Here is a 144,179-nt window from a genome sequence, read left to right on the forward strand (position 1 = left end):
ATGGGGTTGATGTCTTCCCAGGGAACCTGAAGGGCAGAATTAGAGCTTAACATGCTGTGCTCTATCATAGCCTAGGTAGGAATTAGTCCATTGATTATAGTGACAATATGATAGCGTTGTTTTTATGCTTCACTCTTCTCGTCACAATTTTAATACTATCATGCTGAGTCGTCCTGGTTATTGCAGTTCACGCTTTGCTATCTAGGATGCAGTTGTTTTATTAAATTCATTATTGAAACATATACTGCCTCTCTGTCATTTATATATGAGACTGCATTGTTAATGAGAGAAACAGATAAGGCCTGAGTGACCACGACTTCCCTGAGAAAGCCAAGTAGGTCATGCGCTTGGCTGCCCTGTCATCCCTATCCTTGGGTAGAGATGAGGCACTGCTAGTTAGCCGGAGCTAAACCCGGATTGGAGCGACAGGTGTCACCCGCAGTGGATTTGAATTAGGCCCTCATTACAACTCTGGCGGTCGGTGTTAAAGCGGTGGTAATACTGCCAACAGGCCGGCGGTAAGCAAAATGGAATCACGACCACGGCGGAAACCGCCAACATAGACAGCCACTTTAACACTCAGACCGCCACGACGGTAGAAACAAACAACGCGGCGGTAACCGCCAACAGACAGGCGGAAAACAATGTACTGCCCACTGTATTACAAGGCACCAATCCGCCAGCTTTTCCGGGGTGGTACATGCCATCAAAAGCATGGTGGAAACAGTCTGTGGAAGGGAAACCACTCACCTCTCGACACCCAACGAGGAACCAGGACGCCATGGAGCCCAAGTTACAGGTGTTACCAATGTTGGTTTACCTCCTCTTCTACCAGGAACATCAAAGACGGTGGCAACGACCACGGTGAGTACTGCACCTAGCACACAGGGGAGGGGGTGAGGAAAAAGAGAATGACACACACACACGCAACACCCCCATCCCCACCCTCACCCCAACACCATACACACAAATACAAGCATCAACATTACATTTACATCCCGTCACACCTTGGAAGAACGCAAGGAGCAAATGAAATGATTGTAACAAGTGTAATCATCAAAAATCCAGATAGAGAAACAGGTCTGTAAAGATCAAATATACAAACATGTACAGCAACTACACAAGTCCGGATAGTGTTCCATTCATTGTCCGTGGACCAGTGGTCCCAAAATGCATGGGCGAAGCCCACACATGATACCTGCCTCAAAACGTAGAGAAGACTGCAGGGGCATCAGCACGAAAATAAACAGGCACCTCAGGACGAAGGGGTGGGGACCTCAGCCGGATGAAGGGACAACGCCACTGCTCCACGAGGGGGCTCAATGCCCACAGATTGGTTCTGGGGAGTGCAAAGCCACAGTCTCACAAGTCTCTCAAGTGGGTGGTTTGCTCACTGATTGGTCCTGGGGAGTGCAAAGCCACAGTCTCACAAGTCTCTCAAGTGGGTAGGTTGCCCACTGATTGGTCCTGGGAAGTGCAAAACCACTGTCTCACAAGTCTCTCAAGTGGGTGGGTGGGTTGTCCACTGATTGGTCCTGGGGAGTGCAAAGCCACAGTCTCCCACGTCTCTCAAGTGGGTGGGTTGCCCACATGCTCTGGAGGGGGCATGGTGCCCAGAGTGCTTCATCCTGCAAAGGACTGGGGTAGTGGATCCTTTTCTCCTCTGGTTTTGGAGGGGCCTTTGTGCCCAGAGCGCTTCATCCTGCCAAGGATTGGGGTAGTGGATGCTGTTCTCCACTGGTTCTGGAGGGGGCATGGTGCCCAGAGTGCTTCATCCTGCCAAGGACTGTGGTTGTGGATGCTTTTCTCCACTGGTTCTGGAGGGGGCTTTGTGCCCAGAGTGCTTCATCCTGCCAATGACTACGGTAGTGAATGCTGCTCTCCACTGGTTCTGGAGGGGGCATGGTGCCCGGAGTGCTTCACCCTGCCAAGGACTGGGGTAGTGGACGCTTTTCTCCACTGGTTCTGGAGGGGGCTTTGTGCCCAGAGTGCTTCATCCTGCCAAGGACTAGGGTAGTGAATGCTTTTCTCCACTGGTTCTGGAGGGGGCTTTGTGCTCAGAGTGCTGCACATGGTGTTTGGCAGTTCCCATTCTCTCACCTGGGTGTGTGTGCCACGATATTTTCTGGGAACAGGTAGCATGATACTCCATGGAGTCAGAGACACACTCCACCCGGCGGCGACTTTGCCTGCCAACTGCTTGTATTAGCAGTGCTGGTTGTGGTGCCTCATGTAGTCTGTGCAGGGTCCAGGACGTCTCCTGCAGCCTCGGACGGCTGCCCACTGGGAATGATGTTCATGTCGGCTGTGGTGGCACTGTCTGTGCACGTCGCGTGGCAGGTGGCGGTGGTTGCGGCGGTGTGGTGGAGATGCTGCCGGTGGTGCATGCGTCAGCACCTGTGGAGGGAGACAGCAGGACGTCTCCTGCAGCCTCGGACGGCTGGACACTGGGGATGATGCTGGGGACTGTTGCAGAGGCAGCAGACGTGCAGGTGGCGGTGTAGGTGGCGGTGGTTGCGGCAGTGGCCATCGCCGTACAGGTTGCTGTTCTGTTTGGCAGAAGGGGTGACACCAGTCCCTCACCCGGAGGCTCCGTGCCCTGAGCTGACTTCCCTTTAGCCTTGTGTCCCTTTCCCACCTTGGAAGTCACTGCTGGGACCTTGGCACTGTCCTCTTTTGTCTTGGATGAGGCCTTGCTGGGTGGTTGGTGCGGCTTTTCCCTACGGCATGTGGGCCTGTTCTTCACATTGGCAGGTGGCGGAATAGGGTGATCATTGGCCTCACTAGGTGACACACTGGCAGCCCTGATGGGTGCCGCCCGCGATGTTACTGGACTTGCATGGACCACACTGCTCAATGATTTCTGAGGTGCTGGGCTTGGATCTGGACATCCTGGCCCTAGGGGAAGGACGGGGGGGAGGTGTAGGGAAGAGGTCAATGTTAGCCAGGAAAATATTTTTAGACACACTGGGACGGGAAGATGGAGGGGGTTTGGGAGTGGAGGAAGAGGTAGTGGTTGTAGGAGGTGTACGTCTTTCGGAATTTGGGTGAGGGTGTATGGGCTGGAGGCTGTTGTGAGGTGGATGGTTGTTGAGTGGGTGTGTGCCTGCATTTGAGTAGTTTGGGAGGAGGGCTGACAGACACACTGGGAGAGGACACAGGGGACGTGTGAATGGTAGTGGGGGTGGTGATTGCACGTGAGCGGTGTGTGGTGATGGGTGTGCTGGTGATGGAGGTAGTGGCTTAGGATGTAGTGCATGCAGGTGTGAGTGGGGACGAGACAGGGAGGGAGGAGGGGGACGTGGAGGAGGGGGACACAGTGGAGGCAGTGGATGTTGGCGTGTCTGCATGGGGATGGTGCTTGTGTGAGTGCCTGTGGGATGTGTGGTGCTTATGTGTGCCATGTCCACTCTTTTGTGTTAATCACCGTGCATGCTGTTCTGATGGTGTGCTTGGGATAGGCTGAGGTAGAGGGGATTGGGCCTGGGTAGTGGAAGTTGGAGGGGGGAGGCTGGACACAGGGACAATGGCTGCCATCAGTGCTGAGGCCAGAGCCTGAAATGCTCTCTTTTGGGCAGCCACGCCAGAATGAATGCCCTCCAGGTATGCATTTGTTTGCTACAAATGCATCTCAACACCATGGATGGCATTCAAAATGGTTGATTGCCCAACAGTGAGGGATCTCAGGAGGTCAATAGCCTCCTCACTGAGGGCAGCAGGGCTGACTGGGGCAGGGCCTGAGGTGCCTGGGGCGCAGGAGATGCCCACCCTCCTGGGTGAGCGGGCACGTGAACCACGCTGAGGGGCTGCTGGGAGGGCGGTGCTGGTAGGGGGGTGGCGGCTGTATCTGTTGATGCGGTTGGCACAGAGGTGCCCACCACCGCAAGGGAGCTTCCATCAGAGGAGGAGTCTCTGTCACTGGTGTCTCCTCCTGTCCCAGTCATGGAGCTCCCCTCACCCTCCGTCCCACTGGTGCCTTCAGACTCCATACATTCACACTCCTGGGCCATGTAGGTTGCAGCTCCCTCCTGCTCCGGTGCCAATGCTCCTCCGCCAGATGATGCTAATGCACACAAGGACAGGGTGATAAAACAAAAAGGGGAGGAAAGGCAGAAGAGACACATGGTCAATGCCTGCAACAACACCACAGTTGGCAGACACAATACACAGGGAGCAGCCCTATGCACTAGCTCATGCACTAACAGTTCAGGGGAAAATCACATGCCCATGGGGGACTGTGCCTAGACCCATTTGATGCACACCTGGAACCCACAGTAGCCTGACTAAGTGTAGAGGGCCACTACCACTTTTGGGGTTGGAGTGTCACTGAGCCTGCCAAACAATGGGTCTACCCTGGTACGTTTGCCCTGGCCTAGGGGAACCCACAGCCCACTTCCCCTACCCAGAAACCTCATAAAGCACGCAGAGTCAGCTGAATGAGACTGTATTCACCCCCTTGTGGCTGCTGTGATGCCCTCAAGCGCCCGTCCAACTCAGGATATGCCACCGCCGGGATCCGGTACATCAGGGGGGTAATGGTGCGACAGGCACCCCTTCCACGTTGGGAGGCCATCCCCAGCTGGGCCTCCGCCATCTTCTTGTGCCAGCGGCACAGGTCCTCCCATCTTTTGCGGCAGTAGGTGCTCCGTCTATGATAGACCCCCAGGGTCCGCACTTCCTTGGCGATGGCACGCCAAATACCCTTCTTCTGGTGGGTGCTGACCTAGAGGAAAAGTGAAGTAAGAATGGATTTTACTCCCCCGTCCGGTTCTTCTTACTCATTGGCCACAAACCTCCCAACCTGGCCCAGAAACGCATACACTGACCACCCTCACATGCTGGCCTCTGCCCCCGTATCTTCCATCCACGCCACTCCATACATTCATGTCCCATCCATCATGCTCACAGTGTCCTTACCTGTTTGTCTGGAGGACCATAGAGTAGCGTGTAGTGGGGGAGGACCCCAGCCACCAGGTTGTCCAACTCCTCCGCGGTGAAGGCAGGGGCCCTTTCCGCAGACACTGTAGCCATTGTCGCTTCCAAACTGAGGTCACACCAGCACTTGCAGTGTAGGTCCTCTCCTGTTGAAGGTCAGGTGTCATGTAAGTGAACAGATAGAAAACGGCTGTCACGTTCGCGGCGGTGCATACCATCACTGCCAGCGAACATTGTCATTGGCTCCTGGAACTCATAGGGCCCAATGATAACCAATACTGATTTGCGCTGTGTTCTTGGAATGCCTACCGCAACGCAGTACAACGCCAGTGCAGTTACCTCATTTCCCCTTGTCCCTCCTTACAGGTGAGGCAGCCGCCATTTCAGGGGGGCACATGGCAAGGCAACTAACTGCGTCACAGCACTTTTGGTCAGGAATACTGACATACAGCGCAAGACACTGATTCTAAACACCCTTGTGAAACCTATGTGGTGTATGGCCCTCTGCTCACCCTTCTCCTCCATAGGGCACATCCGCTGGGGCAGGTGAGGAGATGGCATCATCCTCTGGTATACAGACCCCTGGTGGACCTGTCAACAACGGAAGACAGACACATCATTATCACCTACAGACTTGATCGTGCCACAATCCATGAACTGTGTGCCCAGTTGGAGCCAGACCTGATGTCACCTATCCGCCATCCCACAGGAATCCACCCTCAAGTGCAGGTCCTGTCAGTACTCCATTTCCTGGCCAGTGGGTCCTTTCCAACAACAGTGGCCGTGGCATCAGGGATGTCACAGACAACGTTCTCTAATGTGTTGTCCAGAGTGTTGTCTGCCCTGCTGAAACACATGCACAGCTACACCGTTTTCTCTCAGGTTGAGGATTTGCCCACAGTGAAAGGTGACTTCTATGCCGTGGGACATATCCCCAACATCATTGGTACCATTAATGGTACACATGTGGCATTTGTCCCCCCACCCTGCAGGAATGAACAGGTGTGCATAAACCGCAAAAGCTACCATTCCATGCATGTGCAGGTGATGTGTTTGGCAGACCAGTACATCACCCACGTGAATGCCAAGTATCCTGGCTCAGTGCATGACGCTTACATTTTGAGGAATAGCAGCATCCCTTATGTGATGGTGTAACACCAGAGGCACCATGTGTGGCTAATAGGTGAGCCCAAGGTCCCAACACAGTTGACATAGGTGTCTGGGTATGGGAGAGTCCCTAAGGGTTGGTGTATGTCTAACAGTTGTCCCTCGATATTTGCAGGTGACTCTGGTTACCCCAACCTCTCATGGCTATTGACCCCAGTGAGGAATCCCAGGATAAGGGCAGAGGAACACTACAATGAGGCACATGGGCGAACTAGGAGGATAATTGAGCGGACTTTTGGCCTACTGAAGGCCAGGTTCCGGTGCCTCCCTCTGACAGGTGGCTCCCTATACTACTCACCGAAGAAGGTGTGCCAGATCATCGTGGCATGCTGTATGTTGCACAACCTGGCTTTGCAATGCCAGGTACCTTTTCTGCAGGAGGATGGGCCTGATGTTGGTCATGTGGCAGCTGTGGAGCCTGTGGACAGTGAAGAAGAGGAGGCAGAAGAAGAAGATATAGACAACCGAAACAACATCATCATGCAATACTTCCAGTGAGACACAGGTAAGAGACTGGCACTGCTCCTCTCATATCATACTACTATTGGACATTGCATGAATCTGCCTTTTTACCTCTGTGTATGGACCCTGACATGTCACTTTGGCTTTCCATTTCACAGATCTGGGTCCCACTTTCTGCCTTCAGCTAAGTTTACTGATGCCCAACAACTGTCGAACATTGGTATGTGAACATAAACATTGACATTGCTATTTTTCTGGGAGGTTGCAATTACACATTTGTGAAAGTACAGACTGACTCCAGATTGATTTGTGATTCAAGGGTGTTTATTTCTGTGCTAATAAGTGGAGGGGGCTATGCAATGGGCTGGGGTAATGGTGGAGGAATGTCATTGTAGAGTCCAGTCTCTTGATATCACAGGTGACTTGTCCGAGGGGGCATAGGTAGTGGAGTAATGGCAGTTCAAAGTTGTCAGGGTGATATAGTGGGACAAAAGGGTGACAATCAGGAGAGTCTTATTTCCTGGCAGGGGTCTTGGCAATGTGCTCTGTCTTGTTTCTGGATCTCAGGGACCCTTTGCGGGGTGGTTCTCCTTCTGCAGGGGGTGGGGTGCTGGTGGCCTGTTGGTCCTGTTGCGGGACCTCCTGTCCACTAGCGCCAGCGGAGGTGGAGGGCTGTTCATCGTTCAGGCTAGTGTCGGGGGCCCGTTGGTGTGCCACTGTGTCCCTCATGGTGTTGGCCATGTCTGCCAGCACCCCTGCAATGGTGACCAGGGTGGTGTTAATGGACTTCAAGTCCTCCCTGATCCCCAGGTACTGTTCCTCCTGCAGCCGCTGGCTCTCCTGAAACTTGGCCAGTACCGTGCCCATGGTCTCCTGGGAATGATGGTATGCTCCCATGATGTTGGAGAGTGCCTTGTGGGGAGTGGGTTCCCTGGGCCTGTCCTCCCCCTGTCGCACAGCAGTCCTCCCAATTTCCCTGTTATCCTGTGCCTCTGTCCCCTGAACCATGTGCCCACTGCCACTGACCCCAGGTCCCTGATTGTCTTGGGTTGGTGGGTTTGCCTGGGTTCCCTGTAGTGGTGGACACACTGCTGATTGACATGTTCTGGGGACAGAGGGATGGGCCCGCTGGGACCTGCTGTGCTGGTGTTTCTTGAGGGGGGAGGTTCAGTGGTGGTTTGTGACTGTGGCAGGGGAACCGACTATACAGAGGTCCCTGATGGGCCTGGCTGGACATCTTGGTCCAGGCGTGCAGAGCTGCTGTTGTCACTGTGGGCATCTTCTGTGGGGGGACTGGATATGTCTGGCACCTCCTTTCCAGTGACGTTGGGTATGGGTCCTGTTGGGATGTAAATGCATAGTTATTGTATCTGTGTGTGCCATCTTGTGCAATGGGTGAGTTACCCTCTACTCCTGTGCTTGCATTATTATCTTTGCCCTTGTGTGATTAGTGATTTTGGGGCCTGGGTGAGTATCTGTACTGGACATGCTTTGGTGATGGGTGTCCAAGCATTGGTGTGACATGCAGGCCTTGATTTTGGGCTGTGTGGATTGTGAGTGTGGGTTATCTGTGGGGTGTTGGGGTGATGGGTGTGAGGGTTGGGCTAGGAGTTTGTGATAGCATGCAGGTATGGGGGGGATATAGTAGTAAAGATATGACTTACCAGAGTCCAGTCCTCCTGCTACTCCTGTGAGACCCTCAGGATGCATGATTGCCAAGATTTGCACCTCCCATGTTGTTAGTTGTGGGGGAGGAGGTGGGGGCCCACCGCCAGTCCTCTGTAGTGCTACTTGGTGGCTGGATACCATGGAACGTACCTTCCCCCCGTAGGTCGTTCCACCTCTTCCTGATGTCATCCCGTGTTCTGCGGTGCTGTCCCACAACGTTGACCCTGTCGACAATTCTCCGCCATAACTCCATCATTCTTGCAATGGAGGTCTGCTTCACCTGTGATCAGAAAAGATGTGGCTCTACCCGGATGATTTCCTCCACCATGACCCTGAGATCCTCCTCAGAAAACCTGGGGTGTCTTTGAGGTGCCATAATGTGGTGTGGGTGATGTGTGAGGTGATGTTTGTTGCATTGTGTGATGTGTTGTGTTGGTGTGTGTTCTTTGAGGTGCGTGGATGTTGTATGAGTGATGGTGTTGTGTGCCTGTGGATGCTGGTGTTGTGTTTGCTATTCTCTCTCTCTGTGCGTCTTCAAGAAATATCATTGTAAGGGGTTGTGGATAATGTGGGTGTGTGTTTATAGTGGTGTGAGTGTGTGGGTGTGGTGTGTGTATGTGTATCAGGTGTGTGTATTTTGAATTGTCCAATGTAGTTGTGTTTTGTAAGTGTGTGTGTATTTTGAGCTCGGCGGTGTGTACCGCCAATGGATTACCATGGTTGAAAGACTGCTGCGTTGATTCGTGGGTTGTGATAGTGTGGGCGTATTCCTGTTGGCGTGACGGTGTAGGTTTTGGTATCGTCAGATTATGACTGACCTTTGGTGTGGCAGACTTGTGTGGGTGTCTGTATTGTGGCGGATTACGAGATGTGTGTCGTAATACCTGTAGCGGATTTCCGCCGTGGCCATGGTATCTTGACGGCCATCAGCACGGCGGTAAGCAGGATTTACCGCCAGGGTTGTACTGAGGTCCTTAGTCTCCCACACCGCTGGCGATTCTGCCACTCAAAATCCAGTAGTCTCATTAGAATAACGAGAGCCTACGCGACATGGGTCCAACGTTTGGTCAGGCTCTAGTTTTCGGGTTCTTCGGAGTATCTCTGTCTCATTATCTACAATGACACCTCAATACCGTATACGACGACGTCCGTGATACTGAGGATTTCCACCCCAGCTACGTAGGCTATCCTATCTGAAGCTGGAGGTTGTTCAAGCTTGAACTTTAAAAAGGAAAACCCTATTTGGTGTGCCTTCTCTGAACTTATAGTCTGTCTATAATTGTGAATCCACAGCAGATACAAATAGCAGTTAATATGAGACAACCTTTGACTGCACATTTATTAGCAAATGGCCTAACGGTCCAGGGGGGTCCAGTCACATTTGTGGTGGATGCCCATGCAGTTTATAGAACAGAACTGTTTTATTCTTGGGTCACATTTCCAGCAGTTGATGGGAACACAAATACATTTCATCATTATACACTTGCAAATGCACCTGCACAAAACAGAGCATACGCATATTTAGAAATACCATTATCTTAACAATAACATAATAATTGGCTTGATGGTGCCCTACCCCGCACAATTTTACCAGCAAGGTTAGGTCCTCTAAGTAACGATGGTCCTACCTGGCCTTTATTGGCCACCTATACACAACATCCTGCAGTTGCTAATTTAGCAGTAGCTGAGGTTCGTCACTAATTAACAGCGATATATAGATGATTAGTACAATTTGTAATGGAAACATTAAATACAAACCCAGCACGTGCTGCTCCACCACATTCCCATGCAGTAATGCCAGGTGTAAACCCTGCAACTGTACATTAAATTATGGGTATAGTACCCGCCAAACGAGAGGAAACTCCCTTTTGGTTAGCACAGAAAATAAATGCGCTGGAAGCAGTATTTCCCCATACGGGACCTCAGGATAAACATAGAATTCTAACTATGTGCTTGCCGTTTGGAATGGTCCCTACAGTAGATAACTGAAATACTTGGGGCACAGTACTTGCCGCGCTCTATATAACCACACACGGTAAACTGACACTTGCCAATTTACCAGAGGTGTTGAAACAAATTCAAGATGAATACGGGGCTGCCCCTGCCCTTGATTTAGGGATGCAATTGATGGCCAATTTTGCCACGGTATCCTCAAACATTTTAAGTAACCTTAAAGGGGAAGCGGTCGCACTGAAATTGCGCATGCCGCTCCGTGACGTTCCACAACAGGATCAAGAACGAGAGCTTCCTAAAATCATTGCAGAAACCTATTCTAGCATTGGTCGAGACAGTTTAGGGGACAGACCATCTAAACCACAATTTCAGGGCACATCTAATAAAGACGTTCCCAAGCAAGCTCCTGAGGGTAATAAGATACGCTGGGATAAAAAACAACAAACTCCTAAAAAGGAGAGGGGAGAATCTCCACGAATGGAGACCCCACAAAATAGATATAATCACAGAAATAGAGATAATATAAAAATACCTGCTAGATATCAATATACTGATACACGCCAATCTCGTTCCTTTCAGGACTCATCGGAAAAAAGAAATGAGAGAGGTGGGGGGTCAGAGTGAAGAACAGAGTAGTTGAAACCAAGACAGGAATCACAACGCTCATCGGAGGTTTCTGTAAAAAAGGAAGCGAAACCTGCCTGTGAGAAAACAGGGCTGATTGCAGAGGCCCCATAACTTTTTGCCCCCATTTTCCTCTTTTTGCTGGTGTTTTCCTGACTTTGATGGTGCCCTGGGTACTGCTAACCAGTCCCAGGGCCTGTGCTCTGTGTAAAATGGATATGCAAATTAGGCTAATTATAATTGGCTAAGTTAACCTACCTATAAGTCCCTAGTATATGGTAGGGCATGTAGGTTTAGGGACCACAGCATAGGTGGTGCACACCTAGGTGCACTGCTGAGGTGCCCAGTGTCATTTTAAAAGCAAGCCTGCCTTGCTGGCTGCTTTTAAATTAAAGTTATATGCAAATTCGACTTTGGAATTAAAGGTACTTCCAAAGTCTTAAACTACCTTATTTTTACATATAAGTCACCCCTAAGGTGTGCCCTATGTGCCCCTAGGGCTGGGTGCCATGTAACTATAAGCAGGGACTTTATAAAAATAGATTTATAAGCCCTGGTGAGGTAAAAACAGCCAAATTCGTTTTTCCCTCATTGAAGTAAATGGCCTTCATAGGCTAGAATGGGCAGACTTTATTTAAAATTTTAAAGTCTCCTTAAATGTTACATACCAAGAATTTGGTATCAAATTAATTGTTGTAATAAATCCCACAACTTCCAGTTGTTGGATTTAATATAACTTGTTCAGGTAAAAAGTTTAGACTTTACCTAAAAAGTTGCCAATTTCAGCTCTGCATTGTTTTTGCTGCTGTGCTCTGATTGGCCAGCCTGCAGCAGCTTCTGCCAGGCTGCCTTGATGAGGTGTGAAGTGGCCTGGCTTCACACAAAGGAATGTGCTTGGGGGAGAGAATCTCCCCTCAGCAGATGGTGAGGCAGGAAGGGGGAGGGCTGCCAAACTAGTCTTCAAAGGCAGAGAAGGACATTTGGAGCACCCAGCAACACCCCCACATCCTGCAACCCCAGACAATTAGGTGCCCCCTTGATTAGATTAGGAGAGGGCAGGAGAGGGGTGTGTTTATGATTTTTAGCCACACCAGTGGGTGGGCTCAGCCAGATGTAACCTCCAAAAATCAGATTCATCCATGTTGGATTTTTAGAGACTGTTGCCTTCTGGGATGGATTTTTGCCACACTTCCCAGGAAGTGGTCATCACAGGGGGACGACCCTGTCCCTGATTGGAGAACCAGGGCCCCCCTGCTTTTCACCCAGGAGCAAGGATAAAACTGGCAGACCTGCACCCACACCTCAGATCCCCACCAAATTTCAAGAAGAAAGAACTTAAGGAGAAGAAGGACTGCCCTGCTGGACCCCTGGCCTGCACCTGGAACCTGCACTCAGAAGGACTGCACCAGCTGCACACTTGGGCTTCACCACAAGAAGGACTTTGCCTGGCTTCAACTGGTTCAAGGAGGGACTCCCTGTTTGCTACAGGTGAAAAATTGCTAACCAGAGTCCCCTGCACCAACTCCTGAAGAAAGCGACCAGCTGACCACTGTCCAGTGGCCAAAAAGGAGTTTGCGCCAGGTGCATTCTGGGAGTTGAAGTCCGCACCCCCCAAGGACCATCACAGAACTTCTGGACCCTTGGGGTGAGCTGTGGACCCCAAAAGAACCTTAAAAGAACATCTGGGTGAAGCCCCAGAAGTTTGGAAAAGATTTGAGAATTTTTGGAAAAAAGCTCCAGAGAGGGACCGACCCGCCGCGGAAATTCTAGCCGGCTTGCCTCAACCACGACCCGGCCTGACTTCGTGGTTCGTCCCGGTAAAGAAAAACATCCAAAAAAGAGACTAAGTCCGAAGGTAAAAAGTTGACCGGGACCTCCCAGCCATCGTATCCGAGAAGGGCTCCATGGACGTCGGATCAAGATCCAGGTTTACCCCGGTCGAAGGATTTTCATCTCGAAAAAACGGCTAAGTCCGAAGGTAAAAGTCTCCACCGAGGAAACCCACATCGCGTATCCGGACAAGGGCTCCAGGAGGTCGGATTCAACTGGCAGGTTCGTCCCGGTGAAGAAAATCTTCAAAATAAAGATTAAGTCAGAAGGTAACTTTTTAACCGAGGCCTCCCGCGACCTGTAGCCGAGCAGGGCTCCATCGCGGTCGGCCTGAAAGTTTGACTTTTCCCCGGTCGAGGTGCAACCAGATGACCCGATTGGCGCTTTTTGTTTCTAAGCGCTAGAAAAGTAATAATTCTTTAAAAATTAATATCTCCGGTTCCCCTGAACCGATTTTAATCGTTTTTGTGTCATTTTAAAGATAAAAATATAAACTATTTTTATAAATTGGTTTTGGATCTGTGTTTTATTTAATTACTGTTTTGTGATATTTGAATGCTTTACACTTTGGTGGTCATTCCAACCCTGGCGGTCCATGACCGCCGGGTTGGAGGACCGCGGGAGCACCGCCGACAGGCCGGCGGTGCTCCAATGGGCATTCCGACCACGGCGGTAAAGCCGCGGTCGGACCGGCAACACTGGCGGGCTCCCGCCAGTGTACCGCCGCCCATTGGAATCCTCCAAGGTGGTGCAGCTAGCTGCGCCGCCGAGGGGATTCCGACCCCCCCTACCACCATCCAGTTCCCGGCGGTCCGCCCGCTGGGAACCGGATGGCGGTAGGGGGGGTCGCGGGGCCCCTGGGGGCCCCTGCAGTGCCCATGCCACTGGCATGGGCACTGCAGGGGCCCCCGTAAGAGGGCCCCTAAATGTATTTCACTGTCTGCTGCGCAGACAGTGAAATACGCGACGGGTGCAACTGCAACAGTCGCACAGCTTCCACTCCGCCGGCTCGATTCCGAGCCGGCTTCATCGTGGAAGCCTCTTTCCCGCTGGGCTGGCGGGCGGCCTGAAGGCGGCCGCCCGCCAGCCCAGCGGGAATGTCAGAATTACCGCCGCGGTCTTTCGACCGCGGAACGGTAACCTGACGGCGGGACTTTGGCGGGCGGCCTCCGCCGCCCGCCAAGGTCAGAATGAGGGCCTTTGTCTCCTAAGTTAAGCCTTGACGCTCGTTGCCAAGCTACCAAGAGTTGAGCTGGGATTAATTTACTGAGACCTAACTGTACCTAGGTGGAGGTTAGTGGCTTGTTGCTAGGTGTAGGTACCTACCTGCCCTACCAATAACCCATTTTCCAACATAATTGGAAGCAGCGACGGGATCCTGTACTTGTGTTCAATATCACGTTACAGTTTTAGGTAAAACAAATTAAAAATCCTTTAAATTGTCCTAGTGCAAAAATTGTTTTTAATTTTTAATTTGGATTAATTTCAATTATTGAATTTTTGTAATTTTTCTAAATTCTTGTTTCCAATTTTTGCAAAAAGTTTTTGTTGACACGAAACTAGGGAACCATGGAGCTTGATCTGGCTAGCCTACCCACACTGACAGTAGTCCAGCTTAGGGGGTTGTGTATTGAAAGAGGGTTGCCTGCAACCACTGATCTCAGGAAGCAAATCCTGATCACATCCCTGACAGCATGGGCTGAGGCCCAAGAGGTAGAGTCAGAAGAAGCTCCAGAGGAGGGAGAAAGAAGGGAGGATGCAAGCTCTAACCACTCAGGGGAGGGAAGGCATCTGAGCCTAAGTGAGGATGAGGAAGAACGGTCCTCAGTAAATACAGTCACTAGGGGCAGACCCAAAGCTAGTGGTGGGAAGGGGGTCCTTTCAGGAAGAGAGAACCCATCCATCAGAGAAAGAGAGCTGGAGGCCCAGCTAGCATACATAGCTTTGGAAGCAGAGAAGCTGGCCCTAGAAAAGAAAAAGTGGGCATACAAAGAGAAAAGAGATGGAGGCAGCGAAAAAGAAGCTGAGGTGTCCATGGGTGGGGGAGTTTGCCCCAGATTACCCAAGGGGGTGGTTCCTGCTTATGTAGAGGGGGATGACATAGATAAGTGGCTGGGGGCCTTTGAGAGGGCACTCCAAATGAGAAGGGTTAGGCCTCAATACTGGGGTTCCCTTTTGTGGGAGTTGGTCCCCAACTCAGGGAGGGATAGGCTTCTGACCTTAAGGGGGGAGGAGGCAGATTCATACCCTAGTATGAAGAGGTGCTTAGCCAGGAAGTTTGGTCTGACCCCAGAGCAATATAGAATGAAGTTCAGGGACACCCAGAAGGTCAGTACCCAGTCTTGGGTTGACTTTGTGGACATTTCACTAAAGGCACTAGAGGGCTGGATTATTGGTAACAAAGTAGATACTTATGAGGGGTTATACAATCTGATCATGAGAGAGCACATCTTGACCAATTGTACCCAAGAAAGGTTACGCCAGCATCTAGTGGACTCTAAGCAGACCAACCCTAGAGAGCTAGGGGAGGCAGCTGATGAGTGGTTGAGAACCAGGGTGGTTGTCAAATCCCAGGGGGGAGACTCCAAGAAGGGGGGGTCAGGTCCCCAAAAACCTAAGGAGGGAGGTGGTAAGCCCACCACCGAGACTCCCTCTGTACCCCAGAACCCTAAGAAGGAGGAGAGTAAATCCCACTCTGACCAGCAGAGACAGTTAGACCCAGGGTTAAAAAAGCTCTTGGACAGTAGGGCTTGCTTTGACTGTCAGCAGACAGGTCACTTCAGAGGAGATGCAGCCTGTCCAAAGAAGGTGGTTAGCACTGGGCTGTCCAGTGTAGCCATAGAGGAGGATTCCTCAGATGATGAAGTCCTCCTAGCATTGAGCTGGGAGACAGGACCAGATGGTAAGCTGGTGATCCCTGAGGGTGGGAGTAGGCACTTCCACCACATTCAAGCGAATGGGATCCCTACCACTGGCCTGAGAGACACCTGTGCCAGTCACACTATAGTGAGTGACCGGTTAGTGACCCCAGACATGTATGTCCCAGGAAAGACAAAGAAAGTCAGGATAGCCACAGGGGAGGTCACCTCCAAACCTGTAGCCATAGTGCCCCTAGAGAGGGAGGGTATCCTTGACTGGATTAGGGTGGTAGTCAGTGCTGACCTTCCCCTAGATTGTATCCTGGGCAATGACCTCCCAGAGGTGAGTCTGGTCACAGATGGGGTGGTCGCCCAGGGCGCCCCCCCAACCCAAAGTCCTGGGGAGTCAGTCCCTAAAGTTAGGAGACAGGGGTCCCCAAGAAAAGGAAAGAAGAAAAGGAAGGGTAGGCCACTCTTAAAGAGAGTTCCAGGGAGCCAAGGGCCCTCTGCCCCAGTAAGGGGGGAGCCCAGAGTTGGCACTGGTGAGGCCTCACCTGACCCCAAGGAAGTCCTGAGTAGTCAGGCAGCTGTCCAGATGCAAGGTGTTGCCCCTGCACTGACAGAAGGGAGAGTGGAAGGAGGGTGTCTGCCACAGGAGGTGGTAGCCCCCCACTCTAGACAGCAAGAGGGGTGCCAGGACCCCAAAGTTGCCCCTAAAGCAGCTCAGCCACCTGTCAGTGGAGAGCTTAGGGTGTGGTTCTGGGTACTGACAGCTGTCAGTAGCCTCTGCTGGGTGCTAGCCTTCCTGGCAGCAATGTACTTGGCCTGGGAGGCAGACCCCAGGGCCAATAGCAAAGTAGGCCCCCTGATCCTATTGGTCATGGTGGGGTTGCTCAAGTGTTGGGTGACCTCTTTGGGTAAGCTAGGTGTTGCCCTAGCAAAGTTTGGAGTAGGGGAGGTGGGCACCTCACTACCCAAGTTGGCAGAGAGAAAGGAGGAAGACCCCCCTAGAGGTAAGCTTCAGTTTGAGTTGGGTCCTTTTACTGTTGGGATGGCTTCACTACCCATAGGGAGTGACCCTGACAGGAGGATATAAGGCAGAGTAGGCCCTGCAAAGGGACAGCCAGTTTTCTTCACTGTCTTCCTCGCCTAACAAGCCAGGAAGACTCTCCCAGGGTTGGGCTGAGTCTCCTGGGCGTGTGGGCTGGGGGGGGGGTTGTGTGAGAAAACAGGGCTGATTGCAGAGGCCCCATAACTTTTTGCCCCCATTTTCCTCTTTTTGCTGGTGTTTTCCTGACTTTGATGGTGCCCTGGGTACTGCTAACCAGTCCCAGGGCCTGTGCTCTGTGTAAAATGGATATGCAAATTAGGCTAATTATAATTGGCTAAGTTAACCTACCTATAAGTCCCTAGTATATGGTAGGGCATGTAGGTTTAGGGACCACAGCATAGGTGGTGCACACCTAGGTGCACTGCTGAGGTGCCCAGTGTCATTTTAAAAGCAATCCTGCCTTGCTGGCTGCTATTAAATTAAAGTTATATGCAAATTCGACTTTGGAATTAAAGGTACTTCCAAAGTCTTAAACTACCTTATTTTTACATATAAGTCACCCCTAAGGTGTGCCCTATGTGCCCCTAGGGCTGGGTGCCATGTAACTATAAGCAGGGACTTTATAAAAATAGATTTATAAGCCCTGGTGAGGTAAAAACAGCCAAATTTGTTTTTCCCTCATTGAAGTAAATGGCCTTCATAGGCTAGAATGGGCAGACTTTATTTAAAATTTTAAAGTCTCCTTAAATGTTACATACCAAGAATTTGGTATCAAATTAATTGTTGTAATAAATCCCACAACTTCCAGTTGTTGGATTTAATATAACTTGTTCAGGTAAAAAGTTTAGACTTTACCTAAAAAGTTGCCAATTTCAGCTCTGCATTGTTTTTGCTGCTGTGCTCTGATTGGCCAGCCTGCAGCAGCTTCTGCCAGGCTACCTTGATGAGGTGTGAAGTGGCCTGGCTTCACACAAAGGAATGTGCTTGGGGGAGAGAATCTCCCCTCAGCAGATGGTGAGGCAGGAAGGGGGAGGGCTGCCAAACTGGTCTTCAAAGGCAGAGAAGGACATTTGGAGCACCCAGCAACACCCCCACATCCTGAAACCCCAGACAATTAGGTGCCCCCTTGATTAGATTAGGAGAGGGCAGGAGAGGGGTGTGTTTATGATTTTTAGCCACACCAGTGGGTGGGCTCAGCCAGATGTAACCTCCAAAAATCAGATTCATCCATGTTGGATTTTTAGAGACTGTTGCCTTCTGGGATGGATTTTTGCCACACTTCCCAGGAAGTGGTCATCACAGGGGGACGACCCTGTCCCTGATTGGAGAACCAGGGCCCCCCTGCTTTTCACCCAGGAGCAAGGATAAAACTGGCAGACCTGCACCCACACCTCAGATCCCCACCAAATGTCAAGAAGAAAGAACTTAAGGAGAAGAAGGACTGCCCTGCTGGACCCCTGGCCTGCACCTGGAACCTGCACTCAGAAGGACTGCACCAGCTGCACACTTGGGCTTTACCACAAGAAGGACTTTGCCTGGCTTCAACTGGTTCAAGGAGGGACTCCCTGTTTGCTACAGGTGAAAAATTGCTAACCAGAGTCCCCTGCACCAACTCCTGAAGAAAGCGACCAGCTGACCACTGTCCAGTGGCCAAAAAGGAGTTTGCACCAGGTGCATTCTGGGAGTTGAAGTCCGCACCCCCCAAGGACCATCACAGAACTTCTGGACCCTTGGGGTGAGCTGTGGACCCCAAAAGAACCTTAAAAGAACATCTGGGTGAAGCCCCAGAAGTTTGGAAAAGATTTGAGAATTTTTGGAAAAAAGCTCCAGAGAGGGACTGACCCGCCGCGGAAATTCTAGCCGGCTTGCCTCAACCGCGACCCGGCCTGACTTCGTGGTTCGTTCCGGTAAAGAAAAACATCCAAAAAAGAGACTAAGTCCGAAGGTAAAAAGTTGACCGGGACCTCCCAGCCATCGTATCCGAGAAGGGCTCCATGGACGTCGGATCAAGATCCAGGTTTACCCCGGTCGAAGGATTTTCATCTCGAAAAAACGACTAAGTCCGAAGGTAAAAGTCTCCACCGAGGAAACCCACATCGCGTATCTGGACAAGGGCTCCAGGAGGTCAGATTCAACTGGCAGGTTCGTCCCGGTGAAGAAAATCTTCAAAATAAAGACTAAGTCAGAAGGTAACTTTTTAACCGAGGCCTCCCGCGACCTATAGCCGAGCAGGGCTCCATCGCGGTCGGCCTGAAAGTTTGACTTTGCCCCGGTCGAGGTGCAACCAGATGACCCGATTGGCGCTTTTTGTTTCTAAGCGCTAGAAAAGTAATAATTCTTTAAAAATTCATATCTCCGGTTCCCCTGAACCGATTTTAATCGTTTTTTTTGTGTCATTTTAAAGATAAAAATATAAACTATTTTTATAAATTGGTTTTGGATTTTTAAACTGTTTCCTGTGTTTTATTTAATTACTGTTTTGTGATATTTGAATGCTTTACACTTTGTCTCCTAAGTTAAGCCTTGACGCTCGTTGCCAAGCTACCAAGGGTTGAGCTGGGATTAATTTACTGAGACCTAACTGTACCTAGGTGGAGGTTAGTGGCTTGTTGCTAGGTGTAGGTACCTACCTGCCCTACCATTAACCCATTTTCCAACACTGCCCAACAAAAACCCCAATTCAAAAAGAAAAAAGTGGCAGCAGTCACAGTCTGACATGCCACTCAGGAAGAGGGTCCTCTTGAAGAACAAGAAGTGGGCATTAGCACTGCTAGACAGCGCAGCAGAGGTCACAATAGTTTGCCAGAGTCTTCTAGAGCATCTGGACGTGAAAACAACTGATGACTTTCTACAAGTAGAAACTGCAGACATGCATGTCTCCACGCCTGATAGGGTGTATAAAGTAACGCTACAGTTAGAAGGAGACATTGAGTGCATAATAGACGCAATCTTTTTGGGATCGCGTGGTAAACATATATGATTGGCCACCTGAATTTGTCTGTACCTGCTCATATGGAGAAGACGTCATTAAGCCTTCCTTCTCGCCCCTTGTTCCAGAGGAACTCGCTGAATCCTATGCCAATGATTGGGCTTTGGCTCAGGCACCTGCGTTGTACCAAAATCACGTAGGATGGGATAAAGAATTCCCCTACCATGTAATTCCAATTAAAAATGAACTTCAAAACCTCAGAATCCAATAAAACATGGAGCAAAAGCACCTGTGAGAGAAATACTCACACAATTAGAGTACCAGGGAGTAATTGAACCCTATGTCTCCCCAATGAATAATACATTGTTCCCGGTACCTAATCCGGATCATTCATATAGAACAGTCTTAGACTACAGACACTTAAACAGTCATACACGCACATATGCCATACAAAACTCACATAGCACAGTACTAATGAACAATATAGTGCGTAAAAAATACAAAACAACACTGGATATTTCAAATGGTTTCTTCTGCCAGAATAATGCATCTGAGAGTAGAAACTTAACAAGTTTCAGTGCACTAGACTCCCATTAAAAATTCTGTTGTTTACCTCAGGGGTATAAGAACAGTCCAGGACTGTTAGCAGCTCGTGTGACAGCAATTTTGCACAAGATTGATCCTGAAGCATTGTCCTATGTAGGTGATATCTATCTCATGGATGATGAATTGCTAAAACATTTAAGATGGGTAGCCCGCATCGTTGTAGGATTTGCTGAATTTGGCTACAAATTCAATCTAAAAAAAACAAAAATCGTCTTCCTCATCTTCCTGTTTTTGGGATATGAGCTGTCAAGTGAAGGAAAGAGCCTAGCACCACAATTCTTAGAAAAATGCACACAGTTACAACTACCAAATACGATTAAAAAACTCCAATCTCTATTGGGTTTCCTAAATTTTGGCAGAACTTACATTCCAGACCATGCTACATGCATAAAACCTTTATATGATTTGATACATCCTGATTTTTCAAGTTAATTCTGGACAACTGAACATACAGGCATTCTTAGAGAATTGCAAACAGACATGCTTGCAGCACAACATTTAACACAAGAGACAACAAAACACATTTGGTCATCAGAGCAATAGCTGGTGCCATCGATTTCACCTATGTGACATTTAATGAAGGTCAGTCCTGATTGTATACAAATCACACTTATATTCAGCAGCTGAACAGTGCTTTGCTCCCACTGAGAAAATACTTACTGCTGTACAGATAGCTGTCATTAAAAAACGACCTCTGGCCCAAGGAAAACGCATTATTGTAATTTCTCCTATTTCAGCCCTGGAGGCTGTTACAAAAGCCAGTGTTCCAAGTGCAAAAGCAATACATCTACGCTGGTTACAATGGGCTACGTCTTTGACAGCCACTGATGTAAACTATATCTTTGACCCAAAATTATAAATTCAAGAATTTTTGCAGTATGAAATAGACTACCCAGTTCTAGAAAATACATTGCCTATCAAACAATATCATAGTCATATACACCGATGGCTCAGCACAACCTGCAATTGGCACAAAACACCAATATTCTGCTGCTTGTGCTTTCATAAACGGCTACAAGGAGGGCGATAAATTTTGTCCCTTACATACATTTACGCAAACCCTAAGGCATTGCACAGCACAGTTAGCAGAGCTAAAGGCTCTGGTGATGGCACTGGAACACACTGATCCTGCACAGCCTATGCTAATTGTTTCTGATTCATATTATTGTGTCCAGTCCTTCAATGAATATCTGCATTACTGGCGCCAGAATGGGTTCAGATATTCCAAAGGCAACATCATTAAACACAGACTTCTGTGGGGGAAAGTAGCAGATCTGAAAGAGACACTACCAAATGTCCATGTTGTATATACACTTGGACACCAGCACGTTGGGATACACATTGCTGGAAATACATTGGCTGATGAAGCCGCAAAGTCAGCAGTGGCTGTGGCTGCTGTAGCTGTAACACGTTTAAGTACGAAACAGGACGCAGACCCATGGGCTGCAGTGAAACCTATGGCTGATGGTATGCCCTATCCTAAAACATTTCCAGCTAAATATTCCTACCGAATGGGAGATCGCCTGAACGCTGAAGTTAGAATACCAGGTGTAGGTGTGAGAGATATTCCCAACAAAGACATAAGACCGGGGTTGATTAAAACAGCGCATGAGGGGGTGGCATCTGCCCATGCTGGTGTGGCGGCTACAATTTCGATCTTGCAAGCCCGTTATTGGTGGCCAGGCCTCTATAAAGAGACCAAGCAGTATGTCCTTTGCTGTGACATCTGCAAACAATTCAAAGTTTCTACTGCCAAACACCTGCTACAGACACCCCTCTTGATTTCAAACAAACCATTGCAATGTGTGTACTTGGACCATTGCGGTCCCCTAACACCGGATAGTACATACAAGTATATATTAGTCACTGTTGATTCATGCTCCAGATTTTATTGGTGTGGCCACAACGCTCGGCTGACGCTCGGACTGTTATTAAAGATTTGCGAGTCTTTATCGGTACATATGCGGTTGTGGCTTTCCACTTGGACCAGGGCCCTGCTTTTGTCTCAAGGGCATTCAGGGACGCCATGGCTTCATTGGGGGTCCAACTCCAGTACTTGTCTCCATTTCATCCCCAGGAAAATAGTGTCAGGAGCGATTAAACTGTGATTTAAAGCAATCCTTAACAGCCAGAGTCTTAGGTACGGGTCATAGATGGCTTAATCACCTGTATGGAGTCCAGAGGGCACTTAATAATCTGCCTAGAAGGTCCCTGGGGAGGTCGCACTTCATATGAGTGCCTGTTCGGAACCCAAATGTATGTTCCGGATCTTGATGGTCCTGGCGTGGAGGCAGCAGAAACACCTTTTGACAAAATGAAGGTGTCACTGTTTTACAGGAATTGCAACAGTTCTGTGATGATAACTCTTCTATCAGTGCTGCCTCCACAGGAATCAAGGATGTGCCTGTAACATCTATCGGCTGGATTCCCAGAGTTGGGGATCTTGCATGCAAAAAGGTCACTGTAAAAAAGGAATTTGGCCCTTCCTATCGAGCACCTGTCCCAGTATTGGGGATACACGGTTCCAGAACTGTAATTCTACCACCGTTGGCAGGTGCCAAAGAAAATCATTTTGTGTCCATTGACAATGTAAAACTACACCATGTGGCCGACCCTGCACAGCAGACCAAGAGGAACATCCAGTAGTTCCTGAATCCCTCTAACTACTGATCAAGAAGTCCCTCTACAAGTTGTTTATACCAACACTGACACCTCTCTGAGCTTGGGGAGGGTGGAAGATGATCTTGCATTGGTTCCCCTAACATCAAACAATACAGAAATAATTGACCGAGTTGACTCAACTCCAACACAAACAGATGGTGCTATCTATTGTGTGCCACCACGGGAAACACCAACTCAACCAATGACTACGACTCCAGCCTTTGCACGTACTGCTTCTGGATATTTTGCTGACTTCAATGATGACGTCTCAGACTCGTTCGCGTCTTTGACACCTGAATTGTCAAACGCATGTAAGCTAACGAACTGGCTTAAAAAAAAAAATCTTTTTCCATGGAACTTTCTATGGCTTTCTTTGACTATTTCAGTTCTCCTACTTTGGATTGGTTTTATTATCACCTTTTTCTTGTTAATACATGGTCATTTTCTTCCTGAAAAATCAACAGTTGAATTGATGGAGGAGGTCTTAAAACCACATTTTTCATAGCACAAAGTCCGAAGAGACTTATCATTTGTGAACATTTCCGCAGTACCAATTTCTGATGGGATTTTTTGGGACAAAGTAATATTTGATATATATGGTCCCACGGAAGTAATTCAAATACCATATGTGTTCAAACTATCTATGAATTATATTATAATACCAGGCATTGTTTCTGATGATTGGGATGTGAAAACTGTTGATTCGATAATGACTGAATTGCAGTATTATACTGTATTTGAACGCAAAGTTGTTTATCAATCTAAAGAGAATTATGGTGATATGTTTTGCTATAACTATTATGGGCACCATTTCATACGCAGAGCAAGCAGCCCCAATACTGTTTTTAATTATACTCAATGGGAATATTGTCCGACTCCACCACAAGGGAGTTCCAAAACATATTCTGAAAAGTTTACATATTTTTCTGGGCACAATGTGAAAAATGCTGAGTCTTATTATTTTAAAGTACCATCTACTAAAGATATACATATGCTATTGACGAATACTAAATGTATATATTTAGAATCCTTTGTTTCCCGGTTGTCTATCGAAGGCTATGAATATTGGCTGAAATCAATTGATCTGAAAAGTCTATGGGGAACTAGACATTGGCAAATTAGGGGAAGGAAGCTTTATTTAGAGCATGCCTTATACCTGTACAAATGATATTCCTAAATGAAACAGTACAACAAACAAGTTGTTTAGGCTTAGCTAAAATTAAGGAATTAAATATGCCCAGCATACCTGCCCCTGCAAAGTTTTATAAATGGCAAAAATATACAAATGCAACTCAAAATCAGCTCAATGAATGGGTCCATAATGGTACTTTTAATGTGTCACTGACACGTCCTGGCGGGTGGTTATTGTGGCCAGTAGACACCAATGGGTGTCATCAACGTTTTATCAACTCCTCTGGGGTTTTTAGAACTAGTATACTGGACCCTCGCTATATATCATCCGAACATGCGGGTATAGTTACGACATATAGGGGGTCATTCTTACTTTGGCGGGCGGCGGAGGCCGCCCGCCAAAGTAACCCCGTCAGAACACCGCACCGCGGTCGAAAGACCGCTGCAGTGATTCTGAGATTTGCCCTGGGCTGGCGGGCGGCCGCCAAAAGGCCGCCCGCCAGCCCAGGGCAAATCAACCTTCCCACGAGGACGCCGGCTCAGAATTGAGCCGGCGTAGTGGGAAGGTGCGACGGGTGCAGTGGCACCCGTCGCGTATTTCAGTGTCTGCATAGCAGACACTGAAATGCTTTGCGGGGCCCTCTTATGGGGGCCCCGCGGCACCCCCTACCGCCATCCTGTTCATGGCGGGTTTCCCGCCATGAACACGATGGCGGTAGGGGGTGTCTGAATCCCCATGGCGGCGGAGCGCGCTCCGCCGCCATGGAGGATTCAGAAGGGCAGCGGTAAACCGGCGGGTGACCGCCGGTTTACCCTTTCTGACCGCGGCTGAACCGCCGCGGTCAGAATGCCCTTCGGAGCACCGCCAGCCTCCCGTGGCCGGTGACCCTGGCGGTCACCGGCCGCCAGGGTCAGAATGAGGCCCATAGTGTAGGGAAACTATGCCAGCAATGGTTAAGAACTTCCTCACTAGATGCGGTTAGAGAACACCTCAGTCGCCTGTCTGATAACACTGACTTACAGGACTTCCTGTTAGGCCCCAGTAAACACCGTAGGAAGCGTTTCTTATATGAAGCATATAATTAAATTTGGAAGCTTTCCCAACAAGAAGCAGCTGCCCAGTCAGCTGCCCGGTTGAAGCAAATAGACAAGGAAAATCAAAAAAAGGCATTAGCTGTTGTGGATATTGGAATTAAAACCTTGTCCGACCGGATATACACTTTAAATAACATTGTTTCTTCTGCTATAGACATCGTACAGAAAGATATGTCTTCCTTATATCATGGACAAAGTCAGCTAAGGTCCATTATGCAGTTGGGTTGGACAGTTCAAACATTGAAGGCGGGTCGTGTTTCCTGGCAGCATGTCATTGCGAGGGAGATATTTTCCTCCTTTAATATAACGCAACAACAACAATTAGTGGCTAAGAAAGAAGCTACTTATGTCATGCTTAATATTGAGAAATTAGAAAAGTTGCCTTTTACTGTGGCTGAAATGCCATCTGCTGAGTGGCTAATACATGGGGTCATCAATCTGCCTATTTCTACACTTCAATTCACCTCGTTTAAAACACATTCCGGTAGGCAGATATGAAAGGCTGGGAGATAGTTAAATCCATGAGGTGTGGGACCTTCCCTTCTCGTACAAATGTTTCAGTGGCATGAAAGAAGTCTTTCTTAGCAGTAGTGAATGTGAGACTTCAGTCAGCCATTCGATGGTTTGTAAACAGCTGTCCTTGCATGGGGCGTGCAACGCTCCTGCAGTGAATTTAGGTTGTTATCTGAAAGGAGTTCCAGTCCCCTTGATTATACCTATGTTCCAGGTGCTTTCAAACGACAGCTACGTCCTCCTCTATGGTGAAGACTGCTGTGGTATGCTAGTCGGAATAGTTTACGTTGTTTTGGTCTCTAAGGTCGTTACATGCTGCGGGAACGTACTTTCCCCCCCCACTAAAATTAAAGAGGTACCTGATATTTGGCCTCACATTGCTACTTCAAATGTGAAGTTTGACAAGATGAGCAGGCTCAAGGCTTTATTGTTTCAAAAGCATGTGGGCCTTGCATCTGCACGAGAGACCAACGCACTTCAGGTGGCAAGGTCATCAGCAGAAACACAGTCCCTTCTAAATACAAACTTTCCGATGAATGGGATGATGTATATTCAATGCATCCAGTACAATTGGAATCGCACATTTGTTTAAAGCTGTTGGTTCTGGTTTCATTCACACCTTCTCCTCCATATTTGGTTTAATACTATCAGCAATCCACTCAATCTTCTCTAGTATTTTCGGGGGATTTCCGATAACTTTGGCTTTATCTTGCTGTTGCCATTTTTTATGCACAATGGCTGTCCCGCCGCGATGAGGAGGAATGAGGGCGCTCCCATCAGCGCAGCTGTGTCGTGAACGAATGATGCAGTATTTTGGGGCAACACACCTGGAGCAATTGGAGTTTGCATTGTGTGCAGCCCGTGCTTTGGTGCCTCTGGTGCTCGTTCGAACACGCACTGGACGTCTGTCTTACATCGCACAGTGCTTGCCTACATTGGATGCTGATTTGTTGATGTTCTCGCTGAGGGTGCATTACCGGACATGCGTGTTGCGGTTGCGTTTGCGTTTGCTATGAGAAGCTACTTATGAGTTGCCCTTCCCAGAGGATGTAGCTCACGACTCGTCACTGGGCACACCACGGAATGCCGCCTTGGCTGGCGCTAAGGCTACGGAACACAACTGCTCCTTGTCCTTCTTGACGATTACTTTCTGGCTTTATCATCGGCCGAAGTGGAACATCTCCTGTCCTCTATGGTCCCAGAATCGATTAGAACTTTTCAAAATTGACTTTGCCTTTTGAAATTTGGTTTTATGCCACATGCTTATGTTTCAAATTGTCCCTTTACATGCTCATGTGTCCCTTCGACTTGTCATCATTGACATTGTTTTTATATATATATGTCTTAGGTTGAGCTTTTTAATAACAATTTTATACTTTAGGCTTTGAACCACCTTCAACCAACAAGGGGAGGGTCTTGTGTAGCCATTTTAGTTATAGCTCCATGCATGTTATTCTAACACACAAGGCCGCTGTGCACCTTAACCTAGATATATTTTATTCGGCTTTATCTTATTATTGTTACATTAACCATTTTTACGGTCTTGTTTCATTTTTCATTTATCTAACTGTTTTTGCCTAGGCCAGCACTCTGTTCTCAAACAATACATTCTTGATCACTCTGTGCTTCTTCCAAGGCTACAGCATGGTACATTGCCGGTGAACGTGGTAGAAGTTTAGGGCCAGATGTATCAAGCGTTTTTGCATTCGCAAACGGTGCGAATGGCTGCTTGCGAATGCAAAAATGCCTTTCATTATGTATGAAAGGCATTTGCTATGCAATTTTAAGGCATCGGAACATCAGCTGTGTTATTATAAAAACACTTCCTTGTCCCTTACACATTAGAGGAAGATTCCAGCCAGTGAATCACGACTGTATGCTGATTGCTGAATGCTTCGCTACAGATGCTAATGCAGACCGCAGGCCTTTACTCAGGTATGGGGGTTGATGTCTTCCCTGGGGAACCTGAAGGGCAGAATTAGAGCTTAACATGCTGTGCTCTATCATAGCCTAGGTAGGAATTAGTCCATTGATTATAGTGACAATATGATAGCGTTGTTTTTATGCTTCACTCTTCTCGTCACAATTTTAATACTGTCATGCTGTGTCGTCCTGGTTATTGCAGTTCACGCTTTGCTATCTAAGATGCAGTTGTTTTATTAAATTCATTATTGAAACATATAGGCCCTCATTACAACATTGGCGGTAAATCCCACTTACCGCCGTGCAGAAGACCGCCAACAGACCACCGCAGCCGTGGAATTCCACCACAGCTATTACGACCCACAGCTCAGAATCCGCCAAAATCCAGACACCCACACAAGTCCGCCACACCAAAGGTCAGTGATGAACTGCCGATAACAAAACCTCCACCGTCACGCCAACAGGAATACACCCACACTATCACGACCCACGAATCCACATGGCGGTCTTTCAACTGCGGTATTCCATTGGCGGTACACACCGCCGCGCTCAAAATACACACACATTTACAAAACACTACCACATTGGACAATTCTAAATACACACACCTGATACACATACACACACCACTCCCACACACCCAATACAATATAAAACACACACCCACATCACCCACAAACCCTTACGACCAGAAATTTAGATGAAGGCCAGAGCGACAGCACAGCAAAGGCAACCCCACCATACAGAGTCACACAACACCATCACACATACACATCCACGCACAAAACACCACACACCTCTAAACATCACCCCACACATCACAACACACACCACCTCACACATCAACCACACCACCCCACGGCACCGCAAAGACACCCCAGGTTTTCTAAGGAGGAGCTCAGAGTCATGGTGGAGGAAATCATACGGGTAGAGCCACAGCTATTCAGATCACAGGTGCAGCACACCACCATAGCTAGGAAGATGGAGCTAAAGTGCAGAATCTTGGACAGGGTCAACGCAGTGGGACAGCACCCAAGAACACGGGATGACATCAGGAAGAGGTGGAACGACCTATGGGGGAAGGTGAGTTCCGTGGTCTCAAGACACCACATCGCGGTTCAGAGGACTGGCGGCGGACCCACACCTCCTCCCCCACAACTAACATCATGGGAGGAGCAGGTCTTGGCTATACTGCATCCTGAGGGCCTCGCAGGAGTAGCAGGAGGAATGGACTCTGGTAAGACAAATCTTAACTACCATATCCCCCACCCTACCTGCATGCTATCACATACCCCCAACCTCGCCCTCACACCCATCACTCCAACTCCTCACATAAGTCCCACTATCACAAACCACACATCCCAACACCAAGCCCTGCATGCAACAACAAAGCATGGACACCCATCACCAATGCATGGCCACTACACATACCCACACAGATCCCTAAACAATTAGCACACAAGGTCCTAGACAAGAATGAAAGCACTGGGGTACAGGGTCACCCACCCATTGCACACCATGGCACACACAGATGCATTAATCATGCCTTTACACCCCTGTAGGACCCCTACCCAACGTCACCGGACAGGAAGTTCCAGACATGTCCACTCCCCCCACAGAAGAGGCCCACAGTGATGACAGCAGCTCTGTCCAACTGGATCTAGATGGCCAGCCCGGCCCATCTGGGACCTCGGGACAGTCGGTTCCACTCACACTGGCACAAGCCACAACAGAGCCTCCCCCCTCTGGAAACACCAGCACAGCACCCACAAAGCGGGCCCATACCTCTGTCCCCAGGACACGTCAAGCAGCAGTGTGTCCACCACTGCATGGAACCCAGGCTAACCCACCACGCCAACAACAGCAGGGACCTGGGGGCAGTGGCAGTAGGCACACAGGTCAGGGGACAGAGGCCAAGGAACACAGGGGAACTGGGAGGGCTGCTGTGCAACAGGGGGAGGACAGGCCCAGGGAACCCACTCTCAACGAGGTCCTCTCCAACATCATGGGAGCCTACCACCATTCCCAGGAGACGATGACAACGGTACTGGCCAAGTTTCAGGAGACCCAGCTGCTGCAGGAGGAACAGTATTTGGGGTTCAGGGAGGAACTCAAATCCATCAATACAACCCTGGGCACCATTGTAGGGGTGCTGAAGGAACTCGTCAACACCAGGAGGGACACTGTGGCACCACAAGGGGCCCCTGACACTAGCCTGGACTATGAACTGCCCACCACCTCCGCCGGCGCTAGTGGATAGGAGGCACCGCCACAGGACCACGACACCAGCACCCCACCCCCTGCAGATGGAGAACCACCCCGCAAGCGGTCCCTGAGATCCAGGACAAAGACATAGAACAATGCCAAGAACCCCGCCAAGAAATGAGACCACCCTGAATGTCATCCTTTTGTCCCACTTTGTCACCCTGTCCATACATCAACTGCCCCAGCTCCACTTCCTATGCCTCTTTGGACAATGCACCTGTGAGACTAATAGACTGGACTCTGCCATGGACATTCCTCCACCATAACCCCAGACCATTTTACAATCCCCTCCACGATTTAGCACTTAAATAAACACCCTTAAATCACAAAACTATCTGGAGTCAGTCTGTGCTTTCGCAAATGTGTATTTGCATTAACTGAGGAAAGATGCAATATCCATTGTATTGTCAACATACCTATGTCACACAGCTCTAGTCCATGAGGAAACAAAACAGATGTCACACAGTGGGACCCACATCTGTGAAATCGAAAGGGAAAGTGACAACTCAGGGTCCATACACTGGGTGAAAGTGACAGACAGATGAGAGGTAGAACAAGTGTATCAGATGTAGCAGGCAGTGATGTCTTCTTACCTGTGTCTCACTGGAAGTATTGATGAATCGCTGTGTTTCTGTTGTCGATATCCTCTTCTTCTGCTTCCTCTTCTTCACTGTCCACAGGCTCCACACCTGCCCAAGACCTCCTTCAGGACCATCCTCCTGCCGAAAAGGCACCTGTCGTCGCAAAGCCAAGTTGTACAGCATACAGCAGGCCATGATGATCTAGCACACCTTCTTTGGTGAGTAGAATAGGGACCCACCTGTCATATGGAGGCACCTGAACCTGGCCTTCAGGAGTCCGAAGGTCCTCTCTATAACCCTCCTAGTTCACCCATTTTCCTCATTGTAGTGTTCCTCTGCTCTTGTCCTGGGATTTCTCACTGGGGTCAGTAGCCATGACAGGTTGGGATACCCAGAGTCACCTGCAAATGTCGAGGGACAGCTGTTAGATGCACACTAACCCTTAGGGACAACCCCAGACCCAGACACCTAGTCACACTGTATAGGGTCCATGTCCTCACCTAATAGCCACACACAGTGCCTCTGGAGTTGCCCCATCACATAAGGGATGCTGCTATTCCTCAGAATGTAAGCGTCATGCACTGAGCCAGGAAACTTGGCATTCACATGGGAGATGTACTGGTCGGTCAGACACACCATCCTCACATTCATTGAATGGTAACTCTTCCGGTTTCTGTACACCTGTTCACTCCTGCAGGGGGGACCAATGCCACATGTGTCCCATCAATGGCACCAATGATGTTGGGGATTTGTCCCAGGGCATAGAAGTCACCTTCCACTGTAGGCAAATCCTCCATCTGAGGGAGATGTAGCTGCTCATGTGTTTCAGCAGGGCAGACAACACTCTGGGCAACACGTTGGAGAACATAGGCTGGGACATCCCTGATGCTATGGCCACTGTCGTCTGAAAAGACCCACTTGCCAGGAAATGGAATACTGACAGGACCTGCACTAGAGGGGGGATACCTGTGGGATGGCAGATAGCTGACATCAGGTCCGGCTCCAACTGGGCACACAGTTCATGGATTGTGGCACGGTCCCGTCTGCAGGTGAGAATTACATGTTGCTCTTCTATTGTCGACAGGTCCACCAGCGGTCTGTACACCGGAGGATGCCGCCATCTCCTCACCTGCCCCAGCGGACGTGCTCTATGGAGGAGAACAGCGAGCAGAGGGTCAGCCAACACTAAGGTACGAAAACACAACTTTTTTGCATACAGTTTTCAATCCGCTATTGGCCTGTCTTAGTGTGTATGCAAGGCCTAGATATGTGTGACGCATTTAAAAATAATGCCATGTGGCCCCCTGAAATGGCGGCGGCCTGACCTGTAAAGTGGGACAAGCGGATATGAGGTAACTGCGCTGGCGTAGTACACCGTCGTGGTAGGCGGTCGAAGACCACGGCGCAATCCTGCATTGGTTAACATTGGACCCTATGGATACCAGGAGACAATGACGATTTATGCTGGCGGTGACGGTGCGCACCGCCGCGGACGTGACCGCCATTTTCTATCTGTTCACTCACTTGATATCTGATCTTCGACAGGAGAGGACCTACACTGCAAGTGCTGCTGTGACCTTAGTCTGGAAGAGACAAGGCTCATGTGTCTGGGGAAAGGGCCCCTTCCTTCACCACGGAGGAGTTGGATAAACTAGTGGATGGGGTCCTCCCCCGTACACGCTACTCTACGGTCCTCCAGACAAACAGGTAAGTACACTGTGAGCATGCTGTATGGGCAATGCCTGTGTGGAGTGGTGTGGATGGAAGATAGAGGGGGGAGAATGAGGAGTGCATGAAATGACAGTGAGTGCATGTGCGTCATGGCAAGGGTAGGAATGCGGGCCATTGACTGTGACGGTCAGGATGGTTATATCTTCTTCTGTTCCCCTGTACTATTCCTGTAGGTCAGCGCCCACCAGAAGAAGGATATTTGGCTTGCCATCGCCAAGGAAGTCCGGACCCTGGGGGTCCACCACAGACGAAGCACCCACTGCCGTAAAAGATGGGAGGACATTCTCCGCTGGAGCAAGAAGACGGCGGAGGCCCAGCTGGGGATGGCCTCCCAACGTGGGAGGGGTGGCCGTCGCACCATGACCCCCCTGATGTTCCGGATCCTGGCGGTGGCGTATCTGGAGTTGGATGGGTGCTTGAGAGCATCACAGCAGCCACAAGGGGGTGAGTACACTCTCATTCAGCGGAATCAGCACGCATTGGAGGTGTCTGGGTGGGGGAGGTAGGCTGTGGGTTCCCCTAGGCCAGGGCGAGTTTAGTAGGCAAGGTCCCTTCGTAAGGCAGGCCATGTGGCAGCCCACCCCATCAGTGTTCAAATACACCTAGTCAGGCTTGTGTGACTTCTATGTGTGCAGCAATCGGGCATAGGCCTTGTACCCCATGTCCCTGTGATTAATTAGGGAACTCAGTGCACGGCGTAGTGCAGAGGGTTTCTGTGTCTGTAGTGTCCACCAACGGTAGCGGTATTGCATGCACTGAACATGTCTTTCTTCTGTCTTCCCCCCTTTTTGTGGTCTCCCTGTTCTTGTGTGCAATAGCATCATCCGGTGGAGGAGCAGTGGCACCAGAGCAGGAGGGAGCTGCATCCCACATGGCCCTGGAGGGCGAGACAACGGAGTATGAAAGCACCAGTGGGACGGAGGGTGAGGGGAGCTCCACAGCGGGGACAGGAGCTGAGACCAGTGACATCGACTCCTCCTCTGATGGGAGCTCCCTTGCAGTGGCGGGCCCCTCTGTGCCCCGCATCTACAGGTACAGCCGCCACCCCCCCTACCAGAACCGCCCTGCCTGCAGCCCCTCAGCGTGTGCCCCGTCGCCGCTCACCCACGAGGGTGGGCATCTCCTTCGTCCCAGGCACCTCAGCCCTGCTGCCCACAGTGAGGAGGCCATTGACCTCCTCAGATCCCTCACTGTTGGGCAGTCTACGATTCTGAATACCATCGATGGTGTAGAGAGGCAGTTGCAACAGACGAATGCATACCTGGAGGGCATTCATTCTGGTCAGGCAGCCCAACAGCGAGCTTTTCAGACTCTGGCCTCAGCACTGATGGCAGCCATTGTCCCTGTGTCCAGCCTCCCCCCTCCAACTACCTCCACCCAGACCCAAACCCCTGTACCTCAGCCTATCCCAAGCACACCATCAGACCAGCATGCACACACCTCAACACACAAGGGAAGCTCTTGCAAACATAAGCAACACACATCCCACAGGCAGACACAAGCATCATACCCATGCAGACATACCAACTGGCCCTCCTCCTCATCTCCCTCCTTCCTCCCAGTCATGTCTCCACTTACACCTGCATGCACTACATCTTCAGCCACTACGTCCATCACCAGCACACCCATCACCACACACCACTCACGTGCACTCACCACTACCATTCACACATCACCTGTGTACCCTCCCAGTGTGTTTGTGAGCCCACCTACCAAGGTACACAAACGCAGTCACACACCCACCCAACAGCCATCCACCTCACGACAGCCTCCAGCCCATGCACCTTCACCCAAAGTCAGCAAACGTACACCTCCTACAACCACTACCTCTTCCTCCACTCCCAAACCCCCTCCATCTACCTGTCCCAGTGTGTCTAAAAAACTTTTCCTGTCCAACCTTGACCTCTTCCCCTCGCCTCCCCCACCCCTCCAGTCCCCTAGGGCCCACCTTTCCAGGTCCCAACCCAGCTCCTCAGCCACCACATCATCGGGAACAGTGGTGCCAGCAGTAACCGGCTTCTGGAGTGCGCCAAGCAGCAGGGCAGCCAGTGTGCCAAGGACACAGACCACGGACAGTCCCCCACCTCAGAAGCATAAGAAGTTGGCCACTGCCCGGAGGGAGAAGGGCAAAACACCTGCCACCAAGGGCTCGCCCAGGACTACAGTTGGGAGTGGGAAGACAGCTGCGCCACCATCCAAGGTGGGGAAGGGGCACAGAAAGAAAGGGAAGTCGCCGCCAACCTGCACGGCAGACAAGACTGCCACCAGCACCGCTTCCCAGGACACCGCCGCCACCAGCACTGCTGCCAAGGACAACGCTGCCAAGGACACTGCCGCCACCTGCAACGCTGCCAAGGACACCGCCGCCACCAGCACCGCTTCCCAGGACACCGCCACCACCAGCACCGTTGCCAAGGACACCACCGCCACCAGTACCGATGCCAAGGACACCGCCGCCACCAGCACCGCTTCCCAGGACACCGCCGCCACAAGCACCACTGCCAAGGACACCGCCGCCACCAACACGGCTTCCCAGGACACCGCCGCCACCAGCACCGCTTCACAGGACACCGCCACCACCAGCACTGCTTCCCAGGACACCGCTGCCACCAACACCGCTGCCAAGGACACTGCCGCAATGAAGTACTCTCGGCACCAAGCCCCCTCCAGAACCAGTGGAGATTCACATCCACTACCTCTGTCCTTGGCAGGATGAAGCACTGTGGGCACCAAGCCCCCTCCATAACCAGTGGAGACTGTTATCCACTTGAGAGACTGTGGCTTGCACTCCCCAAAAATAAAGCAGTGGGCAAACCACCCACTGGAGAGACTTGTGAGACTGTGGCTTTGCACTCCCCAGGATAAAGCAGTGGGCAAACCACCCACTGTAGAGACTTGAGAGACTCTGTTTTTGCACTCCCCAGGATAAAGCAGTGGGCAAACCACCCACTGGAGAGACTTGAGAAACTGTGGCATTGCACTCCCCAAGATAAAGCAGTAGGCAAACCACCCACTGGAAAGACTTGAGAGACTGTGGCATTGCACTCCCCAGGATGAAGCAGTGGGCATGGAGCCCCCTCGTGGATCTGGCGTCGTGCACTCATCCGGCTGAGGTGCCCCCCCTTCCCTTCCCCCTGAGGTGCCTGTTGTATTTCTATCTGATGCCTCTGCAGTGTGCTCTCTGTTTTGATCCGGTATCTTGTGTGGCCTTCGTCCATGCGTTTTGGGCCCAGTGGTCCACGGACTATGTATGTGCAGTACATGGACTTGAATTCTTGGTGTATATATTTGTTAATAGTGTATATATATATTTTTGAGTACTGGATTTTAATTGATTACAATTGTTACAATCATTTCCTTTTGCCTTTGCATTCTTACAGGGGGGTTTGGGGGTGTAACTGTAATATCAACATGTATTTGTATGTGTGTTGTAGTGGGTGAGGGTGGGGGTGTTGCGTGTTGCGTGTGTGTGTCACTCTTTTTTCCCTCCCCCTCCCCTGTGTCGTAGGTGCAGTACTCACCGTGGTCTTCGCCGCCGGCGTTCGTGCTCCTGGTAGAGGAGCAGGAAGACAAAGGCAGGTAGAATATGGAGTTCTGGCTCCATGGCGTCCTGTTCCTCATAGGGTGTGTAGAGGTGTGCGTTTTCCTTTCCAAGTCCTGTTTCCGCAGTATTTTTGTTTGCGGTGAATCCGCCCTGGAAAAGGTGGCGGATTGGCCTGTTGTAATAGTGTGGGCGGTACATTGTCTTCCGATTGGCTGTTGGCGGTTACAGCCATGGTCGTGATTCAATTTTTTTACCGCCGGCCTGTTGGCGGTTTTACCGCCGCTTTAATACCGACTGCCAGGGTTGTAATGGCCCCCATTCTTCCTCTCTTTGTCATTTATATATGAGACCACATTGTTAATGAGAGAAACGGATGAGACCTGAGTGACCACGACTTACCTGAGAAGCCAAGTATGTCATGCGCTCGGCTGCCCAGTCATCCCTATCCTTGGGTAGAGATGAGGCACTGCTAGTTAGCCGGAGCAATACCCGGATTGGAGCGACAGGTGTCACCTGCAGTGGATTAGATTTAGGGGGTCATTCGACCCTGGCGGTTGACAGAGAAGTGGCGGTAAAAAAAATTGAATTATGACCATGGCGGTTACCGCAATGGTCATCCGCCACTTCTCCGATCAGACCGCCATGGCGGAGACGACCGCTGGGCTGGAGACTTGGGTCTCCAGCCCGGCGGCCGTCACAAGACCGCCGGCGGTATCATGACCCGGCTTACCGCCATGGATTTCATGGGGTTTGGAACCGCCATGAAATCCATGGCCTTAAGCAATAGGGGTCTCTGCCGCTCCCCACCCCCTCCCCGAGTCCGTCCCCAAAACCCCCACCACCCAAAGGTTGCAGGACCCCCCCTCCCCACCCCTACCCCTGACATCACAACACAGACACACACCCGACACGCATGCAGACACCACCAACACACATTCCCACACACACACGAACAAACATGCCAACAGACACACACACAGTCATACACGCACACCCTCATTCAGACATACACACACACATCCATACAGACAGACACGCACACATTTCCATTCACACTACAACCACGCATGCATACACGCACTCACACACCCCCTCTACATACTCACACGCACACCCCCATGCACCCACACATCACACAACACCCTCCCACCCCCCTCCACTAACGGCCGATCAACTTACCTTGTCCGTTGATCTTCCGGGAGGGGACGGGATCCATGGGGGCTGCTCTGCCGCCAGCACACTGTCAACAGAATACCGCCACGCCGAATCACAGAACGTGATTCGGTGGGCGGTGTTCTGGTGACGTGGCGGTGGAGGTGGAGCAACCTTCACTTCCCCGCCGCCAGCCAGTATGGCTGCTGGCGGCTCTCCGTCTGGAAAAGGACAGAGGGCTGCCAGCTGTCATAATACACTGAGCGGAAAACCACCACCACCACTGGCGGTCTTCAGCACGGCGGTACCTCGTCGGTCTTGTGAAAAGACCGCTGAGGTCGAAATGACCCCCTTAGTCTCCCACACTGCGGGCGATTCTTCCGCTCAAAATCCAGTAGTCTCATTAGAATAATGAGAGCCTACGTGACACCAGAGTCTGATCTGCAACCATCACCGCCAGTGGTCACAGACAACAGGTGGGATCAGAGAGAAGGCAAACAGTTGTAGAGGACACATACCACACAGTTTGCTCATACCTGCATCTCAGCCAAAATAATGTTGAATCAGCTCCGCCCTGGAATCAGCTGCATCCTCATAATCCTCCTCTTCATCACTCCCTTGTCCCCTTCATCAGCCATTGGTACAGCTACCCCGTCCTCTGCATCCTGCAATGGAATGTGACGCCTCAGGGCCAGATTGTGCAGCATGCAGCAGGCCACAATGATCTGGCACACCTTATGTGGGTTGTAGAGCAGGGCACCCCTGGAGACATGCAAACACCGGAACCTGGTCTTCAGCAAACCAAAGCATCTCTCAGTGACCCGTCTGGTACAACTGTGGGTTTCATTGTAACTGTCCTCTGTAGCTGAGGTTGGATGCCTCATGGGTGTCAGGAGCCAGGGCAGGTTGCGATAGCCAGAGACAGCTGTGTACATAGTGGGAAGATGCTTATTCAGACCAGGAGGGCAACAGGGCAGGGACACTAGGGTGCCGTGAGCTGAGGTGCACACATATGCAGGGGTACATACCACTGAGCCAAGCCCGGTTTCTCTGGAGTGGTGCCATCATGTGTGGGACGCTTCTGTTCCGCAGGATGTAGTATTCATGCACAGAGCCTAGGTACTTTGCCGTCACTTGGGAGACTTGGGTACTGGTCTACGAGACAAACCACCTGCACATTGACCGAATGAATGAATATGTTTAATCAGGGCCTACAGTACATCCTTCAGAACGGAGCTGAACATGGGCTGCGACATTCCACTTGCGAGGCCTACTGTGACCTGGAAGGAGCCTGTGGCAAGGTAGTGGAGGACCGACGACACTGACCCGGTGGGACGGATGGCATTGGGATTGCGTAGGGCAGGCACCAGATCTGGGTCCAACTGGGCCACTAGTTACATTATGGTCACGCGGTTCAGGCGATAGGTCTGGATGATCTGACGCTCCTCCACGCTGGCAAGGTCGACTAGGGGCCTGAACACTGGTGCATTCCTCATCCTCAACTATGCATAATACCTGGGAACAGGGGAGAGGTGCTAACATGTAGTACAGCATAAATGTATGAGGCCTTACATTTCACACACATCACACGTTGTAACTGTGAAATGGTTGTCACCTGTCTGCATGCATGGGACAAGTGGAAGTTGGATCATCCTGCCAGCATAACACATCATGGCGGTAGGCGGTCATGACTGCTGTGTTACTCACCATTGGCTCACACTGTTGGCAATGAGAGTCTGGAGCCAATGGTGATCACCGCCAGCGGTGACAGTAATGTCCGCAGCAAACGTGACCGCCATTTCATGTGCTCATGCTCACTTGACTCCTGAACCTCATGCAATGAAGACCTCCACTGTGTACTGACTCTGGTAGCCAAAATACCACATCCGGCAGGAGACAAGGGCCCAGCCTTCACCCAGGAGGAGTTGAAGCGGCTTGTGGAGGGGGTCCTGACTCTGTATGGACAGTTGTATAGGGGACCAGAGCAGCAGGTGAGCCCATGGTCATTGTCCTGAATGTGAGCTGTGTGCATTGGGATGGGATGCTTGGTAGGGGGCGCTTGGTAGGAGGAAGTGTGACTGGAGCATGGACGTGGGTGAGGGGATGAGGACTACATTGGCTGATGACGTGTGGCTGTGGACGTGTGATGTGTGCTGTCCACTACTGTCCTCGGAATGCCACCTGACACATTACTGTGTTCTTCTATTTGTGTCATCCATGCAGGTCAGCGCCCATCAGAAGAAGGGGATTTGGTGTGCCATCGCCAAGCAAGTGCGGACATTGGGGATCCATGCCCGGTGGAGCACCCACTGCAGAAAGCGGTAGGAGGTCCTGAGACGCTGGGCCCGGAAGACCATGGAGGCCTAGTTGGGGAAGTCCTCCCAAAGAGGGAGAGGTGACCGTCGGACTCTGACCTCCCTAATGGCCTGCATATTGGCGGTGGCCTACTCAGAGGTGGATGGGCACTTGATGGCAGCACAGCAGGCACATAGGGGTGAGTACTCACTGTCACTTGTGACATGTGTTGACATGGTGGCTCTGGGTGGGCACCATTGGATAGGTGTGGCGTGGTTGCTAGGTACACTGATGTCCACCATGGGTTGTGTCCCTCTGAGCAGGCTTTACATCATAGGTGTAAGTGATGCCATGCTGGCAGTGGTAGCGGACCAGACTGCTTAATTCAAAACTGTGTGGCCATCCACTTGCTGTACCTGCTTACCAGCACATGGCAACTAGATCTTCCGAGCTGGGGTGTGTGGACATTGTGATTGGCCCTGACCAACCACTGTGCCAGGGGTGTATCCATGTCCACAATCAGCTGACAGGAACTGCATGTATGACAGGGTGGGTGCACAAAGTGGTGACAGTGCTTCTTGACATAAGCCAAGGGGGTCTGCCAACTAGCCGTGTAGGATCCTCTTGGGTGTCCAGTCCTTTGCATGCCTGTATTAACGGCCATGGGTGTGGGCAGGTGCTAGACAGGTGTGGCTGGTATGACACTCCTCATGTAGAGAATTGCCTCAGTCAGATCATCAGCGGTTGATATGTGCATTGTTGCAGTTTCCCCGATGGTGTCACCAAATAGTAGGATGTTTAGAGGTGGCCATCATGTATAATATAATGGCATTAACTGCTGATATTCTACCCTGTGTGACGGTTGTGCGGCAATTACAAATTGCACCTTGTCTCTCTTTCTCTCCCTCCCTGTCCTCCTCTGTGTTTGTGTGTATCAGCATCATCTGGCGATGAAGAAGGGGCGCTGGCGAGTGGGGTAGCTGCAGCCCACTGGACCCAGGAGGCTGACACCAGAGGAGCCGAGGGAACCAGTGGGACAGAGGGTGAGGAGAGTGCCACAGGCGGGACAGGATCGACCACTGCATATTCAGATTCCTTTTCTAATTGCGGCTCCCTGGGGGTGGTGGACGTACCTGGGAGCACCCCAGCACCATTCTTGTCTGCCATCCCCATTCCAGGACTGTAGCTCCTTACCCAGTTGCCCATGCACACTTACCCAAGAGGGTAGGTATCTTCTTCGCCGCTGGCACCTCTGCCCCAGTCAGCCCTGCTGCCCTCAATGAGGAGGCTATTGACCTCCTGAGGTCCATCTCTGTGGGGCAGACAACTGGAACTGCAGGAACTACAGGAACTGGCATCCCAGATGCAACAGACAAATGCGTTCCTGGAAGGCATTCACAGTGCCTTGTCTGGCCTAAAGAGATCGTTTCAGGCTCTTGCCTCCTCATTGACAGCAGGCACTGTCCCTTTTTCTTCTGTCCCCCCTTGTGCTACCTGTTCCCAATCCTACATTCCTCTCCCCCCACCAATCCAAGGCACACCTACACACCCACATGCATCCACATCAACAGACATGGTACGCATGAACAAACATATGCACCGCATACACCACCACTGCCATGCACACAATCAACATACCAATGCAGACATGTCAACACCCACACCCTGCACCGACTACCCATACACCTCCCCCTTACATTCGACACACCCCTCACACCTGCAGTCAGCATGACATCAGTCACTGTTCCTGCCACATGTGCCCTCACTGCCACCGTCACCACATCTTTTGACCCCCATCCATGCACCCCATACCCCAGTGGTGCAGAAACCACAACTGTCAACACATCCACATGCAGCACATCCACCATTCCTGCAGACACCACCCCAACATTCACTCACGCTTCCCCCTGCCATCTCCCTTCATCTCCTCTCAACCTCCTCCTAGTACATCTCATTGCACACACTCACCCACCCAACAGTCTCCAAGCACACACATTTCATCCACCCAGGCACCTGCACTGATGGCTCATCCACATACACACCTCACAACCATTCCCACTCCCTCCACTCCCAAACGTGTTTCCTGTGATCTCCCATGTGTACCCAAAAAATTTTTCCTGCACAAGTTTTCCCTGTTCACCACCACTGACTCAGTCCCTGTTCCCTCTAAGCACCCTGCTACCCTTCTTATGCTCCTGCCTTCTGCATCCCAGTCTGCTGCTGCCCCTCCACGACCTGCCACTTCCGCCCCTGTCACATCCAGTACTCGTGCTACCAAACACAAGCCCACTCCCCCCTCTTCCCAGGCCAAGCCCACTCCCTCCACTTCCATGGCCAAGCCCATGCCCACACCCCTTGTTAAGCCACGCCATACAAGGAAAGGCCCAAAACGCAGCCCACTACTAAGCCCACTCCATCCAAGGACAAGCCCAGGGACCCCCATCTAAGGGCATCCCTCTCCAGGTCCAGACTGAAGGACCCCCCTCCAAGCCGAAGGAACCCCCTACTCCCACCTACCCACCCTATGTGATGCCCCTGCCCTGTGGTGGTCGGCACTTTGCAGTCAGGAGTCAAGATAAGATGTCATCTTGTGCCCAGTGTGCTCAGGGCACTGTGGATTTTGGACTGGCCCTTGGCTCTGTGAGTAGATACGTTTTAAATCTTTTTTAATATGTGGTTATCATGCAGCACCGTTGGTTTCGTTGTTTCCTACCTAGTCCTGGCTTTCATTCACCATGTATGTGGGGGTAGTAGGTATTGGTGTGTGTGGGTATGGGTGTTTGTTTACGTGTGTGCACGGCTTCCTGTGTCGTGTGTGTGTTGCGTGTGTGTGTACTAACACCGTTCCCTCCAGTGTGTGCTAGGCTGGTGTACTTAAGGTTGGAGTCTTGGTTGTTGTAGCCGCTCAGGGAGTTGCAAGGCCAGTTAGAGTATTGGAAGGAGTTGCATTTTGCGTGCCATGGCGCCAACAGACCTGCCTGTGTTCCTGAAGGTGGGTGTTCCCTTCATATTGTTAGTTCCCGCCAGGCTTTTCGTGGCGATGGTTCCGCCCTGGAAATCCTGGCGGTGTGTAACCTTGTAATATGGACATGGGATGCGGCCTGTCCACCAGGCTGGAGATGGCTGATGCCCTGTGCACCAGCACTTCCGCTGTGGTGGGCCGAACTGTGATTTGGATGTGTTCTGCAGGTACCTTTCCAGGACTTGCAATATGGCAGTCTTCACCACCAGGCCCACAGGGGTGCAGCCGCCAACTCCACTGTGGCGATATGCTGACCGCCAAACTCGTAAACAGGGCCATAGTCTCAGGGCGCTATCAATCCAGAAGATTTGGGAGTCGCCTCAATCTGTTGGAAATAGTTCCATGCTCGTGGCGATCTGTGATTATTGGGGAACAGTTTGCACTCAGCAGAAGAACGTTGCTTGTCCTTTTGCTTACAGAATGCCAGCGTGTCCACCGGGTTGTCAAAGTAGCGGGGTTTGCCATCCACAGCTACCTGAAGTAAGGCAGGACATAGCATTCCGTACTGAAGCCCTATTTGGGCAGAGCAGCCTTGGCCTCTGTAAATTTGTGTCAGGCCTCCTGGACTGCAACAGTAAAGTCAGGGAAGAGTGATATGGAAGTCCCTTGGTACCTGAGGGGGCCTAGTTCATGTGCCAGGTTTGCGCTGTGTCATAATCATGGTAATCTGAGTCGTGATTCCAGCTTGTCCAGCCATTTTACATTCATGGTTGATGTGCCCTCCAGTGTCCTTCATTCTTCTGCCCCTTCCAGGTGTATATTCTGTTTGTCAAAATACTCTCCCATGCAGTTCAATTGAAAGTTCAGTTCAAATAGTGCATCATTAGTTTGAAATCCCGTTCTATGGTCACCCATAATGAGGTCCTGCTCCTGGACCGTCAACTGCCTTGTGTTCTCAAAGGGCTGCTTCTGTTGTTTTGGGTCACCTCTTGCCATTGAGAAAGTGAGCACAAGTAAGTGCCCCAAGCTCTCACTGATTACTAATGGAGGTCATATGCGTCATTGATCATGCCAGTCTGGGGTGGCGATTAGGCAGCAGGAACACCAGCATATATTGTTCTAATCTCCTCAACTTCTACACATGGGTGGAGAATGGAAGGGCCCTCGTGTAATGGCAGGCTTGTACAAAGTACTGGTCTGGTGTTGCCATCACCCCAACCCAGGAGAGTATACTGCAAGTCTATCAACAATCACAGTGGGTTCCTGACTGGGGGGACTAGTCAGTTGGCAATGCTTCAGCTCTGTAGTCTATCCCCCATCATAAGTGGGGATCTTCTCCAGCAGTCTTTAGGCAGGAAGGCAATCGCAAGCAGTAGTGACAAGGCCCTTGTGAAAGTCAGGTTTGCTGTAGTAGCCCCATGAAGTCAGGGATGGGTATTTCATGTCCCACATGCAGTCCAGAGAAAAGTCATGCCATCCTACCAATGCTGTAAAACCTGCGCCCAGTCTAAGTTTTCCATTGCTGCAGGCATCTGGGCTGTCACCCATTCAGCCTATCATCGCAGGCAGGAGCAACCGCATGTGTGCAGCAGGCCTTGCAACGCCTTTCTTTCACATATGGCGTCATAAGGACCAGGGCCCAAAGGCACACAGTACAAAGTATGGGCCGCACCACGCAGCCCACCTGCCTCGCGCCTCAGGCTTGACTGCAGTCCCTGTTACCACAGGACCTCCGTGGTGCGAGACAGTTGTCAAATGTACGTCCAGCAGCAGTACCACAGCAGCTTTAGCAGCAGGTGTAGGTACAATACCAGCTGCCCCTCAATGTTACACATTCAGGCAAAGCTCACAGGGATCCAATCCAAAATCAGGAGCAGGTCCATCCGTGCTTCCGAGCTGTGCTGCCAGTTTATCCAACAGCTTGGCCACACCCCATCACAATTTACACATTGACTCCAGGTTAAGTCTGATCTGTGCCATAGCGGCCACGGTGGTGCAAACAGAGCTATATAGTGACTTTAGTGGTCACCCAGAGAACAGTTGTGGTTATTGCTTGACATGAGTACTCACTACCATCAGTTAATACCCTAATCAATTTCTTACAGTATGTGTCAGGAACTTGGGGTGAAAAGTGTGAGAGGGCAGGGAGTCAGAAAAGGAAAGCTATGATGTAGACAATCAATGAAGAAATGTAGGCCCTCATTACATCCCTGGCAGTCAGTGTTAAAGTGGCGGTGAGAACCCAGATAGACAGCCACTTTACCACACTGACCGCCAGGGCAGAAACAACAGCCACAACGCAGTAGCCGCCAACAGCCAGGTGGAAGTCAATGTTCCGCCCACCGTATTATGAGACAGAAAATCGCCACCTTTTCCAGGGCAGTACCAACGACATCAAAAGTCTGGCAGAACCACTGCACAGAAGGGAAAGGACTCACCTTTGGAGACACACAGCACGACCAAGCAACCATGGAGCCCGAACTGCAAATATTCCCAATGATTTTCTAGGTTCTGCTCCAACACGAACACCAATGACGGCGAAGACGACCACGGTGAGTACAGCCGCCTACCACACAGGAGAGGGTGGAGGAAAAAGAGAGTGACACACACATGCAACACACACCCCCACCCCCAATACCATACACACAATCAGCTGCTGTAATAAAACATATTAACCCTGTACACCTGAGGAATAATGCAAGGACAAGAGGAATGTGCAAAAGTGAGTGCAATAATGGCAACACAGTAGAAATACAAAAATGTGCTGTAATGGTATATACATATGTAAAGTTCAAGGGACACTGCCCAGTCCTCATTGTGTATGGGCCACAGGGCCACAGGTCAAAGTCCAAGGCCCCACTTGTCACCTGCACCAACACAGAGAGAACACTGCAGGGGCATCAGTTGGAAAATAGGCAGGCACCTCAGGGGAATGGGGAAAGGGGGGGCCCTCAGCTGGCAGATGGAACGAGACCATTGATTCTGGAGAGGGCAACATGCCCCGTCCTTGGTCCTGGGGAGTGCAAGGCCACAGTCTCTTAAGTGGGTGACTTGCCCACATGCTCTGGAGAGGGCAGCATTCCCTGTGCTTGGTCCTGGGGAGTGCAAGGCCACAGTCTCTCAAGTGGGTGACTTGCCCACATGCTCTGGAGGTGCCAACATGCCCTGAGCTTGGTCCTGGGGAGTGCAAGACCACAGTCTCTCAAGTGGTTGACTTTCCCACTGACTCTTGAGGGGGCAACATGCCCTGTGCTTGGTCCTCGAGAGTGCAAGACTACAGTCTTTCAAGTGGGTGACTTCCCCACATGCTCTGGAGGGGGCAAAATGCCCTGTTCTCTGTCCTGGAGAGTGCAAGACCACAGTCTTTCGAGTGGGTGACTTGCCCACATGCTCTGGAGGGGGCAACATGTCCTGTGCTTGGCCCTGGGGAGTGCAAGGCCACAGTCTCTAAAGTGGGTGACTTGCCCACTGGCTCTTGAGGGGGCAACATGCATGTGCTCTGTCCTGGGGAGTGCAAGGCCACAGTCTCTTAAGTGGGTGACTTCCCCACATGCTCTGGAGGGGACAACTTGCCCCGTGCTCTGTCCTGGGGAGTGCAAGGCCACAGTGTCTCAAGTGGGTGACTTCCCCACATGCTCTGGAGGGGGCATTGTGCCCTGTGCTTCTGATCTTGGGGAGACTGGGGTTGGTGGGTGTCTTCCCCACTGGTTCTGGTAGGGGCATTGTGCCCTGTGCTTCTGATCCAGGGGAGGCTGGGGTTGGTAGGTGTCTTCCCCACTGGTTCTAGAGGGGGCATTGTGACCTGTGCTCTTGATCCTGGGGAATGCAAGGTCACAGTCTCTCAGCTGGGTGTCATACCCACAGGATTTGGAGGGAGCAGGCCGCACAGCAGCCCATGGAGGAAGGACTACATACCTTCTGCCGGCGGTGACAGCTGCTCAGTGGTGGTTGTGGTGCTGCTGCAGAAACTGGTGGGGGGTGGCTCCAGCCCATCCCCTGCAACCTCGGATGGCTGCCAACTGGTGGTGGTGGTGGTGGTGCTGCTGCTGGTGGGGGGGAGGCTCCAGCCCATCCCCTGCAGTCTTGTGAACTGCTGCCCACAGGTAGTGGTGGTGGTACTGCTGGTGGTGGTGGTGGGGGAAGCCTCTCCCCATCCCCTGTAGCCTCGGGTGGCTGCCCACTGGTGGTGGTGGTAGTTCTGCTGCTGCTGGTGGTGGGGGGAAGCTCCTGCCCATCCCCTGCAGCCTCGGACGGCTGCCCACTGGTGGTGCTGCTGCTGCTGTTGATGCTGAGGGGGAAGCTCCTGCCCATCGCCTGCATCCTCAGACGGCTGCACAACCATGGTTGGGGCTCTGTCTGAGACCCTGCACCAGGCCCCTTGTCCTTCCTGCCTGCTGGTGCTGGCTCCTTGCCCTTCCTGGCAGCAGCTGGGGCAGGCTCCTTGCCCTTCCTGGCAGCAACTGGGCCTGGCTCCTTGCCCTTCCTGGCAGCAGCTAGGGCAGGCTCCTTGCCCTTCCTGGCACCAGCTGTGGCAGGCTCCTTGCCCTTCCTGGCAGCAGCTGGGGCAGGATCCTTGGTCTTCCGGCCCACAGCTGGGACAGGCATCTTTCCTTGAGGCTGCCTGGTGCCCTGGATCCTTTCCCACCACGAGTGGGTGTGGAGACTACTGGGCCCATGGACTGTGTGGCTGAGGTGCTTGCCTGGGTTTTTGCCACCCTGGTCAGACGTGAAGGACAGGGGGGAGGGGTCAGGGAAGACATCAATGGTGGAGAGGAATAACTTCTTAGGGACATTGAGGCTGGAAGAGGGAGAAGGTTTAGGAGTGGGGGAAGAGGGAGTGGTTGTAGGAGGTGTCTGTCTGCTGTGTTTGGGTGCGAGTTCATGGGCTGGATGCTGTTGTGAGGTGGATGGCTGTTGGGTGTCTGAGTGCTTGCGTTTCTGTACCTTGGGAGAGGGGGTGACAGACAAAGTGGGAGAGGACACAGGGGACATGTGCATGGCTGTTGTAGAGGTGTCTGTTCTGCTAGGTGTGGTGGTGATGCTGGTAGTGGATGAGGATGTAGTGCATGCAGGTGTGATTGTAGATGCAACTGGGAGGGAGGTGGAGGACGAGGATGGGGAGACAGTGGAAATTGTGATGTTGGTATGTCTTCATCTGGATGGTGTTTGTGTGAGTGTCTGTGGGATGATGTGTGGTGCTTGTGTTTGCCTGTGCCACTCTTGTGTGTTATCTTGTGTGCATGCTGGTCTGCCTGTGTGCTTGGGATAGGTTGGGGTTGAGGGGAATGTGATTGGGAAGAGGAAGTTGGAGGGGGGAGGGTGGAAACAGGGACAATGGCTGCCATCAGAGAGGAGGCCTGAGCCTGGATTGAGCTCTGTTGGGCCGCCAAGCCAGTGTGAATGCTCTCCAGGCGTGCATTAGTCTGTTGCATCTGGGCTGACAGCCCCTGGATGTCATTCAAAATGGTTGACTGCCCTACAGAGATGGATCTCACGAGATCAATAGCCTCCTCATTCAGGGCAGCAGTGCTAACTGGGGCAGGGCCTGAGGTGCCTGGGGCAAATGAGATGCCCACCCTCCTGGGTGGGGGGCGCGGGAAACTTGATTAGGGGCTGCTGGGATGGTGGTGCTGGTACGGAGGTGGCGGCTGTACCTGTAGATGGGGTGGTCACAGAGGTGTCCTCTACCACCAGGGAGCTTCCATCGGAGGAGGTGTCTATGTCCGAACTGTCCCCTTCTGTCTCTGCCGCAGTGCTCCCCTCGCCCTCTGTCCCACTGGTGCCCTCAGTGTCGGTGGACTCTGCCTCATGGGTCCTGTGGGATGCTGCTCCCTCCGTCGCTGGTGCCCCTGCTCCTCCACCAGATGATGCTAAAGCACATACGGGCAGGGTGACAAAACAAAAAGGAGGGAAAGAGACAAAGGATACACTGGGTAAATGGCTGCACCAACACCACCTTTGGCGTACACACCACCGTCACACACAGGGAACAGCCCTACGCACTATGCGTTGCACTACCAGTTATAATGCTAGCCACCAAGGCATGGTGAGGGGCACTTACCACCAAATACAGCACACCTGGAACCCACACAGCCCAGACCAGTTGTGGATGCCTACAAGCTAGGTAGCAGGATTATCACTTCAGAACCCTGGCAACATGGGACCTACTCTGCAATGTCAGGCCTGGCCTAAGGGCTCCCACTGACACACATCGCCCACCCGGGTACCCCCCTCCCATGCGTAAGTTGTAATGATGGCCACTGTACTGACCCCCTTGTGGCTGCTGTGATGCCCTCAAGTGCCCATCCAGCTCCGGATAGGCCACCACTAGCAGGCAGGCCATCAGGGGGGTCAGGGTTCGACAGGCACTCCTTCCTCATTGGGAGGCCATCCCCAGCTGGGCCTCGGCTGTCTTCCGTGCCCAGCATCTCAGGCCCTCTGACCGTTTCCGACGGTGTGTGCTCCACCTGCCGTAGACCCACAGGGTTTGCATGTCCTTGGTGATGGCATGCCATATACTCTTCTTTTGATTGGCGCTGACCTGCAGAGGAAATACACACAGGAAATGGTATCAGTGAGACCGTCCTGCCTGTTACACTTATGGCCCACCATACCCCTTCACATCACCATTTGCACACACATGGTCCAGCACACAAGCTGCACACTGCCCAGGGGTACATACACCCACCCCCCCCACAAGAGGCCTTCACACACATCACGCCATGCATTCATGCCACATGCTCACAGTGTATTCACCTGTTGGTCTGGAGGCCCATACAGCAGTCTGTACTGGGGAAGGACCCCATTCACCAGTCACTCCAACTCCACTGAGGTGAAGGCAGGGTCCCTTTCCCCAGTCACATGAGCCATGGTAGGTTCCAGACACAGGTCACAGCAGCACATGCAGTGTAGGTCTTTTCCTATGGAAAGTCAGGTAGCATGTGAGTGATCAGATAGAAAATGGAGGTCACGTCCGCGGCGGTGCATACCGTCACCGCCGGTGTACATCACCATTGGCCACTGTACCCCATAGGGACCAATGTTAACCAATGAGGAGTTGTACGGCGGTTCCCGACCGCCTACCGCAATGGTGCAAGTGCATTTCTGGGGGGGGCAGGCCCTGGATAATAACTGTGTCACAGTTAAAAATAGGACATACAGGACAAATACCACTTAACCATTACAAATTAACATCATGCATTGTATTGTTGTGGCTCCGATGTTCAGTTTGTGACCGGCTCCTCACTCTTTTGTCCCTTAGACTGCAACCGCTGTGGATGAATAGGAGATGGAGACCAGACCCCTGGTTAACTTGGCAACAATAGAAGACAGGCACATTATCCTCACCTATAGACTTGACAGGACCACAATCACATAGCTGTGTGCCCAACTGGAGCCTGACCTGATATCTGCTCTCCGTCACCCCACTGCGATCCCCCCTCTTGTGCAAGTCCTATCTGTGCTCCATTTCTTGGCAACTGGTTCTTTCCAAGTGACAGTGGGCTTATCACAGCCAATGTTCTCAATAGTGCTGACAAGAGTGTTGTCTGCCCCGATTAAACATATGTGCAGCTACATTGTTATCCCGCAGGTGGAGGATTTGGCCACAGTGAAGGCTGACTTCTATGCAATGGGACATATCCCCAACATAATTGAGGTGATTGATGGAACTTATATTGCATTTGTCCCCTCCTGGCAAAATGAACAGGTGTTCAGAAATCAAAAGAGTTTCCACTCATTGAATGTACAGATGGTGTGCTTGGCGGACCAGTACATCTCCCATGTCAATGCTAAGTATCCTGGGTCGGTGCATGATACCTTTATCCTGAGGAATAGAGGCATCCCTAATTTGATGGCCCAACTACAGAGTCACCGGGTGTGGCTAATAGGTAAGCACTGGTTCCCACCTAGTAGATGTTGGTGTATGGGTATGGTGTGGGCCATATAGGATAGTGTGTGCCTAAATGTTATCCCTCGATATTTGCAGGTGACTCAGGTTACCCCACCCTATCATGGCTACTGACCCCTGTGAAGAATGCCAGGACAAGGGCAGAAGAACATTACAGTGAGGCAAATGGGTGAACAAGAAGGATAATCAAATTGACCTTTGGCCTCCTGAAGGCCAGGTTCAGGTGCCTCCATACATCTGGGGGATCCCTGTGCTACTCACCCAAGAAGGTCTGCCAGGTAATTGTGGCATGCTGCATGTTGTACAACTTTGCCTTGAGAAGCTATGTGCCTTTTCTGCAGGAGGAGGAGGCTGGAGATGGCCGTGTGGCAGCAGTGGACCCTGTGGACAGTGAGGATGAGGAGGCAGAGGATGAGGATGAGGGCAACAGAACAGCAGTGATTCGACAATACTTCCAATGACACACTGGTAAGACACTGTTACTTCACATTTCATTGTCATTATTTAGATTATCTCTGGCAATGGCATGCTGTTATTTCCCACTTCTATGCCCACTCACTGTACCCTTTGGCAACTCATTTTGCAGATGTTGGTGCCCTACTATTGCTCCTGATGTGATCACTGCAGCCAACCACAGGTCTTTCCTATGTGAACATTACCGTACAGTTGAATTGCAATTTTAAACAAATACATACTTAAATGATTTTGACATACTCCATACCTGTATTTTTTCAAAGGGTGTTTATTGAAATGCTAAGAAGAAGAGGGACAAGTGCACTGGGATGGGGTGATGATGGAGGTAGGTCTAAGGGTTGTTCCAGTCAATGTGGTGCAAAGGTGCATTGTCCAAGGGGACATAGGAAGAAGAGCAATGGCAGTTCAAGGTGGACAGGGTGACAGAGTGGGACACAAGGGTGACAATCAGGAGAGTCTCATTTCCTGGCGGGGGGCTTGGCAATAGTCTCTGGCTTCTGCCTGGATCGCAGGGAACATTTGTGGGGTGGTTCACCTTCTGCAGGGGGAGGGGTGGTGGTGGCCTGTTGGTCCTGTGGCAGGGTCTTTTGTCCACTAGCGGCAGTGGAGGTGGAAGGCAGTTCAGATGGCTAGTGGTAGGAGCCCGCTGTTGTGAGACTACCTCCCTCATAATGTTGGCCATGTCTGCGAGCACCCCTGCTATGGAGGCCAGTGTGGTGTTGATGGCCTGCAAGTCCTCCCTGATCCCCTGGTACTGTCCCTCCTGCAGCTGCCTGTTCTCCTGCACGTTGTCTAGGATCTGGCCCAGCGTATCCTGGGAATGTTGGTAGGCTCCCAGGATCTCTGCAAGTGCCTCCTGGAGAGTTGTTTCCTGGGCCTGTCCTTTAACTGGTGCACAGCACTCCTCCCAGTTTCCCTGTTGTCCTGTGCCTCTGTCCCCTGAACCGTGTGCCCACTGCCACTGACCCCAGGTCCCTGATTGTCCTGGGTATGAGGTGTGCCCTGGGGTCCCTGTAGTAGTGAAGACACTGCTGATTGGCTTGTCCTGGGGACAGAGGTATGGGTATGCTGGGTGAGTGCTGTGGTGGTGTTTCCAGATGGGGGAGGCTCTGTGGTGGTGTGTGGCTGTGGCTGGGTAACTGACTGTCCAGATGCCCCTGATGGGCCAGGTTGGTCATCCAGATCCAGTGACCAGAGTTGCTGTCATCACTGTGGGCCTCTTCACTTGGGGAACTGGATAGTGCTGGCATGTCTTCTCTGCTGACATTGACTGGGATGCCTGTGGGGATGTAAATACTGTGTTATTGTTTCTGTGTATGACATATTGTGCATCGGTGGGTTGCCCCCTTTGTATTTGCTCTGGCAGCTTTCACTTGTGTACATTGGTGTATAATGGGATGATTAGTTCTCTCTACTGTGAATGCCTTAGTGATAGGTGTCCATGCAGGTCTGTGAGTGGTGTCTATGCATTGGTCTGTATGCAGGGCTTGGCATTGGGATGAGTGAGATGTGATGGTGGGGGGTGTGAGAGGTGGTAGATTGATGGGAGTGAGGGTGGGGGTATATGATGGCATGCAGGTAGGGGGGTGATAGTAGGAAGAGTTGACTTACCAGAGTCCAGTCCTCCTGCTACTCTGGCCAGGCCCTCAGGATGCATGATTGCCAAGACTTGCTCCTCCCATGTTGTTAGTTGTGGGGGTCCACCGCCATTCCTCTGTACAGCGAGTTGGTGTCTTGCTGCATTGGAACTCACCTTCCCCCATAGGTTGTTCCACCTCTTCCTGATGTTGTCCTTGGTTCTTGGGTGCTGTCCCACGGCATTGACCCTGTCCACGATCCTCTGCCATAGCTCCATCTTCCTAGCAATGGATATCTGCTGCACCTGTGCTCCAAATAGCTTTGGCTCTACCAGGATGATTTCCTCCACCATGACCATTAGCTCCTCCTCTGAGAATCTGGGGTGTCCTTGTGGTGCCATGGGTGTTGTGTGAGTTGTGTAGGTGAGGGTGTGTAGGGTGATATGTTGGGGTGTGTGATGTGGGGTGCGTGGGTGGCATATAGGTGTGGGTGGTGTGTGGCTCTGGTTTTGTCTGTAGTGGTGGTGTCTGTCTCGTGCCAGTGGTTTGTAGTTGTAAAGAGTTGTGGGTAATGTGGGTGTTTGTTTTATAGTGCTGTGGGTGTGGTGTGTGTATGGGTGTGAGGTGTTTATTATTTAAATTGACCAATGTAGTGTTGTTTTGTATGTGTGTGTATATTTTGAGCGCAGCTGTATATATCGCCAATAGTTTACCACCATTGAATGTCCGCCGCAGTGATTGGTGGGTCATAATGTGGTGGACATTGTTCTGTTGGTGTAAAGGTGTGGGTCTGGATACTGCCAGTTTATCATTGACCTTTGGTGTGGCGGACTTGTGTCTGTGGCTGAATAGTGACGGATTGGTGTGTGTGTGTCATAATATGGTGAATGGATATCCGCTGCTGTGGCGGTATGTTGGTGGGAGTCAGCATGGCGTTAAGTGGGATTTACCGCCAATGTCATAAGGAGGGAAGTAGTGTTATATGGTTCCTAGGAATTAAGGAGGAATGTGTATAGGCTCAACATAAACTTCAGGATACAGAGTCTTAGCCCATCTGTATCATCAATAAATGTTGACACAATGCCTAGCTAGCTCACAGTGGCCCATCTGAATCCCTAAACGTACTAGAGTACCAGATGGTATCAGCAACCTCCAAGAAGTCTACTCTGATTCCCAAGAAAATTGTGGAAACAGGTCTACCCTTTCATGTAAGTTTGCATGCACAAGGTAAGACACAAGGATAATACAAAAATGTACTTTGAAACATTTATTGAAACAATCGTACTCTGGTGTTGAAAGCAGGAGCTGTGATTATTAGGCAGACAAAACAAAGCATGGTAACTAGCATTATAAGAATAGTAAAAATGATGAACAATTTAACCTTGATAATGTTTCTGTGTTGTTACACTCCTGTCTGTGACTACCTACACTATCAAAAGTATAGTGGGAGTAGTCTCTGCCAGATCAGTTGGGAGAGCCTTAACCCCATAGGGGATGCACCAGGGAGCCAGTCTGATGCAGTGCAGGCTATCATCCTTGGCAGGATGGATGTCAGAGTCAGCTGGTCTGCATCTCGGTCATACTGCACTGAGTCGCAGGATAATCCCAGCAGAGTGTTCCTATGACAAAAGTAGCACAGAAGTAGTTTAGATAGTGACATCAATATTCATGTTGCATTGTGTCAGAGATGCTGATGTGATGATTCGTCTTCTGTCTCTAAAGCAGAATCATGATACATGGCATCTTGTTTTGTGTGCCTAACCTTGGACGGAGTGGACAGACTGCATGGCAGCATCACTTAGAAGGAATCAGCTGCATGTAGGGTGTTTTCTTAATACACTATCACATAAGTATAAAACCATGTACAAGTCAAGTCAGAATTAGATGCCAAGCTAGACTGTCCAATCTAAAATGGAGGCCCTGTGTGCCTCCCTAACATGCTTCACTACACCCTCCTCTTGATCATGGGAACTTTATCTCAATCTAGAATAAAAGCATACAAGATAGCCTAAAATATAAAGGTTAAATGAGTATAAATGCAAAATGGTGATTCTAAATGTACTTTGACAATAAAAGCAGACGAAAGCCATATTAAAAACATGCCAATAAAAAGCATGCAGCCAATAAGATGTAATAAAAAGCAAATTCCTAAAAATACAAGGGGCCTAATCATAAGTCTAGGATGCTCCCAAAATGTTTCAATGTCCAGGGTCAGTAAAGTCCAGGGAGGAATCTGCATCTGCAGATAACAGATCCATAGTGGACTGAGAATCATGTTCCAATTAACAAACATGACCATATCCAGCCCAGTGAGCAGGCTCTGAATGCATGATAGCCAGTAGTGCAGCCACAACATTAGAAACAAAGCCCAGGAATCCAGGAGCCGAAGCACCCATATTGACTGCTAATGGCTCATAGTACTCATGCAGCAGCAAGGGCAGCCTCATAGCACAGCACTGAAGGTGTATCCTCAATGAACGCACATGCAGATCCATATCCATATATTGAATCAATTGCATAGCCAGATATAACTTTAGTGCAATTGGAAAGAGCACAACAAACAGCGGAACACTGTGTGTACACATTATAACCACACAGGCATGAAGGACAAAGACCAGTTCACGTTCATTTCCTGAAGCAGAGACACTCCGGAATACTGTTTCATGCATTCACAACACAGCAGGATGTGTGGAAGATTCATCACCGTTTGGCCTGGAGATAGAACATCCATTGTGTATCAACAAAAATAGAACCAAAATAGTAATAACAAGGAATACACAACCAGTGTACATCCAAAAACCCTTGAAACCAAAGAGTGCAGAAAGGATGGTATCACTCAAAATACAAACTGGGACATGCTCACAAAGCTAGGCCCATTCTCTTTAAAAATGTGTATCACCTGTATGGTATTTGAAGAATTAAATATTAGGTAAATAAGTTCACCAAAATGCTGCGCCATGTTTGTACCCAATAGCGATTGAACGTCAGGGGAAGACCTTGCAACTTGAAGATCAAAAGTATGTTGCGAAGATGTTGATCCAACATCCTCCTGAAACATTAAGGCTTTCAGTCAGCTCAACTTATCAAAGTTAACTTTAAAAATAGGGATGGAAATCTATAAGGTAATTGTCCTAACCAAGTGTGAGGGTGGAAATAACATGTCATTACAGCAGGTCACAACCATGGGATGCTTGTTTCAACCATAAAAAAAACCTTGGTCGTTCAGGACCAAATAACTTCCTTTTGAAAGTAATTGGAACACTAACTTCATTAAGGAGACTCGGACAGACTTCACATAACATGCCAAATTGGCCAAGGACACATTACATGTGCCATGTAGTGTCACCTCTTTACAAAGTAAGGAATGGGTGAATTAAGTTTCACATTCATTTCCACTCAGGAAGTTAGTTTACCCACTGTCACATTTGTAATAAAATACAAAACCCAGGATTCATGAACAAAACTCTCCCCCCTTGCTTCATATCTGCATACTTGGAAGTGTTTCAGAGAATATGTAACCAGAAATGTAGAGATTGCTAACAATATAAATCCATAGATCAACTACACAACAGATGGTGTGTCAGCTACTGAAAAGTGCAAAGTTTCTAAAAGCAAACGGTTCAATATTGTATAATTTTCATATTTTCTCACTATCAGTCTTTCCATGTTAAATTGCATGGCAAAACCAACTCTGTTGTGGTCATATATTTCCATGGCATGTGGTTTGATTTTAAAATCTGCAATGTCCAACTCAGTTGCATAATCAACTTTAACTGACTTTGACCAGGAGAGAGAGATGTAGGAGAGACATGCCATTCTGTACAATACCCAATGCAGATGATACAGCATTAGTCAGAGAATAAATGTGAGTCGACAATGTAGTCATGCCATTATCCCCAACAGCCAATACTTTTTGCAAATTGTCCATCAATTTGTCTTAAATGTACAGCAGCATCTTGCTGATAATTTTCCAAATCCCATTGTAAATGTCATACAGGAAATATTTTGACCATGGTGATCTAGGACTGAATAGGACATCTTGTAAATCCATATCAGAGAGGAGAGATAATTGCTCTTTAACTACAGCTTACATGGAATGTTGTAACCATTGCTAGCATAGCTTCCCTAAGCTATAGGTTGTAACTACACCTGAATGTTGTGAATGCAGATACTGGGGGTCTGGTCTGCTTGCTTTAAAATCCAAGGAGGTGTTTAAAAAAAAGTGCATGACAACCATTAGTGTTGACTGGCCACACTAACCAACTGACTGGACCTGAAATTGAGAATTATATCTACCATTCTGAATAATGTTGTTTAGTAGTTCTTCTGTAAAATTTACGATATGCCGCCAATTATCAAAACGTGCAATGGAGGGTATGCTAGGTGTGTCAATTTCTATAATTTTAGGCAGACCCATACAAATTGTTTGTTGCACTGTTTTGTTCAGAAAGAAATATCTGTCTAGGGATGAGATAGGCTCTAAAGCATCAATGCCCTGGACTTTCCAGTGGCATGTTCCCCACATTGATTTCAAATCAACGTTTTCTTCCAGTACTTATAGCCTTGTAGGTTCAACTGAGAGATAAATAAGTCAGAATAAATCAAATTAGTCTAGGCCAGCATTGTTTCTTCCCTGGGGAAGGAGTAAGCATATAATAAAAAGGACTCTAGTCTAGGGCTGTGTTCTGAAAAATATGCAAACTTTTTAAAATATTTGTAAATATTAATAAGTTGTAATGTTTCTGTAGGACCAAAAATATCAAATAAGACCTTATCCCAAATAATTCCATCAGAGACAGCAAATGCAGAAATGTTGATAAGGGACAGGTCTCTTTCCACTCTATGCGAAGAAGAATGTGCATTTGCACATCAGCCAACAGTTCAGGAGCAGAGTGTTCTGGAAGGTAAGGTCCATTCAAGAAGAAAACTGTAGCAAATCAAATCCTAATGAAGAGGAAAGCAGTGAAATGGTAATTCAAATATAGGACCATGGAGGAATCAGAAAAGTCTGTTTCAGCCAGAGAAGAAATGATTGGACACCATGTTGTAGGACTTTTACCTTGGGGGTAACTCTGCTTAGTTTTGGGCAGCACCACCACCGAGTGTGGATGACTGTCAGTCCCACAACGACTGAAAGTTGTTAGCTTGACTTCGTCAGCTAGCTATCAGCGCTCCTTCCAAACAAAAAAAGTAAAGGTGATTTGTGGCTGAATAGAAACATGACTCTCTGACTCCTCAGGGAAGTCGTGATGGGCAGATCATACCTCTTTCTCTCAGTTACACAAAGTCTCACACATGCTAAGGCATAGACTGAGATGCAGAGTAACTTTAAATATTTATAATGGCATTTGCATCTGATAATGAAAAATATGAGCTGTGATTATTGGGCAGATGAAACGTAATACAGTGATGATTGTGACCATTAAAATAAAGTTTCATCATCCTGATTTAATCGTAAGATATAGTGATTTCTACTTACACCCTGATGTCTAAACCTGGGAGCATAGGTGTGTTAGCCCTTCTGCCTATCCCGATCTATAAGAAGAACCCCAACCCGAAACATGAAAGGCAGGTAAGGGTCTGCTTGTTGTCTGATGACAATCCACCCTGTTGGCTGGAAAGGCAAGGCCAGGATCAGCAAAGCTGTCGAACGAAGTAGTGTACACCACCAATCAACCATGGCTGGAATGACCTCTACCCTCCTTTGGCCTACATAATGTTTATATAACAAAACATCTTATGTTATAAGAACAGGCCTGACGTAATGATATGTCTAATGCAGGGTTGACTCTGTAACGCTTAGTGTGACTTATTGTCTACAGAATATGATAGTCTTCAGCAGGGTACAGAGTGAAATGTTGTGCAAAGGACCGATAAATGTAAAATACAAATAACTATGCTTTCTCAGGAAGGCAAAAGACTAAGGGCCAGATATATAAAACGTTTTTGCATTAGCAAACGGTGCAATTCACAGAAATCGGCCGTTTGTGAATGCAAAAACGTGTTTTGCGCTGTATGAAAGGCATTCGCAGGCCAAAAACAAGGAATTGCAAAAATTGTGATTTTTTGCAAAGCGACATGGTTTAGCGTGTCGCAATCTGCGTATCCCAATTGGCGACATGAAATACCGAATCGCTATTTGCATATCGCAAATTGTGAGCCCAAATAGCGACTCGCAAATACAGATTCAGTATTTCGTGTCGCAGATTGCGACACTCTAAACCATGTTGCAATTCAATACGTCAAAAAAATCGCAAATCGCGAATATTCGCAGAATGGCCTTTTGCAGATGCAATTTACCACGGATTGAAACCAGATGGTAACCAGGTGCAACCTATATAAAGAGGCCCAGAATGCCTCAGCCTCTTTTCAACAATGGCTGCACTCTACGTCATGGTGAGGAGAATAAGGATCTTGGCAGGTTTGAGGAGAGGGAGAAGGAGACAGGAGCACATTTTCAGAGTGCGCATTACCCTTTTTGATCACACTGAGGAGGACATTTTTTAGAAGTACAGGTTGAGCTCAGTCATGATACTTGACCTGATAGCTGAGCTACAACCCATACTGCAGTGCACAACACACAGGGACAATAGCATACCCACCCATGTGCAGGTATTATGCTCCCTGCACCTACTTGCCTCAGGGTTCTATCAAGGGGTCATAACAGCAGCTGGAGGGGTATCACAGAGTGCCCTCTCTAGATTTTTCAATGCATTTCTAAATGCCATGCTGAGCAGGATACACCAATACATCAGATTCCCCCACTCCCCACAGGAAATACAGCAGACAAAAATAGATTTCTACCAGATGGCGCAGTTCCCCCGTCTTAGGTCCCATAGATGGGACACATGTTGCAATCTGTCCACCATCGACCACAGAGTATGTGTACCACAACCATAAATACCAACATTCAATGAACATACAGGTGATATGCAATGCCTCCTACATCATAACTGATCTCGTGGCCAGGTACCCGGGGAGCACACATGATTCGTACATCTTTCGCCACAGCAGGATTCACACAAGACTGCTAGCTGGGGAATTTGGTGAAGGATATCTACTAGGTAATTTCCAACTTTACAATGTTGCATTGATGGCAGTGTGACGTCAGATGGCACAGCTACTCATTATACCCTCTGTTCCTTCCAGGAGACAGTGCCTACGCACTGCGCACCTACATGATGACGCCCTACCTAAATCCTGCAACACCAGCAGAGTGGAGATACAATTAAGCACACAGGGCAACCCGCAATGTTGTGGAGAGCACCTTTGGCCTGCTGAAGAGTCGCTTCCGGTGCATCTGCAAAAAGTGGAGGGGCACTACAGTACAGCCTGGACACGACCTGTAGAATAGTGGCCACATGTGTGATCTTGCACAATATAGCTACCACCAGGGGCATTCCTGTGGATATCGGAGACAGACTCAGATGAGGATGATGATCCCATATCACCCATACAGCCAGCAGACAGGACCAGTGCAGCAGAGGGCAGGCAAAGGCGTGCTGACATCACGCACAACCATTTCAGATGTAAATAATGAAAACACCACCTCACTGACATGTATTCCGGTAGTTAGCACCTTTATTACCTTGACTTCAGGTAACATACGTGTCACTAGGATAAAGCAATACACATGAGTCAGACATGAGCCATTAACAGCATCACACTATTATCATCATAGTTTACTGTATTGCTACATGTGAAGGTAGTCCCCTGTAGCCCTCAATGTCACTTCTTACGACCACAGATTCTACTTGTATCAGGCTCACAGGCAGTACTGTGCCTGGCACTGTGATGCCTAGGATCCATCACGGGCACTGCAACACTGCTGAGGCTAGATGACTCCTCAGTATCCCCAACTCCCAGTTTGCTGGGTGTAGCACTGTGTGCTGTCAGCATAGTATCCAGAACGTTGGTTATTTGCACCAATCCCTCAGCAACATCCCGACTGCTATGTGCTGCCTCCACCTCTGCGGCCACAGCACGCCGTGATATCAGGGCAGTTGATGTAGCAAGATGATTTACATATCTGCAAAAGCCATTTAACATTCCCATCAATTGCCGTTCGTGCCTGCGGTGGCTAACACGCTCATGCCTGATCTCAGTACAGAGTTCCTTAATGGCATTTGTCAATTCCTTGGTGTTATCCGCAGCTGTTTGCTGTCCCTCATGCAGCTTGTAGATGTTTGCACTCAGACACTCCAACTGCTTCTGCAGCCCCCCCCCATATTGGCATTGTGTGACTGCAACTGCCTGTGCATTACCCTCATGTTTTTTCCATTGCAGGGGCTGCACCTTGAGCATGGACGCTTCAAGGCCACCAAAGAATGATGGGCCCTCACCTTCACCTGTGTGCTGTGTGCCTGCATCGTGAGGCCTCCTGCGGGGAGTTGAGTGACGCTGGGGCAGGGACTGCTGCCTTCCTGTGCATCCAGCTTCTGGGGGTGGTGTGTGGCCTTCATCTGGCATGTCATCGGAGTCCTGGTTCAAATCGTGGAGAGGTAACACCCTTGCCCTGCGTCTGATTGGTGCTACACACAATGACTCGCTGGTGTTAGAGTCCGACAGAGGCTGTGTTTCTGCATCCCCCACATCATCACATTCTGCTGCTGCTGGGCCTGACCCATCTGCAACGACAATGTGCAGCATGTCATTTATGTATGTATCACCAAATGTGGCACAATGGTAATAAATGTACACTTACATCATATCCATATGAACTGTGTGTTTTGTTCTTCTGTGTGTTGATACACTTAATTGCTATCTATGTGCTATTTTTAGCTCTGGGTTGTGGACTACCACTCCCATAAGGCATTGTTGTGCCGCATGTAAGATGTGGAATGGACTACTTATCACAATGCTTTGCACAACTTGCTATTTCCTAAGGGCCATTTGTACATGCACATATGGGGTTACAAAGCAGTGTGGACTCCACCAGTTCTTCCATGGGGGTGGAGGGTGTCTGGGTAGATGGTCCGCCTCCTGTGCTCCTTGCCTCCTTTTGCCTGCTGGCCACCCTCTCCTTGGCACGGGAACGCAGGTCATACCACCTCTTGCGTATCTCTTCCACTGAGCGCTGTGCAACCCCCACTGCGCAGATTTTGGTCTGGTTGTCAGCCCAAAGTTTCCACTTCTCACTCTCTGGTACCTGGAGTGAACTCTTCCCAAAGAGCCGGTCATGGCTCCTGACCACCTCCTCAGTGAACACCTCCAATTCTTGCTCACTGAATTTCAGCTTCCTCTTCCTCTCTCCCTTCTCCTTCCCATTACCAGCATTGGCCATGTTGGTGTTAGGTCCTGGCTTGCTCACGAACTTGCTCCCTGGGGCTGGTCTGTGACTGTCTGATTGCTCCTGTGGGTGTGGTACCTTGAAACAGCATGGGCTGACTCACTTCCTGCTTGTAATGTCATCAGGCCGTGCCAGGTGACTATTTTCACAATTTGCGATTTTCAAATACCAAATTTAAAAAAAAAATGCGATTCGGTATTTGGACTTCGCAAAGTGCATTAGCGATTTTTTCAAAAATTGCTATTTCCCACTCGCAATTTTGTTACATCACATTTTGTGTGCCGGAAAAAGCGATTTCTTAAAATTTGCTATTAGGGACTCGCAAAGGAAATTCTTCATACATCTAGCCCTAAATTATTTTAAAAAACAAGCTAATAAGTGAACTGTGCTAACATATTCCGAAATGAATAAAAAATAGAATGTGTATGTGTGTAAAAGGGCACAAGCTAAGGGCTTTGAGGTAAAAAGGGTTCCCAATTTAGACACAAAAAGGAACCCACAACATATTTACTCGAAGCAGTGAAGTGTGTGAGGAATTTTAAGAAAAATCATCAATATTGACAAAGTAACCAGAGGCAGTATGTGAAAATCAGGGACCTCATGTCATTAAAGAGAGCTTGTAGGATTTTTCGAAGTTGGTTGGTAATAACCAACTTTATTATTAGAAACAGCAGTAGAGAACTGTAAACTTGCATCTGAAGTGTATCCTGGGATAGCAGTAGCAATAGGAACTAGTAGAAATTGAGCATCTAAAGTCCCCAGACGGGTAGAAGCAATGTTGCCATTACTTAATGGATGTAGATGGATTTCCTGCAGAGTAGCGAGATGAGGCAGGGAACTACGCAGGAGCCCTTATGACCTACTGAGCAGGCCTGGCCTCATGTTGTGGCTTAATCAGATCAATTGAAACAAACCATTTGTTTCCACAACAAGCAAATAGAGGTAAAATCACAGTTCTGGTACCTTGAATGGCAAGGACTGGCACTGGTGCGAGATATGATGGGCCACACTCCTTCCAATCCATAATCTTCTTTCAAACTAGATCCCAAAATTTAGGAATCCAGCCACAAGATTCTGGTTGCTCCTTCATTTTGTCAGTGGCAGAACGTTTAGTCATTTTATTTGAGAGCTCATCTCAGATGTTTTGGAATTTCTGTAAGACATTAAAAGGTTCATTGATGTCAAAAGGTGTATTTGCTGCCACTGTGCCAGGATTATTGAGATCTGGAACCTACCTCTGGACCATAGGGGTCCGGCCACCCAAAGGTCTTCTGGGCAGATTTAAAGCTCTCTGGACTTTATACAGATGATGGATCCAACTGTAACCTGAGCATAATGCGCTAGTTGTTATGGACAGCTTTAAGACACAGTTCTTCTTTTCCACTATCAAATTTCCCTGAGGGTGATAGGGAGAGGAATGATGCACAGCAACACCCAGGGCTACCATAGTATCCCAGTAAGCGTTGGAGCAAATGCAATGCTGCTACAGCATATGTCCAATAAACAACTGCAAATCTTTAATACCAGTTTGAGTCAGCTGATCACTGTGCCAACACCTACAGAAATCTAGAACATGAATCTAAGCCCAGGAGAATACATTTGAATGCACCATCTGAATTCAGAGATCCTAAGTGATCCAAATACATACATTGCAGAGGTTTGTTGGAAACTTGGATGGGCTCGCTGTGGTGGGCAAATTGCAATGGAACTTTACATTTGCTATTGTTTTGTCTGCTTCTACAGCCCATGCCACCAGTAGCCTCTCTGTATTAAGGAGATTGTAGCCACCACAACGGCATGGGCCGATGCCAACTACTCATGTGCAGCAAAAATTAATTCTAGCTTGTGTTTCTGGTTGGGTATCACTCGATCACCCAATCCGGGAATGTGAGCAAAAGTGATTTTTTGGGCACTCAACAGATAGGAATATTTTGCTCGATGTTTTTTAAGTAAGGAAGCGCCACTGCACAAAGCAGTGACACCTTCTATGTGTAATCATCTGCCTTGTTGTGTGATTGAGTAATCGCAGCCATACAGCAGTCTGGATTGCTGCTTTGGTGGCTTCATCCACCAGTGAATTACCTGAAATGGCTGCTCCACCACATTGGTGACTGGTGGTAGCAGCGCCACCTTAACACCATCTGCCTGCATGGCCACAGCTGGATTTATGCCCTTCTTGTGGTGGAAATCCAGCTGTGGTCATATTGTGGCAGACGGATGTTAGCCGCGGCGATGGTCTTTTGGCGGCCGTCCCCTTCGGCAGTGGGGGGCAATTACCGACAATGTTATAATTAGGGCCTAAATGTACGAATTACATGAGCAAATGGCAAACAATCTTTAAGATGTGCCAGTTTTCCCTTAAGTGTCTCAGAATCCATTCAGGTGCCAATAAGGTAGATTTTCATTATAAGACTGGACACAGTAATACAAATCACACACTATGGGGGGTCACAATCGTGGTCGGACCGCTGCCAAGTGGTGGTCCAGCTGCAACATTATGACCGTGGTGGAGCCGCCACGGTCAAACCGCTGCCACTGCCAGGCTGCCACCAGCCTGCAGCCTGGGGGTCCCGGCAGTTGTAATCCACCAGGGTAGCACTGCAAACTGCGCTGCCCTAGGGATTACTAGTCCCCATCCACCAGCCTGTCCATGGTGGTAAACACCGCCATGGAGAGGCTGGCGGTATGTGGGATTCGGGAGCCCCAAGGGGCCCCAGCAGTGCCCATGCACTTGGCATGGGCAGTGCAGGGGCTCCCACGCTAAGCCCCATTGCGCATTCCACTGCCCGAATTATGAATTACTGCTCCTTCTGCACTGCCACGTTGCCGCCAGCTCCATTAGGATCCAGCTGCAATGTTAAGGGCCCGTTCCCCACTGGGCCGGCGGGCGGAAACTCTGGTTCCACCCACCGGTCCAGCGTGAAAGCCATAATAGGGCCAGCGAGGTTCAGGACGCACCAGAGGCCTGATGGCAGTGTGGCATTGGCAGGTGGCATTCGCCACCTGCCTATGTCATAATGAGGGCCTATATGTGTGGGGAATTCAGGATCCGTATTCTCCAGTGACAAAATGTAAGTCTTCAATTCAGCCAGCTGAATGATACAATCCTACAAGGATTGTGTAAATGTTTTTTTGTGCATGAATTACTCCATCTTTCATGATACTACTTACTACAGCACATGCGGAAGAACATTGTTGTTTGGTGCCAACTGCGGGCTGAGCTGAACCATCAGTATATATTATGTAATCATTTTGACAAAATGTTGCTGGGCACAGGATATTTTTGTTTGTTCAGAAGGAAAAGTCTTCAAAGTGGGGGTATAGACATAATCACCATCAATAGCTGTTACAGAGGTGGCCCACTGTATCCATCTTCGATGTAAGGCTTTTTGCGTTAGGAATGCTGGCCGTGGTCACAACCTTTAAGACTTGTACGGGGGTTGAAACAATTACGAGTTTCCCCTGAGCCAACAGTTTTTCACTTAGAACAGCTGTCAGTTTTGTTTTCAGCAGATGCAAAATGCATTTCAGCATTAAAGTATAAATGAGATTTATAAGCAATCAGCTCTGTATCACTGTTATTGAAGGTGACATAGGTATAGCCAGTGAACCCTGACTTTATGCAGATCACTAAATTTGTTTTGTTGATACAAGTATGGAAGCATCTAGATGCAAGCATGTCACTTTGAAGTGTTCTGAGAAATTGTCAGTGTTCTGATAATTTGTCAGTGTTCTGATGTCCAATGTGTACTGGAGAAATCAGGACATATTAAATTGTAAAACAGGTTATCGCATTGTGCATAATCTGGTATGAATATTCTACCAAACGTCAGAAAGCCTAAGAGTGATTGTAGCTTTTTATGGTGTTTGTTGGTTTCAAAAGAGCACACTTCTCTAAGAAATGTGGCACAATGCTTTTGCCTTCATTAGACAGCCTATATACCAAATATAGGACACTAAGAAAGGCAATTTTTGACTTCTTGAAATAAAATTTGAAGTCATAGTCAGCAAATCTCAAAACTATGTGAGAAGGTGTGTTCAAGTCATCTTCCGTGAGATATATGTCATCAATGTAAGACAGTGCTTCGGAGTCAAGTTTTTTGTAAAATTGATGTTACTTAGACAGCAAACAATCCTGGACTTTTCTTATACCCTTGTGGGAATCCACAGAATTTTCTCTGAGCTCCCAGCACCCTCAATGCAGTTAGATCTCTGCTTTCAGGCACTATGGCCCTCATTATGAGATTGGCGGCAAATGCCGCCTACCGCCACGGCGACGGCTGCCAACATACCGTTGCCATGGCTACTGACCGTCCATGCCATTATGACCGTAGACGGAGTACTGCCAGAAGGCTGGTGGAATTCCGTCAATGGTCGTGGCGGCAGATGGCGGTAAGGTGGCGCTGCTGCCAGCAGCAGCGCCACGCCAGCAAAACACCGCCTACAGTATCATGTTCCATGACACGGCCTGACGGTGTTTTGCTGGTGGACGCTGCTGCTGGCAGCGGCGCCGCGTCCCGTCCTGTCTTCTACCAGAGGACCCCCTGCAAGCAGGTAATCCAGGTTCTCCGACAGGAGAGGGGGTGGGGGTGTTGTGTGCGTGAGTGGGGGTGTGTGTCACTGTGTGTGAATGCGTGCATGGGTGTGCAATGCATGTGTGCATGAGTGGGTGTGAGTATATTTGCATGTTGTGTCATGAAATTGCGTGTGTGCATGGATGTATGTTCTTGAGTGTTGCTGTGAGTGTGTGTGAATGTTTGAATGCGTGGGTGAATGTGTATATGTGTGTGTGTATGTATGTGCGTGTATGTGTGTAAATGTGGGGGGGGTCAGGAGAGGGAGGGAAGGGCAGGGGAGGATTCTGGGGAGGGGGCAGGGAAGACCCCTATCAGTGCCAGGGAAGGAATTCCTTGGCACTAATAGTGCCTACCGCCATGGTTTCAGTGGCGGTACCGAAACTACTGAAATCATGGTGGTGGGTGGGGTCATAATGCCCTGGGCTTCCTAGTGGCGGCCGAGGGGCTGGAGACTGAAGTCTCCAGCCCAGCGGTCATTACCGCTGTAGCGGTCGGTGTGGTACATTGGGGGTTTGGCTTTGGCCAAACCACCAATGTCATAATAGTGGAGGTAGGTACCGCCAGCCTGTTGGCGGTAATACCTCAACTATCCCACCGACTGCCATGGTTCTAATGAGGGTCTACATTTTGGCAGAATAATCCACTGGAAATGTCCAATTTTGTTTTATGTTTTTTGAGTACTATGTTGCATACTGTGTTAATTTTGAATTGCAAAGGTGCAGGTATTACTATTTAAATGTCTATAGTCTAAGAATACGCAATACAAATTATCTGGTTTCATTACAGGAAAAAGAGGATAAAACATTGGAGATAAGCAGGGATCAATTACGCCCTGGTCCTCTAGTTGTGAGAAAATTTGTCTCACAGGAGCTTTTGCTTCATGTTCAATTGGGTATGGTGGTTGCTCTTGTGGGCTAGAGTGTGTAGGTAATGGGAACCCTTATCCGAACCTACATGATTGCGGTAGAATGCAGAGGCCTGTGCAAGAGCCAATCTTCGGCAAATGCATGTTTAACTGCTTTAGGGACAATAACCGAGAATTAAGGTATAATTACATCTTCTCCTTCTGGGACTTTTCTAACAAACTCGGGTGGCCAATATAACTTAGTCAAGAGAATTTCATAGGTGGTTGTTAAATTTTCCTAGAAAATTATTTTAAAAGTATGTGGCATGTCACCCTCAGTTTGCATGTCCAGATCATAAAGTCTAAAGGGAGGGCTCAACCGCTGATCGGCTATTTCAAACTGAGCAAATTCACTAGTTGCTCTTGAAACCAGAACCTCTTGAAGATTCTGGCAAACTATTGTGGCCTCTGCTGCACTGTCTAGCAGTGTCAATGCCCATGTCTTATTCTAAAGGAGCATTCTCAATATGTGTGGCATATTGAGCTGCAATACCTGCCATTGGGGTTTTTGTTGTGAAAGTTCCCTTTCATTTTTTTAAGATGATGTTAGATGAGTGTTGTGAGCCGGTTTTTTATTTCACATACTGTTCATGCCTGTGTTCGAGTCATTCCCATCTCTCCAAGTGTTTGTCAGTTGAGTTCTGAAAGGAATGAGAAGGACGTGAATCAGTGTAGTGATACCTATCAGGCTGTTTAAGTGTACCATGGTTATGTAAATTATGCCCCTTATTTAGTGGTTTCCAGCTGGGGAGATTCACCCAGTGTTTTCATTTTATCTTAATTTTTTTTGTTTTTCTTAGCATTTCTTAGAAGCCTTAGGTGCCTGCTTGGTATTATCTGTTTCAGATTTGCATTTTTACTGCAGCTTATTAGGCCTGGCTCCCAAATTATCTAGACCTATATTTGTATAGGTGTGTGCCATACATTTTGCTAATTCGTGCCATTGGTCCACAGCAGGAGCATACACACGGTGGTGGTATACTTCCAGCAAAGCTGCCTCCCCTTTAATATGACTTAAAATAATTGGAAAAAACTGTGGCAAAGTTGCCAATTAACTTAATCCACAAATCCAGGGCAAGGGCCACTGCGTATTCATCTTGAATCTGCTTTAGCACATCAGGCAAAACAGCTATAGACGTTGTACAGTGTTTTATGGTATATATGGCAGCAAAGACAGTGCCACAGGTGGCCCCTCCTTATATGGGGGAGCCATACCAAGTGGTAGGCACATTGTGAGAATGTAATGTTTGTTTTCGGGTCCCATATTGGGAAACACTGTTTCAAGCTGGTTTGCTTTTTCTGCAATCCAAAACTGAATTTCCTCCCACCTGTTGGGAACTTCACCCATAATTGCATTTAATAGTGACAGGAAAGTTTGGGTATGGGTGTAACCGAATAGAACTGGCCAGGTTGCCCCATCAGTTTTGTGGGATCCTAGTCTTACATTTTGAAGTAGATGCAGGAGGGTGCCCTGGAAACAGTTGTGATTTTCCTGAAAAGTTAATGCTATTTCTAATTGATAGTAAGTCCTGTACTGATAAGGTAATGGTATCTTAGTGTATGTAGGAAAAGTCTGAGCTGTAACATCTGCCGCAGGAAAATTGACCAACCAATAAAAAACTTCACAATGATATGCTTAATGTGCCTCGGCCATGAAGGTAACATCTAAACCCATCAGAAGGATTCCCTGTGCCATTAACTGTGTTGTAATAGCTTGTCTACAAATCAAAAGAATTTTAATTGCATTCACCATTTTAATGAATAAGATTCAGAGAAGAAATACTATAGTGGAGTATTCCTTTTAATGGTTCAAGCTTGAACAACGTACAGACATCAATAGGGGATTCCTATTAAGATAAGAAGGATTAATCCCTAATAATACTGACGTCTCCGTATAAACGTAAAAATGGATCTTGGGCAGACAAAGGAACTACTCAAAAGACCCATTAAATATGTACTTGACCTAGAAAGTTGGGGGTGCCATGTTATATGGTTCCTATGAATTAAGAAGGACTGTGTATTGGGTCAACATAAACTTCAAGATATAGGGACTTAGGGCCTGATTTAGAGTTTGACATATTGGGTTACTCTGTTACAAACATGGCAGATATACCGCCTGCCATATTATGATGTCATTATACCCTATCAACATCATAATACGGTGGGCGAGATTTCCGTCACATTTGTGGTGGAGTAACCCAACTCTAAATCAGGCCCTCAGTCCATTCATACCATCAGGTATGTTGATGCAATTCCTAGCTAGCTTACAATGCCCCATCTGAACCCCTAAACTTAACGGAGTACCAAATAGTATCGGCAGCCTCAAACATGACTACTTGGATTCCCAAGGAAATGGTGGAAACAGTTCTACCCTTTCATTGTTACTTTGCATGCCCAAGATAACACAGGAAAAATAAAAAAAATGCATTTCAAACATGTATTGGACAATCATATTCTTGTATAGAAAGCATGAGCTGGGATTGTTAGGCAGAGGAAACAAAGCATGGTAACCATTATTACAAGAATAGTAAAAAAAAAACAATTCAACCATAATAACGTTACTGCGTTGTTACACTCCTATCTGTTACTAGCTGCACTATTGAGGGCATAGTAGGTGTACCCTCTACCAGAGGAGCTGGGATGGACAAATCCCCCCCACTCACCCCATTCCGAGGTAAGATTTACTGGGAAGCCAGTATGATGTAGTCCAGACTATTGTTCTTTTCAAGATGGAGGTCAGAGTCAGCAGGACTGCTTCTTGGTCACAGTCCCTGAGTCCCAGGATAATCCCAGCAAAAGTGCTCCTCTCCTGAATGCAGCACAGAGGTAATTTATATAATGAAAGCGCTATTCATTTTGCACTTTCTCATAAGTCCAGAGCTGATGTGATGATAAGTCTGCACATTCAGAGCTTTCTTCAACAGGCAATCATGATACAAGGGCATTTCATTCTGTGTGCCTAGCCTTGGATGGAATGTACAGACTACAGAGCAGCAACACTTACAAGGAATAGGCTGCATGTACACTGTCTTCTCCTTACATTATCACGTCAGTGTTAAACTATCTAAAAATCACCATAAAAAGAAGTTAAACTAAAATGTGCAATTTAAAATAGAGACCCAGCGCAGGACCTAACATGCTTCACCACAGTAGGGGGAGACAACCAGGACTCTTGAGAATAAGAAGGCAGAACGGGATGAGGGCCTGCCAAAGCAGAAACAGGTAGAAGACCAATAGGAGTAAAGGAGGGGCTAGGGCAGCTCTTCTAGTTTAGCTTAATAAGTGTTAGCAACCCTATTGTAGGCCTTCCCTCATCCATTAGTTTTTTCTCCGTTTGGAGTTTTGATTACACGTTTGTTTTGTTCCCCTCCCGCTTTCATGGTTTTCCACTCTTCCTCTTGTTACACATGATTTCAAGGATTGTGCCTCAATGATGATTACTGATACTGCTTGAATTCTGCATGTGTGTCAGTTCCTTGTGCTCCCTTGTCTAGACAGTGTTCTTGAAACTCTCCATGGTTGGCAAGAGCCCATGCACTGGACCATCAGATAAGCCAATAAGGAGGTTCAGTGCATTTATCAACATGCTCAAGATTTGTGAACAATACCATTAATGAGTGTCTTTGTATTTCTAAAGGGTTCCTTACGTTAGAAGCTAATACAAAGAATGAGCTTGGAATAGGAGTAAATGGATGGCTGGTGAGACACAAATTGAGACTGAGCCACTGTTTATCTCTCTTCCTACCCGACTTTCCTCTGAAGTAGAGGTATCTGTAAGAGACTCCATTTTTTGTGTCTGCTCTCCTTTCAGGTTGAAGGATGGAATGTCAGGGTGAAACACAACAAGTCAATTAAATTAACCTGTACTTAGCTCTCTGATAGCTTGGCACAAAAGCAATTAAGCGTAACTTAGAGGCAAAATTTGAATTGTTTTTGCAGTACTCAAACAGTAAAAAATCAAAATACAACACAAGTAATACAATGACACCAGAATGACAAAAATCCAATCAATAAAACCAGAGATATTCAATTTTGAAGTTTTAAGTAAGTATATGGTCGAAAAGCATAAAGCGCCACTCGCAGTCATCTGGTTGTGCTAGTCCGGAGGAAGTCACAATTTCAGGCCCACTACAATGGTCAAAATAATTGGCTAAAACTACATTATAGGCTGAGGTAGTATGCCTGAGATAGGTTTGAAAAGGCTACTTTGGTGGGTGGCATAATGAGCCCTGCAGGCCCACACGTTTTATTTAATTTGCCTGCTCTGAGAACATGGAGTTTTGTAAATCAAATGTTCCAACTGGACCACGTTTAGGGAGAGAGCACTTGGAATTTGCAGGAATGTATAACTTGCTATAAACAGAGCACGTGATGTGTGTACCTTGGGAGGAGGGGTATTGGAACTGGTGCTGGAACACATTTAATTGACATGCTGTTTTAGAGTCTTACTATTAACACCACTTACTGGATTTGAAAATGCCGTAATTCCACAACACAGCCAAATCCTTCCTCATGAAATATAATAATTTTTTATTGCTCTCTGATTTTACAGGCAGACTCATACATTATCAGTTTCCCATCCAAAAATATATTTTGTAATCTTTATTCTTTCTCCTGGTTATCATTCCCACTTCAAGATCCACATTTCTGACTTTGCTTGCCATTTTCACTTCCTTGCTTTGCTTTTTCCTTGTGACTGCACTTCGAGCTTCTTATCATTGTATCTGCTTTTCCATTCTCACATCACACATAGACACAACTTGACTTAATTCTTTCTCCCTTGTTTCAATTTAACCTTCCCTAGGCATGGGTGTAGTGGATACATGGGTGCCTTTTTCTGAAGCAGAGGGGCCTATGAGATGAGGTAGCAGAAAACAAAAAATAGTGCCCGATAATCATATCTCTTCACATTCATGTAGGAAACCATGGTTACTGGTTGAGAGGGGTGAAATCCTACTCAACCAGCAACCACAAAAAGTCAGGATGAAACACAAGCTAACTTCAAATTAGTAGCTGGGCATAAAGCAGTCAGGCTTAACAGAGAGACAATGTGTAATGTCTGTATGCAGTACCTCAAGCAGTGATACAGTGAAAACACAACAGAAGAAAAATCACACACTACAAGAAAAATCCAACCTCAGTTTAAAAAATAGAGACAAATTTTATAAACTATTTGAGACCAAAACAGCAAAAATCCCATCAATAGACCTGGACAGATGCAGTTTTAAGAATAAAAATGAAAACAGTGCTTAGAAACACAGCGCCAACTGCGGTAATCTGGTTGCACCCAACCAGGACAAAGTTACAAGTTGAAGCTAACCACAATAAAGTGCTGGCTGCATATGGGCTGGATATAGGGAGCAGGTTAGGCCTGCCAAATAAAGTACCCTAAATCTGGGTTGTGAAGCGTTGCTACATCCCACTTGGAGGATGCGTCACAAAGCAGCGGTTCCAATGGGCTGTGGGCTGCGATGCAAGCTTCTGCATCAGGGAGGTGTCATACAACAGCAGTTCTGAAGAGCTGTGTGGTCCTGTGTTGGGGATGTGTTGTGCAGTGGTTGCTGTGATGCATAGTGGTGAGGTGATGCTTCTGGCTGCATTTGTACTGCTGGGCCCATAGTTGTGCGGTTAGAGAACCTTCAGGCCCACTTCCAAAGAACAAGGACTGAAGTGGCACCACTTGGGGGTATAGGACTCACAGCATGCAGGATCCAGGTGAAGGGTTCATGGAGGTTGAAGCCTTTTCTATTAGCAAGATTCTGATCAGGAGGCCACCTAACTAGCCCTTGGAGACACTCTAGTGGTTCTGGGATCAGGAGTCAGCTCTAGTCCTTCTCACTCAGACAGCATTGTAGCAGTCCTTCTTGTAGCACAGTGCCACAACAGTCCTTCGGAGTCTTCCATAGGTTCAGAGGTGTACTCAAGATTTAGGTCTGACTGTCCAATATTTACACCTGGTGTAGCTTTGAAGTTGAAGGTTCTGTAGGTTTCTGCTCCCAGCAATGTTTGGAATTTCCTGCCTTCTGTCCTGGCCTCAGCTTGTCTGAGGTTACAAAAGATAGCCACATTGTGGGCCTTTTCTCTTTTTCCATATGTGTTTAGCAGGTGACATTTGTAGGTAGAAAAGCAGGTAATATTGCAGAGTTCAGTTCTGCTACTAGTAAAACATGTAATTTTGCTTGGTAGTAATTCCATTTAAAGCTTGCAAACTTTTGCCCAACTATTTACAGACCCCTCTGAATGAATCTTGAGGAGATAATCAATGTAATATTGATGGGTAGAATAAGGAAGGACTGTAAGAGAAGGAAAAGGTATGTAAGCTGAGATAGCTAGAGTTGATGACAGGTATGTATACGAGAATACCAACAAACAGAAATAGGACATTGTCAGACGTATGTGCTTTTAGAATTTAGTAGGTGTTTCAAATGAAAACATATGAAAACATATGCTTTACGTTATTTAGTAGGGTAGGTTGACTTTTTGTTCGAAGTGTGTAATTGAAATGGAACCAATCTTAAAACAACAATATTCTGGAACTATCTGGAAAATCCAGTCTGAAAACATTTTTGGGCAAAGTGTTTTGTAAATAGACCCTTGGAATATTCATCTTCAGGCAATGTATTATACTATGTTAAGACTGTTGTGAGGGTTGTTATTTTTATCTGATGTGACTATAAATTATACTAAATCCATATCGACAATATGTGGGGTATGGTGCCTGTCACAGATCCTGTATAACCATAGTTCCAGAATATAATTGTCAGAGTATCATCTGATGTAAGTATTGTGTTTTAAATATCGTCAAGAAAAACAGTACTCTCTGAAGTTGATTATGTGTACACCCAGTAGGATAATACTTTATTTGAATGTTTAGTACAAAATGAGGATCATTACGAGTGTGGCAGTCTTTTGGGAAGACCGCAGCGGTGGCGGCACCAAAAGACCACAATGTTGGCAGTAATCCGTCTGCCGTATTAAGAGTTACACTGTGAAGTCTGCCAATAAACAGCCAAATTCACAAAACCTCCAGGACACTGGATGATGTAAAAGAGGCAGTTCTACCACTAGCACCACAAGCCTGACAAAAAATCATCCTATCAGATCACGATCCACAAATCACAACAGCAGTTCCATGATGGAAAACCATTGGTGGTATGAACCACAGCGGTCTCAACTCACGCCACAATGAAAACAACACCACATTGGATACTTTGAATACCCCACACCTGACACACATCCACACACTCAACACACCTACACACTGCACTATAAAACATACCCCTACACAACCCACAATCCTTTGCAATCTGAACACCACACACAGACACATAACAGAAATAACAATCCCACAATTATAAATAAAATACCTTGGCAACTATACACATTGCACCCACGCATATATCACACACATGCACAACACACAATTTACTTCTACACACAACACACTACAATCGTCACCCACTCATATCACAGCACCAACACCTCATCCCTTATGTATTTGTCACCATTATTTCTTCAACACTACGTTACTGTCTTTACCACCACTATTATGTCCCCACAAAAACACCCACGTTTCACAGATGACGAATTGAGGGTCATGGTGGATGAAATTGTCAGGGTAGAGCCACACCTGGTTGAAACACAGGTCCAGCAAATATCAATAGCCAGAAAAATTGAGTTGTGGCAAAGAATAGTTGACAAGGTCAATGCTTTAGGCACCTATTCACACACAAGGATGAACATCAGGAAGAAGTAGAACAACCCCCGGGGGAAGGCGCGTTCCATGTCGTCCAAGCGCCAGCTGTGGTCCTCAAGACTGGCGGTGGGCCCACCCATGTCCCCCATACCTTCACATTTTGTGAGGAGAAGCTCTTGGACATACTGCATCCTGAGGGCCTGACAGGAATACCTGGGGGAGTGGAGTCTATCTAGTCAGTCCTCACAACTTTCACGTCAACTCATTTTATGCTCTTGCTTGCTCCCTCACCACCTTATCCCACCTCAATTGGGATCAATCTAATGTGCTAATACCTCTCACTGGCATCCCATGTGTCCACTAATTCATCTGGCACCACAGCCCCTGGGAATGGCATGTGAAGTACTGGGAACTGATAGCAATACAACTCCCAGAAGGCAATATTCTACCATAATGAAAACCTGAAAGTAAGCTATCATGCATGTAAAACTAACTACCAATGTAACCCATCTTGAATGTCCAACTGGGAAACAGTTTATGGCAATAACAGCAATGCCAACGCCCACTCCCACCATCATCACATGCAAAACACATACACTGCTAAGTGCCCCATAAAACTGCCCTTAGACCAAATATACTTAAGATAGAAATATACTCACTAGGACTGGAACTCTAGATGCCAAAGTAGATCCACATATAGTACTTCCAGATAGAGGTCAAGGTCTATTGCTTACTCCCAAACTGTGTCCCTACTCTGACTCTATTGTGCAGTGTCCAACTTTTTATTTTGTGCCATGTATCATGCCAGACACTTCACTAAGCAACAAAGGTGAACACCCATTTCAATAGTCAGACAACATGAGATGGTATCAGCAGTCTAATGACTACCAACATAGTTTAACATCTTTAAGCATGGTATGGAAATTAAAGAGTCTCATGTACTACGTAAAGTTTTTCAGCAGGTGCCATTGTCATTTCTGGGGATCGTGTCAAGGCACTGTGTGCATCTCACACAACATCACCAATACTCTGAATGACAAATCACTTTGTTATCACTTACTGCAACTCTGTGTTCCACTTCTCTCACAGGTAACCTTACCATTACCACCATGGAGAGCATACCAAATACTGCATTACCCCTCTGGATGAAGGTCACAGTGAGGACAACACCCCTCTCTGTGTAGACACTGAGGATGAAGCTGGCCCATCAGGGACACCTGACCAGTCAACAACTGCCAGCCTCACCCTGCCCCAGCGACTCTTCCCAGCCCTGTTGCATCAACATCACAGGCTACCATTCGCCCCAAACCTGTGTCCCAAGGACAGGTTCATCCACTGTGTGCCCCCAATACAGGTACCTGAGTCTCACCCTGTCACCCTTGACAATGATGGTCCTGTCACCACTGGAAGTGGGCACACTGTGCCAGGAGCACAGGCACGTGGGGGTAGGGTGCGTGGGAGGGATGGAGTGGGCCAGGGGCTCCAAGGGTCAATACTGATCCAAACACCACCCCACAAGTCTTTGGAGCCTACCATAATTCCCAAGGCTTGATGAGTCAGGTAGTCACCATGAGGGGGGAATCTAACAGCTGCTGAGGGACAACCACCAGGAAGGTATGCATCACTGGCAAGCACAAAATACCATCCTGACTTCTATTGCTGGGGTGCTGAGGGACATTAATAATAGCCTGAGCAGGTCTTCCACACAACATCAGGTCTCTTTCACTAGCAATGACTCTTCAGGCTCTTCAACAACTGCGGCTGCTAGTGAAATGGAGGCCCTGCCAGGGGAAGGATATGCCTCAAACATGAGACAACCACCATGAAGTTACGCTGCATTGGCAGGCACAAAATACCATACTGGCTTCTATTGCTGGGGTGCTGAGGGACATTAATACTACCCTCAGTAAGTCTGCCACACAACATAAGGCCTCTTCCACTAGGACATGCCTCAAATACCCCACCCTCTGTAGCAGAGGAACCCCCCACGTAAACGTGGATGTCTACCCAGACATCCAGGAGGAGTAGACACCAAGACCAAACCAACGGCCAGGAAGGAAACCTCTCCTGACTGGTTCTCCTTGTGTGCCACAGATATAACCTGTTGACTGTTCTGAAACCTAACTCCATTTTCTTGTGTTGCAAGGACACTGGACTTGTGTTACTTAACGGTGTAGCAGCTACAGATGATGAGATCTGTCCTCCAGCTTCATCTTCATCTGGCTCATCATAGCTTGACAAATCTGCATTTCCACCCACAGGTTCTGCTGCCTCCCTCATCTGGTATGAATGGTGTCTGATTGTCACCACAGTGTTAGCGCGGCGCGGGGAGCAGTAAACCAGGGGAGCTACCCGTATACACTAATCTAGTTGATGCCCCCCCCTCAGACATTTAGGGAACCCATGCACGTAAAGTAAGGTTCACACTGGTCTCAAACGAATGCCTATATAAAATAAACAGTGGAGGATAAACCTATGGAGGGTGTAGCCAGGAATGATACTGCAAGATTAGAAGTGTTCCGTGAAGTGCATATTGGGGGGGGGTGTATTTGTTTCATGACTTAGATAATTAGCCATTGTTTTGATTTTTCCTGTGGCTGCAACTGAACAATTTGTATCATTTTTTGAAGAATAAAACCAATAAATATATTTTTTTTAAAAATGAATGGTGTCTGATGTCTCAGGGCAAGGTTTTGGAGCATGCAGCAGGCAACACTTATTTGACATACTTTTTGGGCGAGTGGAGGAGGGCTCCTCCAAATATATACAGGCAGTGAAATCTTGCCTTCAGGAGCCCAAAAGTCAGCTCAACTGTCCTTCCATGGGCCTCATTGTAGCACACTTCCCCTGGCTATGTTGGGTACCTCACTGGCGTTAACAACCAAGGATGGTTTGGATAGCCTGAGTCCCCTGTAAGGAGTAGGTATAACAACACAAACATATATCTTGGACATGAGCATTTGTGATAGCGAGAGAGAAACTTAGCAAACTCACATGTCAAATGTGACTTACTAACCAGTCAAGCCCTCTCTGTGTAGAGTTGTGACATCAGCAGTGGGATATTGCTATTGTGAAGTGAACGATGAAGGAATCATGGACTGATCCTGGATACTTCACACAGACTTGTGAAATGCACTGATCTGCCAAGCACACCGCCTGGACATTGGTGGAGTGGTAGTGTTTCCTGTTCCTGTATACTTGTTCCTTGGCAATGGGGGGAACCAAGGCAACATGGGTGCCATCTATTGCTCCAACCACAAGTGGAATGTGTACCATTGCATAAAACTCTGCCTTCAGATAGGCCTAATCAGCAGTTTGGGGAAATCTGATGTAGCTGTCCAGGTGTTTCAACAATGCACACAGTATGTCCTTAACAACTAGACTGAACATGGGCTGAGGCATCCCTGCCTTTAGGGGCACTGTATTCTGAAAGGATCCAGGGTCAGGAAGTGTAGCACTGATATGAATTGAAGATGGGAGGTATGCTATTGGGATTGTGAATGGCAGGCATCAGATATGGCTCCAACTGAACGCAAAGGTCCATGATTGTCTGCCTATTCAGGCGACAGATCAGTAAAAGATGACGTTCTTCCATGGTGAGCAGGTCTACTAGTGGCTGGTACACTGGAGGTAGTCTTCATCTCCTCATGTCAGGATAACTAGATGAAAAAGCAACTAGACTGTAGATGACTCTTACAACCTACACAAATGGAATATGTCCATGTACAATTCAGACTTGTTGGCTGTTGATGTCAGAGACAGCATATGACATCTGAAGTACAGCATCTTGCTAGGCACCCTATGACACTCTCCTTGCTTCATATTCCCTGGATCCTTTAATGTACTCTATGCATACTTATCTGTGACTGTCAGTGTTTGATAGCCCAACTTAGTGTACATTTGAAACATATTTGTTGCACCTATGCTACATTACCGACGCACATAGGATGTAGAGAAAAGTAAATTTCCATTTCCAGCATTCCCTCTGCCACACAGCTTTTACTACTCACAAGCACAATTAGACTACTAAATATGAAGGCAGTACTCACTGATATTTCGCACAAAATAGGCAATTATTAATGACGCATATTTCAATACTTTCACATACATATAATTGCATCAAGATGGCAGCTGCTTGATCTACTGTACTGGACATGTACATGCCGGCGGATGTCGTCACAGTGGTGGGCAGTTTCAACTTCAGTGGTCATTGCCATTGGAAAACATTGCTTCAACTGGTGGACTTGGCCCAATGGCGATGTCTGCCGGTGGTGAGGTCCTGGACGTGGCGGATGTGACTACCATCTTCTGCAGTATTGCTTCCTTGACTCCTGACACTGCTGCCAGCAAGGCCTCCACTAGCTGAGCTGCTGTGTACTGCCTCTGGGAGCTATCATACCATGTCCTGCAGGTGATAGGGCCTCAGCCTTCACCCTAAAAGAGCTGGACAAGTTTTTAGAGGAGGTCCTACCGCTGTATGAACAGCTATATGGTGCACCAGAGAAGCAGGTGAGTCCAATGGTATACCACTGTGTGAAAGTTGGAGTGCATGATGGTATACATGAAATGTGAATTTGTGAAGGTTTCACAACTTATGTTTGGTTGTATTGAAATGTGTACATGTGCATAGGCAGACATACAGTAGTGTCACATGGCAGATGTTGTGTAATGTAACTTCATTCATACGTAGAATAGATTGCAGCATGGACAGCAATGATGTAATGAGAAATGTTTCTGTAGACACTCCATGTTATGGACAATCATGTGTGCTGGTTATAAGTATGTAGTTAATTCCAGGTAGTGATCATGCATGTTGTATAGGACACTTCACTTCATACATGGGCTGCCTGCAGATGCTAAATTGTGAAGGTGTTTGAACTTAGAGGGTAAGGATAGGAATGTGTGCCTACGTGCTTTAACTAAGTGCTTTGACCACTTGTGCTTGACCACATGACTTTCTCCTTTTGTCTGTGTCATCCATGCAGTGCAACACTCATTAAAAAAAGGGAATCGGGAGTGCCATCGCCAAGCAAGTGCGGACCCTGGTGGTCCACAGCCGGCAGAGCACCCACTGTAGGAAGCAGTTGGAGGACCTAAGGCACTGGGTCCGGAAGACCATGGAGGCCCAGCTTGGGATGTTCTCCCAGCAAGGGAGGGGTTCCCTTCAGACCTTGACCCCTCAAATGGCCCACATTTTGGCAGTGGCATACCCTAAGGTGGATGGGCGTTTGAGGGCAGCACAGCAGCCACAAGGAGGTAAGTACTAATTACAGATATACGAATCCCTCTGCCAGTTCAGTGTCTGATGTGTAAGTATCTTAACTTTATCAATGTGGTAAGTGTTACAGGTAAAGAGTCTCCTAGGAACACATAGAAGTACAGTTGGTACTATTGATAAGAAGGTGTGGACATGGTATTGGGTATAGGAAAATATAACTCACCTATGTTAAGCCTATTGTATGACAGCCTGTGATGATGCACATGTTACTGTGTCATATGAGTACCTCTACATTGGCGTACATATGTGTAACCTGTTGTGTCATCCTTCCCATCGACTGATCCAGTCTACATATCCTGTTGGTAAGTTGTTTCAGCTCTTTGGTCTCAGTCTATTCCTATTCCACTGAATCTAGCTCTATGTGAAACATAGGCTCCAAAAATTCCTGAGTTGTGAAATAAATGTCAACTTCATGTGAGGGTGTTATTTCATTCAGCTAGTTCACATGGCATACTTGTTACACTTACTTAAATGTGTGAGGAGGTGTCCCTCATGTTAAATGTGGACTGTACTTTGGCAACTGTTATGTTTGATCAGGGTGGACATCCAACAGCATGGTTGTAACTATACATGCTTAGTGCAAGACATATCATAGACATTTGAGTTCACACTAACTGTACCATGTACGTGGTATTGAGAAGGTAAGTGGCTAGGTTGCTATTTGCTTAGACAATTTTGGTGGTCATTGTGACTTTGGTGGTAAAAACTGCCTATTGCCTCGGTGACAGCTGCCAAAATACCACCACTGCGGCCATCATCTGTCCTCCATATTATGAGCACTGTTGGACTTTCTCCACAAGAAGGGCAGAAATCCGGCAGTGATCATACTGGCGGACTGTGGTAAGATGGCGCTGCTACCACCAGCACTGCCACACCAGTAGAATGCCACTAGCCGTATCATGACCAGTGATATGGCCTGGTGGTGTTCTGCTGGTGGGGTGCTGCTTGCGGTAGCAGTGCCCCTTCCAGTTCCCTGCCAGAAGACCTCCTCGACAAAGAGAAGTTGGGCTTCCGACAGGTGAGAGGGGTTGGAGGGTGAGGGGTGTTGTGTGTGTGTGTCTGAGTGTGTGCATGAATGTGTGAGTGAGTGTGTGAATGTGTCTGTGTGTGTTGTGTTGTTTGCGTGGGTGTGTGCGTTTGAGTGAATGCGTGTAGGAATGGTGAAGTGAGTGCCTGTCTGCATGTCAGTTTGATTGTGTTTAAGAATGTGTGTGTGCATGTCTGGAGGGATGCGTGTATGCCAGTGTGTGTGTATGAATGCGTATATGCCAGTGTATGCATGAATGCGTGTATGCCAGTGTGAGTGATTGGGTGTATACACGGTGCGTGTCTGCAGGTGTGTGCGTGTATGTGGAGTGGGGGTGAATGAGAGGATCGGAAGGGGTGTGTGTTTGGATCAGGGGTGGGAGGGTGTATGTGAATGTCGGGGTGGGGGGTTAGTGTCTGTATGGGCGTGGGGCTTTGGATGGAGGGGGTGGAGGCATCAGGTGAATGTTGGGGGGTGGAGGAGCCACCTACCAGGGACAGGGAAAGAATTCCCTGTCACCAGATGGTCCTACCGCCCTGGTTTTTGTTGCGATGCTAACACTACAAAAACCATGGTGGTAGGCCGGCTCATAATGCCGCCAGTGGTACTGTGCCTGCCGCCGGGATGGAGATTCATATCTCTGGCCCGGCAGCTGATACAGCCATGGTGGTATGAGTGGAGAAGTGGCGGGATGGCTGCAACCAACCCGCCATTCTCATAATGTGGCAGTATGTACTGCCAGCCTGTTGGCGGTATTAACACCACATTTACACTCAACACCGGGGTCATAAGATCCACCTTATTTTGCCCATCCTACATAGCTCAGGACATCTCCTATACATGTACAACATCTACTGCATTTTGGCAAATTCTTGTGTACATTGGTACTTCCTGCCATTTGAAAGATTTGGAATGTAGGTTTGGCATGCTAACGTTTGCTATTTTGAATATGTTTTGAAGCATTTTAGCATGGATAAGCTCTTTTAACCATGACTATATAGTGTTGCTGGTGCTGTAGTTGACAGTTACATGTTGGTGGAATGCTATATGTTGTCAGTCAAATTGCTGGACTCTAGGTGTATGTGTCAATCATGGTTACTGGAGATGTGGTTTATGTCAGTGTTACTGTACTCCAAAGATGTAAGATGACTCATGCTGAAGTGTTGATAGTGATGTTGGTCATTTGATCAGGTCATTTTGAGGTTGCTACTCAGCATGTCTGGTGGAATTGTATGTGGCCTTCATGCACCCAACAGGTGTCCATCGTATTGAAGGTGTTGGCATGCTCCCTGTGACTGTCTGTGGGTGTATCCTGTGTGCTACGTAGACAACTATTGCTTTACATGACTTTGTTTTCTATGTGAGAATGACAAAGATGAGAAGGCCCTGATTGTCTGTAAAATCCTTTGCAAGAACACAGTTGATACATGTGTTGGAAAAATGATTTGGGAATTTATGATACATGAAACTTGGAAATGCCAAATGCTGTAGATCCATCTGAGTCATTTGCCATTGTGAATGTTTTAGACACAGTTACATTTTAGAGATGTCATAGCTAAGGAACATGCTATGCTAAGGAACATGCTCTGTGGAAATTGGATTGTGATGAAACGACTTTCATTGAACATGACATCTGGCAATGGACTGAGCAAGTGTAGATTTGGAGTAGGTATGAATTTGATATCAAAATGAATACTGATTTGCATTAATAGTTTGTTGTTTCACAGTGATGCTCTGTTTAGGGACACGCTTATTAGTTTGAAAAATCATCTTGTGCAGGAATAGTGTGTGTTTTAGCTGCACTGACAGGATGGTGATATAGTGGCTAGATAGTAGGCTCGTGTTGGGTGTGATATTATTGTCATATAGGGTTGTGAGAAGTATGTTATTGTGACACGATGTTGGCTCAAAATCTTTCCTACCTGGAGGTGTTTTACACATGAATGTGATGTTACTGTTGTGTATGGTGTAATGCATGTGAAAATAATGACCCTACCTCTCTCTCTGTTCCTCAGCATCAGCATCGGCAAGTGAAGGAGACTGGGCACAGCCCAGTGAGGATGCTGCTGGCCACGGGACCCAGAGTGCTGATACACTGATACACTGATGGTAGCCAGTCACCCTTTGTCTCCCATCCCCTCTCCAACTACCTCTTCCCAATCCCAAACCCCTCTTCCCCAATCCAGCCAAAGCTCACAGACAGACAGGCACACATCCACCTCAACATCCAAGGGTAGCTCAGACAAACACAAGCACCACAAGACACACCACTGGCATACACACAAGCAACACTCAGAATCACACACAGCAACAGTTACAACCTGCCCTGATATCTCCACCCCCTACAGCATCACTGACAGCACTCCTGACACACCTACAGACACTACACCAAAATCCACTGATCCAGCCGCCACACTGCTCCAACCCACAGACAGCACCACACCAGACTCTCAGGCATCCATCCCAGTCACCACACCCACAGACACCACAACCACTGAAACACCTACATCCACCAAATCCACTATGCCTGCAGTCACCACCCCAACAGACAGTCACCCACCCACCATAGCATCCCCCAGCACCTCCACCTCATCATCCCAAGGCACATGAACAACTGCACTCATCCACCCAACAGACACCCACCACCCACAAACCTACCTCACTCAGACATGCACCCAAAACATCCACAACACCTCAGACAACTACTCCCTCTCCCTCCACACCCAAACACTTTTGCCATGACCGTACCCATGTGTGTAAGAAATCTTTCCTTGCTGAGTTTGCACTTTTCCCCATAAATGTTCAGTGTCCCTCCCCAAGTCCACTCCTTCTACCTCCAAGACCTCCGCTGTCCCCCTGCAAGTACCCGTGTCCCTGACCCTCCCTCTGCCAAGAAGTCTACTACTCCTAAGAAAACCCAACCCTCCCCTAAACCTTAAATGAAGTCAAGACCCCACTCTCAAACCAGATCCCAAAGGCCCTCTCCAACACCTAAACAAAAATACCCCCTTCTGCCACCTCCTTCCCCAATGACCCCTGAGGTGCCTGCCTGCCCCCTTGAATCCCATACCTGTGGAAGTTACATGCCAGTCAGAAGTCACGTTCGGGGCACAGATATTTGTTCTGTGTGAATTGACACTCTCCTTTATGGACTGGCATATTGTCTTTGTTTTTCGTAATAATTTTGTTTAATAATAATTTGAGCCAACCTGTCATTGATTTCCTGCTTCAATCTTTGTCATGCATTTCTTTCCCTAGAATGGAGGTGTTCATGGCTGACATTATTTCTGTGACTGTATGTGTGTGTGTGTGTGTGCTGCTTGGGCTACCTGTGGTGTTTAGCCAGTATGTGAGGTTGTGTGCAGTGCTTTTGTCTGAAAGTGGTAGGGTGTGTGTTGGACATTTGTGTGTTCAAGATTTTCTGTGGTTTTAGGATTGAGTGTTGTTTGTGTTGAGATGTGTTTGTGTGTTGTGTGGCTTTGTATGCCTTGACTGTGTGCGTGTTTTATACATGGTTTTTTAGATCCGATATTCTGTATAAGTAGTTTGGTGAGTAGTAATGGTTGTGTATGTGTGTGTATTTTTTGCCTCTTGGTGTTACGTTGTGGTGTATGTGTGACGTGTCCCTGGGTAGTGTCCCCTGTGGGGCCCTGCCACGAGTTTGGAGTTGGTGCGGTTGTGTTGTGGTTGGGACGTGTTGTGGTGTTGAGGGGTACTGTGTGAGTGTGGGCCTTTGCAGTGTGTCCGTGCGTACCTGTGTGTGTTTGTGATGTGTGTGTGTGTGTTGGCCGTAGCATGGTTGTTGAGTATATGTGAGTGTGTTTGTGACTTTATGTGAGTGTGTGTGTTCGTGTGTGCTACCGTAATCCGTGGCGGTCTGACTGCAGGGGTGGTGCTGGTGGTGCTATATTTTTTTGTGAATCCCGTCATGGTCATAATTTGGTGGTCTTCTCTGCCAGCCTGTTAGCGGTACAAACGCCACCACCAACATGGCGTTCCTGAGACCACGAAAGTCGTAATGAGGCCCAATATTTCTAATAGATGATATTTCTGTATACAATACTCTGACAAACAACCTTTAGGTATTAATACTGCCAGTCCTCAATTACATATAATATAAAAGGTCACATTTAAACAATAATTCAGTAACAGTTTTAATAGGTACACTTCAATTTTGCTTCTGTAAGACACCTTTTCACCAAATTGTTGTTAAACCAATTGTTTTAGCTTATTTGTTATTCTATTGGTATTTTTCCATAAAAAATCCAATACTCTGTAACTCTTCCAAACCCAAGAGTCCACATCCCAAGTGGAAGCCGACACAATTATTATATGCAGAGAAGGTGAACTCCTTCAGTCATGTGTGAGCTGCTCATGGAAAAAATGGACTTTATGGCAAACATGAAGAACATCATGCCAAGTGATGTGAAAAAACCTATGGGTTCTGCATTTCTGACTGAACATGAGAGGAGGTACATTTCACAGTGGAACTCCATCTCTTTCTATGTTCTAGAATACTAGGTACAGAATTAGCTGCTTTACATATAAGTTACTCATATTGGCCCTGCTTATGTAACATAAATGAACGGGTTGCGAACATCGGAACAGGGATTTCCAGGGAAATGGCCCATTTTCTCTGGGCTTTCCTGTTTTATAAATATCCTTTGTCCTTCTTGATACAGGGAAGTAAGCTTTCTCCCTGAAACTAAAGTGAAATATTTAAGAGAAAGGGGAATGATGTCCAGAAAAAAAGAGATGAAGAATTAGGAGTAGCTCATGGTGTGCAGATACCCAATTATAGAGTTCCTAAATATTGTCACTGATCATGAAAAACACATTCAGAAAGTTTCTTCAGTTCGTGTGTCAGAGAGTATTGTGGATCTCTAGCATGTGATAGGTACACTTGACAAACAATTTCTCGCTGAGGGTATATTGTCAGCAGAGGGTGCCTCCCCCCCCACTTAATCTTACTAATTTCAGGCCTATTTCTGATCTACCAGCCCTAGGGAAGATGGACAGGAACAGATGAATCACCATGTTAATTCTGCACCCGTACCACATGAATGTCAATCAAGCTCTTGTCTTATCAAGGAATGGGGTAAGCTTTGGTAGTTGTTAAAGTTACACGGTAAATATTAAAGAAAACTGATTGGGACTTTTGGCAGTCCTGGCTGTTTTTGACCTGTAAACAGCATGGAATAATCCAGCACCTTCTACTACTAGAAAGGCTGGATAATGAACTTGACCTCAGAGGACGAGGTAATGTCATGACTAAGTGTGTCATGATACTGTTAGACTTGGCATCCTTGGCGTGGTCTCCCCTAACTTTTTGCCTCTGTTTCTCAGGTTGTTGATGTGTGCTGGACTCTGTTTTTGCTGTTTTTGTTTCTCTGGACACTTTACCAATGCTATCTAGTGTTAAAGTGCATATACTCTCTCCCTTAAAACATTGTGACATTGGTTCATACCAATTGGCTTACTTAATCTACTTGTAAGTTCCCAGTAAAGTGCACTACATGTGCCCAGGGCCTGTAGATTAAAAGCTACTAGTGGGCCCGAAGCACTGGTTGTGCCACCTACATTAGTACCCCAGTAAACATGGCTCCGACCTGCCACTGCAGTGTCTGTGTGTGCAGTTTCAAACTGCCAATTCGACTTGGCAAGTGTACCCACTTGCCAGGCTAAAACCTTTAATTTTCTTACATGTAAGACACCCCTAAGGTAGGTCCTATGTAGCCCCATGGGCAAGGTCCAGTGTATATTTAAAGGAGGACATATACTATTGTGTTTTATATGCCCTGGCAGTGAAATACTGCCAAATAATTTTTTTCTGTTGCAAGGCCTATCTCTTTCATAGGTTAACATGGGGGCCACCTTTAAATATGATTAAAGTGTATTTTTCTTTTGGGAGCAGATAGACATGTGGAGTTTGGGGTCTTTCAACTCACAATTTAAAAATACATCTCTTAGTGAAGTTGGTGTTTAGATTTTGTGTTTGAAAATGCCACATTTAGAAAGTAGGCATTTTTGCTTGTTTGTGGATTCCTTGTCTGGTTCAGTTTGACAGTTGGGCTGTTTGCACCTCTCCTCTAGACAGTGACACAAAAGGAGCTAGGGCATAGCCTGCGTATCCTGATGAGCCATCTGGGCTGAGGGGAGGGAAGGAGTGGTCACTGACACCTGAAAGGGCTATGCCTGCCCTCACACAATGCAGTCTCCAACCCCTGGTGTGTGTCTGGGGCCTTGCCTGTGCAAGGCAGGATATTGAAAACAACAGAGACTTCTCTTTGAAGTAGGCCTACTTCAAAGTCAGAAATGGGTATAAGAAGAGCACCCAAACCACTGCAAATTAGACCACTTCTGGAAATCAAGAGGAAGCTCTGCCAAGGAGAAGAGATGAAGAGCTGAGAAGTGCTGCCCTGCCTCTGAGTGTGCTTTGTGGAGCTATCCTGCAGTTGCTGCTTCTGCCTGTGAAAGGGGACAAAGACTGGACTTTGGTGTGCATTCCTGCTTGTGAAGAAATATCCAAGAGCGTGCCCTGAGCTTGCCTCCTGTTGTTGAAGTCTCAGGGCCATCGAAGACTTCCTCTGCCAGTACCTGGATTCTCTGCTGAGACTCCTGCCCTGCCAAGTGGTTCTCTATCCAGTTCCTGGGCCCTTGAAAGGTGAAGCTGGCAGACCAAGACTGAAAATCCATGCACAGACCGATGTGCGGGGAAAATTTTGCCGCACCTTCCGAGACGCGGCTGAGAAACGATACACCGCCGGCTTCGGGGCTCAAATATACGTTTCACCTGCATCCCGGCTGGAAGATCGATACAACGTGGCTGGAGAAACAACGCATAAAACACTTGCTGACGGAGGCTGTTAACGTTGTGACCCCACATAGCGTGGTTTTATGATACTGTGCGACTGGATTTTCGATACAAACCTCACTGGCCATGGAAAAACAACACAAAGCCTGTCCGGACCCGAGGTGCCTGTCCAGATCGATGCATCGCTCTACTGCGGAGAGGAAAAATTATGAACGGCGACCCGACCGGAGGAGGACGACGCACGGTCTCGTTCGCGAGTGAGAAATTGATGCATCGCTTGCCTTTTCCGACGCACACTCACCTGTGTGGTATTATTTTGACACAACCCAGGTACAGGTGTTCCCACTGATTTCTAAAGGATTTAAGACTCTTTTTGTTTTTTAATTCATAACTTGACTGGTGTATGATGTTGGATTTTTGTCGTTTTGGTCTTGTTTTGTTTAGATAAATATTACCTATTTTTCTAAACCTGTGTTGTGTTATTTTGTATTGTTTTTACTGAGTTACAGTGTGTGTTGGCACAAATACTTTACACCTAGCACTCTGAAGTTAAGCCTATTGCTCTGGCCAAGCTACTAAGAGGGTAAGCGGGAGATAGCTAAGGGTGATTTATTTTTACCCTGACCAGAGTGAGGGTCTTTGCTTGCCTGCCTCTGAGTCCTACCCACCAAAATGGTGCCGCCACAGTACTGGACCACTGAAAGTTGGCCTGAAGGTGCTCTACCAGCACAACTGTAGTCCCAGCAGTATTGACGCATCGAAGCTGCTGTGCGACACATTGCCTCACCAAACTACTCAACATATAGGGGGCCATTTTGACCCTGGTGGTACATGACCGCCAGGGCTAAAATGACGAAAGCACCGCCAAGAGGCTGGCGGTGCTTCCTGGCTCATTACGACCGCGGCGGCAGCGCTGCCCTGGGGATTACGAGTCCCCAACCGCGGTTTGAACCGCCAGGAAAAGGCTGGCAGTATGGGGAGTCGCGGGCCCCCTGACAGGGCCCCATGCGGCTTTTCACTGTCTGCTCTGCAGACAGGGAAAAGCGTGACGGGTGCAGCTGCACCTGTTGCACGGCCGCAACACCACCGGCTCCATTTGGAGCCGGCTCCCATGTTGGGGCCCACATCCCCGCTGGATGTTCCGCCCGCCAGCCCAGCGGGGATGTCAAAATGGGCACGCAGGAGTGCGCCGCATTGTCGTCCGCACGGCTGTTACAACTTGGCGGGCGGCGCTTGCCACCCGCCAATGTTTTAACGAGGCCCATAATTTCTCCAAAGTTTGCATCAGAACTGCTGCATGAATCATCACCGGTACTAGACTTCTCATCGCCACCCGCAGTTTTTCAGGAATCGCCACTGCAAAGGACTAGCTGGTGCACATTGCACCTTGACAGGAGACTTTGCAGTCCACGCTGCTTGTCAATGACATCCTCCATGACCTGTTGCATTTCCCTTTTTGGCTGTATGTAAAGCATGCTAATATCATGAAATGTACTATCACTAGTCAAAAAAGCTGACTACATAATAAAGCAGCCCTCAGGGCAAGCAGTATACAAAGGCTAGTTTGTTATAGCATTTCAAAAATTGCCTCCTTTACTAAGGTTTTATAAAAGCACTTCTTAGAGTTCAAACATATTCCTCTCTTGTAACCAATAATTGGCCTCTTTTCTGTCTGTGTAAGACTTTTCCTTCTTCTAATATTTTGCAAAACTGGTAGATTGTCCACATGAGTGAACTAAATCGACGGGCAGAAATGATCCTTGGTATTGATTTGGTGTTAGGGTCTTTAAACTGCCCTATCAGTGCGCTGCACAGAAATGTCCCACATATTGATGCAAATAAACTCTGTGTATTGCATGCTTAGTTGCAGTTCTGGTTTTGTCTAATATTTAGACATTTTATTTAGTGATTAAATTATTAATTGCAATGTTAAATGTTACATAACAGTGTAGACTACCAGAGTTCAGCAAAAATGACTTGAAGCCAGCTGATCAGAAATCGCAGCGTTATCAAATGAAGTAGAGCGCAATGAAGACCCAAAGGCCACACAAAAAAATAACATAGGAAACAATGCAAATAAATTGCAAGGCATCAAAGCCCACATTCTACAGAGAACTTTATAACCTCAATAAATCACCCTTACAACTACCAGTGGTTGATTGTATGCAAATCCCAAATTATTTGGGGTCAAAGCAATCCATAATTATTCAGAGTGATATTGGTTATTGTTGGAAATTACCATCTTTCGTACGGTATTCCCCTAGGTTTGTGCCTTATGTTGCTGAACCTATTTTTGCTGGCCATACCACTCTGTGCACTTAACCCCTGATAGCTACTAGTTAAGTACGTGTGCCCTCTGTTCCAACCTGGATAAATTGGCATACACCTGATTGACAAATAGAATTTGCTTGTACATCCCTAGTATATGGTACCTCCTATAAACAGGGCCTGCACACTAAATTATACTAGAGGTTCTGAAATACTTAATGGGCCACCCACTACAGTAGCACTGTAAAATATTCCTCCAGGTATCCCCATACATCCTGGGTGTGCAGTGTTAAAACTTACATCTCGACCTGGCAAAAAAAACTTTTGCCAGGCCTAAACCTTCTGTTTCAAGACTTATAAGTCACTTCTAATGTAGGAATAGTACTTAAAAAAGGCATTCATATTTAATGATTCACATGACCTGGCAATGAAAAACATCTCTTTTCGCTTCGTTCAGCTTGGTTCACCCAAAGGTTAACACAGGATTACATTATTACTTTTAATAAGTGCTAAATTCAGTTTAGGAACAGCTAGAAAATGGTTCAAGGGCTCATTTCATTTTTCAATGAAATTTAAATGTCAACTTAATAGTCAAGTTGGATTTTATATTACTATTTTGGAAACAACACTTTTAGAAAAGCTGCAATTATCCTGCCTAAAACCCAAAGGCTTTCCTGCCCATGCCCAGCTGTCACCTGACCCCCTAATGGCTCCCCTGTGGTGAGATGGTCTATTGTTCCCAGACAGTAAACATAGGGCCCTAGATGTGGGGAGGGGAACACCTCTTTTAGCAGAATGGCCTGAGGGATGTGCCCATCCCCTTACTGTGCTTCTATGGGTGCCTAGATTGATACTGGCAGATGGAGATCACACCTAGGTCTGCCTCTCTGTTGTCTCTCTAGTAAGGCTGGCTCCAAACCCAGTGGGAGGGAGTAACTGATGAGAACTAGTTTAGGGGATGGGCAAAGGTTTGCTTTCCACTCATAGACTGGCTATAAATGTGGACACCACAAACCTCTACTCAGAATTCTCCCGGACCTGTGAGGAAAGCAGAAGAAGGACTTGCCTGCAGTTTGAAGAACCCAAAGGAAGAGTGGACCTGCTTGCCTTGAGCCCAGGACCCCAACATTGACTCTAAGGGGCAGCTGGCAGACCTCCTGTTTGAACTACAGGTGCATGACAAACTTGCAGAATCCTACATCACTGCAGCTGTCCAGCTACCCACTTCGACCTGGACTGGGCCGTGCTGCTGGCCTCTACTGCAGTGAGTCCTAACTGCCAAGTGAGGTCCTCTAGCTGCTCGACCCTTGGCTGGTGTTAGAGTGTACTCTTCCTGTCCACAAGCTGAAAAAGCAAGAAGTAGACATAAACTTTTTTGGCAAGCGTTTGCTAACTTTCGGTCTGGAAAACTGACGGATAGTGGTATCTGCTGAATCGCCAGTTGGCCTAAACTTGCTGACTTATCCTGCTGAAGGAGATCCGACATCCAGGAAAGTTTCTAGGTCCAAATGTAGTGGGCTTGATACTAGCAGTATACAATCTGCTCCATGATGACCCTATTTTCTGATAAAAGTTTAGAAGTCAGAAAGAGAACTCTTTAGTGGGACAAACTTGGTCCCTGTACCTGAACTACACTCCATTGTAGCCAGCCTTGACAACTAACTTTGACCTAGTCTAGTGCAACCATATACCACCAGTAGGCAATGTGTGCTTTACGGTGCTATATTTTATTCAAAATATTCATATTCATATCTCCTGTTCTACTTACAGGATTTTTGTTGTTCTGTTGTCATTTTAAGTATTAAAATAATCTGAAAAAACAGAAAGGGAGCACCCTGCTCATACTCCAGCATACAGTCAGCCCCGGTGTATCATGGTCAACGCAGTACAATTTCTTTTTTAATACTTAAAGTAAACTAAAGTTTTTCACCTTAGAAGGTGCAGCAAGTGCTGTAAATCTCCGGACACGTGTTTCTGGGTAATCCCTTCATCAGCAGAGAGCAGCTTTATCTGTGAGTTGCTGGAAGTGCTGCCAAAAGTACTCTCAGGTTTGTGTACCACTCACAGGCACACAGATGCTTCATGGTCCTTCAGAAACCCCACAGACAAAGCTGCTCTCTGCTGATGAAGGGATTACCCAGAAACACGTGTCCAGAGATTGCACATGCGCTGACTGTATGCTGGAGTGTGAGCAGGGTGCTCCCTTTCTGATTTTTCTATTAAAATAATCTATATATTTCTGAATTGGTTTTGGCATTTTCTTGTGGTGTGTTTCCACTCTGTTACTGTTTGAGTGTGAAGAAATACGTTACACACTGCCTCTAACTTAAACTTGACTGGGTTGTGTCAAGCTACAAGAGGGTTAAGCACAGGTTTATTTAGTGACTTTTGTGGCTCATCCTGACAAAGATTGTGATTCGGATTTGAAGGCGTTTCTCAACCCCTTTAGCCAATACTCCAACTTCTTGTAGTTCTACTTTGGAATGGAGAAATGCAATATGCCACTGAGAGTAGAAATTACCACACTAAAAATTAAAGTCTAGAGCGCTGGAAAATGTGGGATATTATTGTCTCAGACATTATTCTCTCGTCCATCCTGCTAGACTTAGGCGGTCATTCTGACCTTGGCGGGCGGCGGAGGCCGCCCGCCAAAGTCCCGCCGTCAGGTTACCGTTCCGCGGTCGAAAGACCGCGGCGGTAATTCTGACTTTCCCGCTGGGCTGGCGGGCGGTCGCCTTCAGACCGCCCGCCAGCCCCGCGGGAAAGAGGCTTCCACGATGAAGCCGGCTCGGAATCGAGCCGGCGGAGTGGAAGCTGTGCGACGGGTGCAGTTGCACCCGTCGCGTATTTCACTGTCTGCGCAGCAGACAGTGAAATACATGTAGGGGCCCTCTTACGGGGGCCCCTGCAATGCCCATGCCAGTGGCATGGGCACTGCAGGGGCCCCCAGGGGCCCCGCGACCCCCCCTACCGCCATCCGGATCCCGGCGGTCGGACCGCCGGGATCTGGATGGCGGTAGGGGGGGGTCGGAATCCCCGCGGCGGTGCAGCAAGCTGCGCCGCCGTGGAGGATTCAATGGGGCGGCGGTACACTGGCGGGAGCCCGCCAGTGGTGCCGGTCCGACCGCGGCTTTACCGCCGCGGTCGGAATCCCCATTGGAGCACCGCCGGCCTGTCGGCGGTGCTCCCGCGGTCCTCCGCCCTGGCGGTCTTTGACCGCCAGGGTCAGAATGACCGCCTTAGTCCTTCCTGCTAGACTTAGTCTAGCAGGATGGACGAAGATCTCACCAGATCCCTCATTCTAGATTCATCAGTGTATAATGTTGTAGTTATGTTTCCACCTTACCATTACAATTTCTTTTGAAGACTCATGAACAAAGAGGCATAATTTCAAAATGTAAAACTTTTCCATCTGGAACTTGTCTCTGCAAATCTGAAATTATTCTGTCAATTGCAAAAGTATATTTTTATTTAGTGTTTTCCTAAATGTTTGTTTTATCTTGCTATCTTTCGGTTTTAATAATTGTAGTCTTTTTTAATATAATTGTATTCGGTGCATTTTTGGTTGACAATGATACACGTACATTAATAAAAACAGTTTAGAGAAAGAAGAGTAGAAAAATAAAGTATTATACACAAGTATTTGATATGGCAATACAAAAAATATTACAACTTTCAAATATAAACCACTATATTGTATCAAAGGCACAAATATGTGATCCAAATATTTGTTTGCTTAGATATTGGTATCCCTTTAAGCGTGATCGTAATATAATTCAGATTGTTGAAATTAAATATATATCAAGACTTCATTTTTCTATATTGTATATGCCACTTGAGGCAATACAGATGATGAGATTGAAGAGATGCGTGGCATGATGACGACATATTTTGAAATTATTATATCGGATGTCCTGGATCCTGGGATGAGGCAACTCAACAATTACCTAACGCAGGGATTTTGGTCTTCCTTTTGTGTCTCAAAGCGAAACCTTCCATACGATGAAACATAGCTGTTGTTAGCAATAAAAAAAACCCGTAGGGCATGGCTAGCAGGTACCATGAGTAGGCGAGTTGGTACCTCCTCCCAACTAGTTTAACCTGGATAAAAGGGACGGCAAAATTCTTTCAGCCACAGAACCGCTGGGAACCAATCCAACAAACGCGTCAAACTGCTGCAGGTGAGACATTTCTTTTTTAATGTGTTTCCCACATGGAAATCCTGACAACATTTTTTAATACAGAATAAATATATATGAAGATTCAGTATTAGAAAAAATGCATATTTCGTGTCATTAAAAAGCATTGACATTGCTAGCGCCCTTTAGGCTCCCTACAAATGTGAGCAATTAATAGACAGAATGTTGGAAAATGTTTGTGTACGTGGATAATGGTTGTAACATGCATTTATGTTCTGCTGCCATCAAATTTATTATAATACATTATACATATTTAACTATATTTCCTTAAAATATCGTTAACATTTGTGACCCAACGAGGCAGGCTTTGAAAGACTGTGTATCGCCTCATGCTTCACAAAGTGAGGCAAAGTAATGCAGTTTTAAATGGATATGTATTTCCGATGACATATCATGTTTTTTAAGGCCGTAAAAATGCCCTCTTTCAGCCAATGAATGTTGTGCGCCACTTTGCATCAATGGAGTGCTACAGGGGCGGTACTCAGTTGCTCTAGCGCAAGCAGCCACGTGTTTTGACGCAAAACCATATCAATTAAGGCCCATATTTACACTTTTTTAATGCCGCATTTGCGTCATTTTTTGACGCAAAAGCGGTGCAAATTTACAAAATAATCTCAAATGCAGCGCTAAAAAAAGTATAAATATGGGCCTAAAATTGACAGCTCAAACCTCGCTTCAAAAATAAGGCCTACTTGAAAGTTGGAGTAACATTCTGAACGGTTCACACATTGCATGTGTGCTACGTTTAGCCGAGGCCTTATTAAGCAAATATGGCTCTAAACTGTTCTCTCCACTTTGTGGAACACACCGTAGAGATGTTGATTACTGCACTATGTAGCACAATACATTAGTAAATCTGCCCCAAGATGCATTTTAAAAAAAGTGAACAGCAGATATTGTAGACATGGAGACACAAAACAATGCAGTCTGAAAAATATTAGAAGCGAACAGAAGAAGCAAGACATCAACGGCAGAGCTTGTGACAAGGTGGGGGAACTGTGGGACTACTGGTAGACCTGGTTGCAATTGTTCTTCTTATTTATTATTAAAAGCATATTTTGTCACGTGACATACACCCTTGAGGGACCTTTTGGTGCTTTACAGAGTGCAATGTAAATATGCTTCAAGCTGCAATTTACTATTTGGAGTACTTAACCTATAATCAAGGGATCTATTGCTTCATTGTAACCACTGGTAAAACCCGAATGTTATGCAGCTATGGTAAAAAAACACAATCATCACACATACAAGCGTATGTGTCAGGATGCACCCTGCATTTCTTGTTTTCATTTAGAATTTCAGTCTGTCAGACGACAATCTTGGAGTGGTAAATAAAAAACGAATGTAAAAGTGCAGCAAAGAATATTTGGAAAAAGAAAGGGCCAGCACAAAATCGCAGTAGTCGGGCTGTCCAAAAATATCTATGATGTTTTACAAGAAAGAACATGAAGATGTGATGGAAAGGGTGAGACAGCAATAGAGAACCATGTTGGGGAAAAAACAATGTATGGGAAGCAACAGGGAAGGATAGATAGAAAGGCGGCGGATGATCTACAGTGATCTACATTGATAAGATATAAATAAAGGGTCTTTTGACAGAAAAAACGGTCCTCAAGCAAAAAAAAGGCATATGAGTGATAAACAAAGGGTCATGAGATATGAATTTACCTCTGACAGCTTCGGAGTTATATTAAAAGTTCTTCAAGGGAGGGTATTAAATGCAAGGAACAGAAAATCATTATCAGATGGGATAGACACTGAAGACAAATTAGTGTGAAAGCAAATATAAAGCGGCTGAATAAGTATAGTTGCTGTTTTGCATCAAACAGGAAAATGAATAAACTAGTGAGGGTATGTTAATCTAAAAAATATCTGCCATCAATATCTTTAGTAGATAACTAGGAAACATTTAACCTCTTACCAAATGTGTCATCCTTTACTCTTTAGGGAACCATGGGATAAGATGAGGCAAATTAAAAACAGTAGATCCAAACATGGTGTCCATCTTAGATCAAAGTGCCACTGAATTATTCACTGCTGATAATGAAGTATTTATTTACATTTTAGAAATATAGATTATGTTACGTTGGAGGACATATTTGTGTGAGCTCTTATGATGAACAGACACCAGACTCAACAAAGATGATAAAACGTGTGCATGTTATTTGCGGTGTTCTGCTTCTCATTGTTAACTTCACATGAGTTATGACTGTGCCAATATTCTGTAGCACTACCTGTGAAACGTATAGTATTGCTTAATTCACCTTTCTTTGTCACAGGACCTGCATCATTTCCATATTCCAAAGTGCAATGAGGACCTGGGTAGCTTTTTCATGCTTCTTCAGCCTAACATTATTTTGCCTTTGGACGCAAGTTGCAGAGGGAAGACGACCTCACTTTGGACACTGTGCTGTTGCAGTTGACATTGAAGAAGTAAAGAGATATTTTGAGGCCATTAAGGATTCAGTTGTAAGTATAACGACAGGTGAAATTCCTAGGTTTACAGTATATCCTGCATGAGACTGTGACAAGGCCACTCTGGCATATTCTTTAAAGGCTAGGGGCTGGGTTTCACCTTCCAGTTGAAAATGGACCTCAGTGTTTTTTGTTGCAATTCGGGACGTTAGAGAGTGATTGATTACCATGTTCATCCTGAAGGGTAAGAGATCTGCCTGATCGACTTGGCGTAATGATTGGGCTAATCAGTGTTTGAAGGATTTTAATTGCACCATCTACATGCTAGTCAAAGCTGCGGACCATCCTAATCTTAGGACCAATATAAGTCAACATATTTCTGCTAGTCAGCATCAACCTGGTGGTACCACTGGTGGGACTGCAGAGCACAGTGAAGGAATTGATGAACCTTAGTAATTATTCTATTGAGTGGGTTGGAAGTTGGTTGCTAACCCATTATATTCCTGATTGTATAACTGATCACTTATTCAACTGGGTTTGAGGGATGAAATCTGAGAATTTGAGAGGTGCTATGTGATGGACTACAAACAGTAGCTCTTTGCCTGACTAGCGGAATTCTAGCATAAGGAGATTTAACATCAATTTCAAACAAGATTACAACGGTGGAAGTGGTCCAAGTTCAATTTCACTGAGGTGACAGTGCAAGGCCTACCTATTGTGCGGGATAAGAAAATAGCTTCTCTAATCTTCAAGGGAGACGGGATTACGTAATTAGCACCTGAACTTCAGATTTTTGGACACTGCAAGCAGATTCGTTTCCTTAAAATCCCTTCTTGATTAGAAAAAATTACAAGACCGTATTTTGGATCCAGACAATGACAATGGCAATAAAATTGGCCCCTTTGCCAAGTGGGAAAATCTTTCTCCATTCTAAGACCCTTTTGGATTTGTAAACGGCCTTAGAAGTCTTTTTTCTGCTTATTTAATCTGCTCTGCAAATCTTTCAAACTGAATTTGCTTTTAACTCGTCTTACAAACTTAACCACATAGCTGTATTTAAAAATTTTGAGTGATAACACTAATAAGAGGTGATGGCATACCTATTCACGCAGCTGCGAGAACATTTTATCCCATAGAAATGTAGGGTCATTTGATGTACTGTGGCTAGGAACTGATAAAACCTTTGAAAGTACCCCTAAACAAAATTGTGAATTACTGTGATCAACTACATTTCTCAGAGATTGGAAGGATGCATTCTCACAAAACTATGAACTAATGAACTACTGAAAACTTTTTATTAATGCTAGAATAGAGTCTCCTAGGAATATGTCATAAGAAAATTAGATATAGAGGTACACATGAGCAAAGATGCGTTAGTGAATTGTATCTAAAACGTATAATTGTGCAATGCATAACTTAAACTTGTGGTCCCAAAATACATTTCATCAAGCCATTGGCCTTAAATTGCTTAAACATACATTAACAATGTTTCCCATATATGTTATTAATATTGATCACATATCAGTGTTTTTATGTAGTTACTTTTATTATTGCAGCACTTGCAAGACACCAGCACAGATGTAACCTTGTTGGACATTCGCTTGCTGAACGGAATACAGGTATGGGCTGGCTGATTGTACTCAGTTAGGCACAACAATACTATGAGTATATTGTTTTCAAATAGCTCTTCATTTCACTGGCATGCACCTTTGTAGTATTTTTTCCGTCACACCTTTTTCTTTGTGAATGGTGTTAGGTGACCTAGGATGGAGTAGGCAATGGTCCTGGGGACCACAGGCTATTCTCAAAGAGGTTTTTTAAAGTCAATCTATTTTTTAAAGCAGCACCGGTTTCTATAAGGAACGTGAGTGGCTTTATAAAAAGATAAAAAAAGTTTCACCTGTGGGACTACACACACACACACGGATGGAGGTCCGCTGTTCCTTACAGGCCATCATTCCTCTGTTTGTAGCCAATTAAAGAGTATCCCAAAGCCCGACCTCACTATTTAATATTCTTTAGACAGACCATTCTGTGATTCCCTTTAACTATAGAAATCAGTCAGGTTGTAAAGCGTTGGTGTGCAATTCTGCATTCTCGCTCCTAATACACCTAGCCCTTGATTCAGTAAGACTATGGGCCAGATTTACAAGACCCTAGTGCCACCTTGCCCCACATTAGCTTCATTTTTTTTAATGCTAATGTGGCTCAAGGAGGCAATTTTTTCAGCGCCATATTTACAAAGTGGTACAATGTATGCATTGCGCCACTTTGCAACCCCTTGTGCCACATTATGCCTGCGTCAGGCATAATGTAAGCAAGGGAGACGTTCCAGCGTTAGGAGGCATTTTTGGTGTCATTTTTAGCACCTGCTCCGAGCAGGCATTAAAAAGATGCACCCATTGAAATCAATGGGCCTCCTTGCACTTTGCTACACTAGTTTCAATATTTTTGATGCTAGTGTAGCAAAGCGCCACAATAGCTTACAATTTCTTGGCACTATTGTTCTAACGACCGCCATGGTGTGCCGTATCATGAATAATGGACACACATGGTGCTATTAGGTGGGGCAAGGGAGACGCAAGAAAAGTGGCAATCAGTAATGATGCGAGACTTTCTTGTAAATCCGGCCCAATGTTCTTAATCTTAAAATCAGACCATTACAAGTTGTTAAAATGATTCAACACAATTAATTATCCATACCTTTCAAGGGAGGCTGATCAATAGCTAATTCGAAAAGGCATTGTTCTGATTTATTACCACAAAACGCAAGACAGGGGTTTCTAGTGGCAATGAGTTGTTGGTCACATAGTAATATAAGCAATGTTGATTTTTCCGCTTTAGCACACCGAGAGATGTTGTTTTCTCCGAGAGCTGCTACGATTCTACTTGAACAAGATTTTCAAGCCCCTGGAAGCCACGAATAGCAACGTCGGAGGGGAAATCAAGAGCCTGGCCAACTCCTTCCTCAGCATGAAGCTGCAGCTGAAGCACTGTGTAAGCAAACCTCACGAACAGCACTCGTATTTGGTCACAGGAATTGCTGGGATCTGGAACAAATAGTTGTCAAAATGGAGTTTTGTTGCAGTGGTGTTCCTTAGGAGATGCCTTTTTGGAAACAATACATACAGATATACTATCTATGAGGACCACGTTACTGTGTTCAGTGAACTCCCCAGCCATGTTAAAGATGTCATGCCTTGGTGATCAAAGCTACAGCTTACCATGTTCATCTCTCTTTTCACCTGGTAATATAGTCTTCACCTGGTGAATTTACCTTGACATCCAAAGAAAAGAATGGGTGCAATTAGGACTATACCATGCCCACCTCAAGATGAGACTTCTGAAGAAGGGTTTACAGTGTGAGACGTATCAATAATAATGGAAAACTGGTATCAATCTCCATTCTCATAAGGAGGTAACTTAGTTTTCAGGCATATCAGTCTGACCCCAACTCCCTCTGAGACACTGGAGCTGACAGTATGGGCTAGCACAGTCCCACCACTGTTCTTGTGGGGCTGCTGTGCAGTGAGCTGGATGTGCTATGGTGACAGGCAGTAATTCAAGTTCAAAAGTATCTACCCGGCAGGGCTGCCACATCTTACTTCTCCAACCTCTGATGACCTGAAAATGGTCAAATGATGACGCCACACAGTGGAGTGTAGTAGTTGGACTACAAATATGTGGCGTCATCTAACCGTTTACTATTAGTATAGTTTATGTTGCCAGAAATGGGTTAGAGGAAACCAAGTATTTTCCAGGTTCTAGCGACCGACACTAAAGAGGTATGAGGATGTTGGGGTGAGGGGGAGTGGTGACTGGGTGCACGATATATTCTGAATGCCGACAACCACTGTCTCTCTCCTTGCTGCACGGCCCAGTTTATGTTTGCTTGTGAAAGCAAATCAAGGAGAACACAGGAACACAGGCTAGCTCGTAGATTTGAAATACATCAACAGCTAACATTCCACTCAGTGTCAGAGTAAATCCTAGGCCAGGGTCGAGCAAATGTTTAATTGATGAAGTTCTTCTTCATTAACTGTAGTTGAACCTGACCCAGCTGCTAACCTTTCAACATTATGTTGGTTCTGAATTTATAATTGTTTGATGTGGGCTTACCAGGAAATATCTAATATAGTCTTCTTCTAGCCACAGTGGAGTCCTGACCTTCGGCTTTGAGAAACCCTAATCTAGAAAAATACAACTCCAAATCGAGTTTTTTGAGAAACCCTCACCTATTTCTAGTTCCATATGTGTTTGCCAAAACTATTGATAAATAGCAAGCCATGGTTCCATTTGTGTTTTCCTGAAAAATAATCAAATCGTGCTTGACTTTTAGACCTGTGTACACATCCTTTCAGATGGAGCTGGACACATCCGCTTAGAATATCCTGGGTGCACATTGTTGTGGAAATTGTTGGACCCCAATGAAATATAGTTACTTTAATTGAATGGGGAATCGAACTGGAAAGGTCAGCTGCTATAGTGCAATAAAAACGAATTAACAAAAACCCTTAGCAATGTGACTGTGTTGAGAACTGTTGACTTCTGTAATCTTTAGAGCGATGTAGTGCAATGTGGTCAGTTCACAGAAAAAGGAGAGCATTCTATTGACTCGGAGGAAAATAGGGGTTATTTTTGTAATACTGACAATAACATTGGCTTATTGTTTTTTTTTTCTTTTTTGATTTTATCGCAAACAGCGTGACAATCTGACATGCCTCTGTGGCGAGCAATCAAGGAACATGATGGACATCATAGAAGAACAATTTCAAAAGGTATTTATTCAACCTTTACATCTCCCCAAGACAGGTGGGAGTTGAAATTGTACATGATTCCCCAATATGACATGGGTTAAATGTTCCCAGTTCTACCCACATTTATGTAATTAACCCAAATTGGCATATGTTTCCTTTAATTTATAGCACTGACGCTTTAGATGATTTCCATGGATACACTTGTTCAGATTATAAGATCTTTCTGTATTGCGACCAGACTCAAACCTCCATGTCAGTGCGATTCTCATTCTGCATTTATTATTCCTCGCTACTCAGTCGTTGGGTACACATTTAATCCCCAGTGAAGATCTCCCCATAAATCTGCTCACGCTTTATACCTAAATACAAAACTGCGAAATCAGTGGCACCAATTCAGTATGCCTTGGACTCAACGTCCTTATTTAGTATGCACGAACCCATTTCTAAAAATTTCCAAATTCGTATTCCCTGGCACTACACATTTTGTTGAAGAGCTTGAATGGAGAGAGATTAGACCTGTATTAATTGTGTAATAACACTTTTTTAACTTCTAACATAGCTTGATGAGAAGGCTGCAACCATGAAGGCTGTTGGTGAGATCAACATCCTCATCCACTGGATAAAAAACAACATTAGGAATCAATAACAACCAGAAGAAAGAAGTATGCATACTGCCATGACATATTTATTTCAATGAAATCCTATTTATATTATCTATTTAATGTCAGACCAAAATGCTGACATGTTTCAATCATTTAAATATTTATTTCAGCTGTTGGAAACACAATGAAAGTGATCAATTATATATTTATTTATTTATGTATTTAAAACATATTTAAAATGTTGCTGAACTTATTTTATCTAAATGTTTGTAAGCTGATTTCTGTTGAAACAGCAGATATTTCTTGGTATGTGATACAATGTAGCTATTTAGTTTCCTATTATGTGGCTTATCTATCCTATCAATATTTTATGTGAATTTCTGTTGAAATATTGATAGTTTACAGAAGTCTATTCAAAATGAAATATTTTTATATATTATTTATTGTGCTACGTTGGTGGTTATAGCAGCCACAATTACATTTTATACTTATTGTAACATATTGCACCGATGCACACATTTACGATAATGTCACTGTTTGAAAGTGCACTCTTCAAGAAATAATGCAGTAAGCATTCAGTTTAGTAATACATATTGTATTGATTACTTTAGATAATATGCTGAGATATTTCAGTGTATATACTAGATTCAAATTATTACTGAATCTTGTTGGGTCTCAAAGAATCACTAAAAGCAACAGAAGACCAATGAGTAACCCTCACTCCTAATGGAGTCGAGGTCCCTGCTTAGATGATAATGAGATGTAATAAAAATGAATGGGAGGGCTGTGCAAGTGTCTCTTTATGTATGTTTATCATTATGTTTAAGATTGTGTTATAAAAGCAGAACAGGGCTGGGCTTGTCAAACCAACAAATAGCAACATCGAGTTGTGTTTTCAGAAAAACAACCTAACATGTAGATTATCACTAGTGAAACTCACTGCATGTAAATTTGCATTCTACATACTCAAAGTGGAAATCCTGAGCAGCTTGGATTTTGCTTATCCAAGCTAATATACAACTCCAGACCTAATCAGGAGTGGCTCCTTCGCAATGGCAAAGGAGATCCACCCCCTTGGATAAAAGCCAGCAGCAGAAAAATGAAATGATATTTCATTATCGTTTTATTTTTTTGCTGCCGGCTCAGACAGCATGTGAAAGGAAGCCCGGGGCGGGTAGAGGGGAGGAAGGAGGACGAACAGAGTGCACTAAGTGTGCATGTGTGTTTGGCCGGCCGTCTTAGGCCAGCCAAACAAACATGCACACTTATGCTTCTCTAATCTGGCTGTGTAAAACAGCAGGGCTGGAGAAACTGCACAGACCTAAGGCAGTGTCTGAGCGGCAGTCCAAGCTACTCAGACCAATCCTGACGCTGCTCCTATGCCAGGTTTAGCATGAGAGCAGCACCAGGATTGCTGGGAACCCTGTGCTTGTGTTCAAGTGAATGCTGGGACACCAAAACAGCAGAGGAGTGATGCAGCAGGAGACGGTGGCGGGAAGGGTGTTTTTTTTAAATGAATATTTGTTCCCCCTAGTCCCTGTTGTCCCCCTGCCCCTCCTTGACATTTGTGGCCGCTGCTGCTGGACTTTACTGAAAGGCTGACCTGGCCGATAAAGAGCATTTTAAATTTGATGGATATGACAAAACCGCGTAGAATCATGGTCAACTCCACTTAGCATAATCATGGTCCTTTTTTGTCCGCCATCACACTTTAGCTTATGAGTCCTATCTGATGTATCATAATAGATTTAATGTGGTTAGATAAACAACTGTAATTCCTGAACAGCAAAGTTTGAGCTCATTACCTGTCCAGAGCACCAAGCAGTGTCAGTATTAGCATTGAAACAAATATACACGCACAGGAGTACACAAGCAAACCACACTGAAATAGCATTTAAAAATAACCTAGTGAATGTCTGTAACTTTTACTCAGCGTTGCTGAAATTGTTACCTTTTGCACATACAATACTTGAAATGTAAGAAAATGTAAGGAAAAAAAGGTCCCATTTTCTTTCTCAATTCTTCTTTATATTAAACTCCTCTGCACACTGCCCTCCATTTCCTAAACGTAGACATTAAAAATAAATTATGAAGCGTTCCTAGTTCTGCGCAAAAATGTCATTTTTGGCGGTCACCATTCAGATTTCTATATTGGGTTGGTGTACTGGACTGGGAGAAACAAGACTTTTCCCTCAAAGTAGAAAAGAAGCCCACTATGTCAGATAGATTATCAGTTGTGGAGCAGAGCCTATGAACTTTACCATTATTTAGTGTCTCCAGCAAGGCAATGCAGTTCATAATGATTTTTGGAACAAATAATCCTAAATACATGCAAATGATAAGATATCTTTTCACTACGAGAAAAATACTTATACTAAGGGAATTATTATTATTATTACTGTTTTTTATGTTGGTATTATTATTGATGTTATTATTACTATCATCGGCATAGTAATTATTATTGTCATTGCTTTCATCAATATTTATATTTTTTGTTATTTTTGCTATTGTGATATTTATACAATTTAAATATTGAACTGCGTTATTATTGCTCATGTGCACCAGTGCTTTCCTTCCCTATGACTGATGTGAGAGTGACAGTACAATGGTTTATAGGGTGTACTGATTGCATTGAATTTCATCAATTTTTGAAATCACATTTTTATTTATAATATCATATTTATATATTTCATTTTATAACATTGCTTATCATGCATTTTCTGATGTTAACATTTTCCATTTTCAACATAATGCTCTTATTTAAAAAATGTGTTTGTAATTAAACATTTTCTTGAAATTACGGTGTAATTGACATATTACTATATTTTGAAAGAAAGTATTAAGCTTCACAAGCAGTAAACATATAAAATTACATTCAGAAGAAGCTGCAAAAGTTGCAAACAAAAAACACAACCTTTCAGAAATGGTTGACTAACTAAACAGGCACGGATAAAATCAATTAGCACGCTTTTTCTTTGAAAATCTAGAGTCGAAATAATTCAGAGTAATGTCAGATAACTCTGTTCATGATGAGAAAAATGTATATATTAACAAATACCACTCCTTTTTGCCACGTTTATGATTTTCTTACGCAACTTCAATTTACATATGCAGAGAACAAAGCACAAATGGAACTCTGGTATGAAAAAACATACCAACATCTTCAATGCTAAAGTCCTGATTGATAACCGAAGGAGTTAATATTATTCTCACTGTTCCACTGCTAAAGTCCAATGATATTCCTTTCAGAATCCTGATGGGGGACGCAAATGCTTTAAATTCAAACAATACAGACTCTTTTTGAAATTATAGAGATAAATGGAGGATTTAACTCCGTTGTTATGCCTTTCCCTGTGCTGATCCTTTTTCTGGCTGTTTAGGGTAGTTCACTCCTAGCCCTCCATAAGTTTTTGTTCACATAAGCTATCCACGCCAAATGTGTGCCCTTTTTCCCAACATCCTGGGGATTCTAAGGTTGTGCAGCGATAGTGGATTCCCCTGGAGGGGTCAGAGGAATTAACCAAAATACATCACCATTTTGGGGGTTTTGGGAAACAAATATTGAAATTGAGTTGACAAAAACAGCCATTTGTATCTAAGTTTTCATCTGTAACTTGTTCTCACTATGGCAGTTTTTCAAAAGCAACATACCGGTATGTTCGCTGGATACTTCTGTTTGCGGGGATATATAAGGCTTGTAGGTTCACCAAAAACCTGAGGTACCCAGAGCAAATACCTGAGCTGCACCTTGCAATGGTGTCCTTGTGTACTGAGTATGCAGAAATTGATTTTGTAAAATACAAAGAGTGAAAAGTAGATACAAGGAAACCTATATATTTCCAAAATGGGCACAAAATATGGAGTTTAGAAGTAGTGTTTTTTTGCTTATCTCTGAATTTATGGGTACACATACTAGCTTGTGAATTAGAGGGAATTTCTCAAAATGACTTCTTTCTTACAGAGTGTCTTACATTTGGAAGGCACAAATGCAGAAAAAGAAAAATGGTAATAACACTTATTCTACTAGTCTGTGTTTCCCCATGTCTCCCAATAAAAATGGTACCTTACTTGTGTGGGTAGGCCTAGTGCCCATGGCAGGAAATGTCCCAAAATGCAACATAAATACATCACATTTTTTCACTTAAAACAAACGCCTTTGTCGCAATGTGCCTAGCTGTGGATTTTGGGCTCTAGCTCAGCCGGCACCAAGGGAAACTTAGCAAACCTGTACAGTTTTTAAAACTAGACATGTAGGGGAATCCAGGATGGGGTGACTTGTGTGGCTGTCACCACGTTCGGTTACGTAGAATTCTTTCAAACCTCAAAATTTGTCTAAAAAAACTTTTCCTCACATTTCTGTGCTGTCAAATTCTGGAACCTGTTTCCCTATTTTGGAAGGGGTGGGGGGCATGACCATGCCCATGCTGGGCAGTCCCCACTGATACAAATAAAAAAAAGTAATTCCTAGTGTCTAGTGGGCTTTCTGCCCCCCAAGGGGAGAGATGGAGTAATTGGCCCCATTCGCCCCAAGGATGGGGCCAAAAGGACTGTTTTCCTCTTTTGGGGGACTGGGGCACATGCCCATGTTCATGCTGGGCAGCTGCCACCGATACAAAAAAAAAAGTAATTTCTGGTGACCAGTGGGATTTCTGTCCCCCACCCCCATGGAGGGCAGATGGGGTAATTGCCCCCATCTGCTCCCCTTGGGTGGCAGGGAGTCAATTTGTATTTTATTGGGGGTGGATCAAGGCATGGTCATGCCCATGCTGGGCAGCCCCTAACCCTACAAATAAAAAAAAAGTTATCCCCGGTCCTAGTGGTGTTCTGCCCTCAAGGGGAAGATTGGTCTAAAAATAAGGGCAATCTGCCCCAAGAGGGGGCAGAAAATGGCAAAAATAAATATGTACCTCATAATGGGAAGCAGCCCTTGCCCAAGGGGCCACTCCCCAATCTATTTTTTTTTTTTTAATTCCTGGTATCTAGGAGTATTCTGCCCCCCAGGGGTAGATTGGCCTACAAATAAGGCAAATATGCTCCCAGGGTGTGGGGGGCAAAAAACAGCCAAAATGATTTCCCAAATATTGCAAGCAGCCCTTGTCTAAGGGGCTACTTTCTGATCCCCCCAAAATCCCTGGTGTCTAGTGGGGTGGATCCCTGCATGGAACAGGTGCCATTGGAAAGGGGAGATTCTCCCCCTTTTCAACAATACCTTTCCTGTGTGTTTTGGTGCTCGAGGGGCATTTCACTTACACTTTCCATGTAATGATGTCAGTATGCTGTACGCACAATCATCATTACATGTAAAAAAAAATGCCTCGGGGGGCTGGGGAAACTTTTCCCCAGCTCCTGAGGCAAAAATAACAAAAAAGGGAATCCCTCTGCTGTTTACAGCAGAGGGACTTTGGGCTCGTGTGAAGGAGGCAGAATGGTTCCGTCCTCCGCACACGAGTGCCAGTGCGCATGACGAACTATTCCATCATGCACAACAAATGGGTTAATGTGAACATGTTTTAACACACAATTGAAAGTATTTAATGGACACATTTTAACAGGGTGTGTGTTGCCCCATTTTTGGTTAATTTACTATCTTCTTATGTTGTATTGTTATGTACATTTGTAAAGCACACTACTACCTGCAAGGGTACCCTGGGGCTGAGTAGACATGTGTGCCTAGCCCTGCCCATGGTAGGTTGGTTAACTGAAAAGCTAGGTCTTCAGCTTTTTGTAGAATTCAGGAAGAAAGGAGAAGGCTCTTTAGCCATCCATACTTTAGGAGCAATGTAGGAGAACACTCGTCCTCCTGGTCTGGTTCTTAGTATATGAGCAATGTGTGCAAGTAAGAGTCCTGCAGAGGGGTTGTGTTGGGATGGTTGGTGGAAGGAGACTCAACTGTTTAGGTAGTTGGGGCATGAGACATCAAAAGAAGTCACTTTAATAGAATGCTAAAAATAAATGTTAAATCAATAAACACAGAAAGCTCCAGTAAAACAAACAAAAAGCACAGTGAATTAATAATATGCACAAGTGTTCATGATGAGTGAGACTTGATGTTTCTGCATTCTTCAAAAGGGCATACAGCAAAGACATAGGGCCTGATTATGACCTTGGCAGATGAGATACTCCGTCACAAACGTGACGGATATATCGCCCACCGTTTTACAAGTTCCGTAGGATATATTGGAACTTGTAATATGACGGATGAGAGATCCATCATGTTTGTGATGGAGTATTCCATCCGCCAAGCTCCTAATCAGGCCCATAGTCTCACACTGGTGACACAAGGTGATCTGAAAACAATTCCATAGAATATGTTTCTAGCCTTGAAACTGGGGGCTTTGTGCTGACTAAAGCCATTGCAACATGTGGAGGGGAGGGTGTTGGTTTGTTTACAGGGCAGCACACAAACTTAATAGCCCAATAGGGACCTGTGAATAGTGTTTCAAAGAAAGGCCTGCAACCATTCTGTAATTGATAAGGAGTAACACCATTTGTCAGAGAGTCTCTCACAGAAACCAGATGGGCAAGGATTGCTATGAGGCGGATTATTTGGGGGTGGCGGGGGCTAATGAGGTACACTGGATGTAGACTTGTTGACAAAGATTGTTTGGATCAACTAAAAGACCCTATAAAGTACTTGGTATGGAATAACTTGTTGGATGGGTTTGTGGCAATCTGTTATGGAGAGGCTGAGCATAAGGCAGTGAAGCATTTGGAGTGTGGACTGTTTGGAACTAGAGAGTGTTATGTGTGTTCATGAGTGAAGAGTGGGGGGTACCTGGACAGTAGCTTAGTGCCCAAGTGCTCTTTTGAAACCTGGGGTTGGAGCTAATTGTTTCTACGTAAGAGCTGGGGTCTCTTTGGCACATAGGGGATCCCTGACAGAAAATGTGGCAACATTTTGAGGAAAGCAAAAACTGTCAGGACAAAGGATAGGTTAAATGTGCAGTGACCACAGCATATAGATCGATCCTCTCCCTGGGTGGGGGGACCGACACACACACTTTCCCTGTAACAACGCACACCTCATCGGGACCCCAGGTGCGTCCTACCTCTAGACCACAGCACTTTAGTGACAAGAACAGACATTGATGGTCTCCAAATCATTAAATTTCTCAAAAGACTTCATGCATCCACTGTACTAAAATAAATGGTGCGACCTTTCAAATTATCAGTTAAGGACACCATAATTAGAGAACTTAATTAATGTTGGTGAAAGGTACATGAAAAGGGACGGCTGACAGGTGAATTCAAGTTTTGATATCACGTTGTAGCTCAAACAAAACTTAGAGGAAAAATACCCTAAAATTCTAATGCATTTGCACTAATATGTAACAGATTTTATAGAAATAAATCCTACAAAATGATTGTCCAACAGCAACTTCAATTTCTCACAAGCATATCTTATCACATGTAGACACAACTGACTCAAAAAGGATATTTATTACTTATAAAATCTTCGGTTATTGTTAAGATACACTAGGCATAACCAAATGAACATGTTCAAAAGTGGAAAGAACTAGAACCGGACCCTACCTACACTGTCATGTATTTATGTGATTTATGGTTAGTATTATATAACCAAATAAAGAATTGGTGGAGGACAATACCTACACTTCTCAGCAAATCGTGAATCATTTCTAATTTGCCACAAGCATTTCAGAAAATGTCAAAAACGAATACTACTACTTATAAAAATGAACCTATGGGTGTAACATATATATTAGCAATTAGAAATAAATCCGTCTTTTAAAATATCAATCCATGATGAAAGCAATATTGATTCCATAGAAATAAACTATTTAGGCCCTCATTACGACCCTGACTGTTGATGATAAAGTGGTGGTAATAATGCCAACGGGCTGGCAGTAAGTAACGCCAAATTAGGACTATGGTGGTGATATCTCCGACAGCCAATGTACCACACCGATCACCAGGGTGGAAACAACAGCCACCACAGTGGTAGCCGCCTACAGCCAGGTGGAAGACCAAGTTCTGTCCACCATATTATAACATGGGAAACCACCACCTTTTCTGGGGCGGTACCAATGCCATCAAAAGCCTGGCAGAAACAGAGCACAAAAAGCAAAGGACTCACCATTGGAGACACAGGGAAGAACGCACCCCAAATGGAACCAGAACTGCAAGCTTTTCTGATGATCTCCTACGTCATGCTCCATCACGAATACCAACGCAGACGAAGACTATGACTGTGAGTACAACCACCTAGTACACCAGGGGGAGGAGGAAAACGAGAGTGACATACACACGCACAACACACACCCAACACACACACACACACCATACATACAACCAGCTGAACAAGATGATCAATTTGTCCCGGATAATTGGCTGAATAATGCAAGGACAACAAGAATTGACAAAAGTGATTGTAATAAGATCAACATCACAAATAATAAGTGGATGTTGCAATGCAACAGATATGTACAAATGTACATAAAAGGGACACTGCCCAGTCCACAGTTCACAGGGGCCACAGGGCAAAGTCCAAAGCCTCACTCGATCCCTGCACCAATACGGAGAGAACACTGCAGGGGCATCAGTTGGCAAACAGGCAGGCACCTCAGGGGGAGAGGGGGCACTTCAGTCGGATGCGAAAACAAGACCACTGTTTCTGGAGGGGGCAACATGCCCCGTGCTTGGTTCTGGGGAGAACAAGACCACAGGCTCTCGAGAGGGTGTCTTTCCCACTGGTTCTGGAGGGGGCAACATGCCCTGTGCTTGGTCCTGGGGAGTGTAGGGACACAGTCTCTCAGGTGGGTGAATACCCCATGGGTTTTAGTCGGGGCAGGCCACACAGTAGCCCATGAAGGCTGGATCAAATGGAATCTGTCGGCGGTTACAGCAGCACTGTGGTGGTTGTGGGAGGCTCCTTCTCAGCCCCTGTACCCTCGGATGGTTGCACTGTGGTGGTGGGGGTTGTGGGAGGCTCCTTCTCATCCTCTGTACCCTCCGATGGCTGCACTGTGGTGGTGGTCGTGGGCGGCTCCTGCTTAGCTCCTGCACACTCCGATGGCTGCACTGTTGTGATGGTGATTGTGATAGGCTCCTGCTCAGCCCCTGCATTCTCTGATGGCTGCACAACTACGGCTGGTGGTGTGGTCTCTGTGACAGCTGCTGGTGCAGCCTCCTTTCCCTTCTTGCTGGCTGGTGAAGGCTCCTTCCCCTTCTTGCTGGCTGGTGCAGGCTCCTTCGCCTTCAATATTTGTGGCCTGGAATCCTTTCCAACACGAGTAGGTGCTGCTGAAACTTGGCCCGTGGGCTGTTTGGCTGAGGTGCTTGGCTGCGACCTTGATACACTGGCCATATGTACAGGATGGGGGGAGGGAAGATTAGGGAAGAGGTCAACCTGGGAAAGGAAAAGCGTTTTAGGGACATTGCGGTGGGAAGAGGGAGAAGTAATGGGAGTGGAGGATGAGGGAGTGGTTGTTGGAGGCGTTTGTCTGCTGGATTTGGGTGTAGGTGCATGGGTTGTATACTGTTGTGATGTGGATGGCTGTTGGGTGTCTCAGTGCTTGCATTTGTTTACTTTAGGAGGAGGGGGATAGACACGGTAGGAGAGGACACAGGGGACGTGTACATGGATGTTGTGGAGGTGTCTGTCAGTGAGGTGTGTGTTCTGCTTGGTGTGGTGATGATGCAGGTAGTGTATGATGATGTAGTGCATGCCGGAGAGAGTGTGGACGTAACTGGGTGGGAGGTGGAGGAGGAGGTTGGGGAGACAGTGGAAATAGTTGATGTTGTTGTGTCTGCAACTGAATGATGTTTGTGTGAGTGCCTGTGTGATGAAGTGCGGTGGTTGTGTTTGCCTGTGACACTCTTTGGTGTTGTCTTGTGTGCATGCTCGTCTGGCTGTGTGTTTGGGATGGGTCGGGGTTGAGGAGAATGGGACTGGCAAGTGGAAGTTGGAGGGGGACGGTAGAAACAGGGGCAATGGCTGCCATCAGAGAGGAGGCCAGAGCCTGGATCGATCTCTGTTGGGTCGGCAGTCCACAGTGGATGCCCTCGAGGAGTGCATTAGATTGCTGCATCTGGGCTGTCAGCCCTTAGATGGCATTCACAATGGTTGACTGCCCTACAGAGATGGATCTCAGGAGGTCAATAGCCTCCTCACCCAGGGCAGCAGGGCTCACTGGAGCAGGGTCTGAGGTGCATGGGGTGAAGGAGATGCCCACCCTCCTTGGTGAGTGGGAACGAGCAACTCGCTGAGTGGCTGCTGGGAGGGCGGTGCTGGTAAGGGGGTGGCGGCGCTCCCTGTAGCTGGGGTGGTCACAGAAGTGTCTGCCACCACCAGGGAGCTCCCATCGGATGAGGTATCTGAGTCTGTATTGTCTCCTCCAGTCTCAGCCATGGTGCTCCCCTCGCCCTCCGTCCTACTGGTGCCCTCAGCGCCGGTGGACTCTGCCTCCTGGGTCATGTGGGATGCAGCTCCCTCCATCCCCGGTGCCTCTGCTCCTCCGCCAGATGATGCTAATGTACATAAGGACAGGATGACAAAACAAGAAAGGGGGAGAGAGACAAAGGATACACAGGGTCAATGACTGCACCAACACCAGCGTTGGCATACACAGCACCCTCACACCGAGGGAGCAGGCCTACGCACTATGCATTGTACTACCGGTAATATTGCTAGCTACCAAGGCATGAGGAGGAGCACACACCGCCAACTGCAGCCCCCTGGAGCCCATGCAGTCCTGACCATTAGTGGATGTTAACAAGCTAGGTAGGCAGTATTGCCCCTTCAGATCCTTAGCCACCAGAGGACCTATGCTGCTATGTCTGGCCTGGCCTAGGGGCACCCACTGACACACAACCACGACCCAGATACCACCCCTCCAGCCGTTTCCTTCAATGATGGCCACTGTACTCACCCCCTTGTGGCTGCTGTGATGCCCTCAAGTGCCCATCCAGCTCTGGATAGGCCACCATCGGTATGCGGGCCATCAGGGGTCAGTGTCCAACGGGCACCCCTTCTCGTTGGGAGGACATCCCCAGCTGGGCCTCTGCGGTCTTCTGTGCCCAGCATCTCAGGTCCTCTCACCATTTGCGACAGTGTGTGCTCCGCATGCCATAGAGACCCCCAGGGTCCGCACCTCCTTGGCGATGGCATGCTATATACCCTTCTTTTGATGGGCGCTGATCTGCAGAGGTAATACAGACAGGAGAACACCATTAGACAAACAGTCAAGCCAGTAACATGAATGGCCTACCATACCCTTTTCTATCACTACTGGCACACACACATAGCCCAGCACTCAACGTGTACCCTGCCAAGAGGACTTCCCTACCCCTTACACGATGCCATCACACACACTTCCATGCACTCATGCCACGTGCATCGTGCCCACAGTGTACACACCTGTTGGTTTGGAGGCCCATGCATCATTCCCTACTGAGGTAGGACCCTATCCACCAGTCTATCCAATTAATCTGTAGTGAAGGCTGGGGCTCTTTCCCCAGTCACATGGGCCATGGTAGGTTCCAGACACAGATTACAGCAGCACATGCAGCATAGGTCCTCTCCTATGGAAGGTCAGGAAACAAGTGAGGAATCAGATAGAAAATGGTGGTCATGTCCGCAGCGGTGCATACTGTCACCGGCGGCATAGATCACCAATGGCCACTGTACCCCATATGGCCCAATTGTAACCAATGAGTAACTGCACGGCAGTTCCCGACCGTCTCCTGCCACGGCGCACATCCTCACTTCCACCTGTCCCTCCACACAGGACAGGCGGGCGCCATTTCAAGGGGGGACAGGCCTATGAAATAATGTTGTGTCACAGGAGAAATAGGCTCATACTTGTCAAATTACACTGTCCCACGACATGTTTACATATTGCGGATTACTGTTGGGGCGCCATTGTTCAGTTTGTGACAGCCTCCTCACTCTTTTGTCCCTTAGATACCTACCACTGCGGATGAATAGGAGATGGAGACATACGCCCGTGTACAGACCCCTGGTGGACTTGGCTACACAGGAGGCCAGGCACATTATCCTCACCTATAGACTGGACATGGCCACAATCACAGATCTATGTGCCCAATTGGATACTGACCTGATATCTGCTATCCGTCACCCCATTGGGCTCCCACCTCTTGTGCAAGTGCTATCAGTGCTCCATTTCCTGCCAATTGGTTCTGTACAACTGACAGTGGGCTTGGCAGCAGGAATGTCACAGCCAATGTTCTCAATAGTGCTGACAAGAGTTTTGTCTGCCCTGATAAAACACATGTGCAGCTACATTGCATTCCCCCAGTTTGAAGATTTGGCCACTGTGAAGACTGGGTTTTATGCAATGGGACATATCCCCAATATAACTGGGGAGATTGACGGAACACATATTGCATTTGTCCCCCCCGCCAGAATGAACAGATGTTCAGGAATCATAAGAGTTTCCACTCTATGAATGTGCTGATGATGTGCTTGGCGGACCAGTATATCTCCCACGTCAGTGCTAAGTATCCTGGGTCAGTGCATGATGTCTTTGTCCTGAGGAATAGCGGCATCCCAAATGTGATGGGCCAACTACAGAGGCATAGCGTGTGGATAATAGGTATGCCCTGGCTCCCAACCAGTATGTGTTGGTGTATGCCTACGGTGTTGGCCATATAGGATAGTGTGTGGCTCAATATTTACAGGTGACTATGGTTACCCAAACCTATCATGGCTGCTGACCCCTGTGAGGAATGACAGGACAAGGGCAGAAGAACGTTATAATGAGGTACATGGGCAAACCAGAAGGATCATTGAGAGGTCCTTTGGCCTCCTGAAGGCCAGGTTCCGGTGCCTCCATCTGACAGGTGGATCCCTGTGCTGCTCACCCAAGAAGTTCTGCCAGATAGTGGTGGCATTCTGCATGTTGCACAACCTGGCCCTCAGACGCCATGCCCCTGTTCTGCAGGAGGATTAGACTGGAGATGCCCCTGTGGCGGGAGCGAACCCTGTGGACAGTGAGGATGAGGAGGCAGAGGATGAAGATGAGGACAACAGAACATCTGTAATCCGTCAGTACTTCCAATGACACACAGGTGAGACAGTGCAACTTTACATTTTAATGACTTTGGTTGTATTCTGTGTGGCATTGGCATGCTGGTATTTCCCACTTTTATTCCCACTTACTATTACCTCTGGCTATTCATTTAGCAGATGTTGTTGATTTGAAAAATACTCCTGGTGTGATCACAACAGCCAGGTACAGGTCATTGATTCTATGCTCATTCTATGTATATTTCATTTGCACTGGTTGTACCTGTTTCAATCAATACATATTTGAAATACATGACATACTCAAAATCGATTTATATCAAAGGGTGTTTATTGTAGTGCTAGTATATTGAGGGGGAAGTGAAATGGGATGTGGTGATGATGGAGGAAAGTTCATGTATTGTTCCAGTCTGTTTGTAGCACAGGTGCATTGTCCAAGGGGACATAGGAAGGGGAGCAATGGCAGTTCAAGGTGGACAGGGTGACTGAGTGGGACACAAGGGGGGCAATCAGTAGAGTCTTGTTTCCTGGCGAGGGTCTTGGCAAGTGTCTCTGGCTTCTGTCTGGATCGCAGGGAACGTTTGCGGGGTGGTTCACCTCTTGCAGGGGAATGGGTGCTGGTGGCCTGAGAGTCCTGTGGCGTGGCCTCCTGGCCACTAGCGGCAGTGGAAGTGGAAGGCTGTTCAGATGACTGCCTAGTGGCAAGGGCCCGCTGGTGTGACTGCTACCCTCATAAGGTTGGCCATGTCTGCCAGCAGCCCTGCTATGGAGATCAGGGTGTTGTTGATGACCTGCAAGTCCTCCCTGATCCCCTGATACTGCCCCTCCTGCAGCCACCTGTTCTCCTGCACGTAGTGTAGGATCTGGCCCACCGTGTCCTGGGAATGTTGTTGGGCTCCCAGGATCTCATAGTGCGCCTCCTGGAGAGTCGGTTCCCTGGTCCTGTCCTCCCCCTGGAGCACAGCATTCCTCCCAGTGTCCCTGTTGGCCTGTGCCTCTGTCCCCTGAACTGTGTGCCCATTGCCACTGACTCCAGGTCCCTGATTGTCTTGTGTGCAAGGTGTGGCCTGGGGTCCCTGTACAGGTGGGCACGCTGCTGATTGATGTGTCCTGGGGACAGAGGTTTGGGTATGCTGGGTGGGTGCTGTGGTATTGTTTCCTGATGGGGGAGGCTCTGTGGTGGTCTGTGACTGGGCTTGGGTAACCGGCTGTCCAGTGGTCCCTAACGGGCAGAGTAGATCATCCAGATCCTGAAGACCAGAGTTACTGTCATCACTGTGGGCCTTTTCAGTTGGGGGACTGGATAGTGCTGGCACCTCCTCTCCAGTGACATTGGCTGGGGTACCTGTGAGGATGTAAATTATGTATTATGCTTCATGTGTATGACATATTGTACATCCCTGGCTTCCCCTCTATGGTTGGTGTTGCCCTGCCAGATTTTACTTGTGTATGTTGGTGTATTGCAGTTATGTTAGTTTCCCTATGCTGTGCATGCTTTAGTGATGAGTGTCCATGCAGGGCTCTAAGGGGTGTCCATGAATTGGTACAGCATGCAGGGCTTGGAATTGGGATTAGTGAGATGTGATGGTGGAGTGTGTGAGATGTAGTGGAGTGATGGGAGTGAGGGTATGTGATGGCATGCAGGTAGGGGGGTGATAATTGTTGAAACTTGACTTACCAGAGTCCAGTCCTCCTCCGACTCCGGCCATGCCCTCAAGATGCAGTATTGCCAAGACTTGCTCCTCCCATGCTGTGAGTTGAGGGGGAGGAGGTGGGGGTGTACCGCCAATCCTCTGTATAGCGAGCTGGTATCTTGCTGCTATGGAACGTACCTTCCCCCCGTAGGTCGTTCCACCTCTTCCTGATGTCGTCCCTTGTTCTGGGATGCTGTCCCACGGCGTTGACCCTGTCCATGATTCTCCATCATAGCTCCATCTTCTTGGCTATTGATATCTGCTGCACCTGTGCTCCAAATAGCTGTGTCTCTACCCTGACAATTTCCTTCACCATGACCCTTAGCTCCTCCTCAGTGAAACAGGGGTGCCTTTGTGGTGCCATGGGTGTTATGTGATGTGTGTTGGTGAGGGTGTGTTTAGTAATGTGTTGGGGTGTGTGAAGTGGGGTTCATGAGGGATGTATGGGTATATGTGGTGTGTGTATGTAGTTGTGGCAGTGGTCTTGGTGTCAGTGTTGTGCCTATGATTTGTTTTCGTAAAGGGTTGTTGGTAATATGGGTGGGTGCTTTATAGTGGTGTGGGTGTGGTGTCTGTATAGGTGTCAGGTGTGTGTTGTTTGAATTGTCCAATGTGGTGTTGTTTTAAGCGTGGTGGTATGTACCGCCTCTGGTTTACCACAGTTGAATATCCGCTGTGGTGATTCGTGGGTCATAATGTGGTGGGCATTGATCTGTTGGGGTAACGGTGTGGGTTTTGATACCGCCAGCTTATCACTGACCTTTGGGCTGGCAGATTTGTGTCTGTGGCTGTATTTTGTCGGATTGGTGTGTGTGTGTCATTATATGGTGAACGGATATCCGCCGCGGTGGCGGGAAGTTGGCAGCCGTCAGTGTGGCGGTAAGCAGGATTTGCCGCCAATGTCATAATGAGGGCCTTAGTGTCATAAAAATAGTTGTGAAAAAGCAAGCAAGTGTTTTGCCAAACTGAGTCTAATGGAAAAATACCTCCAATCCAATTTTCCTTTCAAAAATGTATAATTTTCCAGTCCATACAGGCCACCTACATTAGGGTTGTGTAAAATGTGCGTAATTTGCTTTCACATAATATTGCAAAATATATAGAAAATTATGCCAAATTAATTGAAATTACTTGAAAAACAAACCTGATATTTAGTGTTGTGTTTTTTTTTTAAATGCACCTCTGCATCCATTTTGGATGCATTTTGCAGAATAAAGCGCTAAATCACATGAGGTGACAAGCAACTGCTTGATTTCCATGTGTTGATGTTGTTCCCATGCTCTAGCAATACGATTGTTCCCTGAATGGACTCAAATTACTTGACATAGCGTACTGGCGTAATTTGGGGAATTTTGCGTGAAAAGTATAAAGCGAAAATTGCCCACAAGGAAAATTTCAATCGGGCCTACATTACATAACATCTCATAGACCCACTTCTATGAGCAGTGCTTCACTTTCCGGTCTTATTGAAATTACGTTCTCATAAATAATGTTTTTAATTAACAGGACCTCTGAACTTGTATTTGTACTTGACATACATTGATTAAGAGTGCACTACTGTTTTAAGTGCAGACCATTATATGACCACATACAGTTTGTTTTGCTTTTGCTCCTGTTAGACTTTTTTCCTGCTTCCATATTTTTGGTGATATTTTCATTGACTCATGAACTTCTCTTTGGGAACTCTTTTGCTGCCTTGGAACTTTGCACTTGTTTGCAATGATGTCTCAATCTGGAGATGCACCAGCTGGAGCTGTTTTTAAATTAGGCAAACTGGAAAGTTACTTAGTTGCTCAAATGAAACAGTTTTGTAAGGATCTTGCCTGTCCCGTTAAGGGCTCCTCCAGGAAGGAGGAGCTGCAAAAGGCACTGACGGCCTGGGTGACAGTCAAGGAGGCTGGTGGCACACAGAGGAGGAGGATGAGGATGGAGAAGTGCAGAGGATACAACATAGTGTAGTGGAGGAACCCGTTACAACTGGGGGGAGGGTCTCCAGGATAGGTAGCAGAAGGTTCTCTGAGGGTCTGGCCCCGAGGAGTTGCCAACAGACGGACAGAGAGAGCTCACATGTTGGAATTAGAGAAACTCAGGATAGAGATGTACCAGAGAAGACTGGACTAAGAGGAGAAAAGGATAATCTTGGCTTATGAGCTAAGATTGAGGAAGCTGGAATCCTTGAGTGGCTGAATCCAGTTCAGATGGTGGCAGCAACAATTCTACATTCAGTACTGAAGAAGTACACATGCCCAGAGACGTGGTGGCCAATTTGAAAAAGGGGGTTTAAACACACCAGGAGATTCAGGGGTATGAGGTAGCTCCAGTGATGTGCAGGGTCCCTGAAGTGGATTTGGGAACTGGCTGGGGAGTCATATTTCTTTTAGTGGGAGGGACACTCTACTGGCTCTAGGTGAGAGTGAGAGGGACAGGGGTTCCCCCCAGGTAGCAGTCCTGCTAATGGAGTGTGGAGACATCCTAGAAGAGTGCGGGTTGAGTGACAGGGACAGTCAGGTGCTGTCCCACCAGTCTCAGGAGGGTGATATGGAGTACTTTTTCAAGGCTGAGTCACAGGATGATTGGGTGAAGGGTAGTTTGGTTAATTCATGTGAGGGGCTGAGTGATGTAATTACTGGAGAGCATATGTCCAGTCCTTATTTTCCAGAGCTACGGCAACACCAACTGGAGTGGGAGTTCTCTGACCCCAGGCAGCTTACACTGAATGCAGACCTCTTGGTGTGTACCCAAGAGTCTGAAGAGGCATTTGGAGGTGCTCCTGAAGGGAGGGTCTAGGTGTTTCCTGAAGGGAGTGGTCTAGGTGTTTGCCAATGGCATCGGATTTTTAGGAACGACCACTTCACGCCGTGTTTTCACCTCATTGAAGAATTTTGTGTTTCTAAGCACTATTTGTGCCAACATACACCGTAATTCACTCAAAACCCTACAAAATGACACAACACAGGCTGAGAAACATAGAGAATATTTATCTAAACAAAACAAGACCAAAACGACAAAATTCTGACATACACAAGTCAAGTTATGAATTTTTAAAGATTAAACTAAAAAATAGGGCTTAGACACACAAAATTCTTTGATGAGGTGATAACAATGCATCATGACAGAGTCATTCCCAACAATCAGATGCCAACATCGCAGGTGTAAGAGGTTTCCAGGGAGGTTCCTTGTCTAATTCAGGTGTTTTAGTACAGTAGAGGCCAAATAATGAACATTAATGAGTGTTAATTAAAGGAGATTTATTGTTTTTTTGTTTTCTAAAATACAGTTCTCTCTTTTTTTTCTCATTTAGTTCAGTTAGTCCACGACTTATTTGTTTGTCTTGTCTTTTCCTCTCTTTCAGGTGGTTCCAGTCCTCTAGTGAAGATCAGCGTTCGGTCATGTATACTATATGGCAGGGAACGGAAAAGGAAAGAGAAAAGAACCAACAACAGGTAAGTTCATTTGTTTGGTATGTGATATATGTCCCAAAAAAAAAAAAATCATAGGGGAAGGAGTGAATATTTTTAGTGAGGAGGGTAAGTGTCCCAAAAAAACAAAACAAATGTGACTGCGTGCTCTGTGTCTCCGGTCATGCACCAGTCAGCCTCCATCCCCGGTGAAAAAATTTCTATTCTTATAAATCCCCTCCTTTATTCTATCTATACAATGTGGGAATATAACCCACCTTTTAATTCTCCTATCCCCACCTCCTCTTTCCCCTTCTTAATAGAGACGACTCAGAGCCCTGGAATCGGGCACGTCCCTGGGATAGCCAAGTCCCTTCTGGGTCGTGGCTGGGTTCTGGCTTCTGTTTCTGTGAACCTTGCTGCTCCTCTATTTGGCTGGTTCTTCCGGGGGTCCCTCCTGCTCCTTCCTCGTCTTCTCCATTCCTCCTTGCTCCTGCTTGCCAGTCCACCTTCCTTGCTGTGCTTCCTCCTTACTCTGGTGTGTCTTCTCCTTTTTCTCCTCCTGTCACGTCCTCCTCTGGTTCCTGGCTGACTCTCCCCGTCTGTCCTCCACTTGCCTCCTTTTCCTCCTCGTTGGTGCTCGGCATCTTCTTTCTGTCCACCTCGTCGGCGCTCGCCATCTTTTCCCCTTCCTCCTCGGTGTTCAGCCTCCCTTCCTTCATCTCCTCCACGTTCCCTTCCAGTTTCTTTATTACGTCCCTATGTCGGGACATATCGCTCTTTCTGGTCAGCCTGGGGAACTCTGCCTTCAGCCCCAACCCCGTTTCCACATGTATGTGGACGGGGTTTAGTTCCCCATCACAGTGGGGTAGAAGTCAAGCAGTCACACAGGTACAGTTCCTTAGCATAGTGTAAAAACAAGCCTGTACGCGAAGTCGGAGATCACGGCGTCGCTGGATCCGAGGCAGCGTCGGTTCCAGTGCTGTGGGGTGAAGAAGCTAAGGCATCACGAAGAGGCATTGGGTCCTTTCTGCAGAGCGGCGGAGGTGAGGCAGCGTCATTGCGAAGCTTTGAATCTGCGCACTTCGGGCGGAGGCAGTCACAACATGGTGCAGCGACTTCCATGGAGTCGCAGACTTCAGAGGGGCTGCAGCGATGTTGGGCCTGTGAGGGTCGTTGCACTCCAGTGAGGACCACGGATTCGGTTGCAGGCGTCATCATGGGATTCGGCAGCGGCGTCAGTCCGGAGTCGTCCGAAGGTAATTTTCTTGGATTTCCACCAGCTTCTCCTTTCAAGGGCACAGGGACTGGATAGGGCACCACATGTCAGGACAGGAGTCTCAGCAGAGAGTCCAGGTGCTGGTAGGGGAAGTCTTTGATGGCCCTGAGACTTCAGTACAGGGGGCAAGCTCAGTCCAAGCCCTCGGAGATTCTTCTCAAGCAGGAATATACCACAAAGTCCAGTCTTTGTCCCCTTTCACAGGTAGAAGCAGCAACTGCAGGATAGCCCCACAAAGCACAGTCACATGTAGGTCAGCACTTCTCTGCTCTTCAGCTCTTCTCCTTGGCAGAGGTTCCTCTTGATTCCAGAAGTGAAGAAACTTTTCATGGGTGTTGGGGGCTCTCCTTATAACCCTTTCTGCCTATGAAGTAGGCCTACTTCAAAGAAAAGTCTCTGTTGTTTTCAAGATCCTGCCTTGCCCAGGCCAGGCCCCAAACACACACCAGGTGGTTGGAGACTGCATTGTGTGAGGTCAGGCACAGACCTTTCAGGTTTGAGTGACCACTCCTCCCCCCCTCCTAGCACAGATGGCTCATCAGGATATGCAGGCTACACTCTAGCTCCCTTTGTGTCACTGTCTAGAGAGAGGTGCAAACAGCCCCACTGCTGAACTAACCTAGACAGGGAATCCGGAAACAGGAAGAGTCACAGAATAGTTTAAGCAAGAAAATACCTACTTTCTAAAAGTAGCATTTTGAAACACACAATCCCAAAACCAACTTTACTAAAATATGTATTTCTAAATTGTGAGTTCAGAGACCCCAAACTCCACATGTCTATCTGCTCCCAAAGAGAATCTACACTATGTGTGTGGCTCAATCAGTGCTGCAGGCCTACTAGTAGCATTTGATTTACAGGCTCTGGCCACCTCAAGTGCACATAGATAAGCCAATCAACATATGCACTTTAGCACTGTTAGCTGTTAGCAGTGGTAATGTCCTCAGAGTCCTAAAGCCAACAAAAAAAGGTCAGAAAAATTAGGAGGAAGGAGGCAAAAAGATTGGGGATGACCCTGCAAAAGGGAAAAAGTCCAACACATACATAGATACAAACAAATACTGAAAAATATATATGAATTTACTATGAATATATATGAATGAGTATATCAATTTTTATTAGGATTGACATTTTGCACCCTAACTGGTTGAGACTTCTCTAATATTAGAATTGAAACATATAGGTACATCAGGAAACTCGATCTGTACAGACATTTTAAAATGAAACCTAAAAAAGAGGTTGGAGGTTTGATTCCAGTGGCAACAAATCAAAGTTTAAGATTGATGACATTCCTGTCTATGCACATGACAGACAGCTGATGGAGCAACCCAACTAATAAACATGCATGCATTGAAGATCTCAACCCTGAGAAAGATGGGGTTTAACACTGATTTACCAGCACAAAGTGAGTGTGAACCTAAAAGCAGATTTTGTCCCCATCTCCCAGTAGGAAATAAAATTGATCTGTTTCATGAGTTGGTGATAGACGATCACAACAACCAGAGAAAGAAATGGCATATGAAAAACATAAAAGTAAACTTCACCCCAAAGGATTGGAATGACAGTGCTAAGTTAAAGGGGAAAAGCCATCAGACAAGGAGGCAAAGATTGTGTTGATGGATGAGACGACTTACTTGACCGAGGCAGATGGCATCTGGGTAATACAACCCACCATAAATGTCTGTCCCACAATCTCATGTGAGAGGCTAAAGCTGAATACCATTTTATATTGAAAGTGTGGCAGGAAAGAGTTCTTTTGGAGTGGGAACAATATCAGTACCTCCGCACAGAGCATGCCAGATTGGCCACAATATATTACCCTCAAATGTGCACAAAGATATAAGGACAGCACCTGTCAGATCGATAGATAATTCAATAGGATCATTATTGGAGAGTCCCTCAAGATATCTGGATATGCTTCTTCAGCCATATGTCACTAGCTTACCATCATATTTGAAGGACTCTACTGACTTTTTAAATAAAATAGATGGCATGCCTGGGAAACCCAACTATATCATGGTTACGTTGAATATAGTGTCACTGTACATATCAATCAGTCACAATGATGGACTACTGGCATGTGATTATTTCATAAGGGACAGAACAATGTAACTCCTACAACTCACACAGATGATGATAGGTATGTTGAAGTACTGTCTCACACACAATGTCTTTAGCTTCAACAAGAAGATTTACTTGCAACAGCAGGGCATGGCTATGGGTACCTCCTTTGCCCCGACCTATGTAAATTTATTCATGGGTGGTGGGAGAAGGTTGTATTCTAGGGCAGAAAGAATGAGTTGGACATGGAGAATGCCATGCTCTTGACACCTTTTGTTGATGACCTCTTCAAACTATGGGAGGGTGATAAACTTTAATTGGAGAGATTTATAAACAAACTCAATACCAACAACCTTAATATCAAGTTTACAGCCTCTTGAGGCAGGAAGCATTGTGAGTTTCTGGACATTGAATTGAACATGACTAAAGGCAAGCTGACAACAGGTATCCACAGAAAGGAAAAGGCCACAAACTCCCTATGACATCTCAACAGTAGGCATCTGACGGTACTGAAATGGAACATACTGTACAGACAGATGTTGAGAGAAACACAGATTTGTTTCTCAGAGGAAGAATATGAAAAAAAGGTTGTGGCAATGACAAAAAGATGTATTCAGTGTGGGTACCCACTTAGTGTTCTCAACAGTGCCTGGGAAAGAGTCCAAAATATATCAAGAGAGGATTGGCTTTATGGAAAAAACAAAAGATCATCCAGAACCACTGATGACAAAAGATTACAGATGCTGTTCCTGGAGCATAAGCAAGCACAAACAGATATAAACAATTATTGAAAAAAATAATGGCACATGTTGAACAAAGATGAACACTTGAAAGGAAAGATTGGCTGTGGCCCATTGACTACCTCCCGGAAAACACATTCACTGGGGGACATTCTGATACAGAGCCTCTTTGATCCTGAAGTAACTAATTGGCTAACATAGGGTTTTGTGAAGTGTGCTGCCTGCAAGGCTTGGCAATATGGACAAAACTGTAAAACTTATGGAACATTTAAAGGACAGACAGCCATGATACAAGACAGAATAACATGCAATACTGAATATGTCATTTATATATTAGAGTGTGTCTATGGCAAACTCTATGTTGGCAGTGCAATCAAGAAATTAAATAAATAATAAGAATCCTTCAGCATATGAGAGTGATTAAGAATGGAGATGAGAGCTACCCGGTGGCCAACCACTTTAAAGTACATCATCAAAGGTGTCTTTTTGGTTTCAGATATTATGCGATTAAACATTCCAAGGATCATCCCCGATATGGTGGTAGGTAGAAAGAATTCAGGAGGAAGGAGTCGAAATTGATTCTAACTTTAGGCACAGAAACACCATGGTGACATAACACGGACACTGAGCTGCATGTGTATTTATAGGCTCATGGAGCATGATGGAATATGCGAACATTTATGAGCCAATATGTGTTTTTGAATGTGCTGTAGACTCCATTTCTTGATGATGTAGATATAATCTGGTCTGTACACATGATTGCATGATTTTTAATCTCAACTAGGGAATGGCTTATAGAGGGTACCTCAACATCTCCTCAAGTTGGTTTAAAGGATGTTTTAGGGTTGTTATATAATATCTGGCAACTTGTCACCACTCGCTTACTCCACTCGGATTGATGGTAGTTAATCTATCACACACTTTTTCAAGCTTTGAGCACTTTATTCCTACGTGACCCTCCGATTTGATGGACTACCATTGATCAGATGGCACCCTAATTTTATGCCTTATTATGGTGTGATTACTGGGGTTGGATACATCTCCTTATCATGCACCTAATTTTAACATCTTGACCTTTATTCCCACTTTGACCCCCTTTCTCTTGACTAACTGGCACGTTAGTTATATATTTAAATTATTATGATGGGATAATTTAGGATAGGAATGCATGTTTGAGGTCTCATTTTGGTATGTACACTTATGAGTGACCTGAGATTCATCCACCATTTATTCTCTGTCCTTATCAAGTTGGATCATTTATTTTATTATGAATTTGAGTATACAACATCCACCTGGTGTGGTTGAGTAATGAGATAATGCAGTTGTAATTCCCATAATTAAGCCTGGGAACACATAAGAATATTTATATTTTACACATAATATTTGTATTGCACATGAGCACTTTGAATTTAATATGCCAAATAACCGAGGGTGGCAGCCTTTATAGTATTCCTAAGATTGAGTGCAATATACAGTGAAGCGCTTTGCACTGAGCACTTGGCACATGTACACTTTAAACTAAGATGTAATTGCAACCACTGTTGAGAGACCACTGTCCAGAGACAGTACAATGTGCTTGCATGGAGTGCAATTCATCCTGGTGCAATAGGTTTTTGTGCATAAGTATCCTCATAATTGGGATACATAGTATTACTGGGGAATCAAAATTGTGATTTGACACGAACAGCATTATATACCAATGAAGGAAAGATATAAAGGAAAGAAACTGACAACATAACATGTGACTGAAATTAGTATGATGCGCTTTATTTGTCTAACAGTCTCTCTCCCTTCTAATATAGGTAGTTGTTGTGTGACATAAGCATAGATGAAAATGTATCATCTTGCTGAATATATTTTGGATACAACAGGTTGCACAAGGGGGGGACAATCTAAAAAAATCAAATATGTTAAATTTAAAAATCAAAGGAAATAAAAAATGGGGATTGTAGAATTTCAACAAAATGGCCAAGTTAGCGTGCCAGCTGGAAGTGCCTTTATATGTTGATGGTAGTCAGATGTAATGGAAGGTGGTTAATAGGAAAATGTGGGTTTGAAAGATGCGCAGTGCATTTTATGTATTTAATTTTCATCCTTGCTCTAATGAATGTGAATACAATACAACATAATAACAGAAGAAAGCACACTATCTTCATGAATGTATACATCAGCTAACAGGTTGCACTATAAGGGGAATGCAATTATTGAAACCGGATTATAGGAGATGACAAAATAGACACTGTGAAAATCCAGCCTAATTGATGAGTTAGCAGTCTAGTTGGGAGCAGGGCTAAGCAGAGTGATGATGGGCAATGCTGTAATGTAAGCATAAAACATGGCCACCATGATCATCGAAGCCGAGTAGAAGGCATTAGCTGAAAAGCAACCAGCATTATTTTTCCCTGCTCCCATGTGTGCGTTTTTGTATTTCCACATGACCCTATAATAAGTTTGGAACCATTTTTCACACATGTATTTGGCCCCTGATTCCTCTTTTTTGTAGTTAGCATATATATGTTATGAATATACTGAAATATATACATAAATAAATGTATATATACTTCACCAAATGGTCATGACAAAAATCGCGTGCTCTTTCTGCCTGTGCTGATGACAGAGTTAGCGACCATAACTCTTATAATTATTCACCAAGAATGAAGCATCACCCTCTGAGAAGTTCCTCTATTTTGCTTTTAATTATTTTCTAATTAGTGCCTCCACCACCTAACGTGTTTCGACCTAAACAGGTCTTGATCACAGGTAACAACACTATCCCTCCACCACACTTATATAGTCCCTATTATGTGTTTCTATCAATGCACATTGGAACTTGATATATAATGACTCTGATATTGGACATGTAGTGGGACATGTAGTGGGACAAAGACCGAACATTACTTATGAAAGGGCACCCACCATCAAGGACCAGTTGGTGAAAAGTCATTTTGTTGAACAGGCCCCACAGGCATGGTTAAAGAAGGATGAAACAGGGGTTTTACAAATGTTTGAAGTGAAAAGCTTCTCAAATTGGTGAAAACAGAAAAACAGTCAAAGATACCATGGGTCAAACCTTTACGATTCACAAAAAGTTACTTAGTAAAATGATCCATGTAGTATATGTACTGAAATGTGGATATGGTTTAAAATAGGTAGGGAGTACAACTTGTAAACTAAAGAAATGGATATTGGAACATATCAGGACAGTGAATAATAGTGACTTAAGCTAAGCGATGGTAAAACATCAAAAACATTGTCAGGAAAGATATTGGAAACACATGAGATATTTTGGAGTGGCACATGTCCCTAAAGATGAGAGAGGGGGCAATAGCACCTTAAAATTATGTCGTTTGGAATCAAGATATATTACCAAACTCAAAACTAAGATTCCATTTGGGTTAAATACAGATGAAGAACTTTTTGCACATTTATATACAATAATGGGAATTAGTAGGAAGAAAATAAAAAGAGACAGCAGTATGAATTAACTTTGAACAACAATGTATTTTCATACAATGAGAAAGAATAGAAACAATTGTAACCACATGTCTGTTTGGTTTTAAATTCATGTTTTTCACAAGGGTTAAAATATTGTTTAATTTTATGTAAACAACTCTGTCCACCCACATCTTAATTAGAACAAATTGAAGACATCCAATATTGTATATTATGTAGTAACAATGTAGAATTGGAACAGTGTGGGCATTTTTGTTAAACATAAAGTTAGTGAATAAATGATGATCAAATATAGAAATATGACTTGACAGTAAAATGGTGAAAATGTATTTAACTATATATTTAATGTTTAGAAATACAAGTCTATAAGTATCCATGTTCTGAAACAAAAGGCCAAATTGGTAATAAGATAAAAATATATATATTTGGATAAGAATGTATAAATGTTATAAACGGTATAGTGTCACAAAACATGGATACATTATAATAGAATATTATAGAAGAATGGTGTAATATATGTTAAGAATATAAAAGAAAAAATACTTTTGATAGATGTTTTCAAGAAATACTACATGGTCTGGAATGCATTGCTAAAAACACAAAATAGGGACTATATAAGTGTGGTGGAGGGATAGTGCTGTTACCTGTGATCAAAACATGTTTAGGTCAAAACGCATTAGGTGGTGAAGGTACTAATTATAAAATAATTAAAAGCAAAATAGAGGAACTTCTCGGAGTCTGATGCTTCATTCTTGGTGAATAATATATATATATACACACATATATATATATATATATACATATATATATATATATATATATATTGGCTTTTGGACAGCCACTTTAAGACATTGGCTACTGGTGTGCAGCAGTCTTTAGGCATTGGTTTTATGGGCTGTCTGTCCACATTTGGATTAGCCCATACCATTTCTTAGATCTGACCTTCCTGAAAGTAGTTCACATATGTAATGTCTTTTGAATGTTTGGTATTTTGTTAGAAATTGAGTCTCAGGTTGGCAGTGGTTTGCACACTGTCCAAATTGTGACCCTCAGTCTAGTCATGGTAAGGGTGTCACACAGTAAGATAACCCCTGCTCACCCCACTGGTAGCTTGGCTCAAGCAATTAGGCTTATCTCAGAGGCATGTGCAAAGTATTTGTACCCACATACTCAGTAACACTGTGAAAACACTAGAAAAGTACGCCACACCAGTTTAGAAAAATATAGAATATTTATCTGAGTGAAACAAGACCAAACCAACAAAAATCCACTATACACGAGTAAAGATACAAATGTTCAGATATTAAATCTTAATGTAGCGCTTAGAAACACAACAGCTTCAACTGGGGCTATCACAGCGTCTTGACACAGTTGCTTTCAACAGTCCGACACCACTCATGAAGGAGTGCAGGCGGGTCATGGAGTCACACGGACTGCAGGTAAAGTGCCTTGGAAAACGATGAGGAAACAAAGACGTTGCACAGAGTCAGGGATATGAGGTGTCGCTAGAGGCAGTGTGGCATCGGTACCTTACTGCTGCCGGGAAGGTGAGGCGTCAGTTCCTTATGGTTGCAGGGCAGGTGATGCGGCATCAATGGCGAGGCGTTGGTTACTTATGACAAGGTGGGGTAGATGAATCCAGAAGGTCAAGATGCAAGGAGTTGACTTTGGTGTTGTGATCTCACCATGGGGCCACAGGTGCTGCGGTGAAGTCAGTCAGGTGTCATTGTCTTTGGTGGCATGGCACTCTGGACTCACGCTCTGGCAGGACTTTGGAGGCATTTCTGGCCTGTGTTGCAGGTGGAAGTCGTTGCACTCAGCGGGACCAAGGCTCAGGTGCAAGCAGCAGCGTGGAGTCAGAGAGAGGCACCGATTCCGAAGTCGCTCTAGAGTCAATGTGTTTCTCAGTTGCACCAGAGCTCACTACTGAGGGCCCAGGAACTGGGTTTCGTACCACTTGGCAAGTCAGGTCTCTCAACAAGAGAGCCCAGGCACTGGCAGGTGAAGTCTTTGATGTCCCTGATACTTCTTAACAGAAGGAAAGCTCAGTCGAAGCCCTTGGGGAACCTTTGGATGCAGAAAGCAAAGTCCAGTCCTTTCACGCCTAGGTAGAAGCAGCAAGCAGCAGGCCAGCACAGCAAAGCAACAGGCAGAGTGTCAGTCCATACTACGGCATCCAGCTCTTCTAGCCAGAATATTCTCAGTCCAGAAGGATTCAAATTTTGTGGTGTCTGAGGTCCAGTACTTATGCCCATTTCTGTCTCTGAAGTAGGCAAGCTTCATGGAGAAGTCTTTGTAGTGAACACAGCCCTGCCTTTCCCTGCCCTGGCCCCAGACACACTCCAGGGGGTTGGAGACTGTTTTGTGTAAGGAAAGGCACAGGTGCAAGTGTCAGCTCCTCCCAACACTATAGCTCAGGAAGGTCCATCAGGAAATGCTGGGCACACCTCAGCTCCCTGTGTGTGATTGTCTACAGTGAATTCACAAACAGCCCAACTGTCATCCTGACCAAGACATGTATTCCACAGACAGTCAGAGGGACAGAATGGTTAAGCAAGGAAATGCCCACTTTCTAAAAGTGGTGTTTACAAACCTACAATTCAAAAAACAACTTGATCAAAAGATGTATTTTAAAATTGTGAGTTCAAAGACACCAAATGTCAGATCTCTATCTGTTCCCTATGGGAAATTACACTTAAAAGATTTTTCAAGGCAAGCTCCACATTACCCTATGGGAGAAGTAGGCCTTGCAATAGTGAAAACTGAATTTAGCAGTATTTCACTATCAGGACAGATAAAACACACTGGTACATGTCCAAGCTTTTAAATACACTGCACCCTACCTATGGGGCTGCCTATAGCCTACCTTAGGGGTGACCTACATGTAGTAAAAGGGAAGGTTTGGGCCTGGCAAGTAGCTGTACTTGCCAGGTCAAAATGGCAGGTTAAAACTACCTACAAAGACACTGCAGTGGCAGGTCTGAGACATGTTTACAAGGCTACTCATGTGGGTGGCACAATCAGTCCTGCAGGCCCACTAATAGCATTTGATTTACAGGCCCTGGACACACATGGGGCACTATATTAGGGACTTACTGGTAAATTGAATATGCCAATCATGCATAAACCAATCACCAATACATTTTAGACAAAAAGCATATGCACTTTAGCACTGGTTAGCAGTGGTAAAGTGCCCAGAGTCCTAAAGCCAACAAAAACAGGTCAGAAAAAACAGAAGGTAGAAGGCAAAAAGTGTGGGGATAACCCAGAAAAAAGAGCCAGGTCCAATATGTGGGATATGCGTTAAAAATGCATCATTTAAGCCAGCCACTCTATATCCCTGCTCTTCCTGCTGCTGCCCACCGCCACCATTGGGAAGCTTCAGAGTGCCCACTCCCTCATTCAGTCAGCCTACAGTCACTCTTCCTATTTGTTTTCAGTGCCAGGATACCCTCCAGGTTGAGGTGAGTGTTCTACAAATATTCATAACATCCCAAGAGTGCAAACACAGCTATGGCGGCTAATTCAAAATGGCTGCCACAAATTTGTCTTGGACCATCTTGCCTGGAGTTCCTACATGCCTGTTTCACTCCAAGCACTCCAACCTGCATGGCCGGCCATACTTAATATATGATTATTGCCTTTAGTATGAGGTCAAATTCGAAGTCCCCACAATCTGACTTTGTAGATTGTATTGAGGCCCACTGAAGTAAGCTACCCTGTAGAAGAAATGTCAATAAAGTGCGTAAATCATTACATTACTATGGCTGTATCCATCATATTCTTAGCCTGGAGAAAAAAGTAGGCTCTGACCTTCCAAATCCCATAAGTGACCAACACATTTTTCAAGGAACACAAGTCTGTGTTCACACTATGGGAGCTGTGATGTGCAATCTACTTTTGTCCAGATGGTACATTTTTGCAGTGAAAAATTACACAAGAGTAAGACTTATTTCCTTTGGAAAAAGCAGTGATCACCACAAAAATGTACACACTGTTACGGCCTGTTTTCTCATGCACACTGCTTTTAATAGCCTCCTGTCCTCAACCCACATTCCCTCCACAGAAAGTTCAACCAGGAGTCTCAAGCTTTCCTATGTGTTTCCAGGCACCAGAATAGCCTTTTATTATAGCTTGCTTTGACATGCTAAGACTTATTCAGTTGACTAACTTTTTAGGTCTAGCTACAGACCTCCTTAGCAATTTTAAAATGCCTTACACAAAGTACAACACATGACATACAATATAATAGCATATACAGAAAGGGCTTTGGGCCAGCACTTTTCAGCCATTGGCTTCTGCTGCTTTCAATCAGTGGCTTGATGGGCTGTCCATCACACTTTGAACCAGCTCACGTCATTTTGTGGATGTGTCCATGTCATCTGGGTTAAATTGATGGTGATGGTTGAGAAATTAGTACCTTTTTATTACTTATCATGCACTTTTCAAAGGGCAACACCATATGTTAATTTCAAATGCATTGATGAGAGTCCACACTCATTAGACTAATGCACTTAATTCTCTATCCCTTTTTGCACCAAAGCTGCTACACACTGTGATGGAGCAGTACCTGTGAAACTCAAGATTCCCTCTAACCACCCCAACACTGTTTTTATATATATAAAATGGCATCCTCCACTTGGAGCACTTTCAGGGTTTTTCAAGGGTATCTCTATTTTTACTCTATGGCAGCTTTCTAAGAAGCAGCTCAACGTAAATGCATACTACCAGTATGTGTGTATAATCTAACAGCAAGTGCACAACATTGTGAGTGAGGACTCAACACGTTCCACGGCAAGCTTGAGCTACACACTTTTGTGGACAGTGCCTGTAGAATTCAGGACTGCCTGCTGCCAACTAGGCAATTCTTCATCATTTGTAACAGAGTAGCACCACCAGAGTTACTTTCATGTTCCTTATGGGTTGCTGGGCATATTTCAGGGTGCACCACCATGCACATGCCTAGTATCAATGCATGTTTAAGTCTAAGACCTAAGGCATGCTGCACTCTACAGCAAGCTCTAAACAGTAGGTAATTTGTGGGATGAGCTGTCTAGTAAATTTGAGCATGCCTCCTGCTGCTATTTCTGTTGTTGTCTGGTAATTTTGAAGTAAAGCATCCATAATATCTCTGCAGATCGAGCATTTTGAAAGTAGGACAATTCCAGGTTTTTTTTTTAAGCCTAGCCTCTTCCCAAAACATGTGTGAGGGTTTGCTGGCTGTGGTCCACGTATTTTCAAATGTTACCTTTATTTTATTTTTTCAGTTTCTTCATAAAATGATAAAATCCTATCTGACAGAGACCGTTCCCTATCCATGGCAGTGTAACAGCATAATCTATGTAAATCAGCAAGGGAATTAGTTGCAATGCTTACTTCCGTACTTCCTGAGAATACTCAAAAGGTTTCTAAGTTCTAGGTTTTCAGGGATGCTAAGAGACGTCCAGGTAAACACAGCAGTGGGATCAAGACTCACTCCAGAAGAAGCCATCCATAAAGTCGAGGGCAGGTGCAGTTGGAAATGGTCAACTGGGCTCTTCAGGGAAAAGGCCTCTCGTAGCTTGTTCTGGCCCTATAGCTTACACAGGAGTTCAGCTAACTGTACCTTGGAGTCCCCCTGTTTGCCCTGAGTACAAGTGGGAACAGGTCCGGCTCCTCAGGCCTTTTCACAGGTTTGAAATGTCAAGTGCAGTCCTTGTTCTGCTCTCCCACATATGAAGTGGTATTCAGAGGAGGGTGCCAGGGAATGCCACATTCATGCCTGGTACTATCCTGTGGGTGTGGTGGGCTCTTGTTCCTCTAACCAATAGTTTACCAATTCCCAGGGAGTGCAGCAGTTCCAGTGAATCTTATCGCTAACAACTCCACAGTGCCCCTCCCTCACTAACACCAATATGTGGATTCCTGTAGCCTTGTGCTGAGCCTGTGCACCCCTCCAGGGGTGTTACCAGGGTAATGAGCAGTCTCCTCCTCCTTGATCAGTCCATACCAGTTCCGGGGTTATCTTTCCCAAAATGGATTTTGTCCCTGCTTGACTGTTAGGACAAAAGCTGTATTCTGACATCTGCTTATGAGAGGGTAAGACCCACGAAGTAAATTAAGTTTCAGGGCACTGGTCAACTGGTGTTCATGACAGAGGAACAAAACATCTCCTTACATCCAGGTCTTTGTTTCTGCTCAGTGAACAGTTTTCACACTTCATCACGGCCTTTCAGCAGCTAGGTGACATCCGGGGGCTGATATAAATTAGCCTCCATGACCTTGGGGCAAAGAAAAGGTAACTTACAAAAAGTTCCCCTTTTCTTAATATCTGACTTCATGGTTGAGTTGGATCCTTAAGAACAGTCTTTCATTTATTATTTTAGCTGGTCCTCAGCCTAAGATAGCAGAATTAATAATTATTAAAGCTTCCCAGTGCTTCTCTATGGGCCAGCCAACCTTCTTATAGTGAAAATATCTTTTGAGGGCTACTCACTGTAAGGATATGTGAACTTTAAATTTCTACATGTCCTACTTTTAACTAACATGCAACTTGCCTTGTGAGTGACTTATTAACCCCTTCGCTGCCAGGCCTTTTCCCCTCCTGTGTCAAGCCTTTTTTGGGCTATTCGGGGCAGTTTGCGCTTAGGCCCTCATAACTTTTTCTCCACATAAGCTACCCATGCCAAATTTCCGTCCTTGTTTCCAACATCCTAGGGATTTTAGAGGTACTCAGACTTTGTGGATTCCCCTGAACGAGACCAAGAAATTAGCCAAAAAACAGCGAAAATTTAGTTTTTTTCAAAAACATGGGAAAAAAGGGCTGCAGAAGAAGGCTTGTGGTTTTTCACCTGAAAATGGCACCAACAAAGGGTTTGCAGTGCTAAAATCACAATCCTCCCAGATTTCAGGAACAGGCAAACTTGAATTAGAAAACCCATTTTTCAACAGAATTTTGACATTTTAGTGGGACATACCCCATTTTTACTATTGTTTGTGCTTTCAGCCACCTTCCAGTTAGTGACAGAAATGGGTGTGAAACCAATGCTGGATCCCAGAAAGCTAAACATTTCTGAAACGTTGACAACATTCTGAATTCAGCAAGGGGTCATTTGTGTAGATCCTACAAGTGTTTCCCACAGAAAATAACAGCTGAAATAAAAGAATATTGAAATTGAGGCAACAAAACAGCCATTTTTCTCCACATTTTACTCTGTAACTTTTCCCTGCAATGTCAGATTTTTTAAAGCAATATACCGTTATGTCTGCTGGACACTTCTAGTTGCCGGGATACATAGGGCTTGAAGGTTCATCAAGAACCCTAGGTACCCAGGGCCAATAAATGAGCTGCACCTTTCAATGGGGTTTTATTCTATACCGGTATACAGCAATTAATTTGCTGAAATATAAAAAGTGAAAAATAGGTATCAAGAAAACCTCTGTATTTCAAAATGGGCACAAGATAAGGTGTTGAGAAACAGTGGTAATTTGCACATCTCAGAATGCCGGGGGTGCCCATACTAGCATGTGAATTACAGGGCATTTCTCAAATAGATGTCTTTTTTACACACTGTCTTACATTTGGAAGGAAAAAATATAGAGAAAGACAAGGGGCAATAACACTTGTTTTGCTATTCTGTGTTCCCCCAAGTCTCCCGATAAAAATGGTACCTCACTTGCATGGGTAGGCCTAATGCTCGCAACAGGAAACTCAACATGGACACATCACATTTTTATATTGAAATCTGACATGTTTTTTGCAAAGAACCTAGCTGTAGAATTTGGCCTCTAGCTCAGCCGGCACCTAGGGAAGCCTAGCAAACCTTTGCATTTTTAAAACATATACACCTAGGCAAATCCAGGATGGGGTTACTTGTGGGGCTCTGACCAGGTTCTGTTACCCAGAATCCTTGGCAAACCTCAAAATGTGGCCAAAAAACACTTTTTCCTCTCATTTCGGTGACAGAAAATTCTGGAATCTGAGAGGAGCCACACATTTCCTTCCACTTCCACCCAGCGTTCCCCCAAGTCTCCCGATAAAATTGGTACCTCACTTGTGTGGGTAGGCCTAGCGCCCGCAACAGGAAATGCCCCAAAACACTACGTGGACACATCCCATTTTTCCAAAGAAAACAGAGCTGTTTTTAGCAAAGTGCCTAGCTGTGGACTTTGGCCTCTAGCTCAGCCGGCACCTAGGGAAACCTAGCAAACCTGTGCAGTTTTGAAAACTAGACACCTAGGAGAATCCAAGATGGGGTGACTTGTGGGGCTCTGACCAGGTTCTGTTACCCAGAATCCTTTGCAAACCTCTAACTTTGGCCAAAAAAACACTTTTTCCTCTCATTTCAGTGACAGAAAGTTCTGGAATCTGAGAGGAGCCACAAATTTCCTCCCACCCAGCGTTCCCCCTAGTCTCTCGATAAAAATGGTACCTCACTTGTGTGGGTAGGCCTAGCGCCCGCAACAGGAAATGCCCCAAAACACAACGTGGACACGTCACATTTTCACAAAGAATACAGAGCTGTTTTTTGCAAAGTGCCTAGCTATGGATTTTGGCCTCTAGCTCAGCCGACATCTAGGGAAACCTAGCAAACCTGCACATTTTTTAAAACTAGACGCCTAGGGGAATACAAGATGGGGTGACTTGTGAGGCTCTGACCAGGTTCTGTTACCCAGAATCCTTTGCAAACCTCAAACTTTGGCCAAAAGAACACTTTTTCCTCTCATTTCAGTGACGGAAAGTTCTGGAATCTGAGAGGAGCCACAAATTTCCTTCCACACAGCATTCCCCCAAGTCTCCTGATAAAAATGGTACCTCACTTGTGTGGGTAGGCCTAGCGCCCGCGACAGTAAATGCCCCAAAACACAACGTGGACACATCACATTTTCACAACGAATACAGAGCTGTTTTTCGCAAAGTGCCTACCTAAGGATTTTGGCCTCTAGCTCAGATGACACCTAGGGAAACCTAGCAAACCTGCACATTTTTAAAAACTAGACACCTAGGGGAATACAAGATGGGGTGACTTGTGAGGCTCTGACCAGGTTCTGTTACCCAAAATACTTTGCAAACCTCAAACTTTGGCCAAAAAAACACATTTTCCTCTCATTTCAGTGACAGAAAGTTGTGGAATCTGAGAGGAGCAACAAATTTCCTCCCACCCAGCGTTCCCCCTAGTCTCTCGATAAAAATGGTACCTCACTTGTGTGGGTAGGCCTAGCGCCTGCAACAAGAAAGGCCCCAAAACAGAACGTGGACACATCACATTTTCCCAAAGAAAACAGAGCTGTTTTTTGCAAAGTGCCTAGCTGTGGACTTTAGCCTCTAGCTCAGCTGGCACCTAGGGAAACCTAGCAAACCTGCAAATTTTTAAATCTAGACACCTAGGGGAATACAAGATGGGGTGACTTGTGAGGCTCTGACCAGGTTCTGTTACCCAAAATACTTTGCAAACCTCAAACTTTGGCCAAAAAAACACTTTTTCCTCTCATTTCAGTGACAGAAAGTTCTGGAATCTGAGAGGAGCAACACATTTTCTCCCACCCAGCGTTCCCCCTAGTCTCTCGATAAAAATGGTACCTCACTTGTGTGGGTAGGCCTAGTGCCTGCAACAGGAAATGCCCCAAAACAGAACGTGGACACATCACATTTTCCCGAAGAAAACAGAGCTGTTTTTTGCAACGTGCCTAGCTGTGGACTTTAGCCTCTAGCTCAGCTGGCACCTAGGGAAACCTAGCAAACCTGCACATTTTTTAAAACTAGACACCTAGGGGAATACAAGATGGGGTGACTTGTGAGGCTCTGACCAGGTTCTGTTACCCAGAATCCTTTGCAAACCTCAAAATGTGGCCAAAAAACACTTTTTCATCTCATTTCGGTGACAGAAAGTTCTGGAATCTGAGAGGAGCGACAAATTGCCTTCCACCCTGCATTTCCCCAAGTCTCACAATAAAAATGGTGCCTCACTTGTGTGGGTGGCCCAGGTGCATGCAACAGAAAAATGCCCAAAATCTGTAGTGATTGAGGGGATAGCACAGCTAGTTGATAAGCACATATTTTTCTTTTATACATCTTTTAGGCTGACTCTGCTTTGGGGACCCACACAAGTGAGGTATAATTTTCCTTGGGAGACTGAGGGGAATGCTAGGTGGTAGGAAACTTGTGCCGCAGTGGTGATCCTACAAAGAAAAGTGAGGAAAACATATTTTTTAAGCAAATTTTGAGGTTTGCAGAGGAGCCTGGCTAAGAAAATGTTGGGGAATCCCGGCAAGCCACACCTCCTTGGGGTGTCTATTTGTAAAACATGTCTGGGTTTGGTAGGTTTCCCTAGATGAAGGCCGCACCCGGGACCAAAAACATAGATGCCTCCCAAACACAGGTAGTTTTGCAATAGATCATTTTGATGTGTCCGTGTACTTATGTGATGTTCCAAACACTAAAATTGTGTACAGAAATGCACTTCGGTTATGTGAAAAAGACCCCTCACCCACCAACCAAATTGGTGGCATGCTTCATCATCGGGTTCCCACCCGAGACACCTAGCGTGCCATAGGTCTGCTGCGATGCCTGATTACAGCGGAGCAGGTTTTGTCATTTTTACCACACATACTGGTTGGATTTGGCACAAGGATGAGTGATGGTTCAGTGGATCAAATTTTATTAACAAAAGATTTCACAAAAATAAAATGCACTGTTAATAACTGAAAGGCCAAAAAACTGAACCAATGACTCACAGCTCGTGAGCTGTAAAGCCTCGACAAGGCACCAACTGCTTCACACACCTTTCATACACATGCCTGATAAAGCAATCACACCAGCTGATGGGAGTGTGTGGACGGGCGTTTGGCCAAGCACCACTCCACACACAAAGGCATCACTTTTTTTTCAAACAAAGAAACCACTAACTAATTTGAAATAATTACACATCTACAAACACAAAAGCTCTAACTAAGTAAATGACAGAAATGCCAACCATGAAACTGAATTCATGAAAATATAAAACAGACAGTTTACACTCATGGTAGTTCCCAGTAATTCTTCTGGGTGTGGTAATTCCTGAAACAACCACCCACACACAGCCCAGGCTTTGAGGGACAATCTGGGCAGTACATTTGAGTCTCCCTCCGGATACCTCTTCGAGCACAGACTCTACATTTCTTAGATGGAAAGTCTTTTTTGGGCGTGAGAAGAATGTGCTCAGCAAAGTGGCGATCTTTCAATCTAGCCACATCCTCTACCACTGCTTCTCTAGGAACTCTTGCCTGTTCCACCACAATAAGGCACTCTATCACTGACTCCTGAAATTTCACAAATGTCATCTTTGACTCTGGAGACCTATCCTTGAACACAATAAAAGCATTAAAAGTTGACAACTGGAAGAGGTGAATTGCTAACTTTTTATATAAAACATAAGACTTACGAATAGCAGTTTAAGGTTCCAACCTCTGATCAACTCTATCTACACCTCCCATGTGCTTATTATAATCTACAATGAGTACAGGTTTGCGCACTTCAGCAACCTGGCCCCAAACAGTCACAGAAGTACTCTCATCGTGGATGGTAGTTAGCATGTAGACATCCCTCCTGACTGAGAATTTCAAAGCTAGCAGCTCATCATTCCGCAAGGCACTGCACTGTCCCCTCTCAAGTTTTTTGCAGTCAAGCTCCCTTGGATTGCCTTTCCGGTTACAACAAAATGTGCCACAAGCAACAGTGTCTACTCTAAACAATTCCTTGAACAACTGCACTCGAGTGTAGAAGTTATCTACAAACAAATGGTGACCTTTGTTAAACAGTCCTTTACTTCCCACATGATTTTCTCAGTAACTCTAGAAGTGGGAGGACAACCAGGGGAGGTCAATACTGGAATCCCTACCAGTGCAGACCTGGAAATTATACACATATCCTATACTACTTTCAGACAGCATATGCAATTTAATTCCATACTGTGCCCTCTTGCTAGGAATGTACTGCCTAAAAACCAAATGACCCTTGAAGAGGACAAAAGACTCGGCCACAGCTATTCCTTTGCCCGGAACATAGACCTCTGAAAACTGATCTACAAAATGATCAAGGACAGGCCTAATCTCAAAAAGACGATCAGAATCAGGGTGATCTCGTAACAAGGCTAAAGCATTGTCAACAAATGCAGCATCCTAAGAAGAAGGAAATACCGATTACGACTCATGGTTGCATGAAATATAGCCGTTGCCATCAAGGGACTAGTAGACCAATAAGAAGCCAGTGACGGTCTCCTTATCAACCCCATCAAAAGAGTCAAACCCAAAAACCTTTTAATCTCCTCCAAATTTGTGGGAATCCACTGGGTAGCTCTCGAGTGTGACCTAAGTATAGCAGCGTTGTCCATCAAATACTGCTCCCATGCAAATTAACCATCCATAAATAACTCAAAGAAATTGATAGACAAAAAGTTCTCTGCATTGACTCTACACCCCGGTAGAGGCAGGCAACTCTGGGTGCTCCATGTTTGGGGCAACTCAGAGTTCAGGTCTTCTAACAGGAAACCTTTCAGCCCCAGGTTGCTGCACTAATGGCACTTCAGTGTCCTCCTCTAAAACATGCCCTTCATCTGCACTGAGTGGCTTCGTCATCAGAGGATTCCTCTCTGACAGAAACTTCACTGCCAGAATCTCTCACTTCCTCCTCTACCTAAGATGCAGAGTAAGTCTCATAATCATGATCAGACAATGACTCAAAAAGCATACCTACAACCTGGTGAGCGGTCATCCTGAGGCTAGCCATGATCCTTCCTATGAAAAGTAACTGGACAAGTGCACCACCAACAACCAGCACTGTGTAAGATAAGTAATAAACAAAGTGTGGCTTTATACAAAGAGTTATGTACTGAAAAACGCTACCACTCACTTGCCGGAAAAACCTACTCACCAGCTACTACTCTGTACAGACACAGCAATCACCACTGATATCCCACTAAAAAAAAGAAAGAAAAGCAAATTAGAAATAAGACAACTCAATTATAATTGTGCACAAATCTAAGGACAATTTCACACATAATCCTTTATTTAGTACACCACCTACAAACATGTCATTCATGCATGGCAACAATACTCCTTTGGAGTAAATTGTTTTTACTCACCTAAAACATGCAACTATGCAAACCACAGGTCAACCACCGCCAAAACTGCAAGGAGCCACAGCAAAGAAAGCAAAAGCTTTGAACTAGAACAAAAAGGAAAAAAAAATATCACAAATGCAAATACTTCACCAGTTGACAAACACCCCACCATCAAGCATTTAGAACTTGGTGCCTAAGTGGATTCTGCCCCCCAGAGGGGCAGATGGGCCTACTAAAAAATAGGCTTATCTGCCCCAAGGGGGGCAGAAAATACCTTTATTAGTGTGCCCATGGGGAGCGACCCTTGCCCAAGGGGCCACCCCCAAACAAAAAAAACCACACACTATCCCTGGTGCTTAAGTGTCTTCTGCCGCCCTTGGGGGCAATGGGCCTAAACAAAAATAGGCCGATCTGCCACCAAGGGGGGAAGAAATGGCCAACAGGTCTATGCCCCCCTTGGGGGGGGGGGTGCGACCCTTGCCCAAGGGGGAACCCCCCCACAGAAATAGAATACACAGAAATACACAAATAAAAAAAAATCCCTGGCATTCCAGTGGTTTCTGCCCCCCTTGGGGGCAGATCAGACTAAAAATAAGAGGCTGCTCTGCCCCCTAGGGGGGCAGAAATGGCCATAAATAATATCCCCCCTATGGGGAGCAACCCTTGCCCAAGGGGCCGCCCCCCATCCAATAAACACACACATTATCCCTGGTGCCTAAGTGGCTTCTGCCCTCCTTGGGGGCAGATGGGCCTAAAACAAATAGGCCGATCTGCCCCCAAGGGGGGCAGGAATGGCCAACAGTTCTATGCCTCCCCACAGAAATAAACAAATAAAAACCATCCCTGGCGTTTCAGTGGTTTCTGTCCCCCTTGGGGGCAATGGGCCTAAAAATAATAGGCCGATCTGCCCACAGGGGGGCATAAGTGGCCATAAAACATATGCCCCCCAAAGGGGAGTGACCCTTGCCTAAGGGGCCGCTCCCCGACACAGAAACAGCACATAAAAACAAATAAAAGAAAATCGCTGGCGTCTAGTGGGCATTCCTGCTGCCCGATCGCATTGCTCAAAGAGACATTGGGGAAAAGGAAAACCCTTTCCTTTCCCCCTTGCCTCTTTGTGTGAAACCCCCCCACCCGCTGGAGGAGAAACTTACCTGTTTTTCTGAAGACACGCTGGAACCAAATGGCTTCCAGCACGACCAGCACCCTCTAATGATGTCAGTGCGTGATTGCTCGTTGATGTCATTAGAGAGGGGTGGAGGGGCCAGGGTTGGAAGGGGAAGGGCTTCCCCTTCTATCCCTGCCATCTGCCCACGGAGGGGGCTCTAGCGCTCCTTCCTTGGTCCTGTGTCAGGACGTGATGGTTACGTCCTCGGCACAGGAGCACTGTGCCGGTGGATGTACCCATTATGTCCCTGGCACAGAAGGGGTTAATAATTAAGAGGGAGGTTTTCTCCTGTCAAAAGCGTTTATTTGGACAGGTTGATTTGCAGGTTTTAAAACTGCAACTGGGCTACAGGGGTAGTCAGGTTTGTCTTGTCACATTAATGGGTGGCACAGAAGTGCTGTAGTCTATAGGTGATATTAAACTTTCGATGCCAAGGGTGTATTTTAGGCACCATACTCTATGCCCATAAGTAAAACATGCCAATTGGAGTTTTAGCCAATTTCAAGATGTTTTAAGGGTCAAAACACATGCACTAGGTTCTGGTTGGCAGTGTTCCAGTGTAGTTAAAATATGCCAGCAACATAATTCCACAAAACATGGGGATGACCACACAAAAGAGGTACTTCCTCACAGCTGACATTACTGCTCACTTATTATTAAAAAAAATTAAATGTATACCTTGGGTGTCTGGTGCTCACCCAGGACACCCAAATCTTTATTTTTTGTTGTGTGCATGCCTAATGCCCCAAGGTGCCCGCAACCTTGCACGTTACCCTCCCATACCAGCACCCATCCTGGGTGCTAAGGGAAGCCGGCAATTCTTTCATTTTTTTAAAATATTAGGGAGAGGAGAGCTGAAACCCCCGAGCTAATAATGGTCCCAGGGAATTTCATTTAAAGGGGAGGGGGCATGTTCCCCCCCACTACTTGAGCCAACACTGGTGCCTGGGGACCCCATCACCAACTTCACTTTCTGCAAGTGAAAGCTATTTGACAGCTCTCACTTGCAGAAAGTGAAGTGTTTGCTCTGACTTGGAAGGAGCTGTCAAAGCTCCCGCCAAGTCAGAGCAAACAGCTGTGTCTTGGGGGTGGGACCCCCTGGACATAGCAGGAGCCGGTCCTGGGGGGTGGCGGTCCCCAGGGCCATCATTGGCTCTAAAAGGTGTCGCCAAGTCCCCTTCCAATGTAAAAGAGCCCTGGTAAGGTGGCAGTCCTGTGGTAGTCCAGACCCCCTTCATTATTTTATGTTAGCCCCAGTGGGTGGACAGTTCCCACATTCAATTAGTTATTAGCCCTAGGGAGATGGCAGTCCCCAGGGCTGCAGAGAGCCACACCCCTGCATTATTTTTAATTAAAGCCCCAGAAGGTGGTTGCCCCTGGGCTGCAGTGGGGCTGCACAGCCCCCACGCACTCATTATGAATAAGCCCCAGGACAGCCCCTGGGGCATCAACCTGCCCTAGGAGGGGGGCCTAAAGCACCCACCTCCTTTATATCAAGATGCCCTCATCAATGCAGTCAAGGAGAGTTAGAGCAGTGAACTCCACTGCAGGTGACTCTGGAGACCAACCCACAATATCCAGTCAACAAAAGAAATTCACTGCACTCCAGGAATCCAATTTTATTACCTTTATTTGTTGAACAGCAACCATCAACGTGTTTCAACTCTTACGAGTCTTGCACATGGTCAGTGAGTCCTTCCATAGTTTCTAAACTATATACAGCAGATTCATCTTGCGATTTGTGAGGCATTCTGGGTCTTGCAGTTCATTGTAATCAAAACAACACAATGCATTTAAAACACTTAAATGCATTACATGATGGTTCCACTAGAATGTCAGTTTTGTCACTTAACAAAGTGCTACAGGAACATTATGGATAGCATTGTTATGTGTACATGTATCCTCCTGCATTTATATTTACAAAGTGTTTAGCCTGCATGTTGCAGTGATTTAAATAAGTGAAACAAAGCCATTACATTTACATGCACCAATGTTATGGATAAATCAATGTTTCGGCATATTCATGTTACTATACCCAATTAATTAGTCATAAGGTGTTTTCGGGATATGATTACTGACCACCCTTAGGATACAGTTTATGTGGTTATTACACAGGGCTCCATGGCCCCAATCCTTAGGCGTGTCTGGAGGACTACTGTTGTAATATCTAGCTGAGTGCCTAATTTGGAGTCACACACAATACAGGCACGCATCTAATATGTGCTCAGTATGAATCTGACCACACTTACCTATAGTAACACCATCATTATACCAATCACATTTGTTATGGCTGAGTGCTCATACTGAGACAACCACTGATATTATTTCACAGTGTGTATAAATATTTTTTTAAACATTGTTATGCAGCTCATGCCTGGCAGGCCAATCCCCATATATCTGGAAACTATTCTGTTTAGATCCTAATGAATCTAACCATTGTTATTCTATTAGCCACGTAAAGATGTCTAAATTGAAGTACAATTTACAGAGAGATAGTTTATGCATTTATGGAGTTTCAAGAAATGTCAACACATCTAGATACAGTTATAGTTCCTACAAATGCACAAGGAGCTCTTCATCGG

The 144,179-nt window shown here is 46.4% G+C and overlaps 1 protein-coding gene across 1 annotated transcript; it reads left to right on the forward strand.

Moving 5' to 3' along the window:
• Positions 1 to 10,434: 10,434 nt before the first annotated feature.
• LOC138301616 (interleukin-20-like) lies at positions 10,435 to 101,766 on the forward strand. Its single transcript, XM_069242129.1, has 6 exons — positions 10,435 to 10,597; positions 78,774 to 78,871; positions 97,920 to 97,982; positions 99,208 to 99,360; positions 101,067 to 101,141; positions 101,680 to 101,766. Exons 1-6 carry the CDS (start codon positions 10,435 to 10,437, stop codon positions 101,764 to 101,766), a joined length of 639 nt encoding a protein of 212 aa, XP_069098230.1.
• The last annotated feature ends 42,413 nt before the right edge of the window (positions 101,767 to 144,179 follow it).

This window comes from Pleurodeles waltl, chromosome 6, assembly GCF_031143425.1.
Source record: "Pleurodeles waltl isolate 20211129_DDA chromosome 6, aPleWal1.hap1.20221129, whole genome shotgun sequence".
Lineage (NCBI taxonomy): Eukaryota > Metazoa > Chordata > Amphibia > Caudata > Salamandridae > Pleurodeles > Pleurodeles waltl.

Coding starts and splice junctions, on each gene's coding strand:
- LOC138301616 (XM_069242129.1), top strand. CDS start 10,435: ATGCCGCTCCGTGACGTTCCACAACAGGATCAAGAACGAGAGCTTCCT. Junction 10,598..78,773: donor TCCCAAGCAAGCTCCTGAGG/GTAATAAGATAC, acceptor CATGTCCTGCAG/GTGATAGGGCCTCAGCCTTC. Junction 99,361..101,066: donor AGCTGCAGCTGAAGCACTGT/GTAAGCAAACCT, acceptor TATCGCAAACAG/CGTGACAATCTGACATGCCT.